The sequence below is a fragment of the Nerophis ophidion genome, linkage group LG20 (assembly GCF_033978795.1).
Source record: "Nerophis ophidion isolate RoL-2023_Sa linkage group LG20, RoL_Noph_v1.0, whole genome shotgun sequence".
NCBI classification, from domain to species: domain Eukaryota; kingdom Metazoa; phylum Chordata; class Actinopteri; order Syngnathiformes; family Syngnathidae; genus Nerophis; species Nerophis ophidion.
In genome coordinates, this window is record NC_084630.1 from 17,732,291 (window position 1) to 17,876,469 (window position 144,179).

General features: G+C 41.6%; 3 protein-coding genes across 8 annotated transcripts in view; 1 reads left to right on the plus strand and 2 right to left on the minus strand.

Moving 5' to 3' along the window:
* The first annotated feature begins 4,758 nt into the window (after positions 1 to 4,758).
* On the plus strand, positions 4,759 to 5,769 carry LOC133538817 (RIB43A-like with coiled-coils protein 2). The gene has a single exon (XM_061880626.1). The coding sequence runs from the start codon at positions 4,759 to 4,761 to the stop codon at positions 5,767 to 5,769; it is 1,011 nt and encodes a 336-aa protein (XP_061736610.1).
* A 16,880-nt stretch (positions 5,770 to 22,649) lies between these two features.
* LOC133538818 (coiled-coil domain-containing protein 40-like) lies at positions 22,650 to 81,431 on the minus strand. The gene is made up of 18 exons (XM_061880627.1): positions 81,034 to 81,431; positions 73,702 to 73,783; positions 73,462 to 73,586; positions 73,279 to 73,362; positions 69,179 to 69,398; positions 65,130 to 65,287; positions 64,925 to 65,047; positions 60,873 to 60,994; positions 53,580 to 53,823; positions 53,332 to 53,514; positions 40,176 to 40,421; positions 39,884 to 40,097; positions 39,620 to 39,789; positions 39,419 to 39,510; positions 33,806 to 33,920; positions 28,350 to 28,538; positions 28,131 to 28,289; positions 22,650 to 22,921 (listed from the first exon to the last, which is right to left on the minus strand). The coding sequence occupies exons 1-18, from the start codon at positions 81,097 to 81,099 to the stop codon at positions 22,661 to 22,663; spliced, it is 2,853 nt and encodes a 950-aa protein (XP_061736611.1). The 5' UTR covers positions 81,100 to 81,431; the 3' UTR covers positions 22,650 to 22,660.
* Positions 81,432 to 98,487: 17,056 nt separating this feature from the next.
* The window catches only part of LOC133538819 (testis-expressed protein 2-like), an 82,504-nt gene continuing 36,812 nt past the window's right edge, over positions 98,488 to 144,179 (minus strand). For 5 of the 6 annotated variants that reach the window (XM_061880633.1, XM_061880634.1, XM_061880631.1 and 2 more), the window contains 8 exons: positions 135,473 to 135,690; positions 134,452 to 134,613; positions 127,329 to 127,428; positions 123,073 to 123,187; positions 116,759 to 116,872; positions 114,063 to 114,272; positions 113,796 to 113,916; positions 98,488 to 102,366 (listed from right to left, as the gene is read on the minus strand). In XM_061880633.1, coding sequence (XP_061736617.1) covers positions 102,286 to 102,366; positions 113,796 to 113,916; positions 114,063 to 114,272; positions 116,759 to 116,872; positions 123,073 to 123,187; positions 127,329 to 127,428; positions 134,452 to 134,613; positions 135,473 to 135,690 — 1,121 coding nt within the window. In that variant the 3' untranslated portion in view covers positions 98,488 to 102,285. The remainder of the gene's footprint in view (positions 102,367 to 113,795; positions 113,917 to 114,062; positions 114,273 to 116,758; positions 116,873 to 123,072; positions 123,188 to 127,328; positions 127,429 to 134,451; positions 134,614 to 135,472; positions 135,691 to 144,179) is intronic. The other variant, XM_061880629.1, reaches the window with a different exon arrangement.

Consider the following 144,179-nt stretch of genomic DNA (forward strand, 5'->3'; position numbering starts at 1 on the left):
ACTGCCCTCCAAAATAGTTTCTCTCGTTTTGAGGAAATAACATTAGAGGAATTGTTACAACGTGTAAATGGAATAAAACAGACAACATGTTTACTTGACCCTCTTCCTGGGAAACTGATCAAGGAGCTCTTTGTATTATTAGGTCCATCAGTGCTAAATATTATAAACTTATCACTTTCCTCGGGCACTGTTCCCCTAGCGTTCAAAAAAGCGGTTATTCATCCTCTTCTTAAAAGACCTAACCTCGATCCTGACCTCATGGTAAACTACCGACCGGTGTCTCACCTTACCTTTATTTAAAAAATCCTTGAAAAAATTGTTGCGGAGCAGTTAAATGAACACTTAGCGTCTAACAATCTATGTGAAACCTTTCAATCCGGTTTCAGGGCAAATCACAGCCCTCGCAAAAATGACTAATGATCTATTGCTAACGATGGATTCTGATGCGTCATCTATGTTGCTGCTCCTCGATCTTAGCGCTGCTTTCGATACCGTCGATCATAATATTTTATTAGAACGTATCAAAACACGAATTGGTATGTCAGACTTAGCCCTGTCATGGTTTAACTCTTATCTTACTGATAGGATGCAGTGTGTCTCCCATAACAAGGTGACCTCGGACTACGTTAAGGTAACGTGTGGAGTTCCCCAGGGTTCGGTCATTGGCCCTGCACTCTTCAGCATCTACATGCTGCCGCTAGGTGACATCATACGCAAATACGGTATTAGCTTTCACTGTTATGCTGATGACACCCAACTCTACATGCCCCTAAAGCTGACCAACACGCCGGATTGTAGTCAGCTGGAGGCGTGTCTTAATGAAATTAAACAATGGATGTCCACTAACTTTTTGCAACTCAACGCCAAAAAAACGGAAATGCTGATTATCGGTCCTGCTAGACACCGAACTCTATTTAATAATACAACTCTAACATTTGACAACCAAACAATTAAACAAGGCGACACGGTAAAGAATCTGGGTATTATCTTTGACCCAACTCTCTCCTTTGAGGCACACATTAAAAGCGTTACTAAAACGGCCTTCTTTCATCTCCGTAATATCGCTAAAATTCGCTCCATTCTGTCCACTAAAGACGCTGAGATCATTATCCATGCGTTTGTTACGTCTCGCCTCGACTACTGTAACGTATTATTTTCGGGTCTCCCCATATCTAGCATTAAAAGATTACAGTTGGTACAAAATGCGGCTGCTAGACTTTTGACAAGAACAAGAAAGTTTGATCACATTACGCCTGTACTGGCTCACCTGCACTGGCTTCCTGTGCACTTAAGATGTGACTTTAAGGTTTTACTACTTACGTATAAAATACTACACGGTCTAGCTCCATCCTATCTTGCCGATTGTATTGCACCATATGTCCCGGCAAGAAATCTGCGTTCAAAGGACTCCGGCTTGTTAGTGATTCCCAAAGCCCAAAAAAAGTCTGCGGGCTATAGAGCGTTTTCCGTTCGGGCTCCTGTACTCTGGAATGCCCTCCCAGTAACAGTTCGAGATGCCACCTCAGTAGAAGCATTTAAGTCTCACCTTAAAACTCATTTGTATACTCTAGCCTTTAAATAGACTCCCTTTTTAGACCAGTTGATCTGCCGTTTCTTTTCTTTTTCTTCTATGTCCCACTCTCCCTTGTGGAGGGGGTCCGGTCCGATCCGGTGGCCATGTACTGCTTGCCTGTGTATCGGCTGGGGACATCTCTGCGCTGCTGATCCGCCTCCGCTTGGGATGGTTTCCTGCTGGCTCCGCTGTGAACGGGACTCTCGCTGCTGTGTTGGATCCGCTTTGGACTGGACTCTCGCGACTGTGTTGGATCCATTGTGGATTGAACTTTCACAGTATCATGTTAGACCCGCTCGACATCCATTGCTTTCCTCCTCTCTAAGGTTCTCATAGTCATCATTGTCACCGACGTCCCACTGGGTCATTATTGTCACCGATGTCCCACTGGGTGTGAGTTTTCCTTGCCCTTATGTGGGCCTACCGAGGATGTCGTGGTGTTTTGTGCAGCCCTTTGAGACACTAGTGATTTAGGGCTATATAAGTAAACATTGATTGATTTCTGTTTATCGCGCTGGAGGCGATGACGTCAGAATGTGACTTCGCCGAGGTAATACCCCCGCCATTTTCATTTTCTACACATTACAAACACCGGGTCTCAGCTCTGTTATTTTCAGTTTTTTTTTACTATTTTTTGGAACCTTGGAGACATCATGCCTCGTCGGTGTGTTTCCGGAGGGTGTAACAACACTAACAGGGAGGGATTCAAGTTGCATCACTGGCCCGAAGATGCGAAAGTGTCTGCCGCCAGACCCCCTTTGAATGTGCTGGAGTGTCCCAACATTTGGCACAGAGATGTATGGATAACCTGCAGATGCATTTGCAACTATAAAGTCAACTAAATCACTAAGGTGAGTTTTGTTGATGTTGACTGCCAGCTAATCGATGCTAACATGCTACGCTAATCGATGTTAACATGCTATTTACCGGCGGTGCTAAAGCAGACATGGCACAGAGATGTATGGATAACCTGCAGATGCATTTGCAACTATATTACGTTTCCTTCCACCCACATTTAATGCGAAAAAACCACTTACCAATCGACGGATTTAAGTTGCTTCAGTGTCAAAAGATGCGAAATCCCTGATCGTTTGGTCCGCACATTTTACCGGCGATGCTAACGCAGCTATTCGGCCATGCTATGGCTATGAATAGCGTCAATAGCTATTCGCTAAATAGCTTCAGTTTCTTCTTCAATACTTTCATACTCCAACCATCTGTTTCAATACATGCGTAATCTGTTGAATCGCTTAAGTCGCTGAAATCCGAGTTTGAATCCGAGCTAATGTCGCTATATCTTGCTGTGGTATTCCCATTGTTTGTTTACATTGGCAGCACTGTGTGACATCACAGGGAAATGGATAGTGGTTTCGAAGATAGTGAAAATAAGGCACTTTAAAGCTTTATTTAGGGATATTCCGAGACCGGTAAAATTTTGAAAAAAAATTCAAAAAATACAACAAGCCACTGGGAACTGATTTTTATTGTTTTTAACCCTTTTGCAATTGTGATGATGTTCCCCTTTAAGTCAGGACTTTGGGAAGGCCATTCTATAAACCTTAATCCTAGCCTGATTTAGCCATTCCTTTACCACTTTTGACGTGTGTTTTGTTACTCCTGTTCGGCATCGTGGTGCCGGGTTCGATTCCCTCGAGGATGCGTCGAAATTGAACACAGCAAAGGTAAGATAAACAGATGTATTTAAATAACGAAAAGAGCTATTTAACAAAAATGCTGGAGCTAGTGGAAAAAACCCAAACAAAGGACGCTAGCATAAAAGCTAGGAATAGTAATGGACAAACTAATACTGGCTCAAAGGCACACAAAAACAGAAAAACAAATCTTCAGCGTGAGAGCTGGAATAATACAAGGGCATAGCGTGAAAGCTAGCGTGAATAAACATTTAGGAATGATCAGAAGAAACTAGTTGCGTGTAAGCAAACCAGAAATGCAGACATACCGTTGTGTGAAAACAAACTTGGATCCCAGACTGAACAACAAAAGATGCAGGCTTATATAAGGCAGGTGATTAGTGAGGACAGGTGTGCAGGGCCGTGAGTAGCAGGTGAAACTGATAAGCTACCATGGTGACCGACTAAACAGGAACTAATAGGATCAGACCGAGAGTGAAAATAAAAATGGAACAAAAACAACAATATGGTGATGATCCGGCCATGGGATCATGTTTGGGGTCATTGTCCTGTTGGAACACCCAACTGCGCCCAAGACCCAACCTCCGAGCTGATGATTTTAGGTTGACCTGAAGAATTTGGAGGTAGTCCTCCTTTTTCATTGTTCCATTTACTCTCTTTAAGGCACAAGTTTCATTGGCAGCAAAACAGGCCCAGAGCATTATATTACCACCACCATGCTTGAAGGTAGGTTAGGTGTTCCTTAGATTAAAAGGCCCACTTTTTCTTCTCCAATCATGTTGCTGGGTATTGTGGCCAAACAGCTCAATTTTTGTTTCATCTGACCACAGACCTTTCCTCCAGAAGTTAATGATTATTTGCAAGAAAAACATTTCTCAGTTCGAACATTAAATATCTTGTCTTTGCAGTCTATTCAACTGAATATAAGTCGAAAAGGATTTTCAAATCATTGTATTCTGTTTTTATTTACGATTTACACAACGTGCCAACTTCACTAGTTTTGGGTTTTGGGGAAATAAATCATAACAAGACCCTGTCTGGCAAATTCCACTGTACTGTTTTTGAACAGCGGTTTTGTTCATTGCAATGTTTTACCGTGAAGCTTCACGGTGGCAGAGGGGTTAGTGCGTCTGCCTCACAATACGAAGGTCCTGCAGTCCTGGGTTCAATTCCAGGCTGAGGATCTTTCTGTGTGGAGTTTGCATGTTCTCCCCGTGAATGCGTGGGTTCCCTCCGGGTACTCCGGCTTCCTCCCACTTCCAAAGACATGCACCTAGGGATAGGTTGATTGGCAACACTAAATTGGCCCTAGTGTGTGAATGTGAGTGTGAATGTTGTCCGTCTATCTGTGTTGGCCCTGCGATGAGGTGGCGACTTGTCCAATGTGTACCCCGCCTCCCGCCCGATTGTAGCTGAGATAGGCGCCAGTGCCCCCCGTGACCCCGAAAGGGAATAAGCGGTAGAAAATGGATGGATGTTTTACCCGTGAAATGTTCTGAAACAGTTTTTTTATTCCAACATTTGTAGGTGAAAATGTGGAATTCGGCTAGCTTTCAGACGGCGAGTATAGAGAGGCGCCGCAAGAATGAAAAGGAAAGAAGAGTCCGTATTTTTAACGAAAAAGTAAGAACTATCGGGATCGACAAGCAAGGCCTCGACAAGCAGCTGGATGAGAAAAAGAGTTTGAAAGATGCGGAAAAACTGGAACAAGCGACCTACGACGCCCAAATGCTGCATAACAGTAAACAAGCCTACCTTCTCCAAATGAAGGAAGAGAAGGAGAAACACGATAAGGAGAAGGCCAACTTTCAGGATCAGTACGAGCAGGCAATGCGGGAGCGGGAGTTGAATCGGGATAACTCCCAAGGAGAAGTGGAAGAGATGATGCCTCCGGGTCTGGCGGGCGAGGACCCGGACTATGACAGCAGGGTGTGTCGGCAGAGAGAGCAGCTCAGGGAGTGGCTGCTCCAGCAACAGGAGGAGCAAGCCTTGGAACAAGAACGACAAAAGATGGAGAAGTTGGACGATGACAAGTTCAGGGTACACGTGGACAGCGTGGCCGTGGAGCTGCAAAACGCCGAGACGGAGAGGAGGAAGAACAAAGCCATCGAGATGACCAAGTTCAACCAGAGCATGGCTGAGGAGAGGCAGCGCAAGGAGAGGGAAGTCAAGGACAACCCTCTGCAAGGTCTGCTACCAACCAAGGTAGGCGTGCCCGGGCTTTTCCACGTACGCGACCGGAGGCCAAACCCTGAGAGTTGGCAGCAGATGAAGAAGTTCTGGAAACTTCAAGTCGAAGAGAAAATGATGTCGGATTTAGAAAAGGTTAACGAGACGCGGCAGCACGATGACTTCTGCTCCAACGTGGCCCGTGCAGCTCTGATCCTGGAGAGGCAGCAGGAGCGTCAGAGGAAGCAGCTCCGACAACAGCTGGACCACAGCAACAGCACCGCCGCTGAATTTGAGAAACGCAACAAACCCGACATTGAAAAAGGACGCATCGATGACACTTTTTTCTCATATTTCAACACCTGCAGTCGGTAAGACACGACTCCAGGAGAGTTGGGGGCCAGCAATGGTATCGGCTTCCAGAGCTAAACTGTGGAATGGATCTCAGGCATCAAGTCGTCAGGATAAAGCAGGCTAAAAAAAAATGTATTGAATCTCCTTTCACGGTTTGAAAAAACACCTGCTCGCCGAGAAAAACGTACATCAAATCCATGAAAAAATATATTCCTCCAAACATTCATCATCCACTCAGGTTCAGTCTGAGGTTGTTTCCGCCTGGCACAGGTGTTTGACTTGTCTTCTTTCAATAACAATATTTTTGGAGAATAAAAAGTGAACGGGACAAAAACTGCCTTTTAAAAAAGTGCAGGGGAAGATATTGTTGAATCTCAATAAAAAAAAACAACAATGAAAGGGTTTTTTGTCATGTTTTATTGCAGCCCGTCTCTGAACCTGAGACATAATGACTTCTTTGTTGAGGAACAAATAATAAATGATTAAAAACTTGGCTTTTTTACTAACTTATGTCTTCATACAGGGCACCATGTGCTTTAATTATTCTGTTGTCTCTCATTGCCAGGTTCTCTGCAAGCCAAATTAAAACCTTATTTTGACTTTTTAAAGACCATGTTTAATCATACTTACGACCATTTCACACCCATACTGAAAAAAAAGTATGACATGAAGGAAAATCTTATTTGTAACTATTACCGTATTTTTCAGACTATAAGGCGCACTTAAAATCCTTTCATTTTCTCAAAAATCGACAGTGCGCCTTACAACCTTTTGCGCCTAATGTACGGAATAGATCTGGTTGTGCTTACCCACCTTGAAGCAATTTTATTTGGTACACTGTGAAATGATAAGTGTGACCAGTAGATGGCAGACACACATAAAAGATACGTGTAAACTGCAATATGACGGCAGTAAACAACACCGAAACTTTGAATGTTCCGTTGAAAATAAAGAACATTATATATGGCGCTCAAAAATCTTGTCAAAATGTTTCAGTACGACTTTGAAGCCGCACCGCTTGGATTGTAGCCCATTACGGCTACCGTAGTCATAAGTATTACTATGGTGTGTGTATAAGGACTGCAAAATGGCACCCATTAGCAGACATTATCTGGCGTTTAGTTTCACAATGTAATGCAAAACCAACTTTTCTTAGCTTCTGGTACCTACTGATGAGTATTTAAGATATGCATAAGTCCTGAACATTTGCGCACGTCAGCCACTGTAGTCTGTGACGATTACGTAGTCGATAAGCTACTTCTTCTTTATCTTCTTGTTATTGGACATTCATCCTCCGCTGTTGCCATTTCTAATATAAAGTAATGTAAAATGCTAACTTTTCTCTCGCTATGGAAGCGATAAAAATTACCGGTGTAGTGAATTTACATAATTCACCCAAGGAACTTCAGTTATTAGAGAGTTCCGGTTGGAAGGTTTTTTACGGGATACATTTCGGGTGTTGTTGGACTAGTGAGCCACGGATGAGGAGATGCTGCTCCGATTGATTGAATTATACAAATGCAAGGAAAACAGGCAGGACTGCAACAACCACCGCGGCATTGCTCTGCTGTTTGTAGCAGGAAAGATCCTGGCCAGAATTCTGCTAAACAGCCTGACGGAACATCTTGAACAGGAAGACCTACTGCCGGAGAGCCAATGTGGATTCAGGCAGGGTCGTGGTACAGTTGACATGATCTTCGCCGCGAACAGAACGCCACTCTATACTCCACCTTTGTAGATCTGACAAAAGCCTACGACACTGTCAGCCGAGCGGGCCTCTGGAAGATCATGGCCTCGTCAGCGTGAATGGTGAAGCTCTCAAAGCTGTTGAAAAGTTTGTCTACCTGGGTAGCACCTTGTCACGCATGGGCAACATCGACGAGGAAGTCATGCATAGGATAGCGCATGGAAGTGCTGCATTCGGCCGACCCCGCATTTCTGTCTGGGAGCGCAGAGGGCTCAGACTACGGACCAAACTTAAGGTCTACCATGGTCCTACCCGCCATGCTGTATGCCTGTGAGACCTGGACTGTATACAGCCGGCATGCTAAACAACTCAACGCCTTCTACATGAGATCCCTCAGGAGGCTGCTCAACATCAGGTGGCAGGACAAGATCCCAGACACTGAGGTCCTCCACAGGGCAGAGATGGAGAGAATCTATGCCATCCTCAAGCGTTCCCAGCTGAGATGGGCTGGCCATGTCTGCCGTATGTCAAACGAACGCCTACCAAAAATGCTTCTGTACGGTGAACTGCACCATGGAAAGCGCTCACGCGGCGGACAGCGGAAACGCTTAAGGACACCCTAAAGACCAGTCTCAAGGGCTGTGGTCTGGACCCAGAGACCTGGGAAGCTGATGCCCAACACCGTTCAAACTGGCGCTCTACAGTCTTGCATGGTGTAGCAGACTTTGAGGAAAAACGCATCCATGAAGCCGAACAAAAGCGACAGCTCCGCAAGACCAGGGACTGTTCCAGCCAGCCACCCCCTAGCCATAACCTGCCCTCACTGCAACCGGTCATTCCGTGCTAGGATTGGCCTCATCAGCCATCTTCGCACACAAATCAACGTGAAGTCACCTGGTCATCTTCGAAAACAAAGGACGAACATGTGTGATTGATTGAAGTAAAGTCTGAATGTCAATAAACAGTTAGCGCCATCTTTTGACACTTGTTCCACTCCCGTCCTTGCATGCTACACTGCTACAACCAAGAAGACGGAGAAGACGCTGTCGAAGGTCAGCCAGTTAAGTAAGACCGCCCACAAAACGGCGCTTCCGGAAGTGACTGTCAGAAAGCGACTTGAAGATGATCTGTATTTCGACCAAAGAACCACCATCACGTTATGTAGACCACAAGGAAGTGTTTTACATTTAGAAAAAAATCATAATATGACCCCTTTTAATGCGCCTTTTGAATGAAAAAACACCTGAATGCTCATCGGCAGTGTGCCTTATAATCGGGTGCGCCCTATGGTCCGGAAAATAAGGTAATCAATGGATCATTGCATCCCTAAGATGCAGCCTGAAAGTTGTAATAATACTATTTAGAGCAGGGGTCTCAAACTCAATTCACCCGGGGGCCACTGGATGCAGAGTATGGGTGAGGCTGGGCCGCAAGAAAAGATTTCTTCTAGTTGTATAATGACGTTTCAAATTGTATTCCTTGTGCACCGCAACTTTCTCTGTGCAAATAAGACACTGCTCAACAAAGAAATATTGCATCGCACACTTTTCCTAGAATTGTCTTTGCTCATCACTAACCTTTCTCTTCACTGCAGGCTTTGAAAAATACATGTTTGGGGTTGTGGCTTATTTATATTTAGCACACGCACAGAGAATAATGTTATTTCCGCAATGTGTGTCGTTTCGATTTTCTTTCCTAGAGCAACACGGTGGTCAGCGGATAATAGCCGGGAAAGTACCAGGATAGCGAGCGCAAAAAAGTGACGGCTCCCGGAGTGTTATCCGGCGTCTTATAGAAATATATGTAGTGTTCATCGTGTGAGGCAATGCAAATTAAACAATTAAAAAACTGTTTGAATTGGTCCAGGTTATCGGGGACGGTTATTACTGACGGACAAGTGTCGCCTTGTGACTGCAGCCAGGAACGTAAAAAAACCCTCGTCTCCATGGCAACGTCTGTCGCTTTCACTCATTTGCCGCTTTTCCACGCACGCAGGGGTAGGCAATCCAGAACGTTGAAAGAGCCATTTTGGACCCAAATAACAACGCTGTCAAGCGGAATTCATATAAAACTTGGGGCCGCACTAACATTAAACGTTCATATTAAGGTGGGGGCCGCAAAACGTCTCGCGGGCCGCATGTCTGAGACCCCCTATTTAGAGATTTTTTCTTAATGGACCAACATTGCACCAAAGATGCTATACAACAATGCATCCATCAAATGTGGAAGTTTCCTAAAGAAGCCCTGGAGCCCTGGAAGGCCCCGAGGGGAAAAACAAGCGGTGGTGAAGGCGTGGGGAGGGGAGGTAGTTGTATGCGTGTGTGCCCAATTGTCTTGGGTGTGATGGTGTAATGTTTTTGTAGACTGAGGCCGAGCTGAAAAAGTTTTGAGTCCAGGTGTCGTTGAGAAGGGAGGGAGGTCAAAAGCACAAGATGGCGCTGCTCCGTTCGGCTGCCTCTCCACGCTCTCGTAACAAGATTTGCGTATTTTGGCTAATTTGAGTAGTTTTTTTTGTTTGACCAACGATACAACAATTGTTTACGACCGACAGAATCTTTTGGACACAAATTTAAAAACAAATCACCAACTTCAACGCAGCTTGGACCTCTTGAAGGAACTACCGGCAGAATTGAGAGTCCATAACAACGCCGGCAAAAACAACAAAGAAGAATGGCGGAAATACCATCGATACCGTGGCAGCCGAGGGGGAATAAGGAACCGCGTCAGAAGACGTGCGAGCCGGACGCCTCTCCCTTCTATCCTTCTCTCCAATGTCCAGTCAATCGAGAACATGTTGGACGACATCAGGGCGAGGATTAAGTTCCAGCAGGACATCAGAGACTGTAACGTCCTGTGTTTCACTGAGACCTGGCTCACACCGGATGTTCCAGACCACGCCATCAGCCTGGAGCCCTTCTCCGTGTACTGGAGCGACAGAAATGAGTCGTCGGGGAAATTGAGAGGCAGAGGCGTGTGTTTTATGGTGAATAAACACTACTGTGGACCGAGCGGTGTGGAGAAAATAAGGGAACACTGCTCACCGGACCTGGAGTTTTTCATCATCAAATGCCGCCGAGTTTTACCTACCAAGCGAGCTAACATCAGTCATACTCATCGGAGTATACATTCCACCCCAGGCCAACCTTGACACCGCGCTTTCGGAGCTCTACGACCAGGTCAACTCCAGACAGCTCATGTTGATCCTGCTATTATGGGTGCTGGGGACTTTAATAAGGCGAAACTTAAAACGGTATTTCCCACACGTGACCTCTCCTACCCGAGGCGATAATATATTAGACCACTACTACTCTGCTACCACTGCTATAAGTCAGTGCCTTTCTTCGGTAAATCAGATCACTCTGCCATCTTGCTCGTACCAGTGTATAAACAAAGTTGGAAGCGCGCACCCGTGGTGACGCGAGAAGTCAAGCGCTGGTCTGTGAACTCAGAGTGCGTGCTCCAGGATGCGCTAGACTGCACACACTAGAGCGTGTTTCGCAAGGGCGACACAGCTGTGGTGGGCCTGATCTCCAGAAACGATGAGATGGTTTACCTGAGTGAAGTGCAGAACCTGGCACTGTGGTGTCGGGAGAACCACCTCGCCCTGAACGTCAGCAAGACCAAGGAGATCATAGTGGATTTTAGGAGACGGGAGGCAAGGAACTACAGTCCCCTTAGCATAGAAGGGACGCCGGTTGAGAGAGTGCCCAACTTCAAATACCTTGGAGTGACAATATCAGAAGACCTGTCCTGGACCACACACAGACAATGTGGTGAAAAAGGCACGACAGCGTCTGTACTTCCTCAGAAGACTTGAGGAAGTTTAAGCTAAACCACAAGATGCTCAGAAACTTCTACTCATGCACAATAGAGAGTGTCATGACTGGAAACATCACCTTCTGGTATGGGAATAGCACCGCACACGACCAAAACAGACTGCAGAGAGTGGCCAGATCAGCCGAGTGCACCATCGGAAGATCCAAGGCCAAGAGGATTGTGAGGGACTCTAGCCACCCAAACAACTGCCTCTTCTCACTGCTTCAGTCAGGAAAGCGCTACCGGAGTCTCAAGGCCAACACGGAGAGACAAGGGAGGAGCTTCTATCCCCAAGCCATCAGACTGCTCAACTGCACCGCTGATTAACAAATCACAATTGCACAAAACTGCATGCACAAGATCACTTTACTTACTACTGTAATTACCGGACTACAATACTCTCATTCAATGACTGTAAATAATGTAAAAAACAAGAGTATAAAGAAGTCATACTCTTCCATTACCTTTGTCCATACTACTGTCACTGCTCAACTGGCAAAGAACTGTAGACACCTTCATTGCCAGAGTAAGTTTGTGACAAACCCCAAGATGCAGAGATGGAGGCAGGCATGGAGTGAGAAAACATAATTTAATTTAAAACACTAAGACAAAAACAAACAAAGGGTACAAACAAAAAGCGTGCACGTGGGCGGATAACAAACAAAAATAGCTAGCATGGGAACTACAAAATAAACAGAGCTTAGCACGGAAGCTAGCAAAAACAAAAAGGCCTAGCGTGGAAGCTAGCAGGTCTCGAGCAGGAAACAGAAGTCGTACATGAAATATGAAAACAAAGTTGGACGCAGGGAACAAAAGGCAGTAAGCTAAAAACCGCAATCAAATAAAGCTTACCGCAATGCTGCATTGACAAAACACGACACGACAGGTAGCAACGACAAGAGCGACATCGACAAGACAATAATCCCGCCCCGACTGGAGGACAAAAGCGAGTACAAATAGGAGTGGGCTGATTGACGCGAGGTGTGGCCAGGTTCCAATCAGCCGCAGCTGAGGTGAAACAGTGCTCAGGGAGAAAGACAGGAAACTAACAAAATAAGAGCGCTGAAAGGAACTAAAAACAGGAAATACTAAACACAGAGGAAAAACTAAAACACAAACAAACGTCAGTGGCAAGCCTGACATTCATATTTGTTCCTTCCTATACTGTTACACTATTTGATATTGCACTGGTACTTTAACTACTGTACTTCTACTTGTACAGTAGTGACTTATTGTGCAACTTAATTGTCTTGTAATTAATGTACATCAGAGCTATTACATTTTTTGTATTTAGTGTGTTATATTCTGCAACTAGTGTTTGGATCCCACTGTATGCAATATCGGAAGAGCATGGAAAAAAGCATTTCACTGAGGTGAAGTCTGCATGTGACAAATAAACCTTGAAAAGCGTCCATCATTGAGGTGTCCTCGAGGGTGTTTTTCAGAACAGCCTGTTCCGCGTCATCGCCATTCGAGGAATTCAGATCGTAGGTTAGGATGTTTGTTTTTCCAGAACAGACAAAACAATTGCTTGTCTGTTCTTAGTCCTCTCAAATTCAATTCAATCTTCCTTTTCAGCAAACTTTTCCATGATGTGATCCATCTTTTGATTTAGTTCAGAAATCGTCACAGTCTGTATTCCCACAGCCATGCCCAAACCTTCCATTGCGACGAACAGCTTTTGGGCTCCTTGAGTGGCTGCCATTGTCTTACGAATTTTACGATTCACCAGAGCAATGCCCAGTCCAATCAGCAGGTGCCCCGCGATGATGTCTTCCACGTCCTCGATGGAAAGGACTGAGAGGCATATGATTCTCCATTTATCCCAGGAGTCTCTCACTTACCTCGCAGCAATGGTTCCATCAGGACAGCCAGGCTCCCCCGAACCTATTTTCCTCCTCAAAAAGACTTTGTCAATTGCATCATATCCATGTCTGATGTTTAGATTTGAGGACAGCGCAAAGAAAGAAGCTTCAAAAAAAAGTTCAGACAAGACTAAAAATAAAACAAGATACTGCTGTGTTGTAAATACAATGACAATAAAGCTCATATCCTATCCTGATCAAATACCATATCATCAGGAATCATACTGCATAGTTTTAAAATGTTGTTGCGTGTCATGTTAGAAAATGTTGCTTCAAGTGAAATTAGTCAGAAAAATGGTAGATATGGATAAAACTAACCTTAAAGGGGAACTTTGGAATGTTGCCTATCGTTCACAATCATTATAAAAGACGAATGGATTTTTTTTTTTTTTTAATGCATTCTACAGTTGTGATCAAAATTATTCAACCCCCACACCATTTTGGTGTTTTAGCAAGTTGGACATTTATTCCATATTTTATTTATAGTCATATCAAATAAAGATGTGTCAAATAGACAAATGCAACTTAAATTGTAACACTGTATTTTACAAAATACCAAAAAATGACATTTTTCTCAATATCTCATTGACAAAATGATTCAACCCCCTAGTTACATGCATCTTTGGCAGTAATGACATCCTTCAAAGGTGATACATAACCGGACACAAGCTTCTTGCAACCATCTACAGGTATTTTAGCCCATTCCTCTTGGGCAAAGGCCTCCAGTTCATTCATATTCTTGGGCTTGCGTGCTGCAACTGCCTTCTTCAAGTCCCACCACAGCTTTTCTATAGGATTTAGGTCTGGCGAGTTTTCCAGCCCTTCTTCTGCAACCACTCTGATGTTGATTTGGAGGTATGCTTGGGATCGTTGTCCTGTTGGAAGGTCCAACGTCTCCCAGGCCTCAGCTTCGTCACTGACTTCATGACATTTGCAGCTAATATATCCTGCTAGGAAATAGAATTCATAATGCCTTGAACGCGCTGGAGATTCCCGGTACCTGAGGCAGAGAAACAGCCCCAGAGCACGATTAACAGTAGGCAAGGTGTTCTTCTCATTGTAAGCTTATTTTTTTCTCCTCCAGACATAACATTGATTCATAGGCCCAAAGAGTTCCAGTTTTGTGTCATCACTCCATAGAACAGTTTCCAAAAACCTTTGGGGTTTGTCCAGATGATTTTTTGGCATACTGGAGTCTATTTTTTTTGTGCCTGGTAGTCAGAAGTGGGGTGCGCCTGGGAGTTCTGGCATGGAGGCCTTCATCTTGTAGTGCGCGCCTTATTGTCTGGGATGAAACCTGCGTTCCCCCCTCTGCAATTTCCTGTTGTAGTTCCTCAGCTGTTACAGTGGGTTTTTCACCACTGTACGCTTCACAGCATCCTCTTTCTACCACGTGTTTCCACTGTGCCTTTAGCTTTAAACTTGCGAATTATGCTCCCAACTGTGTCTCTTGGAATGTAATGTATTTGCTATTTTCTTATATCCATATCGTTTCCTATGAAGAGAAATTACCTCCTCTCTTGACTTCTTTGACCACTCCCTGGACTTTACCATGTTGCAAATACACCATTGACCATCTACAAGAAGCTGAGCGTCACAGTCTTTTTCAATCAGTTTAATTGTTGCTCGTTGTGGTTCTAATCACATCTACAGGTGTTTTCAACACCTGATTGAAAATACCTTATTCAAATTATGTTCTTAAGAGTTATGATCTTCAAGGGTTTGTGGAGGAGGATTGTGATTAGCACACTGTTGGAGTGGAAGTCAGCGACCCAGTCTGGGTGACTAGAGACAGTGCACCCTCAGACGGGGGCGTGGCATGTGCTGGCTGAGAGACACAGCTGTCAGATGATTAGTTGGCGCAGGTGGTACGTGTTAGACTAATCATCTGTTGTCCTTAACAGTGAGCGGCCAGGTGCAGCAGTGCAGTTCAGACTGGAGGGACAGAGAAGTCAAGAGAACTGTGCAAGACAAAACTCCATCCATCCATCCATCTTCTTCCGCTTATCCGAGGTCGGGTCGCGGGGGCAACAGCCTAAGCAGGGAAGCCCAGACTTCCCTATCCCCATCCACTTCGTCTAGCTCTTCCCGGGGGATCCCGAGGCGTTCCCAGGCCAGCCGGGAGACATAGTCTTCCCAACGTGTCCTGGGTCTTCCCCGTGGCCTCCTACCGGTTGGACGTGCCCTAAACACCTCCCTAGGGAGGCGTTCGGGTGGCATCCTGACCAGATGCCCGAACCACCTCATCTGGCTCCTCTCGATGTGGAGGAGCAGCGGCTTTACTTTGAGCTCCTCCCGGATGGCAGAGCTTCTCACCCTATCTCTAAGGGAGAGCCCCGCCACCCGGCGGAGGAAACTCATTTCGGCCGCTTGTACCCGTGATCTTACCCTTTCGGTCATGACCCAAAGCTCATTACCATAGGTGAGGATGGGAACGTAGATCGACCGGTAAATTGAGAGTTTTGCCTTCCGGCACAGCTCCTTCTTCACGCCGCACCGATCCGCCTGTCGATCTCACGGTCCACTCTTCCCCCCTCGTGAACAAGACTCCTAGGTACTTGAACTCCTCCACTTGGGGCAGGGTCTCCTCCCCAACCCAGAGATGGCACTCCACCCTTTTCCGGGCGAGAACCGGACTTGGAGGTGCTGATTCTCATTCGGGTCGCTTTACACTCGGCTGAAAACCGATCCAGTGAGAGCTGAAGATCCCGGTCAGATGAAGCCATCAGGACCACATCATCTGCAAACAGCAGAGACCCAATCCTGCGGTCACCAAACCGGAACCCCTCAACGCCTTGACTGCGCCTATAAATTCTGTCCATAAAAGTTATGAACAGAATCGGTGACAAAGGACAGCCTTGGCGGAGTCCAACCCTCACTGGAAATGTGTTCGACTTACTGCCGGCAATGCGAACCAAGCTCTGGCACTGATCGTACAGGGAGCGGACCGCCACAATAAGACAGTCCGATACCCCATACTCTCTGAGCACTCCCCACAGGACTTCCCGAGGGACACGGTCGAATGCCTTCTCCAAGTCCACAAAGCACATGTAGACTGGTTGGGCAAACTCCCATGCACCCTCAAGAACCCTGCTGAGAGTATAGAGCTGGTCCACAGTTCCACGACCAAGACGAAAACCACACTGTTCCTCCACCACCCCGGTCTGCCAATCCAGAGGTACCGCCCCCGATGTCCACGCGATGCTGCAGAGTCTTGGCAAGACAAAACTGAGCGACTGAAAAGTGGCTACTGACCTGTAATGCAAATGGTGGGATTAAAAACTTCTTTCAACCCGAGCAACTGGCTTCCAGCGGTCCTATGTGAGTAGAAAGCTTACATTTGGCACCCAACTTGAACTTAAAAAAAAAAAAAAAAAAAAAAAAAAGGGGAAACAATGTCGTCACCAAGCCCGATAGAGACGCTGGGACAGTTGTTGGCGGACGTTTCCACGGCCAACCACAGGCAGATGGAAGCGATGCAGGCGCAAATTGCGCAGCAAAATCAGATCCTGCGAGCCTGTTACGGAGAGAGCCGGAGCAGGGACGTCATCTGTGGCACCGAGGCCATCATTAGCAACGGTGGGGATGCAAAGAATGGCGGAGTCAGAAGATCCGCAGACGTACATGGACATGTTCGAGGCCACGGCGGGAGCATGCAGGTGGCCTGAGGAGGAATGGGCAGTACGGCTGCTCCCGCTGCTGGCGGGAGAGGCGCAGCGAGCGGCACTCAGCCTACCACCTGACTCCAGGGTAAGATACCGGCACTTGAGACGCGCAGTACTGGACCGGACGGGAGGGTCCAAAGATGATCACAGGCGCCGGTTCCGGGCATTGCGACTCGGCCCGGAGGAGCAACCTTTCGCCCTGGGCCAACAACTCAGAAACGCGGCGACCAGATGGCTACAACCCGGGCAGGTGCAGGAGGTGATGGAACAAATTATCCTGGAGCAATTCATGGAAGTAATCCCGGCACGGACCTCAGCGTGGGTCCGATATCACCGCCCACAAGACCTGGCCAATTTGTGACCCTTCCGTTCGGCTTGTTCGGTGCGCCCGCCACTTTTCAGAGACTAATGGACTGGGTACTGCGTCCCCACGCGGCATATGCTGCCGCCTATCTGGATGATGTCATCATCCAGGGGAACAACTGGGCGGGGCATATGCAGAGGATGGGGGCGGTACTCGAGTCCCTGAGGCGGGCGGGGCTCACCGCCAACCCGGCGCAGTGCGCGGTTGGCCGGAGGGAGGTACAGTATCTGGGGTACCAATTAGGGGAAGGTCAGGTGCGGCCTCAGATAGACAAAACTGCGGCAGTTGCGGCCTGCCTGACCCCGAAGACGAAAAAAGAGGTGAGGCAGTTTTTGGGGCTGGTAGGCTACTACCGGAGGTTCGTCCCCCGGTTTGCGGACTTGACCAGCCCACTAACTGACCTCACCCAAAAATGTGCTCCCGATATGGTCCAGTGGACGGAGCAGTGCCAGCAGGCATTCGAGAAGGTGAGGAAAGCACTTTGCGAGGAGCCGGTACTGCACATGCCTGATTTTTCCCTCCCATTTTGTTTGCAGGCAGACGCGTCGGGCAGAGGACTGGGAGCTGTTTTATCACAGCAGAAGGAGGGTATCGACCACCCCATCCTATACATCAGCAGAAAGCTGTCGGAACGAGAAAGCTGGTATAGCACTGTGGAGAGGGAGTGCCTTGCTATCCGGTGGGCGGTCGGTGCCCTCCGGTACTACCTGCTGGGACGCCCGTTCAGCCTCTGCTCGGACCACAAGTCTCTCCAGTGGCTCCACCGCATGAAAGATGCCAACGCGCGGATCGCCCGTTGGTATCTAGATAGATAGATAGTACTTTATTGATTCCTTCAGGAGAGTTCCTTCAGGAAAATTAAAGCTTTGCAACCCTACCATTTCAGAGTGGTCCATAGGCCGGGGGTGCAGATGGCTGTGGCGGACTTTCTCTCCCGCTCTCATGCGGGGGTGGGGGGAGTAAGCGCGGCCGGATGACGTCCCAGCCTAAGTCCGGTGGAGGTATGTGAAGGAGGATTATGATTAGCGCACTGTTGGAGTGGAAGTCAGGGACCCCGTCTGGGTGACTGGAGACAGTGCACCCTCAGACGGGGGGTTTGCATGTGCTAGCTGAGAGACACAGCTGTCAGATGATTAGTTGGCGCAGGTGGTACATGTTAGACTAATCATCTGTTGTCCTTAACAGTGAGCGGCTGGGTGCAGGAGAGACGGAGAAGTCAAGAGAACTGTGCAAGACAAAACTGAGCGGCTGAAAAGTGGCTACTGACCTGTAATGCAAAAGGTGGGATTAAAAACTTTTCAACCCGAGCAACTGGCTTCCAGCGGTCCTATGTGAGTAGAAAGCTTACAGGGTTGAATAATTTTGTCAATGAGATATTAAGAAAAATTTCCTTTTTTGGTATTTTGTAAAATACAGTGTTACAATTTAAGTTGCATTTGTCTATTTGACACATCTTTATTTGATATGACTATAAACAAAATATGGAATACATGTCCAACTTGCTCAAACAACAAAATTGTGTGGGAGTTGAATAATTTTGATCACAACTGTAAATATTAAAAGTCTGCTTACAGCAGAGTAAATGGGAGCTTCACTATTTTACCCATAAAATCTGAGAACCATTCAAAAAGTGCCAACATTACCCCATTTACATTTTGTGGCTTGAATATTAACAAAGTATTAGTGATGTTATTAAAAGCGCTAATGCAGACAAACTATTTATAGCGACGCCATGATCCCCTATATTTACATCATCGACAGGTCTGCTGTTTCATTGCTTCTCCGCACCCGGTAAGTTTATTGTAGATGATAAACCATGCATTTCACCTGGGCATGAAACGTCTGAGTAGGTAATCCGACAAGTTGCCACACTTTTACAGCCAATTTAGACCTGAAAATGACAAGAACGACACAAAAAGCGCCTGTTCCACCTTGATATATTTATTTCTATGTGTGTGTGTATATATATAGGAATACACGAACGTCCCAGCATTCGGCGTCCTAATGACAGCAGACTTTGCACAGTAAGTGATGTTTTATTATGTTTGTCTGCTTTCATGAAGTCTGCAGTGCGCAGTAATTAGTGATGAAGAAAAAAGAAAAAGCAAACTTTGTGATGCATTTCTGAAATATGTTGCGAATGCTTAAAATTATCTAAATACTTAAATAATAATAAATGTGCCAGTTGCTACATTACATATATATACTTAGATCATGTACATATAAAACCCTAATTCGGGTGATAGGGAGAATTGAATGGCTCCATATGCTCCATTGTAAGCATACTTTTAAACCAATGTAATATTTAAAATGCAATAAAAAATAATCAGTCCGTCATGTGTTTCATAACCATCCATCCATCCATTTTCTTCTGCTTATCCTAGGTCGGGTCGCCGGGGCAGCAGCCTAGGCAGGGTAGCCCAGACTTTCCTCTCCTCAGCCACTTCGTCCAGCTCTTCCCGGGGGATCCCCAGGCTAGCCGGCAGACAAAGTCTTCCCAATGCGTCCTGGGTTTTCCCTGTGGCCTCCTGCCGGTTGGATGTGCCCTAAACATCTCCCTAGGGAGGAGTTCAGGTGGCATCCTGAGCAGATGCCCGAACCACCTCATCTGGCTGCTCTCGATGTGGAGGAGCAGCGGCTTTACTTTGAACTCCTTCCGGATGGAAGAGCTTCTCACCCTATCTCTAAGGGAGAGCCCCGCCATTCGGCGGAGGAAACTAATTTTAAGCCCTTGTACCCGTGATCTTGTCCTTTCAGTCATAACCCTAAGCTCATGACCATAGGAGAGGATGGGAATGTTGATCGACCATTAAATTGAGAGCTTTGCCTTCCGGCTCAACTCCTTCTTCACCATATTCGATCAATACAGCGTCCGCATTACTGAAGACGCTGCACTGATCCGCCTGTCGACCTCACGATCCACTCTTCCCTCACCCGTGATAAGACGCCGAGGTACTTGAACTCCTCCACTTGGGGCAGGATCATCTCCCTAACCCAAGATGGCACTCCACCCTCTTCCGGGCCAGAACCATGGACTCGGACTTGGAGGTGCTAATTCTCATCCTGGTCGCTTCACACTTGGCTGCGAACCGATCCAGTGAGAGCTGAAGATCCTGGCCAGATGAAGCCATCAGGACCACATCATCTGCAAAAAGCAGACACCGAATCCTGCAGCCACCAAACCGGATCCCTTCAAGGGCATGATGCAGTAAAGTTGAATGACGCGGACACGTTTGTTACTGGATACTTTGTACGTGTAAGAAATATGCAACTAACATTATTTGATACTTGTTTATATTGACAAATGTGCTGTTTTAGACAGCAATATCGCTCAATTAAGAACAATTATGTACGTCTCGCTTGTGTGCTATTTTGTGCTAAGCTCTTGTGTAGCTGCTAGCCTTGAGTAACCTATCGCCTATCATGTTTACTTTTCGTAAATAACTTGATTAAAATTAAAGAAAACACCCAGCTTGTGTTCTTTTTGAACAACATTTACGTGTTAACTGACTGCCCAGCTTTGCACAGGTAAATTCACTGTTGGTATCTGAGCTCATATCTGAAATTTTAGATGCAAGTCAATACATATTCTTTTTGCTTATATCAGATCGATCACTGATATTAATAGAAAGCTTTAAATTGCAGTCTGGACACAAGAGGGATGTGGGTCTACTCCATACTTGCCAACCTTTCTGTGTGAGTTTACTGTCAACTTGACTGCTAGAACCCACTGCTCATTGATGACATTTTACTGCAAATATCGCACATCGTTGCAGTAGTTCCATCCATCCATCCATTTCCTACTGCTTGTCCCGTTCGGGGTGGGGGGTGTGTGTGTGTGTGTGTTTGCTGGAGCCTATCTCAGCTGCATTCGGGTGGAAGGCTGGGCACACCCTGGACAAGTCGCCACCTCATCACAGGGCCAACCTCGATTGACAGACAACATTCACACACTAGGGACCATTTAGTGTTGCCGATCAACCTATCCCCAGGTGCATGTCTTTGGGGGTGGGAGGAAGCCGGAGTACCCGGAGGAAACTCACACAGTCAAAGGGAGAACATGCAAACTCCACACAGAAAAATCCAGAATTGAACCCAGGACTTTCGTATTGTAAGGCACACACACTAACCCCTGTGTCACTGTGCTGCCCGTTGCAGTAGTTGTGCCCCCAAAATGCAAGAGACAGGTGGCATTGTACAGGTAAAAGCCTTTTGCAAGTAGTTCAGCAAACAAACATGACAATTAGCATGAACACAAGTCTTGTGCGAATACTCGACCTTCCAGCCCAAACTGCATGGCAGCCTGGCTTATAAAGTAGCCTGAATCAATCAAGGACAGGTAAGGGAAACAGTTTCGATCCCTTGGTACGTATAAATCTAGCTGTCCCTGCGAACATTGTTTTTTCGTACTTGCTAACCGGACATGTTTTTTTGGAACTGTGACCTCAAATATTTACCTTGTGCTTTCAGCACAAAATGAAAAAACAAAAAAAACAGTGTTGCAATGAAGACAATGTTTTATTAATAAAACAACCACAAATGCTCAACTTGGTTTGCCTATCAAAAACACTCCTGTGCAGATAACAGCTCACTCATCATCGCTATCGACATTAGCTCCATGCTCGACAACATCGTTTAACGCGGCGGTGTAAAACTCACGGACACGCGTGCTAGCGCCAACATCAAATAACTTCAACAGGTCAGTTTTTTTCGCTGGCTTAACAGTGTTCACAGGAGAAGCTTCCAAATTATTCATGCGTGGATAACAACACTGAGTGAGTCCGTGCGCGCCGCCATTTTGTTTGTCACGTGATCACGTACTGCAGCGCTGGTTGGGCAAACGGATATATCGGCTTTTGTGCTAGATGATCCATGGCGCTTATCGGCCTTTGCAATAAATCGCTGAACTAAATGACGTTAAAAGCGGCATTTGTCCGCATTTGCAAACAAATTGATTTTGGTATACCACAATAGAAGTGGCGGACTATATATTACCGAGGCTGGGCTAAACTTTATCAAAATGGCGTTTATCGGTTTTTGCGTATGAACTCTTCATATAAACATACACATAGATATATTTCTATGTGTGTGTGTGTACATATATATATATATATATATATATATATATATGTAGACCGAGATATATATACATGTGTAATTATACATAAATGTGTATATATGTATAAACATAGATACACATATAGATATATTTATTTCTATGTGTGTGTGTATATATATATATATATATATATATATATATATATATATAGACCAAGATATATATACATGTGTATATAATATACATTATATATATATATATATATATATACACATATATATATATATATATATACACATACATATACATACATACATATATATATATATATATATATATATATATATATATATATATATATATATATATATATATATATATATATATATATATATATATATATATATATATATATATATATATATATATATATATTTCTTGGTCTACCATTTCTTCTCACCCGCAGATGACTTCCTGCTTCAGAAGAGTATGAGTGCTTGCTGCCAATGACAGCGACAGAGCTCGGAGAGCTGCTTGATGGTGGGTATATTCCTCACACACACTCGCAATAATATTGCTCATGTCACGCACACGATCCATCTGGCTCTGCATTGTTGCATCCACCGTTTGGCTGGAGGATAATGGTTGGTACTCGCCATCAGTCACCTCTTGCAGCTTCTTGGCCTTTCTTTGAAAGTCCATCAGGTGGGCATGAGCCTACACAGGAAGTGGAAAAGATGGGTGGTTGTCGTTAAGATCAGAGGCGTCAATAGGATGTTGTACTGGGGCCCCTAAAGTTCCACAGTAAGGGTGATTGAATCAAATTAAGGTGTGTCAAAAATATAAAATGGTTTGTTGCACCTGGCAAACCCAGCATGGAACACTTCACTCAACACAGACGTCATATCGTCATCAAAGCTCACCTTTAAGAATTCACATAAAGCGCGAGCAATTTTGAACAAGTACAAAGTGATAGAAGAAAGGTTCAAAAATAAATATACTTGTATCTGTGTCAGCATAGGGGTTGACAACCTAAAATGTTGAAAGATTTATATTGGACCGAAAATACAAAAAAATCTGTGTGGAGCCACTAAAAATTAAAAGCCTTTTTATAAGTGATACAATTGTCACGGCGCGGAGTCAAACCCGCGTTTCCTCAGCGGCTGGAGCTGCGTGCACCTCTGCTGACAGCGCACTCAGAAACGTCCTGACTTGTGCTGAGTGCAGCACGCCCACGCAGCAATGAGCCTGCAGCCTATCAAGAATCAACACACCTGGATCTGATGAGAGGTAGCTGCATAAAGACCAGCAGACCCGAAGGACCTTTGCCAGAACGTAGCCAATCTTTCACAGTTAACATCACGTCTGGCACCTCTCCCTCGTTCCTTGCTCGCCTTCTTTGTGTCTTCCATGTTGCCTGTGATCTTGCCTTGCCTCACGACCTCCACCTGGATCTCTGCTTGCTTCCCTCAACGCTCGACCCCAGATTGGACTAGGACATTGTTGCCTCTCTCCAACCCCCGACTGCTCGCTTCCCTTCTGACTACCTCTTCGCCTTGCCCCTTGGATTTAATAAAAGATGCACACAACATGCACCGACAACAACTCCTGGTAAGACTTACATTGTTATTTCTACACATAGTCCGCACTCAGTCACTCGTGGTAGCATACACACCCCACACACTCCATTAAGGTTTTCAATAAACCTGGTAAACCACAGTTCTGCCTTAGTGTCGCCTCCTTCCCTCTGCCCGGTACACAACAACAATGAAGGCAACACATGTTTCTGTATTACCTATAATAGCCTACTATCAAAATGATGTGTTGCAGGCTGACGCAAATCTTTGTTGATAGAAATGTTGAAATGTAATATTTATTCTACACACATTGGAACACAATAGTAAAACGAAGGCTTCTCAGGGGATGAGGTAACTCCTGGAAATGACTGTCTTAGAATGGCCAACGGTAAAGATGTGTGTGTCCAAGTTAAAGGAAATGGCAGGCTGTCTTCTTCTAATGGATTTATAACAATCTATGCAAGCTGGGTTATATTTGCTGTGGTCTGGAACAACATGACACACAACTATCAGAGAGGCAGCCAGTATTACATACAGATAATGTGTCATGTCAGGCGGTACCTCTGGATTGGCAGACCGGGGTGGTAGTCCCTCTCTTTAAGAAGGGGGACCGGAGGGTGTGTTCCAACTATCGTGGGATCACACTCCTCAGCCTTCCCGGTAAGGTTTATTCAGGTGTACTGGAGAGGAGGCTACGCCGGATAGTCGAACCTCGGATTCAGGAGGAACAGTGTGGTTTTCGTCCTGGTCGTGGAACTGTGGACCAGCTCTATACTCTCGGCAGGGTTCTTGAGGGTGCATGGGAGTTTGCCCAACCAGTCTACATGTGCTTTGTGGACTTGGAGAAGGCATTCGACCGTGTCCCTCGGGAAGTCCTGTGAGGAGTGCTCAGAGAGTATGGGGTATCGGACTGTCTTATTGTAGCAGTCCGATCCCTGTACGATCAGTGTCAGAGCTTGGCCCGCATTGCTGGCAGTAAGTCGGACACGTTTCCAGTGAGGGTTGGACTCCGCCAAGGCTGCCCTTTGTCACCGATTCTGTTCATAACTTTTATGGACAGAATTTCTAGGCACAGTCAAGGCATTGAGGGGTTCCGGTTTGGTGGCCGCGGGATTAGGTCTCTGCTTTTTGCAGACGATGTGGTCCTGTTGGCTTCATCTGGCCGGGATCTTCAGCTCTCACTGGATCGGTTTGCAGCCGAGTGTGAAGCGGCCGGAATGAGAATCAGCACCTCCAAATCCGAGTCCATGGTTCTCTCCCGGAAAAGGGTGGAGTGCCATCTCCGGGTTGGGGAGGAGACCCTGCCCCAAGTGGAGGAGTTCAAGTACCTAGGAGTCTTGTTCACGAGTGGGGGAAGAGTGGATCGTGAGATCGACAGGCGGATCGGTGCGGCGTCTTCAGTATTGCGGACGTTGTACCGATCCGTTGTGGTGAAGAAGAAGCTGAGCCGGAAGGCAAAGCTCTCAATTTACCGGTCGATCTACGTTCCCATCCTCACCTATGGTCATGAGCTTTGGGTCATGACCGAAAGGATAAGATCACGGGTACAAGCGGCCGAAATGAGTTTCCTCCGCAGTGTGGCGGGGCTCTCCCTTAGAGATAGGGTGAGAAGCTCTGCCATCCGGGAGGAACTCAAAGTAAAGCCGCTGCTCCTCCACATCGAGAGGAGCCAGATGAGGTGGTTCGGGCATCTGGTCAGGATGCCACCCGAACGCCTCACGAGGGAGGTGTTTAGGGCACGTCCAACCGGTAGGAGGCCACGGGGAAGACCCAGGACACGTTGGGAAGACTATGTCTCCCGGCTGGCCTGGGAACGCCTTGGGATCCCCCGGGAAGAGCTAGACGAAGTGGCTGGGGAGAGGGAAGTCTGGGCTTCCCTGCTTAGGCTGCTGCCCCCGCGACCCGACCTCGGATAAACGGAAGATGGATGGATGGATGGATGGAATGTGTCATGAGACATGCAAATATAAATTAAATACACACAGGTCATTAAATGAGCTCAAATATACCTACAACTGAGGCATAATGATGCAATATGTACATACAGCTAGCCTAAACGGCATGCTAGCATCGATTAGCTTGCAGTCCTGCAGTAAAAAAATATGTTTAGCATTCCACACAAGTCAATAACATCAACAAAGCTCACCTTTGTGCATTCACAAAGAGCATTCAACGTTTGGTGGACAAAATGATAAAAAGAAGAACATTTGTGCATTCACACACAGCATACAACGTTTGGGTGGACAAAATGAGAAAAAGGAGCGGCATAAAACACGTCTTTCTGTGGCACCATCGGAGAAAGTTGTACATGTAAACAAACTACAGCGAGTTCAAGGACGGCCAACATTAGTGGGACAAAACGGCGCTCGCCAAATACTCTCATCAGAGAATCATGTTTAATATAAACAGTGGGATTTCTGACAACTAGCGAGGTCATGTTGTCCTCTGACAGAAACTATAGTCTGTCCAGAGTCAGGACCCGGGGTGGACCGCTTGCCTGTGCATCGGTTGGGGACATCGCTGCGCTGCTGACCTGTCTCTGATTGGGATGGTCTCCTGCTGGCCCCACTTTAGACTGGACTTTCACTATTATGTTGGATCCACTATGGACTGGACTCTCACTATTATGTTGGATCCACTTTGGACTGGACTTTCGCAATATTATGTTAGACCCACTTGACGTCCATTGTATCCGGTCTCCCCTGGGGAGGGTGTCACCGTCATCTGCGGTCCTCTCCAAGGTTTCCCATAGTCATTCACAGACGTCCCTTTGGGTTGTGAGTTTTTCCTTGCCCTCATGTGGGCTCTGAACCGAGGATGTTGTTGTGGCTTGTGCAGCCCTTTAAGACACTTGTGATTTAGGGCTATATAAATAAACGATTGATTGATATTAAAACAAAGATATATTTTCCCCCCATCTTTTTCTATTTCTATACATTGTATACATTAGGGCGGTGCTAAAGAACCGCAGGTTGCCGACCCCCGAGCTAAGATGACTTCAACACTGCATGTTATTTTAAATCTATTTCAGGTGACCTCTTATATGTTCTATCAGCTCAATGAGGCTCAAAGTTGTGGACAGTTGTCATTTATGAGTGGACGCGCATGTGTGTGTGCATCTTTTGACTCAATTAAAGTCAAACCCTGATTCCCCCAAGGCTGGGGAAACACTGAATTTCTAAAATATTAAAGGCCTACTGAAACCCACTACTACCCACTACTCTGATAGTTTACATATAAATGATGAAATATTAACATTGCAACACATGCCAATACGGCCTTTTTAGTTTGCTAAATTACGATGTTAAATTTCCCGGGAGTTTCGTCTTGAAAACGTCGTGTAATGATGACGTGTGCACAAGACGTCACAGGTTTTTAGGAAGTATGAGCGCTGCACACACACAGCTTAAAGTCATCTGCTTTAACGGCATAATTACACAGTATTTTGGACATTTGTGTTGCTGAATCTTTTGCAATTTGTTCAATTAATATTGGAGAAGTCACAGTAGAATGATGGAGTTGGGAAGCTTTAGCCTTTAGCCACACAAACACACGGAGATTCTTTGTTTAAAATTCCGGGAGCTGAAACTTTACTATGGATCAGAGCGGTCAAGCAAACATGAATCACGACGGAATGTCAACCAGCAGGTTTTGGTGAGAAAATTGTGGTAAAAAGTCGCTTCTTACCGGAGGAAAGCTGAGCTTGTGCCGTCGACTCCCCTGAGACATTGGCGTCAAAACACCCGTGGACACACCCCTACGACTATCAGGTAATTTAACTCACTAAAACACTAGCAACACAATAGAAAGATAAGGGACTTCCCAGAATTATCCTAGTAAATGTCTATAAAAACATCGGACTCCGTCCCAATGCAATCGCGTTTTTTGTTTTGTTTTTTTTTCCTAGTTTGTCGCTATCAATATCCTCAAACATAAATCCTTCATCCTCGCTCAAATTATTGAGGAAATTGTCGTTTTCTCGGTCCGAATAGCACTTTTCTTGGAGGCTCCCATTAAAATCAATGTGAATATATGAGGAGCCCCCACACTTGTGACGTCATCGTCTGCGACTTCCGGTAGACGCAGGGCATTTCTATTAGCACCGAAAGTTGCGAACTTTATCGTGGATGTTCTCTACTAAATCCTTTCAGCAAAAATATGGCAATATTGCAAAATGATGAAGTATGACACAGAATGGACCTGCTATCCCCGTTTGAATAAGAATCTCATTTCAGTAGGCCTTTAATGGTGCTAAGTCAATGGTTATACGATATTTTGTATAATTGACAAAAGTTAAAACAAAAAGTGGCATAAATGGTGTGTAGTAACCCACCACAGTAGTTCCATACCATGTGTTTGGTGTCCCTGCTATTTGTTAAATCCGCCTCGAGGACACCACAGGTGCCGGACAGGTCAGTCAGTTGCTGTTTATGCTGCACAAGTGTGTTGCTCAGGATCACCTTGCTCTCCTGCAGTCCCTTTATCTCATGCTCACACTCTTTCACTTGCTGAAAACATACATCATATAAGGCAATTGTACAATAAATCATGAAAACTTCAATGATCACCTTATGTGTTTCCTTGACTTTGCGCCGCAGGCCTTCATTCATTTGATGTGGCTTAGCCATGGTAGTTTGCTTTTTAGCACTGCGGGCCAGGGCCTTGTTGCGCTCAATGATGTTCCCCCTTTTCTCCACCGTGGATACACTCTCCCTCTGCAGCTGCTGGCGCTGCTTCATTAGCTGCTGGAGTTGCCGCTGTAAAGATAATAAACACATAATATCACCCTCTTGTAGCACACAAAAAATAAAAAAAACAATACAAACTCATTGTTTCAGTCCCCCTGTCGGTCACCATCGTTGTATAAAACATACGCCGTCATGGTATTATAAAATATAAAGTTAAAGTTAGGGTTGCAAAATTCCGGGAATATTCGGGAATTACCAAGAATTAACTAGAATTAATGGGAATAAACATTGAATGCATCATGCTAGATCTTGCAGCATGATTATTAACTAAAACAACCAGATTTAATGCAAATCCAGTTGAACTGTGCATTCTTCCATCACATGCACGGATAATTCCCAGCATGCTACACACCACAGCGGGGCTGTAGAGGCCACACTAGTCCAGGGACTTCATCCAGTCAGGTAAGTTTTGATATTACTGGGGTAATATCAATGGTATTTTAAGTCTAATAGAGGTGCCTTCTGTTCTGCCATACAAGAATGTAGGTTAAAGTTTGATTTAGCATGCTGATTGAGTGTTCATTTATTCATCTCGCCCAGGGGTCCCCAAACCTTTTGACTCTGGGGCCGCGTTGGGTTAAAAAAATTTGGCCGGGGTCCAGGCTGTGTATATCCATCCATCCATCCATTTTCTACTGCTTATTCATTATATATATATATATATATATATATATATATATATATATATATATATATATATATATATATATATATATATATATATATATATATATATATATGTATATACATACATACATACATACACCAAAAGTAACAAGTGGTAGAAAATTGATTTGAAAGAACGGATTTAAAAAAAAAAAAAAAAAAAATATATATATATATATATATAGATATACATATAAATATATATTTACATGTGTGTGTGTATAGTATGTGTGTGTGTGTGTGTATATATATATATATATATATATATATATATATTAGGGGTGTAACGGTACACAAAAATTGCGGTTCGGTACGTATCTCAGTTTAGAGGTCACGGTTTGGTTCATTTTTGGTACAGTAAGAAAACAACAAAATATAAATGTGTTTATTTATTTACCAAATTTGTAAACAATGGCTTCATCCTTTTAACATTGGGAAATATATAACAATTCTGCCAACATTAAACTGCCTCAAATTGTTGCTTGGATTAAATAAAATGACAAAACTTTTCTTCTACGTATAAAAAGTGCAACATTAAACAGTTTCAAGTCAACTCTTGCTTAATTTATTACAGCATTTGGGAAGCCTGTAGTTGATTTTTATTACGTAAATGTTGTATTTTTTATCAAAATGTGTTAGCAAGGACCCTGCCATTCAAAGCGTTTCTATCCGTAAAACACACACCGCAAAATGAGCTAACGTTACGCTAAAAGCCAATCAGCCTTCACCTCAAGCCATAACTGCGAGCAAGCTGAGCTTAAGTTTAAGTTTCTAGAAGGTCAACGGGCTCATAGTGATGTTAGTAGTAGTTGACTAGGAGGTGTTTATTATCATTTGGGGAGAGTACGCTGTGTTATGAATAGAATAGAATAGAATAGAGTTTTATTGTAATTATTGCAGTGAACAGGTTCAAAGAACAAAGAAGTTGGAGCAGATCCCCTAAGGTGCATGTACAATTTGGTAATATTAAATATTAAAAAAGATATAAATAAGAGATGTATCCATATATATGTATATATATATTCACACACATGCATATATGCATACATATGAATATATATACACATATACATATAACATTATTGCACATTATAATCCGAAAAAATAAAAAATAAAAATACATGACACATGAGGACATGATGGACACATTGTGCTCACTCAGTGCCTGTTTAATGCTACTATGGCTCTTGAGTAAAATATGTTTTTTAGTCTAATATATATATATATATATATATATATATATATATATATATATATATATATACATATACATCTATAATATATATATATATATATATATATATATATGTATATATATATATATATATATGTATATATATATATATATATATATATGTATATATATATATATATATATATATATATATATATATATATATATATATATATATATATATATATTTATTTATTTTTTTAAACTTGGGACTTCCCGAAGGTCGGATTTTGGACGCTGGTGGGCTGGATCCGGCCCGCGGACCGTAGTTTGAGGACCCCTGATCTAGCCTATTTCTATTCCATCGATGAAATAATTTTAAAGACTACTCCAGTTGTTTAGCTGACTTTATATTTGTGTGTGGCATTGCATTAGTGTTTTACAAGAATAAATAAATACAAACAGAATAATGCCACATAGACCACCTGGACGGCGTGGCGCAGTGGCCGTGCGCAACCCGAGGGTCCCGGGTTCAAATCCCACCTAGTACCAACCTCGTCACGTCCGTTGTGTCCTGAGCAAGACACTTCACCCTTGCTCCTGATGGGTGCTGGTTGGCTCCTTGCATGGCAGCTCCCTCCATCAGTGTGCGAATGTGTGTGTGAATGGGTAAATGTGGAAGTAGTGTCAAAGCGCTTTTGAGTACCTTGAAGGTATCATTTATTTACCACCTGATGTGTACAGACATTTCACCCCAACCATGTAGGCGGAAAGGCTGTGTACATTTGCAAATACTGTGCAAAGAGCTACGTCAAAAATGCCACAAAGATGCAGCAGCATATAGACAAGTGCCCAATAATATATCATTATTGTAATTCCCCAATATTGTCCATATATTCCCATTAATTCCCATGGATCAGGGGTGTCAAACTCAATTACAGAGTGGGCCAAAATTTAAAACTGTACAAAGCCGCGGGCCAAGGTTGAACAAATTAACCTTTTAATAGGGACCCAAACAAGTATTGCATTGAATATTAAACAAGCAAGGCTTATATAACTTTATAGTCACATGCAAAATCGAGTTTCAAACTATAATAATAATGATTAAAAAATATCAACGGGATATCAAATAAAATTTAAATAAAAATTGGGGAGGGTGGGGTTTGGTGGTAGCTGGGATGTATATTGTAGCGTCCCGGAAGAGTTAGTGCTGCAAGGGGTTCTGGGTATTTCTTCTGTTGTGTTTATGTTGTGCTACGGTGCGGATGTTCTCCCGAAATGTGTTTGTCATTCTTGTTTGGTGTGGCTTCACAGTGTGGCGCATATTTGTAAAAGTGTTAAAGTTGTCAATACGGCCACCCTCAGTGTGACCCTTATGGCTGTTGATCAACTATGCCTTGCATTCACTTGGTGTGTTAAAGCCACATGTATCATGTGACTGGGCCGGCACGTTGTTTGTATGGCGGAAAAGCGGACGTGACGACAGGCTGTAGAGGACGCTAAAGGTAGTGCCTTCAAGGCACGCCCCCAATATTGTTGTCCGGGTGGAAATCTGGAGAAATTCGGAAGAATGGTTGCCCTGGGAGATTTTCGGGAGGGGGACTGAACTTTGGGAGTCTCCCGGGAAAATCGTGAGGGTTGGCAAGTATGAGTATACTTCGAAAACGACAAGAGGTAGAAAGTGAATGGATTGCTGTAAACTAGGTTGAGAGGTTGGCAAAAATTTATTTCTAAATGTTTCTATTCTACATTACCCAGAAGGCTTAGTACTGTAGGCAAGAACAGGAAATCCAAGCCCTGCGCTTGGCAACGTGTAATTCTCAAAACACAAAGAGAGTGCAGCAGGGAAGTGCACAGGAAGTACAGGGAAAGCTGTGCAAGCTTAGCAAAGCAATTATAGTCTGTAATCCAACCAAAACAAGAGCGCAAAACAGGAAACAACAGTAAATCCAGGACAACAATACACAAATACAAAATAAGATCTGGCCTGACAATGACAATATCACAGCACGCATTCCAAAGAAATGATAGTCAATGACATACACTATATTGCCAAAAGTATTTGGCCACCTGCCTTGACTCACATATGAACTTGAAGTGCCACCCCATTCCTAACCCATAGGGTTCAATATGATGTGGGTCCACCTTTTGTAACTATTACAGCTTCAACTCTTCTGAGAAGGCTGTCCACAAGGTTACGGAGTGTGTTTATAGGAATTTTCTACCATTCTTCCAAAAGTGCATTGGTGAGGTCCCGCACTGATGTTGGTCGAGAAGGCCTGGCTCTAAGTCTCCATTGTAATTCATCCCAAAGTAGTTCTATGGGGTTAAGGTCAGGACTGTGTGCAGGCCAGTCAAGTTTATCGACACCAGACTCTGTCATCCATTTATTTATGGACCTTGTTTGTGCACTGGTGCACAGTCATGTTGGAAGAGAAAGAGGCCCGCTCCAAACTGCTCCCGCGAAGTTCCATCCATCCATCCATTTTCTGCCGCTTATTCCCGTTCGGGGTCGCGGGGGGCGCTGGCGCCTATCTCAGCTACAATCGGGCAGAAGGCGGGGTACACCCTGGACAAGTCGCCACCTCATCGCAGGGCCACGCGAAGTTGGGAGCATGGAATTGTCCAAAATGTTTTGGTACCCTGGAGCTTTCAAAGTTCCCTTCACTGGAAATAAGGGGCCAAGCCCATTTCCTGAAAACCAACCCCACACCATAATTCCTCCTCCACCAAATTTCACACTCGGCACAATGCAGTCCAAAATATAACGTTCTGGCAACCTCCAAACCCAGATTTGTCCATCAGATTGCCAGATGGAAAAGTGTAATTCATCACTCCAGAGAACGCGTGTCCACTGCTCCAGAGTCCAGTGCCGACGTGCTTTACACCGCTGCATCCCACGCTTTGCATTGGACTTAGTGATGTATGGCTTATATGAAGCTGGAAACCCATTCCATGAAGCTCTCTGTGTACTGTACGTGGGCTAATTGGAAGGTCACCTGAAGTTTGGAGCTCTGAAGTAAATTACTGTGCAAAAAGTCAGCGGTGACCTCTGTGCACTATGCGCTTCAGCATCCGCTGACCTAATCTCTGTCAGTTTACGTGGCCTACCACTTGGTGGCTGAGTTGCTGTTGTTCCGAAACTTTTCCATTTCCTTGTAATAAAGCCGACAGTTGACTTTGGAATATTTAAGAGCGAGGAACTTTCCAGACTAGATTTGTTGCACAGGTGGCATCCTATGACAGTTCCACGCTGGAAATCACTGACAGCGTCCCATTCTTTCACAAATGTTTGTAGAAACAGTCTCCCATGCCTTAGTGCTTGATTTTATACACCTGTTTAGGACACCTGATTCTGATCATTTGGATGGGTGGCCAAATACTTTTGGCAATATAGTAAATTGATATATCTCGACTGGAGGAGCATTGTACTTACCTCCATGCAGTGAATGTCATTCTTAATGATCTGGATATCTTCTTGACTCTCTTCCACAACTAAACGTGTTTCTTTCATAAGATGGGTCTTCTTTTCCCATAACATGATTTGATGCCTACCGTGGAAAACAGAAACACAAACATAACCATTGCTGAAACCTAAAAATCTATCAAGGTAGGGGTGCAACGGTACGTGTATTTGTATTGACCCGTTTTGGTATGGGGGTTTCGGTTCGGTTCGGAGGTGTACCGAACGAGTTTCCATCCGGACATATTAGGTAGCGCTGTGATAGAGAAGATAATACCCAGATTCTTTACCGTGTCGCCTTGTTTAATTGTTTGGTTGTCAAATGTTAGAGTTGTATTATTAAATAGAGTTCGGTGTCTAGCAGGACCGATAATCAGCATTTCCGTTTTTTTGGCGTTGAGTTGCAAAAAGTTAGCGGACATCCATTGTTTAATTTCATTAAGACACGCCTCCAGCTGACTACAATCCGGCGTGTTGGTCAGCTTTAGGGGCATGTAGAGTTGGGTGTCATCAGCATAACAGTGAAAGCTAACACCGTATTTGCGTATGATGTCACCTAGCGGCAGCATGTAGATGCTGAAGAGTGCAGGGCCAAGGACCGAACCCTGGGGAACTCCACACGTTACCTTAACGTAGTCCGAGGTCACATTGTTATGGGAGACACATTGCATCCTATCAGTAAGATAAGAGTTAAACCAAGACAGGGCTAAGTCTGACATACCAATTCGTGTTTTGATACGTTCTAATAAAATATTATGATCGACGGTATCGAAAGCAGCGCTAAGATCGAGGAGCAGCAACATAGATGACGCATCAGAATCCATCGTCAGCAATAGATCATTAGTCATTTTTGCGAGGGCTGTCTCCGTGGAGTGATTTGCCCTGAAACCGGATTGAAAGGTTTCACATAGATTGTTAGACGCTAAGTGTTCATTTAACTGCTCCGCAACAATTTTTTCAAGGATTTTTGAAATAAAGGGAAGGTGAGACACCGGTCGGTAGTTTACCATGAGGTCAGGATCGAGGTTAGGTCTTTTAAGAAGAGGATGAATAACCGCTTTTTTGAATGCTAGGGGAACAGTGCCCGAGGAGAGTGATAAGTTTATAATATTTAGCACTGATGGACCTAATAATACAAAGAGCTCCTTGATCAGTTTCCCAGGAAGAGGGTCAAGTAAGCATGTTTTCTGTTTTATTCCATTTACACGTTGCAACAATTCCTCTAATGTTATTTCCTCAAAACGAGAGAAACTATTTTGGAGGGCAGTATCCGCCGTATATACCATCGTATCAGTGTTAATAGAACCCCGTTGTAGCTGGGACGCATTGTCTTTAATCTCCTTTCTAATGACTTCAATTTTCTTACTAAAGAATTGCAAAAAGTCATCAGCTGAGTGGGTTGAGCTACTGGAAGGGGTCCCTTGTTGGGTTAGCGATGCTACCGTACTAAACAAAAATTTAGGATCGTTTTTATTACGGTGGATGAGATTTGAGTAATATTTAGCTTTAGCTAAGGTAAGCATGCGTTTATAAGTTATTAAACCATCACTCCATGCTTGATGGTGCACCTCAAGTTTAGACGTGCGCCATTTGCGTTCCAGCTTTCTACATAATAATTTCTGAGCTCTAGTTTCTTCTGTAAACCACGGGGTGCGCTTTTTTGGAGCCTTTTTTAAATTTAGCGGTGCTATGTTATCAATGGTTTCGCGCAGGGTGTCGTTAAAGTTGTTAGTGAGGTTATCAATAGAGCCCACATACTTTGGGAATGGTGCCATTACAGATGGCAGTAGGTCAGCAAGAGTTGTCGTTGTGGCTGTATTAATGTTGCGGCTGCTATAGCAGTTATTATTATTATTAGTTTGACGAACATGCGTCTGAACCTCGAATTTTATAAGGTAATGATCGGACAATACTTTAGTATACGGGAGTATCGTAACTTTGGAGACGGTGATACCCCTGACAAGCACTAGGTCTATCGTATTACCGTTGCGATGCGTGGGTTCATTTATTATTTGTGTGAGACCACAGCTATCAATTACAGTCTGGAGCGCCACGCACGGTGGGTCCGATGGGGTATTCATATGGATATTAAAGTCCCCCATTATGATTATAGAGGCAGCGGTGTGGCAGACTTCATAGTGAGCACCTCAAACGATTTATATTTATTATTTATGTTAGGACTAAGGTTAAAGTTTTCGTTGTATATTAGTGCGACCCCCCACCCCTTTTAAGCGGACGGGCAATATGCGCATTTGTAAAGTTAGGAGGACATGCCTCATTTAGCGCAAAAAAGTCGTTTGGTTTAAGCCAGGTTTCGCTGAGACCGATGACGTTAAGATTGTTGTCTCTGATAATATCATTAACTAATAACGTTTTGGGAGACAATGATCTTATGTTTAAAAAACCTATATTATAGGTAGTGGGCTGTTTTAGGGAGTTTTTGATCAAATTATCCGTAGTAGCAATATTAATAATGTTGTGTTTATTATGCCCAGTGCATTTAGTATAGTTACGACCATATCTAGGAATTGATACGACAGGAATTTTCCGATTGTTTGATTGTTGCTTTGATAAACTGCACGCATCTTGGTTAGCCACCTCAGTAACGGGAATTTTCCGATTGTTTGTTTGTTGCTTTGATAAACTGCACGCATCATGGTTAGCCACCTCAGTAACGGAGATTTTCCGATTGTTTGATTGTTGCTTTGATAAACTGCACGCATCATGGTTAGCCATCTCAGTAACGGGGATTTTCCGATTGTTTGTTTGTTGCTTTGATAAACTGCATGCATCATAGTTAGCCACCACGGTAAATCACATGTCCAACTCTGAAACACTCAAAGCAGAAAAAACGTGTTCTAATTTAACTGACTCCTTACCCAGACCAGTAGTCTCGCATTTTCCATTTAAATCGGTCTTCAGGATGGAGGGAAGTGGTGTTCTGTGGGGATTAGCCTTCTGCTTTGTTTTTAGCCCCGCTCGACATCCGCATTTCCGATCACACCGCTGGCGTCTGCTCCGTAGACGGCCCCCGCTGCTACTATACTCCCCTGCTTCACAGGCCGCTGGATGTAGCCGCCGACGGATTCCCATGCTAGTTAGCATGTTTAGCACGCACGCGTCTATCAGTCCAAAACGGCCCGATATGTCCACATCCAGAAGTGTCTGGCGGTCGTACGTGATCACGGAGTGACCACGATGTGAGCCAGCCATAAAGTTTGTAGAATTGTCCGGTATTTTTGCCAAATGTTCCATCTTTAGCAATAGCCCCTCGAGGACGCAGCCCGTCCGGGCGCCGCCATCTTGGATTATCTCCTTTGAGGCACACATTAAAAGCGTTACTAAAACGGCCTTCTTTCATCTACGTAATATCGCTAAAATTCGCTCCATTCTGTCCACTAAAGACGCTGAGATCATTATCCATGCGTTTGTTACGTCTCGCCTCGACTACTGTAACGTATTATTTTCGGGTCTCCCCATGTCTAGCATTAAAAGATTACAGTTGGTACAAAATGCGGCTGCTAGACTTTTGACAAGAACAAGAAAGTTTGATCACATTACGCCTGTACTGGCTCATCTGCACTGGCTTCCTGTGCACTTAAGATGTGACTTTAAGGTTTTACTACTTACGTACAAAATACTACACGGTCTAGCTCCATCCTATCTTGCCGATTGTATTGTACCATATGTCCCGGCAAGAAATCTGCGTTCAAAGGACTCCGGCTTGTTAGTGATTCCCAAAGCCCAAAAAAAGTCTGCGGGCTATAGAGCGTTTTCCGTTCGGGCTCCAGTACTCTGGAATACCCTCCCGGTAACAGTTCGAGATGCCACCTCAGTAGAAGCATTTAAGTCTCACCTTAAAACTCATTTGTATACTCTAGCCTTTAAATAGACTCCCTTTTTAGACCAGTTGATCTGCCGTTTCTTTTCTTTTTCTTCTATGTCCCACTCTCCCTTGTGGAGGGGGTCCGGTCCGATCCAGTGGCCATGTACTGCTTGCCTGTGTATCGGCTGGGGACATCTCTGCGCTGCTGATCCGCCTCCGCTTGGGATGGTTTCCTGCTGGCTCCGCTGTGAACGGGACTCTCGCTGCTGTGTTGGATCCGCTTTGGACTGGACTCTCGCGACTGTGTTGGATCCATTGTGGATTGAACTTTCACAGTATCATGTTAGACCCGCTCGACATCCATTGCTTTCCTCCTCTCTAAGGTTCTCATAGTCATTATTGTCACCGACGTCCCACTGGGTCATTATTGTCACCGATGTCCCACTGGGTGTGAGTTTTCCTTGCCCTTATGTGGGCCTACCGAGGATGTCGTGGTGGTTTGTGCAGCCCTTTGAGACACTAGTGATTTAGGGCTATATAAGTAAAAATTGATTGATTGATTGATCTATGTTGTCTGTTGCCATCATGAATGTTGGCTATAGCGTTATGGGGTTGCTTTTTGATTGGCCAGCGATTTACACGGTGTTGCGCACATGACGGCAAGTGAGTGAGTCTGTTCTGAAGCCCACAGTAAAGAGACGTAACTTCATCACCTCGCCAGGTTATTGACTCCAACCCAATATATTACAGCGCACCGCAGGTTGTGTTAACAATGCAGAGCGAGGCACAACACACGGCAGGCTAGCAGCGACCGGGCTAGGACAACCTGCAAAAGTCAGAGTTGGAAGACCCTCCTGCCTCGTTAACATCTCCCGTTTGGGAACACTTTGGTTGCACGGTGCGATACAACAATGGACGACGTAGGTTTGCCGACATTGTTCAGCAACAGTAGGGTACGCTTCTGCCAACACGTCAAACATGCTTATTTACCCCTTTGAAGCGTCACCACCGCATTCAAGCAGCCTCTCCTTGGTGAGTCAGGCAGGGCTGAAGCAATAACAAATGTTTTTATAGCTGCAGATTTAAGTCTATATTTCATTAAAACTACATTTTGACCCACTTCTATGGTGGAAGAACATTAAGCCCATATATCCTCTTACTGCCAAGTTAGCCAGGCTGGAGGGTGGGTGGGGGGGGGGGGGGGGGGGGGGTAGAGAAAAGTTAATCTGAGGCTGAGTTGACTTGAAACTGTGTAGTGTTGCACTTTTTATATGTAGAAGAAAAGCTTTGTCATTTTATTTCATCTGAGCATCAACTGGAGGCAGTTTAATGTTGATTAACGTGGACCCCGACTTAAACAAGTTGAAAAACGTATTGGGGTGTTAGCATTCAGTGGTCATTTGTATGGAAATATGTACTGTACTGTGTAATCTACTAATAAAAGTCTCAATTAATCAAAAAAAGCACTTTATATGTAGAAAGGTTTTGTTAAGAAACCATTTTATATATGTTGACCACATTAACCCTGGCAATGGACCCTGTGTGTATATGTATGTTATGACATTGTTTACAAATTTGGTAAATAAATAACCAAAAAAATGTATATTTTGTTGTTTTCTTACTGTACCGTAAATTAACTGAACCGTGACCTCTAAAACAAGGTACGTACCGAACCGAAATCTTTGTGTACCGTTACACCCCTATATCAACTTAATGTAATTTAAGCTAATTAAAAAAAAATAATTGAGCAAGAAACTGACTGGCTCTCCAACAGACCGGTGAAGAGTTTCTCTTTTTCCTCCAGAGTCTTTTCCAGTTTTAGTGCCATCTCTATGGACTCCCGGTCAGCATCCTAAACAAGTGGTAAATGTAAGATTATTTATATACATTTTGTAAATACATTTAGCAACAACTAGTAAAAAAAAAAATGAATTGAGTGTTATTGAGCAGCAAGGTCCTGCCTTAAGTTTGTGAAGAAAGTGGGCCTGCATGGCAGAGTTCTCCTGCTCCAAAGCGTGACACGACTGAGTGTTCTTGCTGAGAAGAGTGTTGAGCTTCAGCAGGTCTCTTTGAAGCATCCCACTGCTTTTCTCCAAGTCACTCTCCTCATGGTGCATCGTCTCAAACTGACCTTTAAGGAAGTATGTATCAGCAGTTACATTTCGCTAGCAGTGCAGTACATACTTTATCTGAGAGACTTTTTGCTTCATTTAAATATGACATACGTTCCAGATAAATCTTCTTTTGACGGATCACAGTGAACTTTGCCTGCGATTTGTTGTACTCCTTTCTATGTGCCTGTATGTCCAGGATCAGTCCCACGAGCGTTCCTTGATGCTTCAGCCAGAGCTGCTGGTCATTTTTGATTTTCTCAGATAATTTTTCAATCTGAGACTTTATTCCCTCTAAATTTATTTGCAAAGGACTGAGGTCCCCATGCTAGGAACACATGCACATGTGCGTATTACAATACATATTGATTAATGACTTTCCAGATAAACAGTCAAAATTTCTTACCCCAGTGTTAGTTCCAATGAGATAGATTTTATTGTTGTAGTTTAAAATGGCGGCCTGTTTCTGTGAGATGAGTAAATCCATCGAAAAACTGTCAGCCTGGGTAGATGTAACCACCTTGTTGTACTTTGTGATCTCTTCATCAAGCTCCTTTAGACTTCGGGATAAGTTTTCCAGTTTCTCATTTATCACATTGCTTTCCAATGTTGTTGCCATTACTTCACTCTCCAAATGCCACAGCTGATAAACCTAATAAAGACAGGAAATTATTAGAGGTCATCTTTGCATTTTTCATGTAAAGCAGGGGTCCCCAACCTTTTTTCCACCAGGGACCGGTTTAATGTATGCTTTATTTTTACAGACCGGCTTTCTACGTGTGGCAGATAAAAACAGTAAAAAAAATTGCCTTTGGCTACAATCTGAAAGTTAAGACGAATCAAATGCGATGGTTTATAAATTAACAAGATTAGGCAATTCCTGAAGGAATTGCATGTGAATGCTCCAATGCTGACAGAATGAAGTATGAATGTAAGAATAGTTAGAATGTTGGAATGTATTGAATGTTGAAGCATTTGAATATCCAGGAAAACCGGAATTTGGTTTGGAACTTGGGAAATACTAAGTTTGAATGTCCGGGATGAGTGAAATATGTTGAAGGTGGAATGGTTTGAATAGGTTGAAAAATTTTTGAATTGTGAAAAATGGATAATTCTTTTGGAATGGAGAAAATGTCAATAAAAACTGACAATTCCTGAAAAACTGACAATTCCTTTTTTTTTTTTTTTTCTTACAGTTTTTGAAAGGGAGCACAGAATTATTGAACAGGCTATATATTTTGAAGTTGGCACGGTTTGAGTGCTGCAATGAGGTGGCGACTTGTCCAGGGTGTACCCCGCCTTCCACCCGATTGTAGCTGAGATAGGCGCCAGCGCCCCCCGCGACCCCAGAAAGGGAATAAGCGGTATGAAATGGATGGATGGACGGTTTGAGTGGGAGTTGTGGAACTTTGAAAAATGTACCATACTTTTCAATGGGAATTTCAGTAAAACAGGGATTTTTTGGGAAAATGAAAAAAAAAAAGATTGTTCTGAATGAATTGAAGTGGTTGGTTTTGGAATTTTTCAAAATCGGGTCAAAGAAGGGTTTGAAAAAATTGGAATTTTGGGCATTCCTGGAATTGTTTTTGAACTTGAAAACATGATAGTTTCAATGTCCAGGATAAGTGGTGTATGTTGAAGGTGGAATGGTTTGAATAGTTTGAAAAATGTTTGAATTGTGAAAAATAAATAATTCATTAGGAATGGGGAAAATGTCAATAAAAACTGAGAATTCCTGGAAATCCGGGATTTATTTTTTTTTACAGTTATTTAATGGGAGCACAGAATTCTTGAACAGGCTGAACATTTTGAAGTTGGCACGGTTTGAGTGGGAGTTGTGGAACTTTGAAAAATGTACCATACTTTTCAATGGGAATTTCATGGAAATTTGGGGATTTCAGTAAAAGAGGGATTTTTTGGGGGAAAATGAAAAAAAAATTGAATGTTCTGAATAAATTGAAATGGTTGGTGTTGGAATTTTTCAAAATCAGTCGAAAAATATTGAAGTAGTAACATTTTTAACTAAAAAATTGTATTAAGGAATTCCTGTATTTTGAGGAAAACCGGGAATTTTTCAAGTCCGAAAACAACTTCATTTTTTGTCCTGATTAAGAGGAATGTTTTGATGGGGTAAATAAATAAATGATAAATGGGTTGTACTTGTATAGCGCTTTTCTACCTTCAAGGTACTCAAAGCGCTTTGACACTACTTCCACATTTACCCATTCACACACACATTCACACACTGATAGAGGGAGCTGCCATGCAAGGCGCCAACCAGCACCCATCAGGAGCAAGGGTGAAGTGTCTTGCTCAGGACACAACGGACGTGACGAGGTTGGTTCTAGGTGGGATTTGAACCAGTGACCCTCGGGTTACGCACGGCCACTCTCCCACTGCGCCACGCCGTCCCCGTAACAGTTGAAATGGGTTGAAAAATATGGAAGGAGTAGTCGCCAGAAAAAAAAGTCAAAAAAGGTTTTAAAAAACTGGAATTCTGGGCATTCATGGAATTGTTTTTGAACTTGAAAACATGATAGTTTCAATGTCCAGGATGAGTGGAATATGTTGAAGGTGGAATGGTTTGAATAGTTTGAAAAAATTTTGAATTGTGAAAAATAAATAATTCATTAGGAATGGGGAAAATGTCAATAAAAACTGAGAATTCCTGGAAATCCGGAATTTTTATTTATTTATTTTTTTACAGTTTTTTAATGGGAGCACATAATTCTTGAACAGGCTGAATATTTTGAAGTTGGCACGGTTTGAGTGGGAGTTGTGGAACTTTGAAAAATGTACCATACTTTTCAATGGGAATTTCATGGAAATTTGGGGATTTCAGTAAAAGAGGGATTTTTTGGGGAAAATGAAAAAAAAAATTGAATGTTCTGAATGAATTGAAATGGTTGGTGTTGGAATTTTTCAAAATCGGTCGAGAATTAATGAAGTAGTAACATTTTTAATTGAAAAATTGTATCAAGGAATTCCTGTATTTTGAAGAAAACGGAAATTTTTCAAGTTCGAAAAACAACTTTGTTTTTTGTCCTGATTAGCTGAGATAGGCGCCAGCGCCCCCCGCGACCCCAAAAAAGGGAATAAGCGGTAGAAAAATGGATGGATGGATGGATAAGAGGAATGTTTTGATGGGGTAACAGTTGAAATGGGTTGAAAAATGTGGAAGGAGTAGTCGCCAGAAAAAACAGTGTCAAGAAGGGTTTGAAAAAACTGGAATTCTGGGCATTCCTGGAATTGTTTTTGAACTTGAAAACATGATAGTTTCAATGTCCAGGATGAGTGGAATATGTTGAAGGTGGAATGGTTTGAATAGGTTGAAAAAATGTTTAATTGTGAAAAATGGATAATTCATTTGGAATGGGGAACATGTCAATAAAAACTGAGAATTCTTCGAAATCTGGGAATTTTTTTTTAATAGTTTTTGAAAGGGAGTCCCACTGGGTGTGAGTTTTCCTTGCCCTTATGTGGGCCTACCGAGGATGTCGTAGTGGTTTGTGCAGCCCTTTGAGACACTAGTGATTTAGGGCTATATAAGTAAACATTGATTGATTGATTGAATTCTTGAACAGGCTGAATATTTTGAAGTTGGCACGGTTTGAGTGGGAGTTGTGGAACTTTGAAAAATGTACCATACTTTTCAATGGGAATTTCATGGAAATTTGAAGATTTCGGTAAAAGAGGGAATTTTTGGGAAAAAAAAAAAAAAATTGAATGTTCTGAATTAATTGAAATGGTTGGTGTTGGAATTTTTCAAATCGGTCGAGAAATGTTGAAGTAGCATTTTTAATTGAGAAATTATTTTAAAGAATTCCTGTAATTTGAGGAAAACCGGGAATTTTTCAAGTTCGAAATACAACTTTGCTTTTTGTCTGGATTAAGAGGAAAGTTTTGACGGGGTAACATTTGAAATGGGTTGAAAAATGTGGAAGGACTAGTCGCCCGAAAAAAGGGTTGTGGATATGGACATATTGGGCCGTTTTGGACTGATAGACGCGGGCGTGCTAAACATGCTAACTAGCATGGGGATACGTCGGCGGCTACATCCAGCGGCCTGTGAAGCAGGGGAGTCTAGTAGCAGCGGGGGCCGTCTACGGAGCAGACGCCAGCGGTGTGATCGGAAACGCGGATGTCGAGCGGGGCTAAAAACAAAGCAGAAGGCTAATCCCCACAGAACACCACTTCCCTCCACCCCGAAGACGGATTTAGATGGAAAATGCGAGACTACTGGTCTGGGTAAGGAGTCAGTTAAATTAGAACAAGTTTTTTCTGCTTTGAGTGTTTCAGAGTTGGACATGTGTTTTACTGAGGTGGCTAACTATGATGCGTGCAGTTTATCAAAGCAACAAACAAACAATCGGAAAATCCCCGTTACTGAGGAGGCTAACCATGATGCGTGCAGTTTATCAAAGCAACAATCAAACAATCGGAACATTCCCGTCGTATCAATTCCTAGATATGGTCGTAATTATACTGAATGCACTGGGCATAATAAACACAACATTATTAATATTGCTACTACGGATAATTTGATCAAAAACTCCCTAAAACAGCCCACTACCTATAATATAGGTTTTTTAAACATAAGATCATTGTCTCCCAAAACGTTGTTAGTTAATGATATCATCAGAGACAACAATCTTAACGTCATCGGTCTCAGTGAAACCTGGCTTAAACCAAACGACTTTTTTGCGCTAAATGAGGCATGTCCTCCTAACTTTACACATGCGCATATTGCCCGTCCGCTCAAAAGGGGTGGGGGGGTCGCACTAATATACAACAAAACTTTAACCTTAGTCCTAACATAAATAATAAATATAAATCGTTTGAGGTGCTTACTATGAGGTCTGTCACACCGCTGCCTCTACACCTGGCTGTTATCTACCGCCCCCCAGGGCCCTGTTCGGACTTTATCAATGAATTCTCAGAGTTCGTTGCTGATCTAGTGACACACGCCGATAATATAATCATAATGGGGGACTTTAATATCCACATGAATACCCCATCGGACCCACCGTGCGTAGCGCTCCAGAGTATAATTGATAGCTGTGGTCTCACACAAATAATAAATGAACCCACACATCGCAACGGTAATACGATAGACCTAGTGCTTGTCAGGGGTATCACCGCTTCCAAAGTTACGATACTCCCGTATACTAAAGTATTGTCCGATCATTACCTTATAAAATTCGAGGTTCAGACGCATGTTCGTCAAACTAATAATAATAATAACTGCTATAGCAGCCGCAACATTAATACAGCCACAACGACAACTCTTGCTGACCTACTGCCCTCGGTAATGGCACCATTCCCAAAGTATGTGGGCTCTATTGATAACCTCACTAACAACTTTAACGACGCCCTGCGCGAAACCATTGATAACATAGCACCGCTAAAGTTAAAAAAGGCTCCAAAAAAGCGCACCCCGTGGTTTACAGAAGAAACTAGAGCTCAGAAATTATTATGCAGAAAGCTGGAACGCAAATGGCGCACGACTAAACTTGAGGTGCACCATCAAGCATTTAGTGATGGTTTAATAACTTATAAACGGATGCTTACCTTAGCTAAAGCTAATTATTACTCAAATCTCATCCACCGTAATAAAAACGATCCTAAATTTTTGTTTAATACGGTAGCATCGCTAACCCAACAAGGGACTCCTTCCAGTAGCTCCACCCACTCAGCTGATGACTTTATGCAATTCTTTAGTAAGAAAATTGAAGTCATTAGAAAGGAGATTAAAGACAATGCGTCCCAGCTACAACGGGGTTCTATTAACACTGACACGATTGTATATACGGCGGATACTGCCCTCCAAAATAGTTTCTCTCGTTTTGAGGAAATAACATTAGAGGAATTGTTACAACGTGTAAATGGAATAAAACAAACAACATGTTTACTTGACCCTCTTCCTGGGAAACTGATCAAGGAGCTCTTTGTATTATTAGGTCCATCAGTGCTAAATATTATAAACTTATCACTTTCCTCGGGCACTGTTCCCCTAGCATTCAAAAAAGCGGTTATTCATCCTCTTCTTAAAAGACCTAACCTCGATCCTGACCTCATGGTAAACTACCGACCGGTGTCTCACCTTCCCTTTATTTCAAAAATCCTCGAAAAAATTGTTGCGGAGCAGTTAAATGAACACTTAGCGTCTAACAATCTATGTGAAACCTTTCAATCCGGTTTCAGGGCAAATCACTCGACGGAGACAGCCCTCGCAAAAATGACTAATGATCTATTGCTAACGATGGATTCTGATGCGTCATCTATGTTGCTGCTCCTCGATCTTAGCGCTGCTTTCGATACCGTCGATCATAATATTTTATTAGAACGTATCAAAACACGAATTGGTATGTCAGACTTAGCCCTGTCTTGGTTTAACTCTTATCTTACTGATAGGATGCAGTGTGTCTCCCATAACAATGTGACCTCGGACTGCGTTAAGGTAACGTGTGGAGTTCCCCAGGGTTCGGTCCTTAGCCCTGCACTCTTCAGCATCTACATGCTGCCGCTAGGTGACATCATACGCAAATACGGTGTTAGCTTTCACTGTTATGCTGATGACACCCAACTCTACATGCCCCTAAAGCTGACCAACACGCCGGATTGTAGTCAGCTGGAGGCGTGTCTTAATGAAATTAAACAATGGATGTCCGCTAACTTTTTGCAACTCAACGCCAAAAAAACGGAAATGCTGATTATCGGTCCTGCTAGACACCGAACTCTATTTAATAATACAACTCTAACATTTGACAACCAAACAATTAAACAAGGCGACACGGTAAAGAATCTGGGTATTATCTACGACCCAACTCTCTCCTTTGAGGCACACATTAAAAGCGTTACTAAAACGGCCTTCTTTCATCTCCGTAATATCGCAAAAATTCGCTCCATTCTGTCCACTAAAGACGCTGAGATCATTATCCATGCGTTTGTTACGTCTCGCCTCGACTACTGTAACGTATTATTTTCGGGTCTCCCCATGTCTAGCATTAAAAGATTACAGTTGGTACAAAATGCGGCTGCTAGACTTTTGACAAGAACAAGAAAGTTTGATCACATTACGCCTGTACTGGCTCATCTGCACTGGCTTCCTGTGCACTTAAGATGTGACTTTAAGGTTTTACTACTTACGTATAAAATACTACACGGTCTAGCTCCATCCTATCTTGCCGATTGTATTGTACCATATGTCCCGGCAAGAAATCTGCGTTCAAAGGACTCCGGCTTGTTAGTGATTCCCAAAGCCCAAAAAAAGTCTGCGGGCTATAGAGCGTTTTCCGTTCGGGCTCCAGTACTCTGGAATGCCCTCCCGGTAACAGTTCGAGATACCACCTCAGTAGAAGCATTTAAGTCTCACCTTAAAACTCATTTGTATACTGTAGCCTTTAAATAGACTCCCTTTTTAGACCAGTTGATCTGCTGTTTCTTTTCTTTTTCTTCTATGTCCCACTCTCCCCTGTGGAGGGGGTCCGGTCCGATCCGGTGGCCATGTACTGCTTGCCTGTGTATCGGCTGGGGACATCTCTGCGCTGCTGATCCGCCTCCGCCTGGGATGGTTTCCTGGTGGCTCCGCTGTGAACGGGACTCTCGCTGCTGAGTTGGACCCGCTTTGGACTGGACTCTTGCGACTGTGTTGGATCCATTGTGGATTGAACTTTCACAGTATCATGTTAGACCCGCTCGACATCCATTGCTTTCCTCCTCTCTAAGGTTCTCATAATCATTATTGTCACAGACGTCCCACTGGATCATTATTGTCACCGATGTCCCACTGGGTGTGAGTTTTCCTTGCCCTTATGTGGGCCTACCGAGGATGTCGTGGTGGTTTGTGCAGCCCTTTGAGACTCTAGTGATTTAGGGCTATATAAGTAAACATTGATTGATTGATTGATTGAATTCCAGGCATTCCTGGAATGTTTTAACTTGAAAACATGATAGTTTCAATGTCCAGAATGAGTGGAATATGTTGAAAGTGGAATGGTTTGAATAGTTTGAAAAATGTTTGAATTGTGAAAAATAAATAATTCATTTGGAATGGGGAAAATGTCAATAAAAACTGAGAATTCATGGAAATCCGGGATTTTTTTTTCTACAGTTTTTTAATGGGAGCAAAGAATTCTTGAACAGGCTGAATATTTTGAATTTCGGCACGTTTTGAGTGGGAGTTGTGGAACTTTGAAAAATGTACCATACTTTTCAATGGGAATTTCATGGAAATTTGGGGATTTCAGTAAAAGAGGAATTTTTGGGGAAAATGCAAAAAAAATTGAATGTTCTGAATGAATTGAAATGGTTGGTGTTGGAATTTTTCAAAATCAGTCGAGAAATGTTGAAGTAGTAACATTTTTAATTGAAAATTGTATTAAGGAATTCCTGTATTTTGAGGAAAACCGGGAACTTTTGAAGTTCGAAAAACAACTTTGTTTTTTGTCTGGATTAAGAGGAAAGTTTTGACGGGGTAACAGTTGAAATGGGTTGAAAAATGTGGAAGGAGTAGTTGCTCGAAAAAAGGGTCAAAGAAGGGTTTGAAAAAACTGGAATTCTGGGCATTCATGGAATTGTTTTTGAACTTGAAAACATGATAGTTTCAATGTCCAGGATAAATGGTAAATGGATTGTACTTGTATAGCGCTTTTCTACCTTCAAGGTACTCAAAGCGCTTTAACACTACTTCCACATTCACACACTGATGGAGGGAGCTGCCATGCAAGGCGCTAACCACGAACCATCAGGAGCAAGGGTGAAGTTTCTTGCTCAAGGACACAACAGGTGTGACGAGGTTGGTAGAAGGTGGGGATTGAACCAAGAACCCTCAGGTTGCTGGCACGGCCACTCTCCCAACCGCGCCACGCCGTCCTATTCTAGTTTCTTCAAAATAACCACACTTTGCTCTGATTACTGCTTTGCACGTTCTTGGCATTCTCTCGATGGGCTTCAAGAGGTAGTCAGTCCCCTGCAAGGGTTTTCATGAAAATGAAGAAAACTGAAATGAGGTGTGTCCAAAATGTTGGCCTGTATTGTATATGTACATATACACATATACATTTTTTTCCAATGCGGCCCTCAATTCAAAACATTCGTACACCCAGAGTGTAAGCTATAATCATCAAAATGATATCAAACAAAGGCTTGAAATATCTGACATGTTCTGAGCTTCACTTTGTCAATGTAATTGCTGGAATAAACTTTTGCACAATACTACCATTTTCCTGGCTGTAGAATATACACTGGCACCATTTCTATATGAAGTAAACTAAAGGTTTGCATTAAAAAAAACAACATCAAGTCTTTTCATTTGTGTAAAATCATAATCGTACTTTTACGTGTTCATTGCTTTAAAATTGCACTCCTGTTGGGAAAATTGTTCCCGGTTTAGCAGTTTGGCGTAGCGACAATTGCGAATAACAAAGTATAAATGTAACCCTAACCCATTTAATGAAAAAGAGCGGCGACATATAGAATATGACATAATGATGTGTTTGAATAGGCCATGATAGCGGTGTAACAGCAAAGTATATCATTAGAGGTGTTGTACTTAGTAACCACAGCGTGTACAAGCCAGGTCGTCCTGCTCCTTACACGGGCTCCATGAGGAGCTCCTCCAAGTCGGAAGGTTCCAGCTCACGAAACGCGGCGTGACTGCCGATCACGAACAAGGTCGCTCCCAGAACCCAAAAAAAAAAAAAACAGGATGAGTGGAATATGTTGAAGGTGGAATGGTCTGAATAGTTTGAAAAATGTTTGAATTGTGAAAAATAAATAATTCATTAGGAATGGGGAAAATGTCAATAAAAACTGAGAATTCCTGGAAATCCGGAATTTTTTTTTTTTACAATTTTTGATGGGAGCACAGAATTCTTGAACAGGCTGAATACTTTGAAGTTGGCACGGTTTGAGTGGCCGTTGTGGAACTTTGAAAAATGTACCATACTTTTCAATGGGAATTTCATGGAAATTTGGGGATTTCAGTGAAAGAGGGATTTCTTGAGAAAATTAAAGAAAAATTGAATGTTCTGAATGAATTGAAATGGCTGGTGTTGGAATTTTTCGAAATCGGTCGAGAAATGTTGAAGTAGTAACATTTTCAATTGAAAAATTGTATTATGTAATTCCTGTATTTTGAGGAAAACCGGGAATTTTTGAAGTTCGAAAAACAACTTTGTTTTTTGTCCTGATTAGCTGAGATAGGCGCCAGCGCCCCCCGCGACCCCAAAAAAGGGAATAAGCGGTAGAAAAATGGATGGATGGATGGATAAGAGGAATGTTTTGATGGGGTAACAGTTGAAATGGGTTGAAAAATGTGGAAGGAGTAGTCGCCAGAAAAAACAGGGTCAAAGAAGGGTTTGAAAAAACTGGAATTCTGGGCATTCCTGGAATTGTTTTTGAACTTGAAAACATGATAGTTTCAATGTGCAGGATGAGTGGAATATGTTGAAGGTGGAATGGTTTGAATAGGTTGAAACATTTTTGAATTGTGAAAAATGGATAATTCATTTGGAATGGGGAACATGTCAATAAAAACTGAGAATTCTTCGAAATCCGGGAATTTTTTTTTGACAGTTTTTGAAAGGGAGCACAGAATTCTTGAACAGGCTGAATATTTTGAAGTTGGCACGGTTTGAGTGGGAGTTGTGGAATTTTGAAAAATGTACCATACTTTTCAATGGGAATTTTATGGAAAATTGGGGATTTCGGTAAAAGAGGGAATTTTTTGGAAAAAAAAAAATGGAATGTTCTAAATTAATTGAAATGGTTGGTGTTGGAATTTTTCAAAATCGGTCGAGAAATGTTGAAGTAACATTTTTAATTGAGAAATTATTTTAAAGAATTCCTGTAATTTGAGGAAAACCGGGAATTTTTCAAGTTCGAAAAACAACTTTGTTTTTTGTCCTGATTAAGAGGAATGTTTTGATGGGGTAACAGCTGAAATGGGTTGAAAAATTTGGAAGGAGTAGTCGCCCGAAAAAAGGGTCAAAGAAGGGTTTGAAAAAACTGGAATTTTGGGCATTCCTGGAATTGTTTTTGAACTTGAAAATATGATAGTTTCAATGTCCTGGATGAGTGGAATATGTTGAAGGTGGAACGGTTTGAATAGTTTGAAAAATGTTTGAATTGTGAAAAATGGATAATTCATTTGGAATGGGGAATATGTCAATAAAAACTGAGAATTCTTTGAAATCCGGGAATTTTTTTTTGACAGTTTTTGAAAGGGAGCACAGAATTCTTGAACAGGCTGAATATTTTGAAGTTGGCACGGTTTGAGTGGGAGTTGTGGAACTTTGAAAAATGGGGATTTCAGTAAAAGAGGGAATTTGTGGGAAAATTTTAAAAAAATTGAATGTTCTGAATGAATTGAAATGGTTGGTGTTGGAATTTTTCAAATCAGTCGAGAAATGTTGAAGAAGTAACATTTTTAATTGAGAAATTATTTTAAAGAATTCCTGTAATTTGAAGAAAACTGGGAATTTTTCAAGTTCGAAAAACAACCCTGCGATGAGGTGGCGACTTGTCCAGTGTGTACCCCGCTTTCCGCCCGATTGTAGCTGAGATAGGCGCCAGCGCCCCCCGCGACCCTAAAAAGGGAATAAGTGGTAGGAAATGGATGGATGGATGGATGTCTATTCTTGGTGTTGGGTTTTATCAAATACATTTCCCCCAAAAATGCGACTTATACTCCAGTGCGACGTGTATATGTTTTTTTCCTTCTTTATTATGCATTTTCAGCAGGTGCGGCTTATACTCGGGAGCGACTTATACTCCGAAAAATATGGAGAATGTATATCACTTTGAATTATACATATAAATATCTATTCAAGATACCATAAACAAGAGATGTCTTTGAATTAAGATTTTCATACTCAAATGTAATTTGTTAGATTTTGCCTATAAACGACAATCAGTGTTGGCGCCGTTGTTTTTTTTTTTCTATGGAGAGAATTAGACATTGTGACAGTATAATGTAATGTGAAGTGAAGTGAATTACATACAGTACAGGAAAAAGGTTTGGACACACCTTCTCATTCAATGCGTTTTCTATATTTTCATGACTATTTACATTGTAGATTGTCACTGAAGGCATCTAAACTATGAATGAACACATGCGGAGTTATGTACTTAACAAAAAAAGGTGAAATAACTGAAAACATGTTTTGTATTCTAGTTTCTTCAAAAAAAAACCCAAGTTTGCTCTGATTACTGCTTTGCACATTCTTGGCAACCTCTCCGTGAGCTTTAAAAGAGGTCAAATTTCTTAAAATGGTGGGTATTGCCACTGGGAGTACAGACCCTGGACAACCTGCAGGTGTCATCATGTGATGTAGCTTCTTTAAGGCCTACTGAAACCCACTACTACCGACCACACAGTCTTATAGTTTATATATCAATGATGAAATCTTACTGTAACATTGCAACACATGCCAATACATGCCAATAATTTACTAAATTGCAATTTTAAATTTTGCGCGAAGTATCCTGTTGAAAACGTATGACGTGCGCGTGACGACATGGATTGTAGCGGACATTTTGATCCAGCACCGATCACAGCTGTAAGTGGTCTGCTTTATTCACATAATTACACAGTATTCTGGACATCTGTGTTCCTGAATCTTTTGCAATTTGTTCAAATAATATTGGAGATGTCAAATAAGAATGATGTAGGTGGGAAACGGTGAATTGCGACCGCCTTTAGCAACACAAACACAACCGGTGTTTCCTTGTTTACATTCGGCTCTTACCGTAGACATGAGCGGAGAGTTTGCGTCGTTCCTCCTGCAGCTGTGGACTCTCTTGCCTCCTCACACCGGCCGCCACCGACCGTCGGATGCTTACTCCGTGGAGGGGAAAAAATAAAAATCTCAGCCCGGCTGCCTTGCCTCGTCGAGAAACGTGGCTTCCCTCGGAGACACTGGCGGTCACCACACCCGTGGCCACACCCCTCCAACTTTCAGGTAAGACTATATAATTTCACTAAAACACTAGTTACACAATAAGCAGATAAGGGATTTTCCAGAATTATCCTAGTAAATGTGTCTAATAACATCTGAATCGCTCCCACTGCCCAGTATTTTTTTTTTCTAGTCCTTCACTCTCACTATCCTCATCCACGAATCGTTCATCCTCGCTCAAATTAATGGGTAAATCGTCGCTTTCTCGGTCCGAATCGCTCTCGCTGCTGGTGGCCATTATTGTAAACAATGTGAGGATGAGAGGAGCTCCACAACCCATGACGTCACGCGCACATTGTCTGCTACTTCCGGTACAGGCAAGGCTTTTTTATTAGCGACCAAAAGTTGCGAACTTTATCGTCAATGTTCTTTTTTAAATCCTTTCAGCAAAAATATGGCAATCTCGCGAAATGATCAAGTATGACACATAGAATGGACCTGCTATCCCCGTTTAAAAAAGAAAATCTCATTTCAGTAGGCATTTAACTTAAATAAAATGGGCTCCATTTACAAATTAACTACAGTTAAAGTAACGGTGAATTGAAGCCACATCTGATACATCTGGCCCCAATTCTCATTGTTGCGTCTAACTAATGTTACCTTCTCTTTCTTGAGAGATGCTGTCTTGTTGGTAAGCCGCTGATAGAACTGAGCAGCCTTGGTATCCATGTGCTTCTGCAGCATTTGGGTCCTAATCTCGTCCTCTAACTTCAGGCGCTTATCTTTGTTTTTCTCAAGCTTCCTCCTGTGGTCAGTCACCTCAGCTTGAAGACCATTGTCCTCCTTAATGAATTGAGAGCAGAATGTTAGTAAAACCATAGCTGGCCTCTGAGAAGTCTACAGTCTACCTTAGTGAGCTCTGCCAGGGTGCGCTCCGTCTCCCCCAGGGCACGGACGCAGATGCCATATTGGGCCTGCACAGCTTCGTATTGGTTTTGATTTTGACTCATCATCTTTTTGGAGACCTCACCGTCCATCTGGGCACAGTTTAGCAGCATAGTGAGAGTCTCGCTCTTCTCCTGCAGCTCAGAAATGGATTTCTTGCTGCCTTCAATCTCTCTGTCCAGCATGATCACTTGGTGCTCCGCCATGCTGTGGAAAAGGGAATATAGGAGACCAAAAAATTGATGTATCGCTTCACCTGAACATTTTGTGTTTTGTGAGATCTAGTGTGTATTTGATAGTTTACTTATAGTAGAGGCCAAAAGCGTGGACACACCTTCTCATTCAATGCGTTTTCTTAATTGTCATGATTATTTACATTGTAGATTGTCACTGAAGGCATCAAAACTAAAAATGAACACATGGGGTTGTGTACTTAAAAACAGGTGAAATAACTGAATATATGTTTTATATTATTATATAATTATATATATATATAGGACTATCTCAGAAATTTTGAATATTGTGATAAAGTCCTTTATTTTCTGTAATGCAACTAAAAATATGAAAGTGTCATACATTTTGGATTCATTACACATCAACTGAAATATTGCAAGCCTTTTATTTTAATATTGCTGATTATGGCATACAGCTTAAGAAAACAAAAAAATCCTATCTAAAAAAATTAGAATATTTCCTCAGACCAAGTAAAAAAAGAAGATTTATAACAGTAAAAGAAAATCAAACATTTAAAAATGTCAATTAATGCACACAGTACCTGGTTGGGAATCCTTTTGCACGGATTACTGTATCAATGCGGCGTGGCATGGAGGAAATCAGTCTGTGGCATTGCTGAGGTGTTATGGATGCCCAGGATGCTTCAATAGCGGTCTTTAGCTCATTTGCATTATTTAGTCTGGTGTCTTTCAGCTTCTTCTTCACAATACCCCACAAATTCTCTATGGGGTTCAGGTCAGGGGAGTTGGCAGGACAATCGAGGACAGTATTGCCATGGCAGTAATGTTATGCCAGTACGGTGTACTGACCATGGCATTACTGTCCTCGATTGTCCCGCGCCAGTGTACCGTACACAGTACACTGGTGCATCTCAATAGAGCTTTTTAATGGATACAGCTACAATAGCCGTATTCCCATGGTCAAGCCACTCCTGAACTCAAGACAACGCAAGAAGCGTCTGACTGACGGACAGTTGCAGTGTGGTCCAGAGTCCTGTTTTCAGACGAAAGCAAATGTTGTATCTCATTTGTAAATCAAGGCGCTATAGTCTGGAGGAAGGCTGGAGAGGAGAAAAATCCAAGTTGCTTGAAATCCAGTGTGTTCCCACAGTCAGCAATGGTTTGGGGAGCCATGTCAGCTGCTGGTTTTGGGCCACAGCAATGGTTTGGGGAGCCATGTCAGCTGCTGGTTTTGGGCCACTGTGTTTCATCAAGGCCAGAGTCAATGCAGCTGTGTACCAAGAGCACTCCATGCTTCCATCTGTTGTAAAGCTCTATGGAGGAGATGATTTAACTTTCCAGCATGATCTGGCACCTGCCCACAGTGCCAAAACCACCAGTAACTGGTGTATTGACCATGGCATTACTGTCCGCGATTGGCCTGCCAACTCCCCTGACCTGAACCCCATAGAAAAATTTGTGGGGTATTGTGAAGAAGCTGAAAGACACCAGACCCAATAATGCAAATGAGCTAAAGGCCGCTAGTGAAGCATCCTGGGCATCCATAACACCTCAGCAATGCCACAGGCCAATTGCCTCCAGGCCACGCTGCATTGATGCAGTAATACATGCGAAAGGATTCCTAACCAAGTACTTAGTGCATTAATTGACATTTTCAAATGTTTGTTTTTGTTTTGCTGTTATAAATCTTTTTTTTTTTTACTTGGTGTGAGGAAATATTCAAATTTTTTGAGATAGGATTTTTGAGTTTTCTTAAGCTGTATGCAATAATCAGCAATATCAAAATAATAAAAGGTTTGCAATAATTAAGTTAATGTGTAGTGCATCCAGAATGTATGACATTTCCATGTTTTTAGTTTCATTACAGAAAATAAAGGACTTTATCACAATATTCAAATTTTCTGAGACAGTCCTGTATATAGGCATGGTGTTTTTGACAGAGAAGCAGCTCACAGGAGATACTGTCGAAGTTCACTCTCCAAAGTAAATGCTATACACTACATTACATTACATTACATTACATCATAAAACTACGATGATGTTTGAAGTATATCGTATTGTAATATCATATTTTAAATTTATGTAAAAATTTGTTTGTTTTTCTTATTAAAAATTATTTTTTCCCCAAATTGTGGTGTTTTTGAGGGTTCACCACAGAATAATGGCATTTCAATTTATTACAATTGGGAACATTGATTTAAAATATGTTTGATAGAAAATGGATGGATGGATTGATGGATGGATGGATAAGGTAAGCCGAGGTACCACTCTACATCCATACATTCACTGCAAAAAGTCAGTGTTCAAAAACAATTAAAAAAATTACAAAAATGAGGGGTATTTTATTTGAACTAAGCAAAATTATCTGCCAATAGAACAAGAAAATTTGGCTTGTCAAAACTTTCCAAAACAATTAAAATTAGCTAACCTTAATGAACCAAAAAATACCTTAAAATAAGTATATTCTCACTAATAACAACTGTAGTACTATATGAGTACGTACAAACTTTATGGCTGGCTCACATCGTGGTCACTCCGTGATCACGTACGACCGCCAGACACTTCTGGATGTGGACATATCGGGCCGTTTCGGACTGATAGACGCGTGCCGAGCGGGGCTAAAAACAAAGCAGAAGGCTAATCCCCACAGAACACCACTTCCCTCCATCCCGAAGACGGATTTAGATGGAAAATGCGAGACTACTGGTCTGGGTAAGGAGTCAGTTAAATTAGAACAAGTTTTTTCTGCTTTGAGTGTTTCAGAGTTGGACATGTGTTTTACTGAGGTGGCTAACTATGATGCGTGCAGTTTATCAAAGCAACAAACAAACAATCGGAAAATCCCCGTTACTGAGGAGGCTAACCATGATGCGTGCAGTTTATCAAAGCAACAAACAAACAATCGGAAAATTCCTGTCGTATCAATTCCTAGATATGGTCGTAACTATACTAAATGCACTGGGCATAATAAACACAACATTATTAATATTGCTACTACGGATAATTTGATCAAAAACTCCCTAAAACAGCCCACTACCTATAATATAGGTTTTTTAAACATAAGATCATTGTCTCCTAAAACGTTGTTAGTTAATGATATTATCAGAGACAACAATCTTAACGTCATCGGTCTCAGCGAAACCTGGCTTAAACCAAACGACTTTTTTGCGCTAAATGAGGCATGTCCTCCTAACTTTACACATGCGCATATTGCCCGTCCGCTCAAAAGGGGTGGGGGGGTCGCACTAATATACAACGGAAACTTTAACCTTAGTCCTAACATAAATAATAAATATAAATCGTTTGAGGTGCTTACTATGAGGTCTGTCACACCACTGCCTCTACACCTGGCTGTTATCTACCGCCCCCCAGGGCCCTATTCGGACTTTATCAATGAATTCTCAGAGTTCGTTGCTGATCTAGTGACACACGCCGATAATATAATCATAATGGGGGACTTTAATATCCATATGAATACCCCATCGGACCCACCGTGCGTAGCGCTCCAGACTGTAATTGATAGCTGTGGTCTCACACAAATAATAAATGAACCCACGCATCGCAACGGTAATACGATACACCTAGTGCTTGTCAGGGGCATCACCGTTTCCAAAGTTACGATACTCCCGTATACTAAAGTATTGTCCGATCATTACCTTATAAAATTCGAGGTTCAGACGCATGTTGGTCAAACTAATAATAATAATAACTGCTATAGCAGCCGCAACATTAATACAGCCACAACGACAACTCTTGCTGACCTACTGCCCTCGGTAATGGCACCATTCCCAAAGTATGTGGGCTCTATTGATAACCTCACTAACAACTTTAACGACGCCCTGCGCGAAACCATTGATAACATAGCACTGCTAAAGTTAAAAAAGGCTCCAAAAAAGCGCACCCCGTGGTTTACAGAAGAAACTAGAGCTCAGAAATTATTATGTAGAAAGCTGGAACGCAAATGGCGCACGACTAAACTTGAGGTGCACCATCAAGCATGGAGTGATGGTTTAATAACTTATAAACGCATGCTTACCTTAGCTAAAGCTAAATATTACTCAAATCTCATCCACCGTAATAAAAACGATCCTAAATTTTTGTTTAGAACGGTAGCATCGCTAACCCAACAAGGGACTCCTTCCAGTAGCTCAACCCACTCAGCTGATGACTTTATGCAATTCTTTAGTAAGAAAATTGAAGTCATTAGAAAGGAGATTAAAGACAATGCGTCCCAGCTACAACGGGGTTCTATTAACACTGACACGATTGTATATACGGCGGATACTGCCCTCCAAAATAGTTTCTCTCGTTTTGAGGAAATAACATAAGAGGAATTGTTACAACGTGTAAATGGAATAAAACAGACAACATGTTTACTTGACCCTCTTCCTGGGAAACTGATCAAGGAGCTCTTTGTATTATTAGGTCCATCAGTGCTAAATATTATAAACTTATCACTCTCCTCGGGCACTGTTCCCCTAGCATTCAAAAAAGCGGTTATTTATCCTCTTCTTAAAAGACCTAACCTCGATCCTGACCTCATGGTAAATTACCGACCGGTGTCTCACCTCCCCTTTATTTAAAAAATCCTTGAAAAAATTGTTGCGGAGCAGTTAAATGAACACTTAGCGTCTAACAATCTATGTGAAACCTTTCAATCCGGTTTCAGGGCAAATCACTCGACGGAGACAGCCCTCGCAAAAATGACTAATGATCTATTGCTAACGATGGATTCTGATGCGTCATCTATGTTGCTGCTCCTCGATCTTAGCGCTGCTTTCGATACCGTCGATCATAATATTTTATTAGAACGTATCAAAACACGAATTGGTATGTCAGACTTAGCCCTGTCTTGGTTTAACTCTTATCTTACTGATAGGATGCAGTGTGTCTCCCATAACAATGTGACCTCGGACTACGTTAAGGTAAGGTGTGGAGTTCCCCAGGGTTCGGTCCTTGGCCCTGCACTCTTCAGCATCTACATGCTGCCGCTAGGTGACATCATACGCAAATACGGTATTAGCTTTCACTGTTATGCTGATGACACCCAACTCTACATGCCCCTAAAGCTGACCAACACGCCGGATTGTAGTCAGCTGGAGGCGTGTCTTAATGAAATTAAACAATGGATGTCCGCTAACTTTTTGCAACTCAACGCCAAAAAAACGGAAATGCTGATTATCGGTCCTGCTAGACACCGAACTCTATTTAATAATACAACTCTAACATTTGACAACCAAACAATTATACAAGGCGACACGGTAAAGAATCTGGGTATTATCTTCGACCCAACTCTCTCCTTTGAGGCACACATTAAAAGCGTTACTAAAACGGCCTTCTTTCATCTCCGTAACATCGCTAAAATTCGCTCCATTCTGTCCACTAAAGACGCTGAGATCATTATCCATGCGGTTGTTACGTCTCGCCTCGACTACTGTAACGTATTATTTTCTAGCATTAAAAGATTACAGTTGGTACAAAATGCGGCTGCTAGACTTTTGACAAGAACAAGAAATTTTGATCACATTACGCCTGTACTGGCTCACCTGCACTGGCTTCCTGTGCACTTAAGATGTGACTTTAAGGTTTTACTACTTACGTATAAAATACTACACGGTCTAGCTCCATCTTATCTTGCCGATTGTATTGTACCATATGTCCCGGCAAGAAATCTGCGTTCAAAGGACTCCGGCTTATTAGTGATTCCCAAAGCCCAAAAAAAGTCTGCGGGCTATAGAGCATTTTCCGTTCGGGCTCCAGTACTCTGGAATACCCTCCCGGTAACAGTTCCCGATGCCACCTCAGTAGAAGCATTTAAGTCTCACCTTAAAACTCATTTGTATACTCTAGCCTTTAAATAGACTCCCTTTTTAGACCAGTTGATCTGCCGTTTGTTTTGTTTTTCTTCTATGTCCCACTCTCCCGTGTGGAGGGGGTCCGGTCCGATCCGGTGGCCATGTACTGCTCGCCTGTGTATCGGCTGGGGACATCTCTGCGCTGCTGGTCCGCCTCCGCTTGGGATGGTTTCCTGCTGGCTCCGCTGTGAACGGGACTCTCGCTGCTGTGTCTTGGATCCTCTTTGGACTGGACTCTCGCGACTGTGTTGTATCCATTGTGGATTGAACTTTCACAGTATCACGTTAGACCCGCTCGACATCCATTGCTTTCCTCCTCTCTAAGGTTCTCATAGTCATCATTGTCACTGACGTCCCACTGGGTCATTATTGTCACCAATGTCCCACAGGGTGTGAGTTTTCCTTGCCCTTATGTGGGCCCTTTGAGACACTAGTGATTTAGGGCTATATAAGTAAACATTGATTGATTGATTGATTTACTATTGTTTCATTGAAAATAAAACCTGTGATGAGGTGGCGACTTGTACAGGGTGCACTCCGCCTTCCGCCCGAATGTAGCTTTGGGGTCGCCCCCCGCGACCCTAAAGGAAATAAGCGGTAGAAAATGGATGGATGGATGAAAATAAAACAGCAAAGTCCATTTGGTTGTCATCTGTTTTAATATGAGAAACAATTGTGTCAAAGTCATGATTTTTTTTTTCATACTTGAAATAAAAAATCATTACTTTAAAAAAGTAGTTTTATACTTTTGAGTGTTGACGACACAGCTTTGCAACAGTTGATATTCTACTTTCAAGCATCCATCAGTCCATTTTCTACCGCTTATTCCGTTTGGGGTCGCGAAGGGCGCTGGTGCCTATCTCAGCTACAGTCAGGCGGAAGGCGGCGTACACCCTGGACAAGTCGCCACTTCATCGCAGGGTATCAAGCATGTTTTACTCAATAAAGGTCATAACATTTCAGCAACAAGTTGTAATATCTTACTAAGATCATTTAGGACCAAAACCCTTAAAACAAGTAAAACAATAACAAAATCTGCTTTGTGAGAAGAATTAGCTCATCAGACAGAAAATAAGCAAATATCACCTTTATTTTAGATATTCAATCTGACTTAGATTTCACTTTTTGCAGTGTTCACCCTTTAATTTAACTTATTATAGTCATAATTATTATTACATTCACCCTTTTTTTTTTAACTAATTGTCACCTAACAGCCTCCTGCATGGCTTGGAAGTCTTCATCTCGCCTCTTCAAATCCACCAGGCTCCTGTTCCACTGCTGCAGCAGCTGCCTCTGTGACATCGCCAGGGACTCGATTTGAATTTCTGCCTAAAAACGTTGAAGGACACAAACACATTTTTTTACCACATATTTCCACAACTTTAAACACTAGCCTGAGATATTTCTCAAATTCATGATTTTAAAGCAAAGTAAGAAAATGGAATACAGTACCGTAATTTTAGGTCTATAAGTCGCAGTTTTTTTCATAGTTTCATAGTGTGACATATAATCCGGAGCCACTTATGGTTGAAATTATTAACATATTACCGTAAAATATTAAATAATATTGTTTATCTCATTCGCGGAAGAAACAAAAAAAAAATGTCAGCAATGGTCACACACAAGTCAACCAATAAGAATTTGGCGGGGTAAGGTCATGGCAGAAGTGCAATGTGGGTCATGGAATGTTAACTGCTATATGCTACTGCCATCCATCCATTCATCCATCCATCCGTCTTCTTCTGCTTATCTGAGGTCGGGTCGCGGGGGCAAGTGCCTAAGCAGGGAAGCCCAGACTTCCCTCTCCCCAGCCACTTTGTCCAGCTCTTCCCGGGGGATCCCGAGGCGTTCACAGGCCAGCCGGGAGACATAGTCTTCCCAACGTGTCCTGGGTCTTCCCCGTGGCCTCCTACCGGTTGGACGTGCCCTAAACACCTCCCTAGGGAGGCGTTCGGGTGGCATCCTGACCAGATGCCCGAACCACCTCATCAGGCTTCTCTCGATGTGGAGGAGCAGCGGCTTTACTTTGAGCTCCACCCGGATGGCAGAGCTTCTCACCCTATCTCTAAAGGAGAGCCCCGCCACCAGGCGCAGGAAACTCTTTTCGGCCGCTTGTACCCGTGATCTTGTCCTTTCGGTCATGACCCAATGTTCATGACCATAGGTGAGGGTGGGAACATAGATCGACCGGTAAATTGAGAGCTTTGCCTTCCGGCTCAGCTTTTGCTTCACCACAACGAATCGATACAACATCCGCAATACTGAAGACGCCGCATCGATCCGCCTGTCGATCTCACGATCCACTTTTCCCTCACTCGTGAACAAGACTCCTAGGTACTTAAACTCCTCCACTTGGGGCAGGGTCTCCTCCCCAACCTGGAGATGGTACTTCACCGTTTTCCGGGCGACAACAATGGACTCGGACTTGGAGGTGCTGATTCTCATCCCAGTTGCTTCACACACGGCTGCGAACCGATCCAGTGAGAGCTGAAGATCCCGGCTAGATGAAACCACTTTAGGACAACATCGTCTGCAAAAAGCAGAGACCTAATCCCGCGGCCACCAAACCGGAACCCCCTCAACGCCTTGACTGCGCCTAGAAATTCTGTCCATAAAAGTTATGAACAGAATCGGTGACAAAGTACAGCCTTGGCGGAGTCCAACCCTCACTGGAAACGTGTCCGACTTACTGCCGGCAATGCGGACCAAGCTCTGACACTGATCGTACAGGGAGCGAACCACCACAATCAGACAGTCCGATACTCCATACTCTCTGAGCACACCCACAAGACTTCCCGAGGGACACGGTCGAATGCCTTCTCCAAGTCCACAAAGCACATGTACACTGGTTGGGCAAACTCCCATGCACCCTCAAGAACCCTGCCGAGAGTATAGAGCTGGTCCACAGTTCCACGACCAGGACAAAAACCCAACTGTTCCTCCTGAATCCGAGGTTGGACTATCCGGCGTAGCCTCCTCTCCAGTACACCTGAATAAACCTTACCGGGAAGGCTGAGGAGTGTGATCCCACGATAGTTGGAACACACCCTCTGGTCCCCCTTCTTAAAGAGAGGGACCACCACCCCGGTCTGCCAATCCAGAGGTACCGCTCCCGATGTCCACGCAATGCTGCAGAGTCTTGTCAACCAAGACAGCCCCACAGCATCCAGAGCCTTAAGGAACTCCGGGCGGATCTCATCCACCCCTGGGAGCTTTTTAACTACCTCAGCAACCTCAGCCCCAGAAATAGGAGAGCATCCAACAGATTCCCCAGGCACTGCTTCCTCATAGGAAGACGTGTTGGTGGGATTGAGGAGGTCTTCGAAGTATTCCTTCCACCGATCCACGACATCCGCAGTCGAGGTCAGCAGAGCCCCATCCACACCATACACGGTGTTGACAGTGCACTGCTTCCCCTTCCTGAGGCGGCAGATGGTGGTCCAGAACCGCTTCGAAACCGTCCGGAAGTCGTTTTCCAAACTCCTCCCATGTCAGAGTTTTTGCCTCCGCGACCGCTGAAGCTGCACACCGCTTGGCCTGTCGGTACCTGTCCGCATCCCTTACCGCTGGTGTTCACCAACGGGTTCTAGGATTACCGCCACGACAGGCACAAACTACCTTGCGGCCACAGCTCCAGTCAGCCGCCTCGACAATAGAGGTGCGGAACATGGTCCACTCGGACTGAATGTCCAGCGCCTCCCTCGTGACATGTTCAAAGTTCTTCCGGAGGTGGGAATTGAAACTCTCTCTGACAAGAGACTCTGCCAGACGTTCCCAGCAGACCCTCACAATGCGTTTGGGCCTGCCAGTTATGTCCAGCATCCTTCCCCACCATCGCAGCCAACTCACCACCAGGTGGAGATCGGTACAGAGCTCTGCCCCTCTCTTCACCAGAGTGTCCAAAACATGAGGCCGCAAATCCAATGACACAACTACAAAGTCGATCATGGAACTGCGGCCTAGGCTGTCCTGGTGCCAAGTGCACATATGGACACCCTTATGTTTGAACATGGTGTTTGTTATGGACAATCTGTGACAAGCACAGAAGTCCAATAAAAAAACACCACTCGGGTTCAGATCCGGGCAGCCATACTTCCCAATCACGCCTCTCCAGGTTTTACTGTCGTTGCCGACATGAGCGTTGAAGTCCCCCAGTAGGACAAGGGAATCACCCGGGGGAGCACTTTCCAGTACTACCTCGAGTGTATCCAAAAAGGGCGGGTACTCTAAAGTGCTGTTTGGTGCGTAAGCACAAACAACAGTCAGGACCCGTCCCCCCACCCGAAGGCAGAGGGAAGCAACCCACTCGTCCACTGGGTTGAACTCCAACGTACAGGCTTTGAGCCAGGGGGCAACAATAATTGCCACACCAGCTTGTCGCCTCTCACTGCGTGCAACGCCAGTGTGGAAGAGAGTCCAGTCCGTCTACTGTCGTAGCTATTAAAATGGATAATTTCATCGTTGCCGGTAAGTTATAAAAACTGAGAAGGGCTGAACAGAAATGGCACCGAAAAGTAAATCATGTACTGCAGATTACAAGCTGGACGTAGTGAAATATGCAGCAGAAAACAACAAGAGGAGGCGGCGCATACCTTTAGAGTTGGCAGAGTTGTTTAGAAGCGACATCGAGGAAGAAGATTTCATCGGATTTATTGATTAGGAGTGACTGATTGGTAAACGTATAGCATGTTCTATAAATTATAGTTATTTGAATGACTCTTACCATAATATGTTAGGTTAACATACCAGGCACCTTCTCAGTTGATTATTTATGCCTCATGTAACATACACTTATTCAGCCTGTTGTTCACTATTCTTTATTTATTGTAAATTGCCTTTCAAATGTCTATTCTTGGTGTTGGGTTTTATCAAATACATTTCCTCCAAAAATGCAACTTATACTCCAGTGTGACATATATATGTTTTTTTCCTTCTTTCTTATGCATTTTCGGCCGGTGCGACGTATACTCCGGAGCAATTTATAATCCGAAAAATACGGTGTCCTTGGGCAAGACACTTTACCCACCTGCTCCCAGTGCCACCCACACTGGTCTAAATGTAACTTAGATATTGGGTTTAACTATGTAAAAATATAATTCACACAGGCATATATTTTTACTCAGAGGTTGAAGGAGAACAGACTTAAAATTCTTAATATCAGTCAATAAAAACAAATAGATATTTACAGAGAGATTACACAGTGTGGATGTTGCTCTTGGATTGACATAATTTACAGGATTCACAGGTCCTCCATGATACCTCAGAAAGAGCCTCTTTGGTTGCACGTGTTGTCTCTGCCTGGGCTTTCCTCTGAACTTCATACATGTCCCTCTGTTGTGACTGTCGCTCCAAGTCCTTAGTGAGGTGCGCCACATACATATCCTAGTTTTTTAACGACAGTTATTCAACATCCATGATCAGTGCAGCAGACACATTGCATACTGTGTTTGTGAAAGTTTTTTACCTGTGCAAATTTCTCCTCCTCCACTTGAGACCTTTTAGCTCTTGCCTTGCTCGTGACATTCTTCACGGCTTTTACATTGCAATGCAGATCTTCACTGACTTCTTGTGTGAAGTTGAGGTGTGGCATCAGTTTTTCCAGCTCTTTCTGCAGGCTGGATACTAGGAATAAGAAACCCAAAAGGATTGGGACTCAGCTTGTTGAAATGAGACTAAATGAAACATTTAACATGAATGATGAATGGTCCCAAGAAGAGTATATGAAATATTTGACAAGACACAGGCACATATCTACATTTGTATGTTTGTCAATATACAAAACCCAAAGCCAGTGAAGGTGGCACGTTGTGTAAATCATAAATAAAGACATGTCTGGACTGCAAGCAGGCCAGTCTAGTACCCGCACTCTTTTACTACGAAGCCCCGCTGTATCATGTGCAGAATTTGGCTTGGCATAGTCTAACTGAAATAAGCACGGGCGTCTATGAAAAAGACGTTGTTTGGATGGCAACATATGTTGCTCCAAAACCTGTATGTACCTTCCAGCATTAATGGTGACTTCACAGATGTGTAAGTTACCCATGCCTTGGGCACTAATACACCCCCATACCATCACAGATGTTGGCTTTTGAACTTTGTGCCAATAAAACTCTGGATGTTTTTATTCCTCTTTAGTCCGGAGGAAACCACATCCAATGTTTCCAAAAACAATTTGAATTGTGGACTCCAGTTTACGTCAGTCCATCTTAGATGAGCTCTGGCCCAGCGAATCCGGCGGCGATTCTGGGTGTTGTTGATAAATGGCTTTTGCTTTGCATACTAGAGTTTTAACTTGCACATACAGATGTAGCGACAAACTGTTGTTACTGACAGTGGTTTTCTGAAATGTTCCTGAGCCCACGTGGTGATATCTTTTACAAACTGATATCAGTTTTTGATGCAGTACCGCCTGAGGCATCGAAGGTGACAGGCATTTAACGCTTATGCGCAGAGATTTCTCCAAATTTTCTGAACCTTTTGACGATATTATGGACCTAATTTCCCTAAATTCCTTTCAATATCTAGTTGAGAAATGTTGTTTTTAAACTGTTTGACAATTTGCTCAATCAATTGTTCACAAAGTGGTGACCTTCACCCCATCCTTGTTTGTGAATGACTTAGCATTTCATGGAAGCTGCTTTGATACTCAATCATGGCAGCCTCCTTTTCACATGTGGGGTGTTCCAAATAAGTGTTTGATGAGCATTCCTCAACTTTCTCAGTTTTTTTGCCACATGTGCCAGCTTTTTTGAAACCTGATGCAGGCATCACATTCCCAATGAGCTAATATTTGCAAAAAACAACAAAGTTTACCAGTTCGAACATTAGGTATATTGTCTTTGCAGACAATTCAATTGAATATAAGTTGAAAAGGACTTGCAAATCATTGTATTCTGTTTTTATTTACCATTTACACAATGTGCCAACTTGACTGGTTTTAGGTTTTATACAAAAGGAACTAAAGTGGATATCATCAAACTTGTTCCAATAATAAGGGATCAGGTTTGGTGGCTGCATGATTTGGTCTCTGCTTTTTGCAGATGATAAGGTCCTGATGGGTTCATCTGCCCGGGATCTTCAGCTCTCACTGGAACAGTGTGAAGCTACTGGTATGAGAATTAGCACCTCCAAGTCCGAGTCCTTGATTCTCGCCCAGAAAAGGGTGGAGTGCCATCTCCGGGTTGGGGAAGAGATCTTGCCCCATGTGGAGGGGTTCAAGTACGTAGGAGTCTTGTTCACGAGTGAGGGAAGAGTGGATCGTGAGATCAACAGGCGGATCGGTGCGACGTCTTCAGTAATGCGGACACTTTATCGATCCGTTGTGGTAAAGAAGGAGCTGAGCCGGAAGGCAAAGCTCTCAATTTACCAGTCAACCTAGGTTCCCATCCTCACCTATGGTCATGAGCTTGGTTATGACCAAAAGGACAAGATCACGGGTATAGGCGGCCAAAAAGAGTTTCCTCCGCCGGGTGGTGGGGCTCTCCCTTAAAGATAGGGTGAGAAGCTCAAAGTAAAGCCACTGCTCCTCCACATCGAGAGGAGCCAGATGAGGTGGTTTGGGCATCAGGTCAGAATGTCATCCGAACGCCTCCCTAGGGATGTGTTCAGGACACGTCCGACCGGTAGGAGGCCACAGGGAAGACCCAGGACACGTTGGGTAGACTATGTCTCCCGGCTGGCCTGGGAACGCTTCTGGATCCCCCGGGAGGAGTTTGAAAAAGTGGCTGGGGAGAGGGAAGTCTGGGCTTATCTGCTTAGGCTGCTGCCCCTGCGACCAGACCTCGGATAAGCGGAAGAAGATGGATGGATGGATGGCATTTCTAGAACACCATTAAACAAAATGCCAGCAGACACCAAAACACATTAATTTAAATTTGTTTTAATCAGCTCCTTAGGGATTCAGCATCCCTAAAATCATAAAATAAGTTTGCCTTTTTTATTTATTTTTATTTATGACGGATAAAATATGTTGCATTTCACACAAACACGTAAGATTCTCTGCCCATCTTCTATGCAGCACGATCGCCTCCTTTTTAAACATGCTAGATATAAATGCAAAAAAGTTCTTGTCAAGATAAATAATCACATTGAGCCTGTGAAATTATCATATTTGCATCTCCTTCTCCAATGATTGTGGGTGTTCTGAAAATCAGTGTATGCATACACTACATGAAGACAGGCACGCTAAATGGATTGCACTCTCTTTTTTAGTCATTTGGGAGATGCAATCCTCTGAACACAAACTCAGTAGATCAGCTTTGTATGCGCTATCAAGTTTGCACATGTTTCAATATCCACAAACAATCAGTTGATTACCTTTACTTATGTTAGCAAAAATGTGTAAATTTGTATGTAATAGCATAACTGTAGGGTAATTTAAAAAATATTTACAGACGTCCCACAGGACAAATTGAAGACTTTGGTGGGCCAAACAGGCCATAATTTGGACACTGGTGTACTGCCGTACACCATGAATCAGTCGCGTGCTGTAAGTCCTCACCTGTCACCAGGTGGCTTAACCATGAAATGTTCCAAAACAAAGTAATAAAATAAAATACGTTTTAATATTTCTCTTTTGGTCTATGCTTTCCATGTGATTTTGGTGTGGCTCCTGTGTCTTTTGATAATTTTCATGGTCAAAATTGCGGAAATTCCATGTTTCCTGATCAAAACAATGCAGCAGACAAGAAGTGAGGCAGACACAGGCGGTGCCTCCACGGCTACACACAGTGTGTATTGGGCGTGCGTGCAAGGGGGCGCACGCTTGTTGCCACGTGGAAAGTACCTCTGCCTCAAGGTAGGAGGCGATATATTGTCAACTTGCAGTTCAATGCCTCCGCAGTACCCTGACTCGCCACACTGGGAAAAGTGGGGGCGCTCAAGCTAGCAGACACAGGTTTCTTTCTTTTCTTTTTTTTAACTGTATTTATAACAAACATGGCATTTTTATTAGAGTAAGCCAGCATTTGTGGGTGTTTTTTGTCAGATGCAAAAATATTGTTTAATTTCTTGGAATGAAATTGAATTAAATGAATGTTTCTGCCAATATGGAGGATTATGTACTGTATCCAAGATGAAATACTTCTCTAAACTGGACTTTAGAGAAAATAAATGCAATCATACAAAGTACGTTTTTATGGAGGATAGCTATTGCTGCTTCAGGTAACAAATACAGAAAGGTAATATACACTCACAATACTTGATTTATTTTGTTAAAAGCAAATGGGACCAAAAAGTATTTAATAACAACTTTATCAAATTGTTTTTGGACCCATTTATCATATCATAATATCGTTATGACAACGTTATGATAACTCCCTTTTGTTTCCTGTAACTCTAATGTGCAACCTAAATCAACAATGACTAGAGCTGCACATATGAATTTAAGTAAAAAAAAAAAAAGAAGAAGAACAAAAAGCATGTATGCCTCACCTGGTGTTTAGTTCACCGCACGTCACTGCCATGAATGATAAAACCTGAAAACAAATCCCAAGAGCAACAAGAGAGTCTCACCATTGGCCCTGGTCTTGTTACACTGGTTGGTATTGCTGGCATGACAAGCCCTCATTGCCTCCAGTTGATCTTGAACCTGTTGATGTTTGCTCTCAGCCAAGATCTTGGTCTGTTGTTGGCCCTCTAGCCTTGTATGGAGTTGTTTTAGTGTCTCCTGTTCCCTGAACAACTCCAGGTAAATTTCCTCTATTTGGTTGGATTCTGCCATCTCAATTGCCACCTGTAGAGTTAGTAGAAAGGGCACAAACACATAAGAATTTCAGAATGGGAACTGAGGACATTTGAATTGTATCAGAGCCCCAGAATGTGGTTTAGTGCAAACAAAACATGCACAATTTTATTTACAAAGACGATTGCAAGTATCAAAGAACCTTTCTCGAGATGCTATAGCCCGGTGTGAATTTAAAAATTCTCTGCTGTTATTAGTCTTTTCCTGTTACTGGGACAGGATGCAATTAAAAAAGCGTTGCTCTCCTTACAATAGTTTTGAGTAAAATTGGAGCTTTCCTGATCACTGACTCTGAGTGATCACAGCTACAGGACAACTGGCAAACATATTTGTTTTGAACTCTGCCCGGAGGGAGGCAAGGATTTGCTATGATAAGTAAAGTCAAGATGCTGCAAGACAGGGGGTAACTAGCTAAAATGCTAGCTCAAAGTGGTTGCCTTGCAACCCAAAGCTATACAATGATCAGGCTGTGATAGTTTCTACATATTAGGCAGGCTGACACAGCTCTGGCGATGTTTGTTGAAATAAACAAGTTAGATTTTGTTGCTAGCCATCAAAGCATACAAAGACAACAGATTTCAGTTGGCTGCTTAGCAACTATGAAAAGCATGCTACGGAACAAAGCTCCAAGCCACATACGCCTGGGCTCACATTTTGAATTTCAAGAAACATATAACACGAATATATGAATATTGGTGCAAGCAAAACAAATCTTCAAGTACTAAGAGGTCTAACAATCACATATAAAAGGTCAACAATTAGGGCTACAATCAACTATAGAAATTCTACAAGCACAGAATAACACGAAGAGAAAGGATTTTTGTGATGATATTGGGAACTCCTTCTCCAAAGAGTCCGTGGTGTGTCCAGCAACAAACGCTCTGTCAAGACAGGCAGGTTCCTCCAAACCCAAGATCTTTTCAATGTTGTTGAGAGGCCAGTTAAATTTTATATGAATGGCGCTTGACAGCGTTGTGTGCGGAGCTGAAGGAATCTACCAATCACAGTGTGTTATATGACTCTCGAGGGCCGAACATTAATGACGTCACTTGCGTGATGCAAGCAGAAAAACGTTTTGCTGATTTTCCACTAGACCCGCACACGCTCTTCGTCCCTCCCTCCCTCGCCCGCCCGCCCGCCTGCTCACTCTCTCAATCTCACTCTTTTTCTCACTCCCTCCTTCCCCCGGCGCCGCTGGAAACAAATATAGTGAAATATATCATCGTCTCCCCTCAGCCGGGGAGACGAGCGGGCAGTAGCTTCCGAAGCACTCCGCCGAAGGACCGAGCGACAATGCAAAACTGTGGTACACTGGACCCCAGCGCTGATACTCCGGCAGAGTCGCACATGTAACACGTTAGTCCTGATCTTAGCCCATTCGGGCTTATTGTGCCACCGTAACTGTAAACTCCACGGCGAGTAACTCCCACCCCCCTTCCGTTGGCTCCAAACAGAGACAATGTTTGTTATTTGGATCCAAAATGGCTCTTTCAACGTTCTGGGTTGCCTACCCCTGCGTTAGTGGAAAACTGGCAAATGAGTGAAAGCGACTTAAACGTTGCCAAGGAGATGAGGGTTTTCTTACGTGCCTGGCTGCAGTCACACCGCGACACCTGTCCGTCAGTAATGAAAGTCCCCGTTCACCTGGACCAATTCAAAACGTTACTTTTTTTTTTTTTTATTGTTTAATTTGCATTGCCTCACACGATGAACACTACATATATTTTTATATGATGCCGGATAACACTCCGGGAGCCGTCACTTTTTTGCGCTCGCTATTCCGGTACTTCCTCGGCTATTATCCACCGACCGCCGTGTTGCTGTAGGGAGGAAAAGCGGAACGACACATGTTGCGAAAATAACATTATTCTCTGTGCGTCGGAAAAATACAAATATATTCCACAACCCCAAACATATCTTTTTCAAAGCCTGATGAGCAAAGACAATTCCAGGAAAAGTGGGAGATGCAATATTTCTTTGTTGAGCACAGCGGCACTCTGACGTGTCTTATTTGCACAGAGAAAGTTGCGGTGCACAATTCTCATTTTGTTCATTTATATTTTGATTTTATTTTGTGTTGTAAATAAAAATAAAGACATTTAAAAATACATTTTTAAGAAACCTTTTCTTGCGGCCCAGCCTCACCCATACTCTGCATCCAGTGGCCCCCAAGTAAATTGAGTTTGAGACCCCTGATCTTGAGACAGAAAATGAGGCAGAAACAAAAACGAAACAAGAGCAAGATTACCCTCAACACTAATACTTAACAACACTACTAACAGATATGTCTTTAATTATATGTAAAATGTTTGCCTTTTTTTTTTTTTAAATAGATCCATCATGATGACTTGAATACTGATCGTATGACAACCTGCAACCCCTTTCAAGTACCGAATTTTCCGCACTTTAAGGCGCACTTAAAATCCTTTATTTTCCCTCAAAACTCGACAATGCACCTTATAACCGAGTACGCCTAATGTAAGGAATAAGTTTGGTTGACCTTAACCACCTCTAAGCTATTTTATTTGGTACATGGTGTAATGATAAGTGTGACAAGGGGATGGCAGTCAAACATAAGAGACAAGTATAGGCTGCACTATGATGGCAATATGACTCACCAACATTTTATATGTTCCATTGAAAATATAGAATATTACACATGGCGCTCAAAAATCTATCAAAATGTTTTAGTACGACTTTGGTAGTAAGCTATGAAGCCACACCACTTGATGTGCTTCAACATAGGAGTATTATTATGGTGTGTGTATAAGGTAAGACATATTCTCTGGCGTTATGTTTTGCAATATTATGCAAATGCAAGTCTTCATACCTTCCGGTACCTGCTGATCTGTATTTGGGATCTGCATAAATCCTAAAAAATTCTGTGAGTCCGCCGTTGTAGTCCTTGGCTACGCCGTAGTCGATAAACTTCTTCTTTTTCTCTATCTTCTTGTTATGTGAAATTCATCTTCCGCTGTTGTCATTTCTAATATAAAGTAGTGCAAAGTTCTTACTTATATCTGTCAATAAACTCGCCATGAAAGCGCTAAAACATACCGGTGTAGAGAGTTTATATAATTCACCCAACGAACTTTAGTTATTAGAGAGTTCCGGTCGGACGTGTTTTCACAGGACACATTTCTGGTTTTGTTGTTTCCGGATGTGCAGATGCTGCTCCGTTATTGATTTAAGTAAAGTCTGAAAGGCAGAACAGTTAGCGCCATCTTTTGACACTTCTTCCACTCCCGTCCTTGCACGCTACACCGCTATGACAAAGATGACGGGGAGAAGACGCTGTCGAAGGTGAGCCACGTAAATAAGACCGCCCACAAAACGGCGCATTCTGAAGCGACTGTCAGAAAGCGGCTTAAAGATGATCTGTAAAACATACTCTATGTAACATTTTGACCAAAGAACTACCATCACATGTTATGTAGACCACAAGGAAGTGTTTTATGTATACAAAATAGTAGTAATAATAATAATAATAATATGACTCCTTTAATGCACCCTATAATCCGGTGCGCCTTATAAATGACAAAAGATAAAAAATAGACCATTCATCGGCAGTGCGCCTTATTAATCGGTGTGCCCTATTGTCCGGAAAATACGGTAACTATTCGGTAAAAGAGCATGTGGGGTCAAAGTAAATTGCATCATTACGCTCCATAAATAAATGAGTATAGCAGTATTTTTTGGTGGTTGATCACATGCGTTAACTCTTTAAATCGGACAGCCCTACTTTAAATGTATTGTTTAATACTTTTAATGAGACTATTTCAATATAAATTCATGATGATGTCACATTTAATATTGATAAAAACAGTCATGATTAATAAAATTGACCATAAGCATGCAGCCCCAATCTAACCTCTTCCTTTATATCCAGTATGAGCCTCTCCAGTTCCTTCATGAGTTGATTCTTTAGTGCAGCTTGCTTCTCTGCGACGAGCGGCTGTCAACAGATGAACACATGAATTCAGAACAATGCCAGTGTGCAAGAAAACCAAATATTACAAATATTATCAATAATTGTGAAGGAGCCACAACACACATGTTCAGCATCAAGAATAAGGAGTTCCGTGTCATCCTCCTCCATCAGTTGATTGTCTTCATCCATGTCTTCTGACGGGTCTAAGAAGTGGGCTGGCAGCAGAACATGGGAAACATTTTGCTGCTCTAAAACTCCCAACATTTCAAAATAAAAACCTTCGTTACTGACAGTATATGTTAACTTACTGTTTTAGAGTACATATTTTTGCTTTGTAATGAGTACCAACAATGGTAAACATACCAGAATGTCTCATTAATGCAGACTCTTCATCACTGTTTTCATCAGCCTGAGACCTTGGGCAAGGTTCGAATGTTGTAACATCCTGTGTTAAAAATAATGATCAGATGAGTACTGATTATTAGTTTGATGCCATTATATATACAAACCCCAAAACCAGTGAAGTTGGCACGTTGTGTAAATGGTAAATAAAAACAGAGTTCAATGATTTGCAAATCAGTTTCTATTTATATTCACTTGTATAGACTGCAAAGACAAGACACTTAACGTTAGAACTGGGAAACTTTGTTATTTTTTGCAAATATTTGCTCATTTGGAATTTGATGCGTGCAACATATTTCAAAAAAAGCTAGCACAAGTGGCAAAAAGGACTGAGAAACTTGAAGAATGCTCATCGAATACTTATTTGGAACATCGCAAAGGTGCACAGGCTAATTGGGAACAAGTGGGTGCCATGATTTGGTATAAAAGCAGCTTCCATGAAATGCTCAGTCGTTCACAAACAAGCATGGGGCGAGACTCACCACTTTGTAAACGAATGCGTGAGCAAACTGTACAACAGTTTAAGAACAACATTTTTCAACCAACTATTGCAAGGAATTTTGGGATTTCAACATATACAGTCCGTAATATCATTAAAAGCTTCAGAGAGTCTGGCCGTACTGCATCAAAAACTGACATTAGTGTGTAAAGAATATCACCACATGGGCTCAGGAACACTACAGAAAACCACTATCAATAAATACAGTTTGTCCCTACATCTGTAAGTGCAAGTTAAAACTCTACTATGCAAAGCAAAAGCCATTTATCAACAACACCCAGGAATGCAGCCGGCTTCGCTGGTCCCGAATGGACTGATGCAAAGTGGAAAAGGGTTCTGTAGTCTGACGAGTCCAAATTTCAAATTGTGTTTGGAAACTGTGGACCTCGTGTGCTCCGGATCAAAGAGGAAAAGAACCATCTGGATGGTTATAGGCGCAAAGTTCAAAAGCCAGCATCTGTGATGATATGGGGGTGTATTAGTGCCCAAGGCATGGGTAACTGTGAAGGCACTATTACGCCTGTGTGGCATATTGTTGCCGGATTCCATCCCTTCGTGGAAGCGTCGAGTATGAACACCACAAAGGTAAGATTTAAGGATTTATTTAACAAAAAGGAGCTATGAAACAAAAACACTGGAGCTAAGAGAAGGCAAACAAAAGACGCTAGCATGAGAGCTAGGATATACAAATAAACTAAGACTTGGCACGAAGGCACAAAATGTAAAACAAACACAACTAGCATGAGAGCTAAGAATGACTAATGGCTTAGCATATAAGCTAGCGAGAAAACACATACCAGTCGTACAGTTGCGTGAAAGCAAGCTTACGAACCCAGTAAGAATAATGAAAAGGGACAAGCTTAAATAGGGAAGTAATCAACAGTGACAGGTGTGCAGGGACCGTGATTATCAGGGGGAATCAATGAGCAACCATGGTGACTGACTAAACAGGAAGTAAGAGGGTCAGACGGAGAATGAAACAAAAATGGAACAATAAACAATAATATGTGAAGATCCGAGTAACGGATCGCAACACAGGGTTTGGAGCAACATATGTGTCACGCTTCGCGGCGCACTTGCTGCGCGGAGTTGCCACTTCGTGGATGCACACACGACCAGTCAGCAGGATTGCAGGTAAGAGTTGTTTTTAATATAATAAAACAAAACAACATTGGTGCAAAAAGGGGAAAACAAAGCGCGTGCCAACGCACGGGAAGCTAATGCTAAAACTTAGCAGGAAACAGAAGTAAAACCAAACGGCGTGCCAAACGCACGTGAAGCTAAGGCGGAACTTAGCACAAAATAATCTATGATACAAAATACAAACCGTGACGTGTTGCGAAAAGCAAACAATGGACCGAGGACAAACTAAGGAATCAGGTGGGCTTAAATACACAAATGATTATTAGAAACAGGTGTGTGACAGGAGCCCGTGAGGAGGAACACAACACGTTGCCATGGTGACTAACACAAACAAGGAAGTGCTCAAACAAGGATCGGCAGAGTTCAGAACTAACCATGAACAAAGACATATAACGGCAAAACAATAAACGATCCGCATAGCGGATCGTGACAATATGTTGTCATTCAAGCAACGTTATCATGGACGCCCCTGCTTATTTCAGCAAGACAATACAAAGCTACGTGATACAACAGTGTGGCTTCGTAGTAAAAGAGCGCGGGTACTAGACTGGCCTGTAGTCCAGACCTGTCTCCCATTGAAAAAGTGTGGCGCATTATGAAGCCTAAAATACCACAACGGAGACCCCGGACTGTTGAACAACTTAAGCTGTACATCAAGCAAGAATGGGAAGGAATTCCACATGAAAAGCTTCAAAAATTGGTCTCCTCACTTCCCAAACCTTTTACTGAGTGTTGTTAAAAGGAACGGCCATGTAACACATTCAACTTTTTTGCAAGGTGTTGCTGCCATTAAATTCTAAGTTAATGATTAATTAAGAAAAAATGAAGATCTCAGTTGGAACTGTTAAGTGTTGTACTGTTGTACGCCCTTACTCATTGTGTCCATTAGAGGGCAGTGTTTACCTCTGTGTTACCTGACACCTATGTTTCCTGTTCCGGAGTCATGAGTTCAAAGCGGCAGCACATTGACGATGCTGCCGATACAATAAATATATCTACAAGACCAAAGGCAAAGTGTGTCTCATGAGAGTTTGGCTACATCTCCACTGCAACACACGATGCCCATCAGGTTATGGGCCCAGTAACGCAAGTCTAGAGCAACAACAAGGTAACAGAAGTAAGAAGAACTGTTAGCCAGGAGAAGCTACTAGGCGAGCTCGGATAAAGATGGCGCCGAGAGAACCCCGCGAAAATTGAGGACTCTACAAGCCACAGCCTGAGCAACATTTTGGAGATAGCAAACTATAAAAAGAATACAAGTGAAAATGGCCGGAGCAGGAATGCTACAACTGCAGATTGTCTTCGATGGAACAGAGGATAAGTATGATTTATGGGAAACAAGATTCCTCAGCCGTTTACACATCATGAAGCTAAAAGACACCATTTTGAGAGAGCCCACTGGCGAGGCTGCCATAGCGGCAGATCCAGCGAAGAATGCCGATAGTTATGCTCAACTAGTGAACGCACTAGATGATAAGAGCCTATCATTGATAAGACATGACGCCGCCGATGATGGAAGGAAAGCCTTGAAATTATTAAGAGAACATTATTCTGGAAAGAGCAAGCCCAGGATTCTAAACCTGTACACTTCATTGACCACCATAAAAATGGAAGGTAATGAGACTGTGACTGATTATATGATAAGGGCTGAGAATATAATTTCAGCTCTTCGTGATGCAGGAGAGAACATGAGTGACGGGCTGCTTGTGGCCACCATTTTGAATGGACTGCCAGACTCATTCAGACCACTTGCTGTCCACGTTACACAAAATGAGGACAACGTGACATTCAAAGACTTCAAGAGAAGACTGAGGGTTTATGAAGAGTCTGAGAAGATGAGGACAACCGGACCAGGTGTACCAAGAAAGTGTGGTGCAGTCACTGCAAGAGTAACACACACGCAGAGTCTCTATGCAGGAAAAAGGGAAAAGACGGAGCCAGAAAAGTTGCAGAAGAAAAGGAGGACATCGACCAAGAGGATCAATGTTTCATGGCCAAGCATGCAACAGACGAGAGGCCATCTGTCAACGTCAAGAAGAAAGGGATAATGATTGACGCCGGTGCGACATCCCATATTGTGAACGACATCGCCAAGTTCAAGAGCTTTGACAACACATTCCAGCCCGACACCCATTCTATCGAGCTGGCGGATGGGACCAAGTGCAGTGGGATGGCGCAACGCAGAGGGACGGCGCTGATCTATCTCCTAGACAATGAAGGACGCCAACAAAGAGCGCAGCTGCAGGATGCATTGTATGTACCGACCTACCCACACGACATCTTCTCAGTGGCAAGGGCAACAAACGGTGGGGCGACAGTGACATTCAAGAAGGGAGACAGCCACATGATCACCAAGAAAGGGGACAGGTTTGACTTCTATGAGAGTGGTAATCTGTTTTACTTACCAACTGTTCAGAAAAATGTTGATAAATGCAATATGTGCCACGACATGCAAACCTGGCATGAGATATTGGGTCACTGCAATTATGAGGATGTACAAAAATTAATGGGGGTGGTAAGAGGTATGAAAATCAGAGGGAGTGCGGCCAGGCCAACACAGCTGTGTGAAATATGTGCAAAGGGTAAATTCACACAGACAAGAAATAAAGAACCAGACAGAAAGGCTACACAGCCCCTACAACTGGTACATACAGATTTAGCCGGTCCTATGAGAACCCCAAGCTTAGAAGGTCACAAATATGCACAATCCTTCACGGATGACTATTCAGGTGCTATGACTGTTTATTTTCTCAAATGCAAAAGTGATGCAGTACACGCTACAGAAAGGTTCTTAGCAGACTCCGCCCCTTTTGGGGAAGTTAAATGTCTACGTTCGGATAATGGTACTGAATTTACGAGCAAGGAATTCAGAGCACTGCTAACCAAAAATAAGATTAAGCACGAGACATCTGCACCCTATTCGCCGCACCAAAATGGCACGGCAGAGAGAAGTTGGAGAACCCTCTATGAGATGGGCAGGTGTATGCTTTTTGACAGTGAACTACCAGACAAAATGTGGAATTATGCTGTACAGACAGCTGCCTATGTGCGAAATAGATGTTACAGTAAACGCACAAAGAAAACACCTTATGAGATGCTCACAGGCAAGAGGCCAGACATGTCCAAACTTCAAAAATTTGGAACGGTGTGTTTTGCATACACGCAGGAGAAAGGGAAGTTAGATCCTAGATGTGAGCAGGGTCGTTTTATCGGCTACGACAAGAACAGCCCAGCTTATCTTGTGTGTTATCCAGACATAGAAACAGTCCAAAAACACAGGCTAGTGAAATTTACAAACAAGACAGTCAACGAAAAAGAAACACAAACACATGGGCAACACACTGAGTATCAGGACAGAGAGGTAAACCCCAGGTTCCTTTACAGTGAGGAAAATAATGATGAAAAAATGGGAAACGCATCAGGTCAAAGTGTTAAAGATGATGTTTCTGTTTCAGAGATTGAAGGTGAACAGTCTAGCGCTGGGGGGCAGGAAAGAAAGAACCCACCTAGAGTTAGGAGAAGGCCTGTGCGCCTACAGGAATATCACATGGAAGACACAGCAGACATGCTTGTAACTAGTGTAGACTCGTGTTATAGAGCAGTTTGCGACATACCACAAAATTACCAGGATGCCATACGATCAACCAGGTCACAGCAATGGATAAATGCAATGAATGACGAAATGCAGTCACTGAAAGAGAATGATACATTCAAAATCACTCAGTTACCACCAGGCAAAAAGGCAGTGGGGGGTAGATGGGTGTATACACTCAAAAGTAATACAGATGGGTCAGATAAGTGTAAAGCAAGATTTGTTGCAAAAGGTTATAGCCAGAAACAAGCCATCGATTATGAGGAAACATTCTCGCCTACTGCTGACATGACAACAGTCAGAGTAATCATGCAAAAAGCAGTGCAGGAAGATCTAGTTTTACATCAAATGGATGTGAAAACCGCATACCTACACGCACCAATTGACTGTGAGATTTATCTCGAACAACCTGAAGGTTATGAGAAAAAGTCAAAAACAGGAGAGAAGCTAGTATGCAAATTAGAGAAGTCCTTATATGGTCTCAAGCAGTCAGGTCGAAACTGGAATTCTCTGTTGCATGCATATCTCACTGAAAATGGTTTTGATCAAAATCCTGCTGATAACTGCCAATACACAAGGGAAACAGAAAATGAAAAAGTGATTTTGATTGTGTGGGTTGATGATCTGATCATTGCTGCTAACAATGAGGAGGTTGTGAAAAATGTCAAAGTGATTCTCACTGAGAGATTTAAAATGAAAGACCTGGGGAAGTTAAACAATTTTCTAGGGATTGATTTTAAACAGTCAGAGGACCAAGTCACAATGTCACAACACAAGTATGTAAACAAAATCCTCTCCAGATTTGGGATGCAAGATTGTAAGGCCAGAGAGACCCCATGCGAGTCAAAACTCGAGTACACAGAAAATGCTGTAAAAATGGAAGAACCAAAGATCTATCGAGAGGCAGTGGGAAGTTTGATCTATTTGGCTACTTGCACTAGACCAGATTTAAGTTATGTGGTCAGTAAACTTTCCCAGCATTTTGCTGAGCCAAGTGAGGAACATTGGAACACTGTAAAGCATGTTTTCAGGTATCTTAAAGGTACAACAGACCGTGGGTTATGTTTTAAAAGGGATGACACAGGTGAACTTGGTCTAATAGTCCACAGCGATGCTGACTGGGCATCTGAGGTCACAGACAGACGTAGCACCACAGGGTACTGTGCCAGATTAAGTGAGAAAAGTGCACTAATTTCATGGAAAAGTCAAAAGCAACCAACTGTTGCACTGTCTACCTGCGAGGCAGAATACATGGCCTTAGCGTCAGCCATACAGGAGTGTATGTATTTACAACAGTTACTCAAGGGTATTGATAAGTGTCAGTATGCACAAACCAAGGTTTACGATGACAACCAGAGAGCTATAGCACTACCTAGAAATCCAGTAAACCGACAAAGGTGCAAACATATTGATATAAGGTATCATTTCATTCGTGAAACTGTGAACAGTGGGAGAATATGTTTGGATTATTGTTCTACTGACAACATGATTGCTGACTTGATGACAAAACCAGCCACTAAGCTAAAACTGAAGAAGTTTGCTAAGTATTTGTTTGGCACTTAGTGCAAGAAAAGAATATTGTGTGCCAAAATGTGTTGTTGTTGTTTTTTTTTCTATGAAAATTAATGTACCACAATAAGCTAAGAGCGAGTGGGGGTGTTAAGTGTTGTACTGTTGTACGCCCTTACTCATTGTGTCCATTAGAGGGCAGTGTTTACCTCTGTGTTACCTGACACCTATGTTTCCTGTTCCGGAGTCATGAGTTCAATCTGTGTGTCTAGCGGCAGCACATTGACGATGCTGCCGATACAATAAATATATCTACAAGACCAAAGGCAAAGTGTGTCTCATGAGAGTTTGGCTACATCTCCACCGCAACGCACGATGCCCATCAGGAACATTAAATAGCTTGCCTTTGCAGTCTATTCAATTGAATATAGGTTGAAAAGGATTTGCAAATTATTGTATTCAGTTTTTTATTTACTATTTACACAACGTGCCAACTTCACTGGTTTGGGGTTTTGTAAAAAAACAAAAAACGGTTAGTTGACACATTTACCTGTGGAAGAGACGCATTTTCTTCACAGTGTTTCGCTTCGTGCTCGTCTCCGTCCTGCTGCTCCATTCTGACTGAACCGACTGTTAACAACACGGGTTAGTATTGTTCACATACACGGAGAATTGGCAGTTGTGTGGAATTAGTAAGTGTCGTTGGCTAAGACCGAACAGCCAACATTTAACAAAGCGACATCTTACTTCCGAAAGAGTGTCAGTTTATTTGCAGTACAGTGCAATGGCGGCGTGAAACAGAAGGGTTGCTAGGCAACCATAAACGACACCGCTGACGTGACGTAAATTCCGCTTACGTGCTGCTTTCCTTATTTCCGCAATGTAACGTTAATCATTTTGGGAACTAAATAAACTACTAGTAGATATGTCGGAGGTACAAACGTCGTGCGAAATTATGAATCCCTAAAATATTTGGGAACCCGCCCGCACCGCGGGAGCGCGCATGGGGGCGGAGCTCTTTTCCTTCTTTTTTTAAAAACTTTTATTTATTAATTTCAACATTTACAAACAGACGAGAAACAATATTCAAAATAAGTACAAAACAGCACCACGGGGTTGTAAATTCAAAGTAACTAAAGTCGAATACAAATATATACAAAACCCGTTTCCATTTGAGTAGGGAACATGTGTTAGATGTAAATATAAACGAAATACAATGATATGAAAATCCTTTTCGAACCATATTCAATTGAATGCACTACAAAGACAAGATATTTGATGTTCAGACCAATAAACTTTATTTTTTTTTTGCAACTAATAATTAACTTAGAATTTCACGGCTGCAACACGTGCCAAAGTAGTTGGGAAATGGCATGTTCACCACTGTGTTACATCACATTTTCTTTTAACAACACTCAATAAACGTTTGGGAACTGAGGAAACTATTTGTTGAGGCTTTGAAAGTGGAATTCTTTACCATTCTTGCTTGATGTACAGCTTAAGTTGTTCAACAGTCCAGGGTCTTGTTGTCGTATTTTACGCGTCATATTGCGCCACACATTTTCGATGGGGGACAGGTCTGGACTGCAGGCGAGCCAGGAAAGTACCCGCACTCTTTTACTACGAAGCCACGCTGTTGTAACACGTGGCTTGGCATTTTTTTTGCTGAAATAAATAGGGGCGTCCATGATTACTTTGCTTGGATGACAACATTTGTTGAAAAAAAAACCGTATGGACCATTCAGCATTAATGGTGACTTAACAGATGTGTAAGTTACCCATGCCTTGGGCACTAATACACCCCCATACAATCACAGATGCTGGCTTTTGAACTTTGCGCCTATAACCATCCAGATGGTTCTTTTCCTCTTTGATCCGGAGGACACCACGTCCACATTTTCCAAATTTTATTTGAAATCTGGACTTGTCAGACCACAGAACACTTTTCCACTTTGCATCAGTTCATCTTAGATGAGCTCGGGCCCAGCGAAGCCGGCGGCGTTCCTTGGTGTTGTTGATAAATGGCTTTTGCTTCGCATAGTAGAGTTTTAACTTGCACTTACAGATGTAGCGACCAACTCTAGTTACTGACAGTGGTTTTATGAAGTGTTCCTGAGTCCATGTGGTGATATCCTTTACACACTGATGTCGGTTTTCAATGCAGTACCGCTTGAGGGATCAAAGATCCGTAATATCATCGCTTACGTGCAGTGATTTCTCCAGATTCTCTCAACCTTTTGACGATTTTACGGACCGTAGATGGTAAAATCCCTAAATTCCTTGCAATAGCTCGTTGAGAAATGTTGTTCTAAAACTGTTCGACAATTTGCGTACAAATTGGTGACCCTTGCCCTATCCTTGTTTGTGAATTACTTAGCATTTCATGGAAGCTGCTTTTATTTATTTATTTAGCTTTTATTTAACCAGGTAATAATCCCATTGAGATCAAAGATCTCTTTTTCAAGGGAGACCTGGCCAAGAGGGCAGCAGCAAAGTTACAATAAAAACAGTAAAAAACACATAAAACATCACATTTACAACATTAAAACTTGCTAACAAAACACGTGCATACAGACAAGATAGACTGCAATCCTTTCACAGAAGCTTCAAACTCATTCAATGTAACAAGGGTTTGAAGTTGAAGATTCGATTGTAGGTTATTCCTTAGCCTTCGGTGCTGAAAACCTAAATGCTTTCTTGCCCAGTTCAGTTCTTACTTTGGGAATGACAAATTGAAGAACATTCATTGAACGCAGATTGTGACTTCGTTGTTTTTTTGTTAAAAGACAAGATAGATAGGATGGAGTGATACCCAGAATGGTTTTGTAGATGAACACATACCAATGATTGAGGTGTTGAGCCCATACCGATGTTTAGTTAAACATTGAGTACAAGACACAATGGTGAGTAAGTTGGTGATCAATCTCAGTGCCCCGTGGTACACACCATCCAGCTTGTGGCGACAACCAGCAGTAGCATTCATGTACAACACATCTCCATAGTCAATAACAGCTAAAAAGGTTGTGTCCACCAATTTCTGTTTCACAGTAAAAGAAAAGCAAGACTTGTTTCTATAATAAAATCCCTGTAAAAGTTTCAGTTTTTATTACAACATACTGAATGTGCTCCTTAAAACTCAAGTGGTCATCAATTAAAAATCCCAAATATTTAAAAGAAGATACTAACATAATTTGTTGCCCATTTCTCGTTAAAATGTTTTCACACAGTGCTGATCTTACAGTTTTTGATGTGGTAAAGGACATACACTTTGTTTTCTCTGCAATTAAAACCAGTTGAAAATAGCAAAGTTGTTCTTGTACTCTGTCAAATGCATATTGTAGATATTTCAAGGCCTCAGCAGGAGTTGGTGCTGTAAAGTATGTGACAGTATCATCAGCATAGAAATGGAAAGTTGAGTTCGGAACATTCTGTCCAAGATTATTTATGTAGATTAGTGAATAATAAGGGGCCCAATCATGGCACCTACCTGTTCCCAATTAGCCTGCACACCTGTGGGATGTTCCAAATAAGTGGTTGATGAGCATTTCTCAACTTTATCAGTATTTATTGCCACCTTTCCCAACTTCTTTGTCACGTGTTGCTGGGATCGAATTCTAAAGTTAATGACTATTTGCAAAAAAAAAAAATTTATCAGTTGGAACATCAAATATGTTGTCTGTGTAGCATATTCAACTGAATATGGGTTAAAAATGATTTGAAAATCCTTGTATTCCATTTATATTTACATCCAACACAATTTCCCAACTCCTCCTCTCTGAGCTGCAACCTTATCATGGTAGAGGAGTTTGCGTGTCCCAATGATCCTAGGAGCTATGTTGTCCGGGGGCATAAAGCCCCCTGGTAGGGTCTCCCAAGGCAAACAGGTTCTAGGTGAGGGATCGGACAAAGAGCAGCTCGAAGACCTTTATGAAGAAGAAAAATCATGGACCCAGATTTCCCTCGCCCGGACGCGGGTCACCGGGGCCCCCCTCTGGAGCCAGGCCCGGAGGTGGGGCACGATGGCGAGCGCCTGGTGGCCGGGCCTGTTCCCATGGGGCCCGGCCGGGCACAGCCCGAAGAGGCAACGTGGGTCACCCCTCCAATGGGCTCACCACCCATAGCAGGGGCCATAGAGGTCGGGTGCATTGTGAGCTGGGCGACAGCCGAAGGCAGGGCACTTGGCGGTCCGATCCTCGGCTACAGAAGCTAGCTCTTTGGACGTGGAACGTCACGTCACTGGAGGGGAAAGAGCCTGAGCTAGTGCGCGAAGTCGAGAAATTCCGGCTGGATATAGTCGGACTCACTTCGACGCACAGCAAGGGCTCTGGAACCACTTCTCTCGAGAGGGATTGGACCCTCTTCCACTCTGGCGTTGCCGACAGTGAGAGGCGACGGGCTGGGGTGGCAATTCTTGTTTCCCCCCAGCTCAAAGCCTGTACGTTGGAGTTTAACCCGGTGGACGAAAGGGTAGCCTCCCTCCGCCTTTGGGTGGGGGCACGGGTCCTGACTGTTGTTTGTGCTTATGCACCAAACAGCAGTTCAGAGTACCCACCCTTTTTGGGAACACTCGAGGGAGTACTGGAAAGTGTCCCACCGGGTAATTCCCTTGTCCTACTGGGAGACTTCAACGCTCACGTTGGCAACGACAGTGAAACCTGGAGAGGCGTGATTGGGAAGAATGGCCGCCCGGATCTGAACCCGAGTGGTGTTTTGTTATTCGACTTTTGTGCTCGTCACAGTTTGTCCATAACAAACACCATGTTCAAACATAAGGGTGTCCATATGTGCACTTGGCACCAGGACACCCTAGGCCGCAGTTCCATGATCGACTTTGTAGTTGTGTCATCGGATTTGCGGCCTCATGTTTTGGACACTCGGGTGAAGAGAGGGGCGGAGCTTTCTACCGATCACCACCTGGTGGTGAGTTGGCTGCGATGGTGGGGGAGGATGCCGGACAGACCTGGGAGGCCCAAACGCATTGTGAGGGTCTGCTGGGAACGTCTGGCAGTCTCCTGTCAGACAAAGTTTCAATTCCCACCTCCGGAAGAACTTTGAACATGTCACGAGGGAGGTGCTGGACATTGAGTCCGAGTGGACCATGTTCCGCACCTCTATTGTCGAGGCGGCAGATCGAAGCTGTGGCCGAAAGGTAGTTGGTGCCTGTCGGGGCGGCAATCCTAAAACCCCTTGGTGGACACCAGCGGTGAGGGATGCCGTCAAGCTGAAGAAGGAGTCCTATCGGGTCCTTTTGGCTCATAGGACTCCGGAGGCAGTGGACAGGTACCGACAGGCCAAGCGGTGTGCAGCTTCGGCGGTCGCGGAGGCAAAAACTCGGACATGGGAGGAGTTCGGGGAAGCCATGGAAAACGACTTCCGGACGGCTTCGAAGCGATTCTGGACCACCGTCCGCCGCCTCAGGAAGGGGAAGCAGTGCACTATCAACACCGTGTATGGTGCGGATGGTGTTCTGCTGACCTCAACTGCGGATGTTGTGGATAGGTGGAAGGAATACTTCGAAGACCTCCTCAATCCCACCAACACGTCTTCCTATGAGGAAGCAGTGCCTGGGGAATCTGTGGTGGACTCTCCTATTTCTGGGGCTGAGATCGCTGAGGTAGTTAAAAAGCTCCTCGGTGGCAAGGCCCCAGGGGTGGACGAGATCCGCCCGGAGTTCCTTAAGGCTCTGGATGCTGTGGGGCTGTCTTGGTTGACAAGACTTTGCAGCATCGCGTGGACATCGGGGGCGGTACCTCTGGATTAGCAGACCGGGGTGGTGGTTCCTCTCTTTAAGAAGGGGGACCGGAGGGTGTGTTCCAACTATCGTGGGATCACACTCCTCAGCCTTCCCGGTAAGGTTTATTCAGGTGTACTGGAGAGGAGGCTACGTCGGATAGTCGAACCTCGGATTCAGGAGGAACAGTGTGGTTTTCGTCCTGGTCGTGGAACTGTGGACCAGCTCTATACTCTCGGCAGGGTTCTTGAGGGTGCATGGGAGTTTGCCCAACCAGTCTACATGTGCTTTGTGGACTTGGAGAAGGCATTCGACCGTGTCCCTCGGGAAGTCCTGTGGGGAGTGCTCAGAAAGTATGGGGTATCGGACTGTCTTATTGTTCCGGTCCGTTCCCTGTACGATCAGTGCCAGAGCTTGGTCCGCATTGCCGGCAGTAAGTCGAACACATTTCCAGTGAGGGTTGGCCTCCGCCAAGGCTGTCCTTTGTCACCGATTCTGTTCATAACTTTTATGGACAGAATTTCTAGGCGCAGTCAAGGCGTTGAGGGGTTCCGGTTTGGTAACCGCAGGATTAGGTCTCTGCTTTTTGCAGATGATGTGGTCCTGATGGCTTCATCTGACCGGGATCTTCAGCTCTCGCTGGATCGGTTCGCAGCCGAGTGTGAAGCGACCGGAATGAGAATCAGCACCTCCAAGTCCGAGTCCATGGTTCTTGCCCGGAAAAGTGTGGAGTGCCATCTCCGGGTTGAGGAGGAGACCCTGCCCCAAGTGGAGGAGTTCAAGTACCTAGGAGTCTTGTTCACGAGTGAGGGAAGAGTGGATCGTGAGATCGACAGGCGGATCGGTGCGGCATCATCAGTAATGCGGACGTTGTACCTATCCGTTGTGGTGAAGAAGGAGCTGAGCCGGAAGGCAAAGCTCTCAATTTACCGGTCGATCTACGTTCCCATCCTCACCTATGGTCATGAGCTTTGGGTCATGACCGAAAGGATAAGATCACGGGTACAAGCGGCCGAAATGAGTTTCCTCCGCCGTGTGGCGGGGCTCTCCCTTAGAGATAGGGTGAGAAGCTCTGCCATCCGGGAGGGACTCAAAGTAAAGCCGCTGCTCCTTCACATCGAGAGGAGCCAGATGAGGTGGTTCGGGCATCTGGTCAGGATGCCACCCGAACGCCTCCCTAGGGAGGTGTTTAGGGCATGTCCAACCGGTAGGAGGCCACGGGGAAGACCCAGGACACGTTGGGAAGACTATGTCTCCCGGCTGGCCTGGGAACGCCTCGGGATCCCCCGGGAAGAGCTAGATGAAGTGGCTGGGGAGAGGGAAGTCTGGGTTTCCCTGCTTAGGCTGTTGCCCCCGCGACCCGACCTCGGATAAGCGGAAGATGATGGATGGATGGATGGACAATTTCCCAACTCATATGGAAACAGGGTTTGCGTATATATATATATATATATATATATATATATATATATTATATATATATACGCAAACATATATATATATATATATATATATATATATATACACATATATATATACATACACACACACACACACACATACATGTATAAAAATACATACATATATATACACACACACACACACACACACATATATGTATATATATTTACATACATACATATATATACATATAAATACATACATACATATACACACACACACACTTATATATATGTATATATATTTACATACATACATATAAATACATACATACATATACACACACACACACACACACACACACACACACACACACACACACACACACACATACATATATATATATATAAATAACAAAATGTAAAGCCATAGGTTCACACAAGTTCCGTAAATAATCCAAATTTGGAGCGCAGCATCATAGTTTTCACAGCTTTTTGGTTGTTAGAGGTAGAGAGTATTTTAAAGTAGAGTACTAATTCTTTTTTTAAGGTTCAAAATACAGGTCGGGTATTGGCAAACTTACATTTATGAATATAAACCTTAGCCCAGTGGTTCTCAAATGGGGGTACGCGTACCCCTGGGGGTACTTGAAGGTATGCCAAAGGGTACGTGAGATTTTTAAAACATTTTTTAAAAATAGTAACAATTCAAAAATCCTTTATAAATATATTTATTGAATAATACTTCAACAAAATGTGAATGAAAGTTCATAAACTGTGAAAAGAAATGCAACAATGCAATATTCAGTGTTGCCAGCTAGATTTTTTTGTAGACATGTTCCATAAATATTGATGTTAAAGATTTATTTTTTTGTGAAGAAATGTTTAGAATGGAGTTGATGAATCCAGATGGATCTCTATTACAATCCCCAAAGAGGACACATAGATTTCGCATTGAGCCACATTTGACAAACTGCACTAGAGCAAGTCCAGTCACAGGCAATTACAGAGCCTGCTAGCATGGGTATGGAGTCAGTTAAGTTAGAACTAGCCAGCGCCAGGCTGGATGATCCATGTACACATAGCAATTTTCTCAGAATAATACACAACTCACAATGTTTTTTCTGCTATGACTATGACTATGACTATGTTAGAGTTAGACATGCGTTCTAGGCAAATTATGATGTGTTCAGTTTATCGCAGCACCAAGTAGACAATCTGAAAATTCCCGTCATATCAATTCCTAGATATGGTCGTAATTATTTTAAGTACACTGCGCATATTAAAAGCAACATTATTAATATTGTTAATACGGATAATTTTAGCAACAACTCCTTAAAACAGCCCACTACCTATAATATGGGCTTTCTAAACATCAGATCTTTGTCTCCCAAAATGTTATTAGTTAATGAGGTCATTAGAGACAACAACCTTAACGTCATCGGTCTTAGCGAAACCTGGCTTAAACCAGACGACTTTTTTTCGATAAATGAGGCATCCCCTCCTAACTATACGAATGCGCATATTGCCCGTCCCCTTAAAAGGGGAGGGGGGGTTGCACTAATATACAACGAAAACTTTAACTTTAGTCCTAACTTAAATAATACATATAAATCATTTGAGGGGCTTTCTATGAAGTCTTCACACCGCTGCCTCTGTGCCTGGCTGTTTTCTTTATTAGTGAATTCTCAGAGTTTGTTGCTGATCTAGTGACGCACGCCGATAATATAATTATAATGGGGGACTTTAATATCCACATGAATACCCCATTGGACCCACCGTGCGTGGCGCTCCAGATTATAATTGATAGCTGTGGTCTTACACAAATAATAAATGAACCGACGCATCGCAGCGGTAATACGATAGACCTAGTGCTTGTCAGAGGTATCACCGTTTCCAAAGTTATGATACTCCCGTATACTAAAGTAATGTCCGATCATTACCTTATAAAATTCGAAGTTCAGACTCATGTTCGGCAAGCTAATAATAACTGCTATAGCAGCCGCAACATTAATGCTGCCACAACGACTACTCTTGACGACCTACTACCCTCAGTAATGGCACCATTCCCAAAGTATGTGGGCTCTATTGATAACCTCACTAACAACTTTAACAACGCCCTGTGCGAAACCATTGATAGTATAGCACCGCTGAAGTTAAAAAAGGCTCCAAAAAGGCGTACGCCATGGTTTACTGAAGAAACTAGAGCTCAGAAATTATTATGTAGAAAGCTGGAACGCAAATGGCACACGACTAAACTTGAGGTGCACCATCAGGCATGGAGTAATAGTTTAATAACTTATAAACGTATGCTTACCTTAGCTAAAACTAATTATTCCTCAAATCTCATCCGCATTAATAAAAACGATCCAAAATTTTTGTTTAGTACAGTAGCATCGCTAACCCAACAAGGGACTCCTTCCAGTAGCTCCACCCATTCGGCAGATGACATTATGAAGTTCTTTAATAAGAAAATTGAACTTATTAGAAAGGAGATTAAAGACAATGCGTCCCAGCTACAACTGGGTCATATTAACACAGATACGACTGTTTATACGGCGGATACTGCAAGTATCCAAAATAGTTTCTCTCGTTTTGATGAAACAACATTAGAAGAATTGTTACAACGTGTAAATGGAATAAAACAAACAACATGTTTACTTGACCCACTTCCTGGGAAACTTATCAAGGAGCTTTTTGTATTATTAGGTCCATCAGTGCTAAATATTATAAACTTATCACTTTCCTCGGGCACTGTTCCCCTAGCATTCAAAAAAGCGGTTATTCATCCCCTCCTTAAAGACCTAACCTCGATCCTGACCTCATGGTAAACTACCGACCGGTGTCTCACCTTCCCTTTATTTCGAAAATCCTCGAAAAAATTGTTGCAGAGCAAGGTTTCTCATAGTCAGCATTGTCACTGGCGTCCCACTGGGTGTGAGTTTTCCTTGCCCTTTTGTGGGTTCTTCCGAGGATGTCGTAGTCGTAATGATTTGTGCAGTCCTTTGAGACATTTGTGATTTGGGGCTATACAAATAAACATTGATTGACTTCTATGTGTAGAAATCTTTATTTATAATTGAATCACTTGTTTATTTTTCAACAAGTTTTTAGTTATTTTTACATCTTTTTTTCCAAATAGTTCAAGAAAGACTACAAATGAGCAATATTTTGCACTGTTATAGAATTTAATAAATCAGAAACTGATGACATAGTGCTGTATTTTACTTCTTTATCTCTTTTTTTTAACCAAAACTGCTTTGCTCTGATTAGGGGGTACTTGAATTAAGGTTGCAAAGGTATAATTAATTTTCAAATAATATTTTTAGTTTTTTTATTAGCGATGTCAATGATACAAAATGTGGATTATTTGATTGATTGATACTTTTATTAGTAGATTGCACAGTTCAGTACATATTCTTTACAATTAACTACTAAATGGTAAAACCCGAATAAGTTTTTCAACTTGTTTAAGTCGGAGTCTTACGATTACGATCATGCTTTGCAACATGCGACCTTCCTACCCGAATAAATGTTTTTGAGCATCCATACATGGCGTGTTGGACTTACATTCACACGCTTCTCTATTGCAGTGTTTTTCAACCTTTTTTGAGCCAAGGCACATTTTTTTCATTGAAAAAATCCGTCCTCGTCGGCATTTTTCTGTGCCAAATTTGTCCCTTATTAGTAATATAAGCTTAATAATACACCAAAAGAAAGCGTATTGTCTTTTTCTGCCTTTTATTCCCCGCTCTTACTTTTTCCACTTCCAGGTGTCCAACACACAACACATGTCATCAAGTCCTGTGTCCCCTGCCCTTAAGTTCCCCTTTCCATGGTTCCGGTATTGTACAAACCCTGTTTCCATATGAGTTGGGAAATTGTGTTAGATGTAAATATAAACGGAATACAATGATTTGTAAATCATTTTCAACCCATATTCAGTTGAATATGCTACAAAGACAACATATTTGATGTTCAAACTGATAAACATTTTTTTTTTTTGCAAAAAATTTACTTTAGAATTTGATGCCAGCAACACGTGACAAAGAAGTTGGTAAAGGTGGCAATAAATATTGATAAACTTGAAGAATGCTCATCAAACACTTATTTGAAACATCCCACAGGTGTGCAGGCTAATTGGGAACAGGTGGGTGCCATGATTGCCATGCTAAGCAATTCACAAACAAAGATGGGGTGAAGGTCACAACTTTGTAAGCAAATTGTTGAACAGTGTTAAAACATTTCCCAACTTTGCTATTGTAAAGAATTTAGGGATTTTACCATCTACGGTCCGTAAAATCATCAAAAGGTTCAGCGAATCTGGAGAAATCACTGCACGTAAGCGATGATATTACGGATATTTGATCCTTCAGGCGGTACTGCATCAAAAACCGATATCAGTGTGTACTATGCAAAGCGAAAGCCATTAATCAACAACACAAAGGAACGCCGCCAGCTTCGTTGGGCCCAAGCTCATCTAAGATGGACTGATGCTAAGTGGAAAAGTGTTCTGTGGTCTGACGAGTCCACATTTCAAATTATATTTGGAAACTGTGGATGTGGTGTCCTCCGGAACAAAGAGGAAAATAACAATCCGGATTGTTAAAGGCGCAAAGTTCACAAGCCAGCATCTGTGATGGTATGGGGGTGCATTAGTGCCCAAGGCATGGGTAACTTACACATCTGTGAAGGCACCATTAATGCTGAATGGTCCATACAGGTTTTGGAGCAACATATGTTGTCATCCAAGCAACATCATTATGGACGCCCCTGCTTATTTCAGCAAAACAATGCCAAGCCACGTGTTACAACAGTGTGGCTTCATAGTAAAAGAGTGCGGGTACTTTCCTGGCCCGCCTGCAGTCCAGACCTGTCTCCCATCGAAAATGTGTGGCGCATTATGAAGCGTAAAATACGACAACAAGACCCCGGACTGTTGAACAACTTAAGCTGTACATCAAGCAAGAATGATAAAGAATTCCACTTTCAAAGCTTTAACAAATAGTTTACTCAGTTCCCAAACGTTTATTGATTGTTGTTAAAAGAAAATGTGATGTAACACAGTGGTGAACATGCCCTTTCCCAACTACTTTGGCACATGTTGCTGTTATGAAATTCTTATTTGCAAAAAAAAAAATTAAGTTTATGAGTTTGAACATCAGATATCTTGTCTTTGTAGCATATTCAACTGAATATGGGTTGAAAAGGATTTGCAAATCATTGTATTCTGTTTCTATTTACATCTAACACAATTTGTACCAAGACCCGAGTGACCAATACATGACAGACACCACCAGCAGAAAATGTTCAAAAAAAAAAAAGAAGCCTCTATTGACGATATAAAGTCGTTGTCATCAAATAGCTGACGCAATTGTTCGATATGACTCTAAACCATAACCATCATTACTAATTGTCTTGTCTCAAAGTAGGCTTACTTTGAGCTACCTGCTGCCATCTACTGGCATGGAAGAGTATTACATTGTTACTCTGCTGCTCTCCAGACAGCACAGACACTCTACAACGGCACATAATTATTGCTTTGCAAAAATATTTTTCCGAGGTGAAATTGAATAATGTCCCAATGTCTCTGGTTGAAAAACGCTGCTCTAATGTATACATGTCACGCTGCAGATTTTCTGCAAACTACATTATTTTGTAGATACTTAGCATCATTAACAAAAAAACTTGTGAATTTGGACTTATTTTATTCATTACAAAAAAAGTTAGTAGGAGATACATAATATTTCAGCATATTTCTGTGCTGCCATAAAATGTGTCCCCCCTAAATCCTCAATTGATGTATGAACATCCATTCATTATTTTCTACCGCTTGTCCCTTTCTAACATCACACGTTTCAATCTGTAGATACTTAGCATCATCAACAACAAAACTTGAGAATTTAGACTCATGTTATTAATCACAAACAAAAATTAGTAGGGGATACATATTTTAGCATATTTCTGTGCTGCCATAAAATGTCCCCCCCCCCCTCTATTTCCTCAATTGATGTACTAATATCATGTGTTTTATTTAGTAAATACTTAGCATCATCAGCAAAATTACTTGTGAATTTGGACTTATTTTATTAATCACAAAAAAAGTTAGTAGTAGATACATAATATTTCAGCATATTTCTGTGCTGCCATAAAATGTGTCCCCCCTATTTCCTCAATTGATGTACAATTGATGTACATTCATTAATTTTCTACCGCTTGTCCTTTTCTAACATCACACGTTTCATTTTGTAGATACTAAGCATCATCAACAACAAAACTCTTGAATTTGGATTCATTTTATTATTCACAAAAAAAGTTAGTAAGGGATACATAATATTTCAGCATATTTCTGTACTGCCATAACATGTGTCCCCCACCATTTCCTAAATTGATGTACTAACATCCATTCATTAATTTTCTACCGCTTTTCCTTTTCTAACATCACACGTTTCATTCTGTTGATACTTAGCATCATCCACAACAGAACTTGGGAATTTAGACTCATGTTATTAATCACAAACAAAAATTAGTAGGAGATACTTGATATTTTAGCATATTTCTGTGCTGCCATAAAATGTGTCCCCCCCTCTAGTCCCTCAATTAATGTACTAATATGTGTTTTATTTTGTAAATACTTAGTTTCATCAACAACAAAAATTGTGAATTTGGTCTCGTGTTATTAATCACAAAAAAAGTTAGTAGGGGATACATAATATTTCAGCATATTTCTGTGCTGCCATAAAATGTGTCCCCCCTATATCCTCAATTGATGTACTCACATCCATTCATTAATTTTCTACCGTTTGTCCCTTTCTAACATCACACGTTTCATTCTGTTGATACTTAGCATCATCAACAACAAAACTTGTTAATTTAGACTCATGTTATTATTCACAAACAAAAATTAGTAGGGGGATACATATAATTTTAGCATATTTCTGTGCTGCCATAAAATGTGTCCCCCCTTTGGTTCCTCAATTGATGTCCTAATATGAGTTTTATTTTGTGGATACTTAGCATCATCAACAACAAAACTTGTAAATTTGTACTTATTTTATTAATCACAAAAAAAGTTAGTAGGGGATACGTAATATTTTAGCATATTTCCGTGCTGCCATAAAATGCCCCCCCCCCCGATTCCTCAATTGATGTATCAACATCATGTGTTTTATTTTGTAAATACTTAGCATCATCAGCAACAATAATTATGGATTAGGATTTATTTTATTAATCACAAAAAAAGTTAGTAGGGGATACATAATATTTCAGCATATTTCTGTGCTGCCATAAAATGTGTCCCCCCCTATATCCTCAATTGATGTACGAACATCCATTCATTATTTTCTACCGCTTGTCCCTTTCTAATATCACACGTTTCATTCTGTAGATACTTAGCATCATCAACAACAAAACTTGTGAATTTGGATTTATTTTATTAATCACAAAAAAAGTTAGTAGGAGATACATGATATTTCAGCATATTTCTGTGCTGCCATAAAATGTGTCCCCCCACCATTTCCTCAATTGATGTACTAACATCCATTCATTAATTTTCTACCGCTTGTCCCTTTTAAACATCACACATTTCATTCTGTTGATACTTAGCATCATCCACAACACAACTTGAGAATTTAGACTCATGTTATTAATCACAAACAAAAATTAGCAGGGATGTGCTAATATTTTAGCATATGTCTGTGCTGCCATAAAATGCGTCCCCCTTTAGTTCCTCACTTGATGTACTAATATCATGAGTTTTATTTTGTGAATACTTATCATCATCAACAACAAAACTTGTAAATTTGGATGTATTCTATTAATCACTAAAAAAGTTAGTAGGAGATACATAATATTTTAGCATATTTCTGTGCTGCCATAAAATGTGTCCCCCCTTTAGTTCCTCAATTAATGTATAACATCATGTGTTTTATTTTGTAGATACTTAGCATCATCAACAACAAAACTTGTGAATTTGGAGTTATTTTATTAATCACAAAAAAAGTTAGTAAGGGATACATAATATTTCAGCCCATTTCTGTACTGCCCTAAAAAGCTTCTTCCGTCTCCAGCAGGCCTTCCCACAGCATTGCCAGCATCTGTCTCCAGCATCGTCTTATTGTACTCATCCCATTCCTAAGTGTGGTTAAATTTGTCCTCTGCATTTGACCCATTTCCTTTCTCACCCGCTGGGAAGTGAGGGGAGCAGTGGGTAGCAGCGGTGGCCGCGCCTGGGAATCAAATTCCAACCCTTGATGCTGAGTGCCAAGCAGGGAGGTAATGGCTCCAATTTTTATAGTCTTTGGTATGACTCGGCCAGGGTTTGAACTCAAAACCTACCGATCTCAGGGTGGACACTCTAACCACTAGGCGACTAAGTAGGTTTAGGTATGGCTCCAAGAAGATTACCACCTGTATGGCAACTCTTGATCTAACATGGGGGTGTCAAACTCAATTACAGAATGGGCCGAAATTTTAAACTGAACAAAGCCGCGGGCCAATGGTTGAACAAATTAACCTTTTAATAGGGACCCAAACAAGTTTTGCATTGAATATTGAACAAGCAAGGCTTATATAACTTTATAGTGACATGCAAAATCGAGTTTCAAATAATAATAATAATAATTTAAAAATATCAATGGCATATCAAATAAAATTTAAATAAAAATTGAGTGCCTTTTTTCTATTTGTAGCCTTCTGAGGTAAATATCAAAATGAACTTTTTCCACAGGCTAATAATAAATTTGAAAATAAAATAACAATAATGAATAAATCAAACATTTAAACCTTGAAGTAGCAAGAGAAAATGCATGAATAAAACGTTAATTATTGCTCAGTTTGCTACACTGATTTGCTTTACCACTGAATATGCAACAAACAATACTTATATAACTTAATAGTGCAAAATCAACTTTCAAAAAACAAAAGAAACATCAATGGTAAAATAAATAAAATTTAAATAAAACATTTAATGCCTCTTTTCAGCCTTCTGAGGTAAATATCAACATTACATTTTTCCACAGGCTAATAAATCTTAAAATAAAATAACAATGAGATGGGTGGGGTTGGGGGGCGGGGTTAGGTGGTAGCGGGGGGTGCATATTGTAGTGTCCCGGAAGAGTTAGTGCTGCAAGGGCTTGTGGGTATTTGTTCTGTTGTGTCTATGTTGTGTTACGGTGCGGATGTTCTCCCGAAATGTGTTTGTCATTCTTGTTTGGTGTGGGTTCACAGTGCGGCGCATATTTGTAACAGTGTTAAAGTTGTTCATACGGCCACCCTCAGTTTGACCTGTATGGTTGTTGAGCAAGTATGCCTGGCATTCATTCACTTAAGTGTGTGTATAAGTCGCATATATTATGTGACTTGGCCGGCACGCTGTTTGTATGGAGGAAAAGCGGACGTGACAACATATTGTAGACAACGCTAAAGGCACTGCCTTTTAGGCACACCCCCCAATATTGTTGTCTGGGTAGAAATCTGGATAAATTCGGGAGAATGGTTGGAAAATCGTGAGGGTTGGCAAGTATGAGTATTAGGGGCGAATGCAGATGCTGTATAGTACCGGCGGGCCAGCTCTAATGTTAATTTGATATTGCCTTAAGGGCCTAATGAAATTGCACGGCGGGCCAATTTTGGCCCGCGGGCCAGAGTTTGACACCCATGATCTAACACCATTAATACTGAAAGGTATTTGTCCTCTAAATATACATATACACACTGCAAAAACTGAAATCTAAGTAAGATTAAATATCTCGAATAAGGGTGATATTTGCTTATTTTCTGTCTGATAAGATAATTCTTCTCACTAAGCAGATTTTATCTTCCAGTCTTTTACTTGTTTTAAGTGTTTTGGCCCTAAATAATGTCGGTAAGATATTAGAGCTTGTTGCTGAGATGTGATGATGACCTATATTTAAAACATGCTTGAAAGTAGAATATCAAGTGTTGCAAAGCTGTGTCATTAACACTCACAGGTATAAAACTGCATTTTTAAAGTCATCATTTCTTATTTCAAGCATGAAAAAAAAAATCATGATTCCGAGCGCATATCATTATGTCAAGATAATGGCACTAGCATTTACTTAAGAATATTTTTCAACATATTGAGCAAAAATGTAAATTTTTTTTTTCTATCAAGAAAAGTGCACTTGTTATTAGTGAGAATATACTTATTTGAAGGTATTTTGGGGTTCATTGAGGTTAGCTAATTTGATTTGTTTTGGAAAGTCTTGACGAGCCAAATTTTCTTTTTCTATTGGCAGATAATTTTGCTCAGTTCAAGTAAAATACCCCTCATTTTTGTATTTTTTTTCTTGTTTTTGAACACTGACTTCTTGCAGTGTGGGGTCTGAAAGTACGGACAGCCTACAAAACCAGGCCAGACACTACAAAGTTCTACAAGAGCTTAATTTAAGAATATTTTTCAACATATTGGGCAAAAAAGTCTGTTTTTTTTTTTACCAAGAAAAGTGCACTTGTTATTAGTGAGAATATACTTATTTTAAGGTATTTTGGGTTCATTGAGATTAGCTAATTTTACTTGTTTTGGAAAGTCTTGACAAGCCAAATTTTCTTGTTCTATTGGCAGATAATTTTGCTTAGTTCAAGTAGACTACGTCTCATTTTTGTAATTTTTTTTCTTGTTTTTGAACACTGATTTTTTGCAGTGCATATACATGGATAGACATACCGGCCCCTCACACACATTTTTTTCTCTAACCCCCCCCCCCCCCCTTCCCCCCCTCCCCGAGTCAAAATAATTGCCCAGACCTGATTTAAGTACCCCTTCATGTCTTGCCCTTTTTCCTAAAATCTTGTATCTTATTCCAGAAAAAGGGACAACAGGTTGTGTAAATGGAGACTTGCTTCAAGGGAACACATTCATTGATTTAGCTTTATTTTGACCACAAATAAGGCAGATACACAATCACTTACTTTGGCCATAAAATTGCACATTTTTGACGCTAGTAATAATTGACGTAAGACAATTTATATGAATCATGACGCAATCTTCATTTGCCCGAAAAGTCCTCGATCCATTCCAAAGTAGACAAAAATACAAGCTGTAAAAAAAACACTTACAATATGCTAAGGCTTATTGGGAAACACAATCAAATCAAAAATATCTATTGTGTTCCAGCACATTAGAATCCTTCCCACAAGGTTGTATTATTCCTGTAAACAATGGAACGTTTTAGCAGTAGATTGTATTTAGCACATCACATTTTCAAGAACGTGTACCGTAGAGACAAGAGTGGCCCCTTGTGATCGCCCATTCAGGACTTTGGTTGGTTTATACCCAGACAAGTTTGAAGTCTTTGGCTAGTCACCATTTGAAGTATAATTGTTGAAAATATAATCCTTTGGAAGCGAGGCTTTGCCTTACGTACCTTGGAGAGTATTTTCCGTACAAATACGGAAAAGTATTCAGTAGCAACATCTAAAGGTTCATCATCGTCTTGGCGTTCAATCTCTGTTCAAATCAAGTAAAGGCCATTACTGTTCATTGCACAGCATGTTTGGGGGAAGAATTACACTCGCATGTTGTTTAAGTGTTTACCGCAAGAATATTAAAAAGGAAAAATGTCATTCATCACTTTGTGCAGCAATTTGCATACCCATATTAAACTGTAAATAGGCAGAAATTGTTCATACGATACATTCAATGACCAGAAGCATCCACACATACATCCCCGTTCATCACTTCTCAACAGTTGCTTATGATTGCTTTATACATTTCATTCATTAGTCATTGCAGCACTTCTATCATTGCACTTAGTGTGTTCACGTACAGTACAGGTCAAAAGTTTGGACACGCCTTTTTATTTTAATGCCTTTTCTCTATTTTCAAGACTATTGTAGATTGTCACTGAAGGCATCAAAACTATTACAGCTGGGAGGTGAAAACCATTTCAGGTGACTACCTCTTGAACCTCATCCAGAGAAGGCCAAGAGTGTGCAAAAAATTAATCAGAGCAAAGGGTGGCTATTTTGAAGAAACTTGAATATAAAACATGTTTTCAGTTATTTCACCTTTTTTTTTGTTAAGTACATAACTCCACATGTGTTAGTTTTGATGCCTTCAGTGACAACCTACAATGTAAATAGTCATGAAAATAAAGAATGAGAAAGTATGTCCAAACTTTTTAGCCTGTACTGTAATGTCAGTCCCTCCAGGATTTCTTTAGCTTCTTTTGTGATTGTCGCCGCCTAAAATAGCTACATTTTCATCAGCTTTTTCAGATAGAAAAGTTGTGATGCAGGCTGATGTATTTTCAGAAATATTGAATCGCCCTGCAATTTAATGACTTTGTCATCAATGTTTCAAGTTTTCCTTTTAAACTTAAGGATTTCAATAAAAATGTGAAAACTAAATACGGTACTGTATTGATGTTTTACTCGTTTTACACTGCACAAGCTTATAAGCAGAAACTATGGTAGTAAAAGCACATACTCAGAGCTCGTTGTCAAATCCCTGTTTTAATTATTTATATTTATTGATAGTAATAATTATACATAATTACAGATGGAAACGCCACCAAAGTTCCTTATTGACGGCTGTCTGCACTGTTGTCTACAGGTTCCAGACATTCTCCGTTTATGTTTTATGCCTAAAAAGTGTTTGTCCATCTTCAAAATGAAAGCATGTTCCAACACATTTAGGTTAAGAGTCTTTGTGACCTTTGTGCCATTTATAGCAGTAACCTTTATTGGTAATGAGATTAAATGATGCCTCTATACAAGGTCAGCATTGCAAATGAGAATATGTTCATAATTGCTTTACCCTGGATAAATACATGTTAAATTAATGTATTAATACATGCAAACTATGACATATTTTTGATATACAGTTCAAGCCAAAAGTTTGGACACACCTTCTCATTCAACGGGTTTTCTTTATTTTCATGACTAAAATTGTAGATTGTCACTGAAGGCATCACAACAATGAATGAACATGTGGAGTTATAACTGAAAACATGTTGCCGTATTTTTCGGACTATAACTCACAGTTTTTTTCATAGTTTGGCCGGGAGTGCGACTTATACTTAGGAGCGACTTATGTGTGAAATTAACAACACATTACCGTAAAATATCAAATAATATTATGTAGCTCATTCACGTAAGAGACTAGTCGTATAAGATTTCATGGGATTTATCGATTAGGAGTGACAGATTGTTTGGCAAACGTATAGCATGTTCTATTAGTTATAATTATTTGAATGAATCTTACCATAATATGTTATTTTAACATACCAGGCACCTTCTCAGTTGGTTATTTATGCCTCATATAACGTACACTTATTCAGCCTGTTGTTCACTATTCTTTATTTATTTTAAATTGCCTTTCAAATGTCTATTCTTGGTGTTGCATTTTATCAAATACATTTCCCCCAAAAATGTGACTTATACCCCAGTGTTTTTTTCCTTCTTTATTATGCATTTTCGGCAGGTGCGACTTATACTCCGAAAAATACGGTATATGTTCTAGTTTATTCAAAATAGCCACATTTTCTCTGATTACTGCTTTGCACACTCTTGGCATTCTCTCCATGAGCTTCAAGCACACCTGTGGTGTGAAAACCCTTCCAGGTGACTGCCTCATGAAGCTCATCGAGAGAATGCCAAGAGTGTGCGAAAAAGTAATTACAGTAAAGGGCTATTTTGAAGTAACAAGACTATTAACCATGTTTTCAGTTATTTTACTGTTTTGTTAAGTACATGTGTTCATTCATAGTTTTTTGATGCCTTCAGTGACAATCTACAATGTAAATAGTTATAAAAATAAAGAAAACACATTGAAGGAGGAGGTGTGTCCAAACTTTTGGCCTGTACTGTACATTACTCAAAAGGCTAGGTGATGTAGACACAGGAATAGGTCTAAACTATGCAGGAGTCTGAGAAATATTGTAGTTTGATCAATATAAGTTGATTTATTGTTATATGTAGTTGTACCTGCACCAAAGACAAACGTACGTTTTGAAAGACAGCGGATTTGCGCATGAGTGCCGCTCAGAGACAAATTAGATTTTTAAAAATGTGCAGGGATATTAGACTAATGGACAAACTTGCGACACTTCGCATCATTCGCGGACATTGGTTGAATTTGTTCTAATTGCATCATGGAAAATTACTGGAGGGACTGGTATGTGTATGGAATGTAAGTAATAATAAATTATAATATTTGTAACTAATGTGCTTTTGAGCATCATTTCCATACAAACATGGATTCAGTTATGAATACTGATCATCAACAATCAAAACTTTTACCTGCGTACATATTAGTAACCCTCGACACCTGCCGTGCTCTCGCTTTCTGCGGCCTCAGCAGAGTTGTGTTATGTGTGCAGGCCTTAAGGTTTCTAGTAAATGCTTCTTTGACCGCAGGACATAATGCACTTCATGAATCGCCCACAAGGTAACACCAAGCCCTTATATTTACATCCTTCATAATCAATTGCGTTGTACTGTTAAGACAACGGTTAGAGTAGAGCAGCAAATTATACATTCTCTTTAGTGTCTTCTTGAGTACCTTATTTGATTACCTCTCATATTGGCCTATATTTATGTTGTTCATTGACACACTTTGGCTCCAACGTCCATTGTGGGAAACAGACGTTCTTTGTGGCGAGCTGGTGCGGTAAGGCTGTGGGTGACTTGTGGGCCGAGCTGATGGTCAGACCACAGTGCGTTGGTCCATGGCTGAATGCATGAGGGTCAGCCACAAATCGTCCATGTTTGGCATGACAAAAACTTTCTGAGGGGGAAGCAGAAAAACAGCCATGAAATCAGTGAATGGTCAGACTTAAAGGGGGAACATTATCACCAAACCTATGCAAGTGTCAATATATACCTTGATGTTGCAGAAAAAAGACCATGTATTTTTTTAACCGATTTCCGAACTCTAAATGGGTGAATTTTGGCAAATTAAACGCCTTTCTGTTTATCGGTCTTTTAGCGTTGACGTCAGAACGTGACGTCACCGAGGTAACACACCCGCCATATTCATTTTCACATTACAAACACCGGGTCTCAGCTCTGTTATTTTCCGTTTTTTCGACTATTATTTGGAACCTTGGAGACATCATGCCTCGTCGGTGTGTTGTCGGAGGTTGTAACAACACTAACGGGGGGGATTCAAGTTGCACCACTGGCAAGAAATCTGCCGCCAGACCCCCATTGAATGTACCAGAGTGTCTTCACCTTTGACCGGCGATGCTAAGACAGACATGGCACAGAGATGTATGGATAACCTGCAGATGCATTTGCAACGATTAAGTCAACGAAATCACAAAGGTGAGTTTTGTTGATGTTGTTGACTTATGTGCTAATCAGACATATTTGGTCACGGCATGACTGCCAGCTAATCGATGCCAACATGCTACGCTAATCGATGCTAACATGCTATTTACGCTAGCTGTATGTACATTTGAAACTAGATACCCACATTTAATGCAAAACAGACATTTACCAATCGACGGATTTAAGTTGCTCCAGTGTCACAAGATGCGAAAGTCCTGATCGTTTGGTCCGCACATTTTACCGGCGATGCTAATAAGGCAGCCATGCTATGGGCCACTTCATTAGGTACACCCACGCTATGGCCGAATAGCGTCAATGCTCAATAGCTTCAATTTCTTCTTCAATTTCGTTTTCGCTATCTGCCTCCATACTCCGACCATCTGTTTCAATACGTGCGTAATCTGTTGAATCGCTTAAACCGCTGAAATCCGAGTCTGAATCCGAGCTAATGTCGCTATATCTTGCTGTGGTAACCGCCATGTTGTTTGTATTGGCAGCCCTGTATGACGTCACAGGGAAATGGATAGTGGTTTCGAAGATAGCGAAAATAAGGCACTTTAAAGCTTTATTTAGGGATATTCCGGGACCGGTAAAATTTTGAAAAAAACTTCTAAAAATACAACAAGCCACTGGGAACTGATTTTTATTGTTTTTAACCCTTTTGAAATTGTGATAATGTTCCCCTTTAATTGTGGAACCTCTACGGATCAGATGCAATTTGCTGTGGGAAGGCTATACACTGCAAAAAGTCAGAGTTAAAAAAAGAAATAAAAAAAAAACACAAAAATGAGGGGTATTTTACTTGAACTAAGCAAAATGATCTGCCAATAGAACAAAAAAATTTGGCTTGTGAAGACTTTCCAAAACTGGTCAAATAAGCTAACCTCAATGAACCCAAAAATACCTTAAAATATCGTATTTTTCGGATTATAAATCGCTCCGGAGTATACGTCGCACTGGCCGAAAATGCATAATAAAGAAGGAAAAAAACATATATACTGTCACATTTACGGCGCATCTTGTTGCGCGGAGTTGTCACCTCTTGGATGCACGACGACCAGACAGGCAGGATTGTAGGGCTGGGCGTATCGATACTTGGTGAGTATCGGTATTGTATCGATACTGGCGTGATAGTATCGATACTTCACCAAATTAAGCGAATCACTCCGATTTAAAAAAAAATGTGAGCGCAGCGCTCCTCACCACTCCACCCTCCTCCCTAGTGATGGGTCGCGAACGAGATTTAAAAACACTTTAAAAATTCATCTTCAACCCAAAATAAAATAAAATAAATACAATTAACACGACGCTTGGTGCGTTCGCGCACACACATCAGTATAATTCGCTCTGAGGTTCACTCGGACACGCACACACACGCGTGCGTTTCCAGTGCGACTTAATGTCTTGGTTGCAAACTGTAAAGTATTTTATTGCACTAAAATAACGATAAGAATTTCTCAGTTCTTTTGTTTTGTGTTCATTTTTACAACTGTTTAATAACTAGTGTTTTCTTTTTTACTTAAGTTCTTGTGTGTTGTGAGGCGACTAGCCAAGTTCAGTATTTGTTTTCACCTTATTTGCACTACTTACTTTATTGCAATTGATAATACTTTTTTATTTGAATTTCTCAGTTCTTTTGTTTTGTGTTCATGTTTACAACTTTGTTCAATAACTAGAGTTTTGTTATTTACCTTAAGTGTTTGTGTGTTTTGAGGCGACAAGCCAGGTTCGGTAGTTGTTTGCACCTTATTTGCATTACTTTATTGCTATTGATATTACTTTTGTAATAACTGTTTTATTTTTTGACTTAAATCGTTGTACTGTGTTGTATTATTATCATAATCAATTAATAAAGGCAAAAGTACAAATTTGTTTTTCAAAAGTATCGATACCCCGAAGTCTCCCCCCCACCCCATCAGATGACGACACTTACAGTATCGGTATCGGCGATACTGGCTGGTATCGGATCGGTATCGATACCCAAATTTGCAATATTGCCCACCCCTACAGGATTGCAGGTAAGACTTGATTTTAATATGTAAAAAACAAAAGAACACTGGTACAAAAGGAAAAATAAAGCGCGTGCCTACGCACGGGAAGCTAACGCTAAGCTGTCCTGTGAAGTATGCAAGTTTAAAGCTCACTAGTTCAAAAATATAACGTGCCGACCGCACGGGAAGCTAACGCTAAGCTTAGCATGAGACAGAGTTCAAAAATATAACGTGCCGACCGCACGCGAAGCTAAGGCGGAACTTAGCACATGGAAAGACATAGAACAGAATACTTAACGTGACTTGTTGCGTGAAAAAATGAGCCAAGGACGAACTAAGGCATCAGGTGGGCTTAAGTACACAAACATAATCCCAAACAGGTGTGTGTCAGCAATCGTCACACACACGTCAACCAATAAGAATTCGGCGGGGCAGGGTCATGGCAGAAGTGCATTGGGGGTCATGGGATGCTAACTGCTAACTGCTATATGCTACTGTCGTAGCTATTAAAATGGATCATTTCATCGTTGGTGGTAACTTATAAAAACTGAGAAGGGCTGAACAAAAATGGCACCGTAAAGAAAATCATGTACTGCAAATTACAAGCTGGACGTAGTGAAATATGCAGCAGAAAACAACAAGAGGAAGCGGCGCATACCTTTGGAGTTGGCAGAGTTGTTTAGAAGCGACATCAAGGAAGAAGATTTCATGGGATTTATCGATTAGGAGTGACAGATTGTTTGGTGAGGAGGAGCACATTACATTGCCATGGTGACTAAAATAAACGAGGAAGTGCTCAAACACAGGGATCGGCAGAGTCCAGTAGTAAACATGATCAAACACCTATCAACAGGCAAAACCAAAAACGATCCGAGTCGCGGATCGTGACATATACGTCGCACTGGAGTATAAGTCGCATTTTTAAAGGAAATTTATTTGATAAAATCCAACACCAAGAATAGACATTTGAAAGGCAATTTAAAATAAATGAATAGTGAACAACAGGCTGAATAAGTGTACGTTAGAGATGCGCGGTTTGCGGTCTCATCCGCGGATAAACCGCGGGTCGGGCGGTTGACATGACGAAAAAATAGATTTTAATTAGATTCGGGTGGGTGGCGGTTGAACCATCCAAATATATTTGATATGCATGGTTCTGTGATCGGTATCTTTTGCCATTCAAAGTGCCATTTAAGACCCGTGTCATAAAGCAAAGAAGACAATAAGAGGCGCCATAATTCTCCTGAATGGCTGTCTGTAGTCACCCAGATAATAAGTATTAGGGCGTGCTATGAAGCCATTGGCTTTATCGCCTACTTCAACATGTACGATCTGCTTGTCAGTCCAGGATCGTGTTGTGTGGCTTCTGCGGCAAAACGCACACGACTGCAAGGCATACTTGTTGACACAGAGTACAGTAATAATGGTTGTGATATAAACAATTTTAACACTCTTAGTAATATGCGCCATGCTGTGAAGCCACACCAATTAAGAACGACAAACACATTTCGGGAGAACATCCTCACAGTAACACAACATAAACGCAACACAACAAATACCCATAATCCTTTGTATTCAATCCTTTGTATTCATGACACATCCTGGCTATTTTATACACCCCGCTAGCAGCAAACCCCGCCCCCCCGTGCGTCGGTAAGGTGGGCGGGGTTTTGCTCAATATGTTGACAAATATTCTTAAATTAAGTAAATGCTAGTGCCATTATTTTGACATAATGATATGCGGTTGGTGTTACATTTCTTGAAACCAACAAATGTATACTAAATACTAGTTTATTTTTCTTAATGGAAAGGCAACAAGGCAACCGCTTGTTACTCTCGAGGTCTCCGAGCCGCTCAGGCAAATCCTATGGTCTAAAAATGAATTTTTCCATCGATAACATGACATCATCGCGCCAAGTGCGTGCTTTCATTCAATTAGTGCGCATATATACAGCCCGGCCCCTGGCCAAAATGAGCATGAATTGGTTGGAATGTTAAATGTCAAATGTTTAAATATTAACTGTCTGTTTACTGTACTGTGCCAACTGTACTACTACATGAGTACGTAATTTCTATTGTTTCATTGAAAATAAAACAGCAAAAGTCCATTTGGCTATCATCTGTTTTAATTATGAAACACAATTGTTTCAAAAGTCATGATTTGTTACTTTGTGCTTGAAATAAGAAATTAGTACTTTAAAAAAGTAGTTTTATACTTGTGAGTGTTGATGACACAGCTTTGCAACAGTTGATATTCTAGTTTCAAGTGTGTTTTACTCAATATAGGTCATAAAATCTCAACAACAAGCTGTGATATCTTCCTGAGATCATTTAGGACCAAAAGCCTAAAAACAAATAAACAACTCTAACATAAAATCTGCTTAGTGATAATAATTTTTTTATTAGACAGAAAATAAGCACATATCACCCTTATTTGAGATATTCAATCTTACTTAGATTTCAGTTTTTGCAGCGTGGGCCTCCCATTTTCTCATAACTGGTAATAATTCCTACTACAGGAAATGCGTAACTGGAAAACAATCATTTCTAGGGTCAAAGTGTTGATAACATGTTTTTTAACTGCACAGACAATGCTTTTGGTTGTTCAATGTTCTGAATTGTAATACAAGTAGAGATGGAAATCGAGAACCGTTTGTTTAGATTCTTGGGCAGTGTTTGTAAATGTGCCAAAATACTGTATTTTTCAAACTATAAGGCAGTGTTTTTCAACCTTTTTTGAGCCAAGGCACATTTTTTTCATTGGAAAAATCCCAAAGCACACCACAAGCAGAAAACATAAAAAAATGAAACTCAGCAGCTGATATTGACAGTAAAAAGTTGTTCTCGCAAGTGTTGGATATAAATTCAAACCATAACCAAGCATGCATCGCTATAGCTCTTGTCTCAAGGTAGGTGTACTGTCATCACCTGTCACATCACGCCATGACTTATTTGGGGTTTTTTTTTTTCCTGTTTTCCTGTGTGTAGTGTTCCCTATTTTGTTGTTGATTATAATGTAATGTACGGATTTACTTTGTGGACGCTGTCTGCTGCTCCACACGTAAGTCTTTGCTGTCGTCCAGCATTCTGTTTTTGTTTACTTTGCAGTCAGTTCAGTTTTAGTTTTGTTTTGCACAGCCATCCCTAAGCTTTAATGCCTTTTCTTAGCGGCACTCGCTTTTTGTTTATTTTTGGTTTAAGTGTTAAAGGCCTACTAAAACCCACTACTACCCACCACACTGTCTGATAGTTTATATATCAATGATAAAATATTAACATTGCAACACATGCCAATACTGCCTTTTTAGTTTACTAAATTACAATTTTAAATTTCCCGGGAGTTTCGTCTTCGAAACGTCGTGTAATGATGACGTGTACGCAAGACGTCACGGGTAAGTATGAGCGCTACGCACACACACAGCTAAAAGTCATCTGCTTTAACGGCATAATTATACTATTTTTTGGACATCTGTGTTGCTGAAACTTTTGCAATCTGTTCGATTAATATTGGAGAAGTCACAGTAGAAAGATGGAGTTGGTAAGCTTTAGCCTTTAGCCACACAAACACACCGTGATTCCTTGTTTAAAATTCCTGGAGGTGAAACTTTCCTATGGATCAGAGCGCGGTCAAGACAACATGGATCCCGACCACATGTCAAAAAAAATTGTGTTTAAAAAGTCAGTTCTTACCGGAGAAAAGCTGAGCTTGTGCCGTCCATAGCTGCCGTCGACTCCCCTGAGACACTGCGCGTCAAGACACCCTTGGAGACACCCTTCCGACTATCAGGTACTATTTAACTAACTAAAACACTCGCAACACAATAGAAAGACAAGGGATTTCCTAGAATTAACCTAGTAAATGTGTCTAAAAACATCGGAATCCGTCCCAATGCAATCGCGTTTTTTTATGTTTTTTTTCCTAATCCGTCGCTATCAATATCCTCAAACACGAATCTTTCATCCTCGCTCAAATTAATGGGGAAATTGTCGTTTTCTCGGTCCGGATAGCACTTTTTGTTGGAGGCTCCCATTAAAAACAATGTGAATATGTGAGGAGGCATCAAATATGTGACGTCATCGTCTGCGACTTCTGGTAGAGGCAGGGGATTTTTCTTAGCACCGAAAGTAGCAAACTTTATCGTGGATGTTCTCTACTAAATCCATTCAGCAAAAATATGGCAATATCGCGAAATGATCTAGTATGACAAATTGAATGGACCTGCTATCCCCGTTTAAATAAGAAAATCTTATTTCAGTAGGCCTTTAAATACCTTTTTACCTACAAATTGACTCCCGCATATTGTGATCACGACAAACCATGTTCCTGATATCTACAAAGCAATTAGCTACCTGCTGCCACCTACTGCTATGGAAGAATATTACATAGACAGCAAAGACACGGCACATTATTTGTAGATTATAATTACCGTATTTTTCGGATTATAAATCACAGTTTTTTTCCATAGTTTGGCAGGGGGTGCGACATATACTCCAGAGCGATTTATGTGTAAAATGATTGACACATTATCGTAAAATATCAAATTACCGTATTTCTTCGAATAGCCGCCGGGGCGCCAATTAATTTAAAACCTCTCCTCACTCCTGCGCTTATTCAAAGCATGCGGTAAAACTAAGTAGGCGCTAATATCTTTAAAACCTCTTCTCACCCCTGCGCTTACCAATGGCATGCAGTAAAAAATTGAGTGTGATAAAAGAAAATAATAATAAAAAAATGATTCTGCGTCCGCGGGCCGATGGTTGGTGACCACTGCTCTACAGAATGTCATCGCACTCACTTATACACAATGCTCTCTGCGTGCCGGCCGGGCGCATGCATTTCGCTACTTCTTATACGAGATTGCAATGCATACTTGGTCATCAGCCATACCTTTTACACTGATGTTTGTGATGTGGACGGCTTTGGGGCTCTTACTAGTGTGCGCCGCACTCTGTGAACCCTCACCAAGCACATTTTTGGAGAGCATTGGCTCTGTGGCACATTCTAAACGCAGCATAATAATTACCCACAATGCCATCCATCCATGACTTTTGGATATTATACACGCGCCCCCAACCCCGCCCACCTCAACCAACGCATGGAGGGGAGGGGGGGGGGGGGGGGGAGGGGGGGGGGGGGGGTTTGGTGCCAGCGGGTTATTGAACGGTGTAGCCGGGAGTTGTGGATGCATTGTGGGTAGGTGTTGTGTTGCGTTTGTGGTGTGTTGCAGGGCGTATGTTCTCCAGAAGTGTGTTTGTCATCGTTTAATGTGGGTTTACGGAGTGTGGTGCGTGTTGGTGGGAGTGTTGAAGTTGTTTTGTATCACAACCATTAGTGTGATCTGTGTGGCTGTGGCACAAGACTCCTGGTTTACACACAGTAAAAGTAGATAAAAAACTTCTCAGCCGTCTTGAAATGACGACAGGGGAAGGGTTGCTTGTTACGTCACAAATTTGACCCGGCGGTAAAAGTAAGCATGCGCATATTAATTTAGGGAGCGAGTTTATCAAGGCACGTGCATATCACATGCCCGGTGGCTAATCAAGGAAATACGGTATACTATTTATCTCATTCGCAGAAGAGACGAAGAAAATGTCAGCAATCGTCACACACATGTCAACCAATAAGAATTCAGCGGGGGAGGGTCATGGCAGAAGTGCATTGTGGGTCATGGGATGCTAACTGCTATATGCTACTGCCGTAGCTATTAAAATGAATCATTTCATCCTTTGCGGTAATTTATAAAAACTGAGAAGGGCTGAACAAAAAGGGCACCGAAAAGGAAATCATGTACTGCAGATTACAAGCTGGACGCAGTGAAATATGCAGCAGAAAACAACAACAAGAAGCGGCGCATACCTTTGGAGTTGGCAGAGTTGTTTAGAAGCGACATCGTGGAAGAAGATTTCATGGGATTTATCGATTAGGAGTGACAGATTGTTTGGTAAAGGTATAGCATGTTCTATATGTTATAGTTACTTGAATGACTCTTACCATAATATGTTACGTTAACATAGCAGGCACCTTCTCAGTTGGTTATTTATGCCTCATATAACGTACACTTATTCAGCCTGTTGTTCACTATTCTTTATTTATTTTGAATTGCCTTTCAAATGTCTATTCTTGGTGATGGATTTTATCAAATACATTTCCCCCAAAAATGCGACTTATACTCCAGTGCGACGTATTATTGTTTTTTTCCCTTCTTTATTATGCGTTTTCGGCAGGTTTCGGCTAAAGAGTTCTATTTTGGTTTTATCCGACCACATGACATTCTCCCAATCATCTGCTGTATCATCCATGTATCCATTTTGGTATAAACTCAACTTGTCGTGTTTGGAGGAAGAAGAATACTGAGTTGCATACAAAGAACACCATAACTACTGTGAAGCATGGTGGGGGAAACATCATGCTTTGGGGCTGTTTTTCTGCTAAGGGGACAGGACGATTGATCCGTGTTAAGGAAAGAATGAATGGGGCCATGTATCGTGAGAATTTGAGCTAAAACCTCCTTCCATCAGTGAGAGCTTTGAATGGTTGACCAAATACTTATTTTCCACAATAATTTACAAATAAATTCTTTAGAATTCCTAAAATGTGAATTCCTGGATTTTCTTTTCACAATCGTGTCTCTGACAGTTGAAGTGTACCTATGATGAAAATTACAGACCTCTGACATCATTTTAAGTGGGAGAACTTTCACAATTGGTGGCTGACATAGGAGGAAAATGGAAGCCCACCTGCAGAGCAACAACACCAAGGAGGTATGGAAAGGAATAAAAGACATGACCAACTTCAGACCCAGTAACCCTTCGGCTGACGGCGACGCCTCTCGAGCGGGGGAGTTAAACAGCTTCTTCGCCCGATTTGAGAGAAAAACACCTGCAGCCGTCACAACACCCCCACCCAACACCCACAGCAGCTACACCCTCACACTGGAGGAGCATGAGGTGAGACGCACGCTGAAGGCAGTGAACCCGAGGAAGGCTACGGGCCCAGATGGAGTCCCGGGACAGGTACTAAGAGACTGTGCAGACCAGCTGGCCGGAGTATTTACGAAGATCTTCACCCAGTCCCTCTCCCAGGCCGTCATCCCATCATGCCTGAAGACTTCCACAATAATCCCGGTGCCGAAGAAGAACTCTGTCAGATGTCTGAATGACTACCGTCCAGTTGCACTTACACCTATAGCTATGAAGTGCTTCGAGAAGCTGGTACGGACCCATATCACCTCAGTCCTCCCTCCCGAGCTCGACCCACACCAGTTTGCCTACAGAGCCAACAGGTCCACAGAGGACGCCATCGCCACAGCCCTACACTCCTCCCTGGGTCACCTGGAGACGGGGGGAAGCTACGTGCGGCTGCTTTTTGTGGATTATAACTCGGCATTTAAAACCATTATTCCTGATAGACTGGTGTCCAAACTGTCAGACCTGGGTCTCTCGAACTCCATCTGCATGTGGATTAAGGACTTCTTATCCAACCGCCCCCAGAGGGTGCAGTTGGGTCGCCACATTTCATCAAGCCTGCACCTCAGTACCGGCTCTCCACAAGGCTGCGTGCTGAGCCCCCTTCTCTACTCCATCTACACATACGACTGCACACCTGCCCACTCCAGCAACTCCATCATCAAATTTGCGGATGACACCACCGTAGTGGGGCTCATCTCGGAGGGAGACGAGGCTGCATATCGGGATGAGGTGGAAAAGCTGTCGGATTGGTGCAAAGTCAACAACCTGGCCCTGAACACCTCCAAGACCAAGGAGCTGGTCATAGACTTCAGGAGGAAAAAAACGGACATCCTGCCCCTGATCATCAGTGGTGACTGTGTGGAGAGGGTCTCCGACTTCCGCTCCCTGGGAGTCCACCTGGCCAACGACCTATCCTGGAGCACCAACACCACGGCTACCATCAAGAAGGCACACCAGAGACTGCACTTCCTGAGAATACTCAGGAACAACCACTTCTCACAGGAACTGCTGGTGTCCTTCTACCGGTGCTCCATTGAGAGCATCCTGACCTACTGCATCTGCGTGTGGTTCAGCAGCTGCACGGCCGCAGAGAGAACGGTGCTCCAGAGAGTCATAAAGACCGCCCAGAAGTTAATCGGATGCCCCCTCCCCTCCCTGGCTGACCTGTACAGCTCCCGCTGTCTCAGGAAAGCACAGAGCATCCTGAAAGACCCATTCCACCCCGGGCACAGCCACCTGGAACTGCTACCCTCAGGCAGACGCTACAGGGTGCTAAAAGCGAGCACCAATAGACTAAAAAATAGCTTTTACCCAAGAGCCATAGTAGCACTAAACAGGCACTGAGTGTCCATATGTCCATCATGTCCTCATGTGTAATGTTTAAATGTTTTTCTATTTTTTTGGACTACAATGTGAAATAATGTTTTATGTATGTGTGTATATGTATTCATATGCATGCAGATATGCATCTGTGTGGATACATATACATATATACATCTGTCATCTCTATCTTTTTTTTTAAATTTATTTTTTATTTATTTATTTATTTTATTTTTTATTTTTTAATTTATACTACCATGTTGTATATGCACCTTAGGAGGAGCTGCTCCAATTTCGTTGTTCTTTGAACCTGTTCATTGCAATAATGACAATAAAACTCTATTCTATTCTATTCTATTCTATTCTATTCTATGACTAAATACTTTTTTGCCCCACTGTACATTTTTTAAAAGCAGTACATACAGTAGGTAGTGGTCATATTTATTGCCTTAATGGTTCAAAAAATAGTCAAAATGGTTAACCTTAGAATTAAAGTTAATAGTACCATTTCAAGGGCATTTGACTTTAAAGGTTCCACTGAGTATTGTATATGTCTGTCTGAAAGTTATTTATTGTTCTAACTTAAAATAGTGCTGATCCGTACCTGAAACTCTTGGTCCAGTTTTTTCTCGATCCAGTCAGTGACATGAGCCAGAGTGACTTCTCTTTCTCCCAGTTTAGGTCGTGCCTTCAGTACCAAGTGAGGGGGCTTCCTAAAGCCATACCTGAAAAACAAAATGGATGTCATACAAGTTATTTGTATAGTGTTATTATTTACTTCATGAAGTCAGAGTAAGACTAGACTAGATTACACTGTGTTTGTGTATTTTTCCAGTACAAGACAGTACTTATAGGTCAGGAAAATACATACCAAATCCTGTCAGTTGGTGGGGGTGGTATATTGACAGCAAGTGTTCCTTGGAGCTCTTGTACTTCAACAGTGAGGAGAAGTGGTGTATTGGAGACCACCTCCATCTTCTTTTTGATGAACTCTGTCTCTGTGGCTTTCTGGAAGTATTTGGACTTGGCAATCTTGTCGACAAAGCGCATGATCTTGCTGGGTTTGTGGCCTCCGACCAAACTGTATTTATCAAAACATTGGAGTAAAATGACAACATGTAGTAGGGGTGTAACGGTATTGTAGATACCGTGGTGTTGCGGTTTCAAAGTCTTCACGATGATAATGTGACGTGTGACTGTCAAACGAATACTTGGCGAGTGCAGTTTTATCGAATGTCATTCACATTGACGTCCCGCTGGGTTGTGAGGTTTTCCTTGCCCTTTTGTGGGCTCTGAACCGAGGAGGTCATAGTGGCGCGTGCAGGCCTTTGAGGAACTTGTGATTTAGGGCTATATAAATAATCATTGATTGATTGATTGATTGATTGATTACCTGGCGCTAAAGCGTTGGCCGGGTCTAAAATGAACTACATCTCTTAGAAACGTCTGTGCACTGCGGGACCGCAAGGTGGGGGCTTGGAACGCCATAAACAGAAAGTGAGTGTTTGCAGTAGATAAGAGAAATTGTTTTTTTTTCGTATACATTTCCTGAAAATGTCATCAAAATCCGTCGATAATTGTTTGAGATATGTTGCTAACAAACGGATAAACAAACCCTGGCGGAAGATTTTTTTTTTTTTTTAATCGGAGGTAAGAAAGCGCGTTCTGCAAAGCGAAGCGCATTTCCAAAGCGACACAGAGCACTGCACAAAAACTGTACACTGCGGGGAAACACGAGTAAACTGAAATGCGGTAGAAATTTATTTTCTACCGCTTGTCTCTCTCGATGTCGACGGGGGCTGGAGCCTTTCCTGCTGCACTTGGGCGAAGGTAGGTCATTGCCTCAATAACCGTCACACATAAAAGATATTTTAAAAAAATATTCGGAACGATAGGCAAAGGTTTAAAAATATACTGTCACACGGTGTGGCTCGATAGGGAGAGCGGCCGTGCCAGCAACATGAGGGTTCCTGGTGTGATCCCCGGCTTTCACCACCCCTCGTCACGTCCGTGGTGTCCTTGGACAAGACACTTGACCCTTGCTCCTGATGGGTCGTGGTTCATTTTCATTCGTTTGATGGAATGACGTTTTGACAATTGCCCAAGACCTGCATTAGTATAAAATGTTGAATGTCTCTGGACATCACCTTTAATGCTCTTTAATGCCAGTTAAGGCCTAAATGTTTTACCAAAATCCATTTCATGATTTTTAATGCTTTTTTAAGCTCCGCAGAAGCCCTGAACTGACACACAGAGCGGACAGCAGAGAAGCTTGAAGAGATAATAACTAAATGCATAAATGGCTGTTACCACTTGATTACTGGCATTTTAGATACGCTGCAAAGATAGAATGCATCCAAGGAATGTTTCAAAGTGACTTGTTAGTTGCTCAGTAAACTGGTGGATTTAGGATTAAATTCTTTAAAATGTAATATCGGAAATTATCAGTGTCGGTTTCAAAGTTATTGGTATCAGTTTCAAAAAGTACAGAGCGCCAATAAACCTTAAAGGCACTGCCTTTGTGTGCCCGCCCAGTCACCAAATATCTACAGCTTTTCACACACACAAGTGAATGCCATGCATACTTGATCAACAGCCATACAGGTCACACTGAGGGTGGCCGTATAAACAACTTTAACACTGTTACAAATATGCGCCACACTAGAACCCACACCAAAAAAGAATGACAAACACAATTCAGGAGAACATCCGCACTGTAACACAACATAAATACAACAGAACCAATACCCAGAACCCCTTGCAGCACTAACTTTTCTATGACGCTAGAATATATACCCCCGCTACCACCAACCCCCCCCCCAATCTCCCGAATTCGGAGGTCTCAAGTTTGAGTTTGGCAAGTATGTTCTAGTTTACGCTGGACTGAAACAGTGTGCCTTCATTGTTTTTGTAGCTGTTGTTTTGAAGCATGTTTAAAAAATATAAAAAAATAATGCACTTTGTGAAAGTCAAAGTATAGTATTTCCCAAATTCCAAGCTGTTTTGAGGCATTTAAAAAAAAATAACGCACTTTGTGACTTCGATAATAAATATGGCAGTGCTATGTTGGCATTTTTTTCCATAACTTGAGTTGATTTATATGGCCCTGCGATGAAGTGGTGACTTGTCCAGGGTGTACCCTGCCTTCCGCCCGGTTGTAGCTGTGATAGGCACCAGCGCCCCCCGCGACTCCATGGGGAATAAGCGGTAGAATATGGATGGATAGATGGAGTTGATTTATTTTTGTAAACCTTGTAACATTGGTTAATGCATCCAGCATTAGCACAAAATTAGGCATAATAATGTGTTAATTCCACGACTTTATATACTGGTATCGGTAATTAAGAGTTGGACAATATCGGAATATCTGATATCGGGAAAAAAGCGATTATCGGTTATCTCTACTTAGGATGTAAATTTGTCGGATTCAAGTGGATCACTATTGCCTGTGTGATTGCCTCTTAATTACATCATTAAGATGTGCAACAACAGCTTGTTCAAATATGTGAAACAAATATATATCACACACTTGAATACAGTAAAAAAAAACAACAACAAATTTCTCACCCTTCTGCTCCACTGGTTTCATTTGATTGCTCGGAGGCATCTTCCTCATCTGAGGAGCCTGCACTGGAAGACTCCTCATCACTATCAGCCAGGCAGTAAGTTCGAGGTCTATATCTATTAGCCCAAGAAGAGACAGAAAAAAATTACTAATGCATGCCCAAACATTCACATTTACAAATGTGGAGGGAAAAGATATGACACATTCCTGTCAAAAAGTGACTTCTCATGCAACCAGGAGTGTTGGGCAAACTACTTGTAAAATGTATTAAACTAAGTAATACATTTAAGTTACATTAAATGTAACTTTATTACACTAAAGCTACCCACCAGAGAAATGTAGATAAGCTAAGTTACAATAAAATGTAATAAATTACTTAACTACGGTAAACGATTTACTTATTTTCATTGTAAGTCATGGTGATATGGCAGGCCTGGGCAATTATTTTCAATCGTGGGGCAAAATTTACAGAAAAATATTTTGTCTGGGGTCCGGAATATCTATCGGTCTATGTGCATACCGTATTTTTCGGATTATAAGTCGCAGTTTTTTTTCATAGTTTGGCCGGGGGTGCGACATATACTCCGGAGCGATTTATGTGTGAAATTATTAACACATTACCGTAAAATATTAAATAATATTATTTATCTCATTCGCGGAAGAGACGAAGAAATTGTGGGTCATGGGATGCTAACTGCTATATGCTACATCAGGGGTCGGGAACCTTTTTGGCTGAGAGAGCAATAAAAGCCAAATATTATAAAATGTATTTCTGTGAGAGCCATATAATATTTTTTAACACTGAATACAACTAAATGCGTGCATTTTTAAGAAAGACCAACATTTTTAGAGTATAATAAGTCTGTTATTCGTTTTAATAACATTGTTTTTCTGAGGCTTACCAATAATAAATAAAATATTTCTTAATTTGACTTCTTGAACTGTTGGGGTACAAAACAGATCGATGGATTAAAATGCATGAGAATTTTTTATATTTTCAACGTTGTTTTTAACACTTTAACACGTACCATGAATTGATTTACGTGGACCCCTTATTCGGCTGTTAGCATTTAGTGGTCAATTTTACGGAATATGTACTGTAGTGTGCAATCTACTAATGAAAGTTCCAATCAATCAATCAATCAATCAATCAAAACTGTGATTACCAGCTGAATTATTCATTACTTATCGTGTTAAGCAATCTCAGCTAAGATTTATCTGAAAGCCAGAAGCAGTCATTAAAAGAGCCACATCTGGCTCGAGAGCCATAGGTTCCCTACCCCTGTGCTATATGCTACTGCCGATCGTTGGCGCTAACTTATAAAAACTGAGAAGGGCTGAAGAAAAATGGCACCGAAAAGGAAATCATGTACTGCAGATTACAAGCTGGACGTAGTGAAATATGCAGCAGAAAACGACAAGAGGAAGCGGCGCATACCTTTGGAGTTGGCAGAGTTGTTTGGAAGCGACATCGAGGAAGAAGATTTCATGGGATTTATCGATTAGGAGTGACAGATTGTTTGGTAAACGTATAGCATGTTCTATATGTTATAGTTATTTGAATGACTCTTACCATATTATGTTAGGTTAACATACCAGGCACCTTCTCAGTTGGTTATTTATGCGTCATATAACGTACACTTATTCAGCCTGTTGTTCACTATTCTTTATTTATTTTAAATTGCCTTTCAAATGTCTATTCTTGGTGTTGGATTTTACTACATAAATTTCCTCCAAAAATGCGACTTATACTCCAGTGCGACGTATATATATATTTTTTCCTTCTTTATTATACATTTTCGGCCGGTGCGACGTATACTCAGTCTGGAGCGACTTATATTGCGAAAGGTACGTTATATATATATATAAATATACATATATATATATATATATATATATATATATATTAATACATATATATACATATATATATATATATATATATATATATATATATAAGCTGTGAAAATCTGCTGTACAGTGTGTGTGCTTGGGCCCGAATACAAAACCTCAAAATAATGTCGGATTGAAAGCTAAAAACGTTATGACAAACTGCCTTAAAAAAACGAATGGAATTTAAAATTTTTTACTGAATAAGACACCCAGAATGTACATGAAAATACAGAATGTGGGATTTACAATATTAACCATGAATGATAAAACACTGAATATTGACAACATATGAACGTCACACCCCTTCTTAATCGACATATTTTACAATCAAGCGAAACGCAACAAAAATGCCACAAACACAGCAAAATATAAACGCAATGGGTAAAAAAAACAACAAAAATACGATGTATCACTAAGCTTTAGAACTTTGTTGTAAAAATCTCCTTACACGTCTGTCCCTGACACCCGCATTACGAGCTGGTCGCTTTGGAAACACTCTGCAGAAACGCTCCCCACCCACACTGCTTGGTGCCTCGTCTGAGCTGCTGTGATTTATATTATTATAGTAATTAATTAGATTACTATAGTAATTAGTATATTAAACAAAAGTGAAGATTCCAACTATTTAAATACTTTGTATAGTTCACGACAAGCGGTCATTTCCAAACATCACTGCACATCATAACGGCAGCTACAGTTTCCATCTTAAAGTTCTAAAAAAATAATTTGGGAATGTTCGGCGGGCCAGATTGAAAAGCTTAACAGGCTGCTTAACATGCCATTCAGAAAACATTACGAACGATGACAGGTCACCACTCACTGCACCCCGTTTTAGGTTGGAAAAAGTTAGATGCTCAGGGAGGATCAGTAAAAAAAAAAGTTGAATATAGACTGGGATCCTATTGGTGGGGAGCAGTCTTGAGAGAGAAACAAACTCCATAGCAAAGCACATATACATTTTACGACATACAACTCGAGACTTGCAATGGGAGGAGAAAGGGGAAGCTGCCAGCCTCTAAGGCCTCTGCTCCGTGTTCCATCATACTGCGTGTAATGTGGTCTGGGGTACGTAAGTGTGGTGTGTATTTTTCGTGGATCCATGTGTGTGGAAGCCTGCAGAGTGTCTCTGTTCAACGACCTTGGTGCTCTTGCAAACGCGATAACAGCCAGTTAGTCCAACAAAAGTCTACAACAACAACAGGTGTGTGTAAATGAAAGACAGGGAAAAAGTTTGTTTCATCTTTACTGCACTGTCCTCTGGGAAAGTCTTGAAGCAATCACCTTGTCACGTCACTTCCACAATCCAGACTAGAGTGTTTGTGTTTGAGCGAGTGAAAATACATGTAAACTTTAACTCCTAATTGTCTATTTCTGGTTCTCAAATGTATCATAGTTCCCCATCAGAGCAGCCGGCATAATCAGTATGTCGCCAAATTCTGCAATATTGTTCAAAATCGCGCCCTGCGATGAGGTGTCGACTTGTCCAGGGTGTACCCCGCCTTCCGCCCGATTGTAGCTGAGATAGGCGCCAGCGCCCCCCGCGACTCCAAAAGGGAATAAGCGGTAGAAAAAGGATGGATGGATGTTCAAAATCGCACACGTCTGAGTTCCCACAGTTCTGTTAAAGTACCAATGATTGTCACACACACACTCGGTGTGGCGAAAGTATTTTCTGCATTTTACCCATCACTCTCGATTACCCTGTGGGGGGTGAGGGGAGCAGTGGGCAGCAGTGGTGTCCACGCCCGGAAATCATTTTTGGTGATTTAACCCCCAATTCCAACCCTTGATGCTGAGTGCCAAGCAGGGAGGTAATGGGTCCCATTTTTATAGTCTTTGGTATGACTTGGCTGGGGTTTGAACTCACGACCTACCGACCTCAGGGCGAACACTCTAACCACTAGGCCACTGAGTAGGGTTGGGTAGCATCCTTCAATCATTTGTGGCAGCTTTAAGGTATTTTGAACGGCTGCCAGCATCTTCCAATCGGTCGATACCCAGAGCAATGCTTACTCCAATCAGCAAATGTCCTGTTATCATAGTTCCAAATAGGGAGTTATCTTCAACGTCCTCGACTCAAAGGGTCGCCAGGCACACGGCACTCCTCTTCTCCCAACAGTCCCGTTAAGTCTTGTCAATTTCATAGAAAGCCCATTTGATCAAGTCCATTGTTTAAATTTTAGAGAGCAGGGCAAAAATAACCTTGAAGGCACTTCCTTTACGTGCCGGCCCAATCACATAATATTTACGGCTTTTCACACGCACAAGTGAATGCAAGGCTTTCTTGGTCAACAGCCATACAGGTCACACTAAGGGTTGCCGTATGAACAACTTTAACCCTGTTACAAATCTGCCCAACACTGTGAAGCCACACCAAACAAGAATGATAAACACATTTCGGGAGAACATCCGCACCGTAACACAACACAACAAATACCCAGAACCCCTTTCAGCACTAACTCTTCCGGGACGCTACAATATACACCTCCGCTACCCCCTACCCCAACTCAACCCCTACAAACCCCAACCCCGCCCACCTCAACCTCCTCATGCTCTATCAGGGAGAGCATGTCCCAAATTCCAAGCTGCTGTTTTGAGGAATGTTAAAAATAATAATGCACTTTGTGACTTCAATAATAAATATGGCAGTGCCAAGTTGTCATTTTTTTCCAAAACTTCAGTTGATTTATTTTGGAAAACCTTGTTATACTGTTTAATGCATCCAGCGGGGCATCACAACAAAATTAGGCATAATAATGTGTTAATTCCACGACTGTATATATCGGTATCGGTTGATATAGGAATCGGTAATTAAGAGTTGGACAGTATCGGAATATCGGCAAAAAAGCCATTATCGGACATCTCTAGTTAATCCCATACGATATCAGCAGGAATTGTGGTACATACTTTTACTATTGTATGATGTGGAATGTTGGAAATTGACAGTTTCAATCAAGTGAAATTAGCCTAACAGAGAACAATGGTAGGTATGAAAACATTAACCTTACGGCATAAAAGCGCATACTTTTTTATTTTGTAGTATCGACTGTTAGAAAATTTTTGATCAAGTGAAATTACTCAAAGAACAATAGTAGGAATGGAAAACACCTATCAAAATTATTAAATCAAGGGCATGGCGTGGTAAGTTCAATGATCCAGAAATGTTTGTCACTGTATACTTTCTAAACTTTTACCTTGGAAGGTTTCTATATGTAAGTAATGCAACTATAATTGATACAAATTTTGACTGCAATATTGTTCAATTAAGGACAATTATTTTTAGAGCTGTCCAATATTGGACTGCCGTTATTATCGGCCGATAAATGCGTTAAAATGTAATATCGGAAATTATCGTCATCGGTTTCAAAAAGTTAAACTTATGACGCTGCTGTACAAAGTGGTACACGGATGTAGGGAGAAGTATGGAGCAGTTGCGTCTCCAAGTTATACTTGCTGGGGCAACCATTCTCCCGAATTTCTCCCGGTTTCCACCCAGACAATAATATTGGGGTCGTGCCAGCCCAATCAAATAATATTTACGGCTTTTCACACACACAATTGAATGCAAGGCATTCTTGGTCAACAGCCATGCAGGTCACATGTAGCCGTATAAAAAACTTTAACACTGTTACAAATATGCACCACAATGTGAACCCACACTGAACACCACATTTCGGGAGAACATCTGCACCGTAACACAACATAAACACAACAGGACAAATACCCGGAACCCCTTGCAGCACTAACTCTTACGGGACGCTACAATATACACGTCCGCAACCCACTTAATGGTATTTATATGAAATAAAACACACCAATCGAGACAGGTAGATGAAAATAGATAATCGTTACTGAATTTAGACTTACTTTTATTGTCATTCAAATTTGAATTTACAGTACAGATAAGAACGACATTTTGTTGCATTAGCTCGTTGTAGAGCAGAATAAAAAAAACAATAAGGTGCAGAAATAAATAAATAGACTACTGTGCAGATAAATATATTGCACTTTTGAATATACATCCACGTTTATTGATGTATGTTATATTATCTTTATATTCCAGCGAGTTAATCCGTTTTTGGGCGGAATTGGGGGATTATTATGATGCGTTTAAGAGTCTTACGGCCTGAGGGAAGAAGCTGTTACAGACCCTGGAGGTTCTGCTACGGAGGCTGCAGAACCTCTTTCTAGAGTCCAGCAGAGAAAACAGTCCTGGGGGTCAATCTGCACTTACCGTAACAGAAATGCATCCAATTACAAGCAGCAATAGGTAGAATCCAAGATTGTGAAAGCGAAGGAGGGAGAAAAAGAAGGAAACAAATTAAAGAGAAGCAGGTGTGCTCAGCTATGCAGAAAAGGGGGAACCATAATACTAAAAAAAAACTGTGAAACTTTTTCTATGAGTGACAATTGGCTTCTTTACCCATCTTCGCCTGAACTTCTTTCTCCTTCCTTGCCCAGGCGAATCAGATTCATCTTGGTTTCAAGGGTCATCAGGAAGGACCCACTGTAGGAAATGTCCAAGTCAAACCACAGACCTTTAGGACAAACAGTAGTGATAATTAGACGTGATGAGAGTAAAAAGTTATGCAATCAAATACAATTTGGGAAATGGCTGGCATTTATACTGTGCCTTTATTTCAGTTGTTTTCAGCACTTATACTGTAAGGTTGGACATCATTAGATTTTACAAACTGCAAAACCCGTGAAGTTGGCACGTTGTGTAAATCGTAAATAAAAACAAAATACAATGATTAGCAAATCCTTTTCAACTTATTATTAATTGAATAGACTGCAAAGACAATTTACCTTCAAACTGGAAAACCTTGTTGTTTTTTTGCCAATATTAGCTCAGTTGGAATTTGATGCCTGCAACATGTTTCCAAAAAGCTGGCAAAAGTGGCAAAAAAGACTGAGAAAATTGAGGAATGCTCATCAAACACTTATTTGCAATATAATCCCATAGGTGAATAGGCTAATTGGGAACAGGTGGGTGCCCAGATTGGGTATAAAAGCAGCTTCCATGAAATGCTCAGTCATTCACAAACAAGGATGGGGTGAGGGTCACCACTTTGTGAACAAACATGTGAGCAAATCATAACAATTCAAGAACATTTCCCAACGAGCTTTTGCAAGGAATTTAGGGGTTTCACCATCTACAGTACAGTCCGTAATATAATCAAAGAGTTCAGAGAATCTGGAGAAATCACTGCATATAAGCAATGATATTACGGACCTTCGATCCCTCAGGCAGGACTGCAACAAAAAGCGGCGACCGTGTGTAAAGGATATCACCGCATCGGCTCAGGAACACTTCACACAACCACTGTCAGTGAATACAGTTCGTCACTACATCTGTAAGTACAAGTTATAACTCTACTGTGCAAAGCAAAAGCTATGTATCAACAACACCCACAAACGCTGCTGGCTTCACTGGCCCTGAGCTCATCTAAGATAGACTGATGAAAAGTAGAAAAGTGTTCTGTGGTCTGACGGGTCCACATTTCAAATAGTTTTGGAAACTGTGGACGTCGTGTCCTCCGGACCAATGAGGAAAAGAACCATCCGGATTGTTATAGGCGCAAAGTTCAAAAGCCAGCATCTGTGATGGTATGGGAGTGTATTAGTGCCCAAGGCACAGGTAACTTACACATCTGTGAAGGCACCATTAATGCTGAAAGTCACATACAGGTTTTGGAGCAACATATGTTGCTATCCAAGCAACGTTATCATTTATGCCCCTGCTTATTTCAGCAAGACAATGCCAAGCCACGTGTTACAACAGCGTGGCTTCATAGTAAAAGAGTGCGGGTACTAGACTGGCCTGTGTGTCGTCCAGACCTGTCTCCCAATTAAAATATTTGGTGCAATTTGAAGCCTAAATTACCACAACTGAGACCCCAGACTGTTGAACAACTTAAGCTGTACATAAAGCAGGAATGGGAAAGAATTCCACCAGCAGATTTCGATCATCCTTGAGTGAGATCGGCCGATACCAATACCGATACTGATCACGTGTAATAACTGTACATTTATCAATTTAGTTGAATGAATAAATGGAACTCCAAACATTGTTTTCAATACAACACATCCAAAAACTTACAAACAGAACAGGAAGACTGATTGATCACTACCTATGGTGAGTCCTCCTGACTGTTTATACGGAAAAATCACATGACTGCAGTTTATAAACATCCATCAATCCAACCATTTTCTACCGCTTGTCCCTTTTGGGGTCGCGGGGGGTCCCTGGAGCCTAACTTAGCTGCATTTGTGCGGAAGGCGGAGTACACCCTGGACAAGTCGCTACCTCATCGCAGAGTTTAACAACATCAAAACAATATTTAATGTAGTTCTTTATTCTTTTTTTTTTACATACAATGTTTAAGCAAAAACAAGTAAATAGAGCACAATAACTAAAAAAAAGGAATGTTTACTTTCTATTAGTAATGTAAATACTTTTCAAGGGAATTATTTCCAGAAGGTATAAAAGGTTAACTAGATAAACAACCCCCAAAATATTTTAAGAACATTTAATCGACCTAATTGCTTTAGTATCGCTCACGTATGATACGACACTTAGCGTTGACGCCCCCAATGTATGGATTGCACCAACCTCCTATTTGTTCTCCTGGCTCCAGCAATCCTGACACACCAACAGTTATATTATCCTCTCTCTAACTCGTATTACAAACCCCGTTTCCATATGAGTTGGGAAATTGTGTTAGATATAAATATAAACGGAAAACAATGATTCAATTGAATGCCCTACCAAGAAAAGATATTTGATGTTCAAACTAATAAACTTTATTTTTTTTTTGCAAATAATAGTTAACTTAGAATTTCACGGCTGCAACACGTGCCAAAGTTGTTGGAAAAGGGCATGTTCACCACTGCGTTACATCACCTTTTCTTTTAACAACACTCAATAAACGTTTGGGAACTGAGGAAACTAATTGTTGAAGCTTTGAAAGTGGAATTCTTTCCCATAATTGTTTTATGTAGAGCTTCAGTTGTTCAAAAGTCCGGGATCCCCGCTGTCGTATTTTACGCTTCAAAAAGCGCCACACATTTTCGATGGGAAATAGGTCTGGACTGCAGGTGGGCTAGGAAAGTACCCCCACTCTTTTTTTACGAAGGCACGTGTTGTAAGACATGCTGAATAAGGCTTGGCATTGTCTTGCTGAAATAAGCAGGGGCGTCCATGAAAAAGACGGCGCTTAGATGGCAGCATATGTTGTTCCAAAACCTGTGTGTACCTGTCAGCATTAATGGTGCCTTCACAGATGTGTAAGTTACCCATGCCTTGGGCACTAATGCACCTCCATACCATCACAGATGCTGGCTTTTGAACTTTGCGTCGATAACAGTCTGGATGGTTCGCTTCCCCTTTGGTCCAGATGACACGATGTCGAATATTTCCAAAAACAATTTGAAATGTGGACTCGTCAGACCACAGATCACTTTTCCACTTTGCATCGGTCCATCTTAGATGATCTCAGGCCCTGAGAAGCTGGCGCTTTTTCTGGATGTTGTTGATAAAGGGATTTTGCTTTGCATAGTAGAGCTTTAACTTGCACTTAAAGATGTAGCGACAAACTGTATTTAGTGACAGTGGTTTTCTGAAGTGTTCCTGAGCCCATGTGGTGATATCCTTTAGAGATTGATGTTGGTTTTTGATACAGTGCCGTCTGAGGGATCAAAGATCAGGGTCATTCAATGTTGGTTTCCGGCCATGCCGCTTACGTGGAGTAATTTCTCCAGATTCTCTGAACCTTTTGAGGATATTATGGACCGTAGATGTTGAAATCCCTAAATTTCTTGCAATTGCACTTTGAGAACCGTTGTTCTAAAACTGTCTGCTCACGGAGTTGTGGACAAAGTGGTGTACCTCGCCCCATCCTTTCTTGTGAAAGATTGAGCATTTTTTGGGAAGCTGTTTTTATAGCCAATCATAGCACCCACCTTTTCCCAATTAGCCTGCACACCTGTGGGATGTTCCAAATAAGTGTTTGATGAGCATTCCTCATCTTTATTAGTATTTTTTACCACCTTTCCCAACTTCTTTGTCACGTGTTGCTGGCATCAAATTCTAAAGTTAATGATGATTTGCCAAAAAAAAAAAAAAAAAAGTGTTTCAATTTGAACATTAAATATGTTGTCTTTGTAGCATATTCAACTGAATATGCTTGAAAAGGATTTGTAAATCATTGTATTCCGTTGATATTTACATCTGACACAATTTCCTAACTCATATGGAAACGGGGTTGTGATTTACTTGTTAATTTCCTGTCAATGTCTGCTTACTTTCTGCTGTAAGTAGTTTCCATGTACACTTCCTAAAGTGTACTCAACAATTATTTATTGGTATTGTTTCAAACTAACTTTGCAGCATGGGACTAAAATTAAATAGAGTATTAGCCAGTGGGGATCTGTGTTTCTGATCAGCATTGAAAGGTATTAAATAGCAATGTCAATCACATACATTTTCCCAAAAATTGGCTGATATTGATCAGTGGCATATCCCATAAATATTATCATAAACTAAAAAAGGTAGTAAAATAGTGCTCAGACAGAAATACCTCAGTTTTTGAAATATTAACAAAAAAACAAAGTAATGAACATTTATGTCAAAAATCGAATCACACAAAAACAGATGAGAAATATTTAATCTCTTGCCTTTGTAGTCAACAGAAGGACTGGATGCTCGAAGGATCTTAGGTGTGGCCACACCCATGTCCAGTTCTTTCAGGGTTAGCTCATTCATGAAGTAAGGCAACTGTGAAAGACAGACAAGATTTAAATGTTTTTCCCCTAAAATCTTATTTAATGATTAGCGTGTAAAATCACAGCAATTACAAACAAAAATAACATACTACTTATACACAGCCACATCACTCCCATATTATCCATCCATCCATCTTCTTCCGCTTATCCGAGGTCGGGTCGCGGGGGAAGCTGCCTAAGCAGGGAAGCCCAGACTTTCCTCTCCCCAGCCACTTTGTCCAAATCTTCCTGGGGGATCCTGAGGCGTTCCCAAGCCAGCCAGGAGAGACACAGTCTTCCCAACGTGTCCTGGGTCTTCCCCGTGGCCTCCTACCGGTCGGCTGTGCCATAAACACCTCCCTAGGGAGGCGTTCGGGTGGCATCCTGACCAGATGCCCAAACCACCTCATCTGGCTCCTCTCGATGTAGAGGGGCAACAGCTTTACTTTGAGCCCCTCCCGGATGATAGAGCTTCTCAACCTATCTCTAAGGGAGAGCCCCGCCACCCGGCGGAGGAAACTCATTTCGGCCGCTTGTACCCTTGATCTGTTTCGGTCATAATCCAAAGCTCATGACTGTAGGTGAGGATTGGAACGTAGATCGAACGGTAAATTGAGAGCTTTGCCTTCCAGGTCAGCTACTTCTTGACCACAACGGATCGATACAGCGTCCGCATTACTGTGGACGTTGTATCGATCTACCTGTCGCTCTCACGATCCACTCTTCCCTCACTCGTGAACAAGACTCCAAGATACTTGAACTCCCCCACTTGGGGCAGGGTCTCCTCCCCAACCCGGAGATGGCACTCCATCCTTTTCCGGGCGAGAACCATGGACTCGGACTTGGAGGTGCTGATTCTCATGCAAGTCGCTTCACACTTGGCTGCGAACCGATCTAGTGAGTGCTGAAGATCCTGGCCAAATGAAGCCATCAGGACCACATCATCTGCAAAAAGCAGATACCTAATCCTGCAGCCACCAAACCGGAACCCCTCAACGCCCTGACTGTGCCTAGAAATCCTGTCCATAAAAATTATGAACAGAATCGGTGACAAAGGGAAGCTTTGGCGGAGTCCAACCCTCACTGGAAACGTGTTCGACTAGACCAAGCTCTGACACTGATCGTACAGGGAGCGTACCACCACAATCAGACAGTCCGATACCCAATAATCCCGTATTATGTTTTACCCTTTTCACCTAACCTATTTATTAACTGGAATGGACTTATGCTGAAGCGCAGTGGTAATTTGTTTTTGGTGACATCCAGTGGTCACAATTGTTCAATAGGTCAAGCTCATGACGGAGTAAGTTGACAACTGCGGCCTTAAAGGGGAACATTATCACCAAACCTATGCAAGCGTCAATATATACCTTGATGTTGCAGAAAAAAGACCATGTATTTTTTTAACTGATTTCCGAACTCTAAATGGATGAATTTTGGCAAATTAAACGCCTTTCTGTTTATCGGTCTTTTAGCGATGACGTCAGAACGTGACGTCACCGAGGTAATACACCCGCCATTTTCATTTTCACATTACAAAGACCGGGTCTCAGCTCTGTTATTTTCCGTTTTTTCGACTATTTTTTGGAACCTTGGAGACATCATGCCTCGTCGGTGTGTTGACGGAGGGTGTAACAACACTAACAGGGAGGGATTCAAGTTGCACCAATGGCAAGAAATCTGCTGCCAGACCCCCATTGAATGTGTCAGAGTGTCTGCACATTTTACCGGCGATGCTAAGACAGACATGGCACAGAGATGTATGGATAACCTGCAGATGCATTTGCAACGATAAAGTCAACGAAATCACAAAGGTGAGTTTTGTTGATGTTGTTGACTTATGTGCTAATCAGACATATTTGGTCACGGCATGACTGCCAGCTAATCGATGCTAACATGCTACGCTAATCGATGCTAACATGCTATTTACGCTAGCTGTATGTACATTTGAAACTAGATACCCACATTTAATGCGAAACAAACACTTACCAATCGACGGATTTATGTTGCTCCAGTGTCACAAGATGCGAAAGTCCTCATCGTTTGGTCTGCACATTTTACCGGCGAAGCTAATAAGGCAGCCATGCTATGGGCCACTTCATTAGGTACACCCATGCTATGGCCGAATAGCGTCAATAGCTATTCGCTCAATAGTTTCTATTTCTTCTTCAAATTCATTTTCGCTATCTGCCTCCATACTCCGACCATCTGTTTCAATACATGCGTAATCTGTTGAATCGCTTAAGCCGTTGAAATCCGAGTCTGAATCCGAGCTTATGTCGCTATATCTTGCTGTGGTAACCGCCATGTTGTTTGTATTGGCAGACCTGTATGACGTCACATGGAAATGGATAGTCGCATCGCAAATAGCGAAAATCAAGCACTTTAAAGCTTTTTTTAGGGATATTTCGGGAGGTGTAACATTAAAAAAAAAACTTCGAAAAATAAAACAAGCCACTGGGAACTGATTTGTATTGTTTTTAACCCTTTTGAAATTGTGATAATGTTCCCCTTTAAAAACTTATGTCAGACAATTATAGATGAAAGCCAAGTTAATACGATACTTGTTTTTTTGCTGATAGCCGATAAAAACAGAATTCTTAACAGAAATAATTAGGAAAAATCAAAATACCGTATTTTACGTACTACAAGGCGCACTTAAAAACCTCCAATTTTCTCAAAAACTAACAGTGCGCCTTATAATCCGGTGCGCCTAATATATGGACCAATATCAAGCCACAACAGGATTCGCAACTACGGTAAGCAGCCGTCGACTTCATTTTCCCTCGTAGAAGAAACGCGTGGTGCATGCTGGGATATTTGACTGCGCGAGGCGTGCCGTTTTATTTCCATGTGAATGTTTATGGAAAGACCTCCTATTAAGAGACACGCTTACGACGCCAGGGCGGATATATCACTCTCAACTGTGGTCAGAGCTTTCAGGAAGGCAGGAATTGTCACTAAACTGCTGGACAACAGCGACACTGACTCAATTAATGACGACTTCCACGATGGAAGTCGCCCAACTGTTTAATTCGGACACTGAAAAAGAAGAATTCGAGGGATTCGTGGATGAGGAATAACATAAAGGCCTACTGAAACCCACTACTACCCACCACGCAGTCTGATAGTTTATATATCAATGATGAAATATTAACATTGCAACACATGCCAATACGGCTTTTTTAGTTTATTAAATTACAATTTTAAATTTCCCGGGAGTTTCGTCTTGGAAACGTCTTGTAATGATGACGTGTACGCGTGACGTCACGGGGTTTTAGGAAGTGTGAGCGCTACGCACACACACAGCTAATAGTTGTCTGCTTTAACGGCATAATTACACAGTATTTTGGACATGTGTGTTGCTGAATCTTTTGCAATTTGTTCAATTAATATTGGATAAGTCACAGTAGAAAGATGGAGTTGGGAAGTTTTAGCCTTTAACCACACAAACACACGGTGATTCTTTGTTTAAAATTCCCGGAGGTGAAAATTTACTATGGATCACAGCACGGTCAAGCGAACATGAATCCAGACCAAATGTCAACAAGCAGGTTTCGGTGAGAAAATTGTGGTTAAAAAGTCAGTTCTTACCGGATAAAAGCTGAGCTTGTGCCGTCCATAGCTGCCGTCGACTCCCCTGAGACATTGGCGTCAACACCCGGCCGTGGACACACCCCTCCGACTATCAGGTAATAATAAACTCACTAAAACATTAGCAACACAATAGAAAGATAAGGGATTTCCCAGAATTATCCTAGTAAATGTGTTTAAAAATGTCCCAATGCTATCGCGTTTTTTTTTTTTTTTTAACTGTTTTTTTTTTTGTTTTTGTTTTTTTCAAGTCCGTCGCTATCAATATCCTCAAACACGAATCTTTCTTCCTCGCACAAATTAATAGGGAAATTGTCGTTTTCTCGGTCCGAATAACTGTTTTTGTTGGAGGCTCCCATTAAAATCAATGTGAATATATGAGGAGCCCCCACACTCGCGACGTCATCGTCTGCGACTTCCGGTAAAGACGAGGCCTGAAAGTGGCAAACTTTATCGTCGATTTTCTCTACGAAATCCTTTCAGCAAAAATATGGCAATAAAGCGAAATGATCAAGTATAACACATAGAATGGACCTGCTATTCCCGTTTAAATAAGAAAATCTCATTTCAGTAGGCCTTTAATAAAGTGAGATTTACATGTTTGTGTGTTGTGTGACATTAACGTTTGAGCAACGTTGAGTTATTGATATATTGTTATTGCTTTGCACTATTTCGAGTGTTACTATATTTTGATTGCACTAACGTTTGATTTACCAAAACAGTATCAGACTGTTTTTTACGTGTTTATTGAATCGAGGAAAAGTTTCCCTCCACTATGTGATATAAATGTTGCACTACATGTCATACCTTGCTGTTGTTAAAAGATAAAAAAAAAAAACAACGTCACTTACTTTACCTCGGGGAAAAATAATAAAACAGCTGTTTATTCATTTTGGGAGTGAACGGAGTTGTCAGAATGCTGGTTTGTAATCTATTAATAAAATTTGACTGAACTATTTGACTGTTTTTTTGACAGTTCCTTTAGCGCAGCTCCATCTAATGGATGCATAACGTAACCCCAGCCTCTACTGTAGCGTTTATTCTATGCGCCTTATAATTCGGTGCGCCTTATAGTGCGGAAAATACGATAATTTAATAGTCAAAATCTACACCTGCAACTACATTGAGGTGTATAATAAAGTGTAATTTAATCATTGTGATAACCCAGCTCAGAAATAATTCATGACAGCTACCAACTTCCACAATCAAAATAATTAGAACGATTAGAAATACAACAAAATTGCAGTTATAGAACCGTATAAAGGTGACAGTACAAGCGCACAGGGCAAAGCATGAATAATTAAAAGAAGTATGGGCCACCTGGGCTCAGGAGGGAAAGAATCGTGCAAAAGTCTAACATGGCACATGGGGGTTAATGCGAGCATGCCACTCAGCGAGGTTTATTCTTCCGTATCGCCTCGACGTGGTCCCTGCCATTTCTGCGTCGGGTTAAGCGCATGTGGTACAATTCTTCATCAAAACTTTTTAGTCAAGCGAGCAACCATGACTCATCGACTATTTAGTTAGCTTACCTGTTTTTACGCTAGGGAAGGGCAAATAAAGCATACATGCCAACCTTGAGACATCCGAATTCGGGAGATGGGGGGAAGGGTTTACATATACATATACATATATATATATATATATATATATATATATATATATATATATATATATATATATATATATATATATATATATATATATATATATATATATATATATATACATACACACACATATATATATATAGATCATGTCTGATCTATAACCATTTTATAGATCATGTCTGATCTATAAAATGTGCAGGCAGCATACCTCTTCCCCTTCGAGCTGTCCTGGATGAACTGAAATTATTTTTTTCCAATCATTTTGGAACTTGCAAGCGTGCTTCTTCTTCTTACTCGTCGTCGCCATGTCTCTTCTTCGTTCTTTTGCTTCGTCTCTTATGTTTTTGGACATTACTAGAAGTTTTGAAGCAATGCATGATGGGAATCGGGATGCTGTGTGTCAGTGTATTAACGTGCCAGCTGGAATAAACACACGCTGAAAAATAGCTCGGTGCCTGCCTACTTTATGGGTCATAGATAAACCTTATGGATAACGGAGAAATATATAATAGTCTCCTTTTCAGGTGAGAGAGGACGCTAAAAGCATCTCCTTTAAGGTACGCCCCCAATATTGTTGTCCGGGTGGAAATTGGGAGAAATTCGGTAGAATGGTTGCCCTGGGTGGTTTTCGGGAGGGGCACTGAAATTCGGGAGTCTCCCGGGAGAATCGGGAGGGTTGGCAAGTATGAAATAAAGACCAAAAAAGAGTGTTATTGGATCTAGAAATAATAGAATAGAATAGAAAGCACTAATGTTTACAAGAGTCACTTTTTTTGAAAATGTTTAGCAAATGTTTATTTGCTAAACATTTGCAAATAAAAGATAGACATCACATTAAATAGTATACACGCAGTGTTTAATGTACCGTCATGGGCAAAAATATTGGCACCCCTGCATTTCTGTCAGATAATGCTCTACTTTTCCCAGGAAATTGTTGATATTGTAAATGCTTTGGTATTCACATGTTTATTTATTTTGTTTGCATTGGAACAACACAAAAAAGCTACATCTGATATTATTTAGCTGACACTGTTGTACCCTGTGTCTGCAGGTCAGCCTGAATTTGTTTGGAGGTGGATCAAGGATCTTTATGCAACAATTCTAACAATCCTTCATTGCAGTCTTTCACAAATGTTTCTTTTCCGTCCACGTCCAGAGAGGTTATCTACAGTGCCATGGACTTTAAACTTCTTTATGACATCGCACACAGTAGACACGGGATCATTTAGATCTCTGGAGATGGACTTGTATCCTTGAGATTGACCATGCTTCTCCACAATCTTGGTTCTCAAATCTTCTGAGAGTTCTTAGCTCCTCTTCTGTCCATGCTCAGTGTGGTACACACAACACAAAAGGTTGAGTCAACTTTTCTCCATTTCAACTGGCTGTAAGTGTGATTTCTATATTGCCAGCACCTGTTACTTGCTACAGGTAAGTTGAATTACAAATTCAAGGAGCATCACATGCTTAGAATACAACTATTTCTTACAATATTGAAAAGGTGCCAATAATTTTGTCCAGTCCATTTTTGGAGTTCCGTGTAAAATAATTTCAGATTTGGCTTTTTTTTGTGTTGTTCCAATGCAAACAAAATAAACAAACATGTCAATACTAAATCATTTGGAATTTCAACAATTTTCTGGGAGAAGTGCTGCGTTATCAGACAGAAATGCAGGGGTGGCACTATTTTTGGCCGTGACTGTATTAAAAGCCGATTAATCACAGTCATAATGTCTGGTGATATTAAATTTTTGCCTCAACGCAGAGTAAAAACAGCTTTCATATGACACACATTTAAAAGAAAATGTAAAAATGAAGATTGATCTGCTCACCCGTATTTTGCTGAGTTTCATCTGAATTTTCTTGGAGACCACTTCAGACCAGTAAGGCTCACGCAGAAAATCCCAGAGGACTCGACCGAGAGCTGCGTTCACCCAGGCAACTGGATCCTCTTCCTCCTTGAGCTGCTTGTGCACTGAGCTGGAACTTTGAAGCTATATGGAAATTGGACAAATACATTAATAAATCAATTTCCACTGGATAATGACTCAACATTAGTATAAAACTCCGATACCCTTAAAATTATTCCCCACTTTCAGATGCCAGTATTTAGGGGTGTGCCGATACGATAGTGATATCAGACATGGGCCTTTTTGTATTTTAGTGAAGTCATTGACAAAAGGTTAGCATGATAGCTATAGGCTACTAGGAACTAGCAGCAACACAACAGCTAAGTACACAAGTTAAAAGTAAGTAATGAGTGTCCTTAATTGAACAATATTCCAGGCTAAAAAACCCTATTTAACACTACATACAATGATTATTGTTGCATACAAATACAACATCTACGAGGCAGAAGAGTATTAGAAATTACACAGTACTTACTGCATCATAAGCTTAACTCCATAACTATTTTGGCCATGTGTCGCCAAAAACAATTACCACTCCACCTCAACTGAAAGACAGCATAAGTCAGACAGCTAAAAATAAATTGTTAATGTTTTTCATACCTGCCATTGTTCTCTGTTTGAGTCATTTCACTTGATCAAGTATTTTCTAACATTCCACACTGCAAAATAAAGTATGTACAATATTTCCTGCTTATTTTGTATTGGATTAATAGTGGTATTGGCCAACACTCAAGGCTTTAATATTGTTATCAAATCGAAAGTGAAAAAGTTCTTTTGAGACATCCCCCCTTACCGCTATACTTACAATTCTGTTGTTTGACTTTCAATGCCATACATTTTAACACATTATAGTGATACACTGAAAATAGGAGAGACAGAGAGCGAAAGAGGAGAGAAAAACTTTCAAATAACACTGTAATAGAAGTAATGGAATATCTGGTACCTTTTTGTCGGTTCCGGGGCTGCTCTGGGGACTGCAATGCTCAGAGTTGCTAACAGGGGAGGTGGCTGCTTCTTGTTTTGTCAATAATGAAGCCATGTAAACACTATAGTCCAACAGCTTGGCCTTGTCACTGTCTGCGGTTGGGGAGTCTTTCGTCATAGGTACCCGGGTATCATCCAGACTGCTACGGCTACTGCCGCAACTGGGAGAGCTCGGAGCTTTGGACAATAACAAATATGAGAACAGGGTGAGGATTGAAATTCTTGACTTGAAAGAGTTTTTTCAATCCCTCTAAACCAGTGATTCGTAAACTATGGTACACCGTGACATACCATTAGTCACTCGAATTCAATCGATCTCCTCGATGATTGGTCAAAAGCCACTCACATGACAACAGGGCGCTATGACTACTATCAACTTTGAGTTCCGCGTACATTTTTCGCCGTGTATAAATGCAGGGCTCAAATTTAACGGCAACTGTGGCAAGTGCCGCGACTGCTCTTGTCACTTGCCGTAATGCCCTAAAAAACTAACCAGCATCTGCAGTAAGAACATGCCGTGATCGCCCTTGACTTTTTACTTGTCAATGGACTGGGGATGTAATGGTTAACGGTGGAGATGTCTGATAATATCCGCCTGCCGATATTATTGGCCGATAAATGCTTTAACACAGGGGTAGGTAACCTATGGCTCGCGAGCCAGATGTGGCTCTTTTGATTACTGCATCTGACTCTCGGATAAATCTGAGTTGAAATTGCTTAACACGGTAAGCAATTAATTATTCCACTTGTAATCAAAGTGTTAAAAATAACGTTCAAAATATCAAAAATTCTCATGCATTTTTAATCCATCCATCCGTTTTCTACTGCACCTGTTCAAGAAGTTGCGTTAATGGTATGAAGTTATTTATTTATTATTGGTTAGTGTGGGGCCCGCCCTCCTAGGGGTTCTTCAGACCACCAAGCATCGACATGAGAGCCTGTTTCAGGGTTACAATATTGTTTTATTTTTCTATAAGTCTCTCAGTTGCTTTCCAGTAATTGTATTTTTCTCTTTCGTTCTCGCTGGCGCTCTGGCTCCAGCCCCAACCCCGTCCCTCCTCCTGGCTGTGCACCTGTTGCTGATTTCGAGGCCGGTCCTGGCACACCCCAGTTCGCTGTAGGCCAGCAGGCCACGCCCCCTCCACAATTAGCTTCAGAATAACAATGTTATTACAAAGAATAAGAGACCTATAATACTCAAGAAATGTTGATCTTACTTAAAAATGCACGCGTTTAGTTGGTTCAGTGTTAAAAAATATATTATATGACTCTTACGGAAACAAATTTTAAAATATTTGGCTTTTTGGCTCTCTCTGCCAAAAAGGTTCCCGACCCCTGCTTTAACATGTAAGATCGGAAATTATCGGTATAGGTTTCAAAAAGTAAAATTAATGACTATTTAAAACGATGCAGTATAAAGCAGTTGCGTCTCCCAGTCAGCAGCCCCTCCCCGCTCCCACACACACAACACAGGAGTTGCAGCACGACTGCAGCATGAGAGGTTGATGACCTCATCAAAACGCCGCGAGCGAAGCATAACAGCAACATGAATGTGTTGTTGCCAGTGATGTAGCAATGGTTAACAAGCGAGCTCGCTCGGTGACTGACTAACGACACCATGTCAATGGTTTGGAATTATTGTAAAGTGTGTCCGACGGATAAAAAACTGGCAATTTGCAATGACTGCAAAAAGTTGGTTATGCGAGGAGGAACCAAGACGTCTTCCTTTAATACGAGCAATTTGATATCCCACCTCTTCAAGAATCATAAGAAAATACACAATGAATACAGGCGGAAGATGGATGAAAAGCAAACACTGAAAAAAAGTAGTAACACACAGACTCCGACGAGAAAAAACAAAAATACATAAAAAAAAAAACCCAGGTGAAAGCCCAAGTTGTGACCTGTCTCAACGCAGCATTTCAGAAGCTTTGACTGACTGCTAGGCCACTTCAAGCACTCACCACTAGCTTGCAGTTACTCATACAAATACGTTAAAGCAGGGCATATTGAGCTCCGTTTATAATTTACTGTTATACAGTATGCCAGGCAGTCTTGCACTAAAGGAGGACAATGTTATTGTTTACTTTATCACTCTAGTATACTCTGGACTGAAGCTGTGTGCCTTCATTGTTTTTGTAGCTGTTGTTTTGAGGCTTGTTTAAAAAAAATAAAAAATAATGCACTTTGTGACAGTCAAAGTGTAGTATTTCCCATAGTTATCTCAGGGAGAGAATGTCTTAAATTCCAAGCTGCTGTTTTGAGGCATGTTAAAAAAATAATGCACTTTGTGACTTCAATAATAAATATGGCGGTGCATTGATGGCATTTTTTTTCCAAAACTTGAGTTGAAGTTGTTCTCTTATTTTGGAAAACCTTGTTACATTGTTTATTGCATCCAGCCGGGCATCACAACAAAATTAGGCATAATAATGTGTTAATTCCACAACTGTATGTATCAGTATCGGTTGATATCGGAATCGGTAATTAAGAGTTGGACAATATCGGAATATTGGATATCGGCAAAAAAGCCATTATCGGACATTTCTAATCCCGATAAAATTCCCAACGGTTAGTAATACCGTCTAGATCTTTAATTACCGAAAAAACGTATTTTATCAATGCATTTTAGGCAACACAAAGTTAGGCGCATGCGCACTAGCATTGTTTGGCTTGATTATCATAGCGGACTAACTACACAGACTTTGCTCCGGAGATTTCCTGTCGGATTGAACGAAGCCAAGCGCTGGGTTTAACGTCAATTTCCCCTCACCTCTCTGCATGCGTTTCAGAGCGCACTGCTGTGTTAAGATGGCGACAGTTGTGGACAATATTGGTTACAGATGCAATAAAAGTATACAGCAAAGGAAAACAACTATTTAAAGTTGTTTTTTATTTTCTCAATACAGCGTCCATCAGATGCTGTGACTGGGAGTTAATGAGGTGAGGAAACATGCAGCAGGCGATGTGTCGAGTATGTTGTCACAACTTGTTTATAAAGTCTTTAGTTTGTTTACCAGGATGCTCACTCCTCCTTTAATTAGCTGCAAACTGTATCAGTGTTCAAATAACATCATTACTGGCTAAAATGACTTGTCATCTCATCGAACTGAACGAAGGCTGTGAAGATTGTGTATTCGATGTGAAAGGTATCACTCCTCTTTATAATCGTTGGCCAAACTGTACTGAACCACTACGAGGCGTTGAAGAACAAAGCTTGTTTATAAGACTTCCTCTTCATTAGCCAAACTGCTTAGTGTTTTATTTTGATATCAAAAAGTAAACACCATGTTTTACCTTACTTGTGTTTTTTTTCATGTTACAAAGGTGTTACTTCAAAAACCATTCATGTGAAACAGCATTTTGTTCATGTTTTATTGTGGATAGTTAATTCCTATAGATAGATAGATAGTACTTTATTGATTCCTTCAGGAGAGTTCCCTCAGGAAAATTAAATACGATACATTTCTGCTCAAACTCTTAATAGATCTGTTCCGATACAGCATCCACATGTACATATAAACGTACGTAACTTAAAAAAATGTCACGATAAAGAAAATACCTCCCTCGATCAAACTGTAAAAATAGAGATTAGGCATCGTGTAATGACAAAAGGCAGAGAAGTTGATATTATTAATGAATACAAAAAAACTATCTGTCTTTAGATATATGGATAACATTTATCTACAGGCTTATTATTAGACATTACAAATGACATGATGATATTGAGTTCACACCCCAACACTGCTTTACCTACAGTTGTGTATACAGTTGTGATCAAAATTATTCAACCCCCACACAATTTTGGTGTTTTAGCAAGTTGGACATTTATTCCGTATTTTGTTTATAGTCATATCAAATAAAGATGTGTCAAATAGACGAATGCAACTTAAATTGTAACACTGTATTTTACAAAATACCAAAAAAGAACATTTATCTTAATATCTCATTGACAAAATTATTCAACCCCTTGAAGATCATAACTCTTAAGAACAGAATTTGAAAAAGGTCTTTTCAATCAGGTGTTGAAAACACCTGTAGATGTGATTAGAACCATTACGAGCAAAAATTAAACTGATTGAAAAAGACTGTGACGCTCAGCTTCTTGTAGATGGTCAATGGTGTATTTGCAACATGGTGATGTCCAGGGAGCGGTCAAAGAAGTCAAGAGAGGAGGTAATTTCTCTTCATAAGAAAGGATATGGATATAAGAAAATAGCAAAGACATTACACATTCCAAGAGACACAGTTGGGAGCATTATTCGCAAGTTTGAATCTAAAAGCACAGTGGAAACACTACCTAGACGTGGTAGAAAGAGGATGCTGTGTGCGTACAGTGGTGAAAAACCCCCGGGTAACAGCTGAGGAACTACAACAGGACATTGCAGAGGGGGGAACGCAGGTTTTGTCCCAGACAATAAGGCGCACACTACGAGATGAAGGCCTCCATGCCAGAACTCCCAGGCGCACCCCACTTCTGACTACCAGGCACAAGAAAATAGACTCCAGTATGCCAAAAATCATCTGGACAAACCCCAAAGGTTTTGGGAAACTGTTCTATGGAGTGATGAGACAAAACTGGAACTCTTTGGGCCCATGAATCAACGTTATGTCTGGAGGAGAAAAAATGAAGCTTACAAAGAGAAGAACACCTTGTTTACTGTTAAGCATGGTGGGGGGTCAATCATGCTCTGGGGCTGTTTCTCTGCCTCAGGTACCGGGAATCTCCAGCGCGTTCAAGGCATTATGAATTCTATTTCCTAGCAGGATATATTAGCTGCAAATGTCATGAAGTCAGTGACAAATGCTGAACAATGGGAGATGTTGGACCTTCCAACAGGACAACGATCCCAAGCATACCTCCAAATCAACATCAGAGTGGTTGCAGAAGAAGGGCTGGAAGACTCTGGAGTGGCCTTCACAGTCGCCAGACCTAAATCCTATAGAAAACCTGTGGTGGGACTTGAAGAAGGCAGTTGCAGCACGCAAGCCCAAGAATATGAATGAACTGGAGGCCTTTGCCCAAGAGGAATGGGCTAAAATACCTGTAGATGGTTGCAAGAAGCTTGTGTCCGGTTATGTATCACCATTGAGGGTTGTCATTACTGTCAAAGGGTGTTCTACTAAGTACTAATGATGTGTGTAACTAGTGGGTTGAATCATTTTGTCAATGAGATATTAAGAAAAATGTCCTTTTTTGGTATTTTGTAAAATACACTGTTACAATTTAAGTTGCATTTGTCTATTTGACACATCTTTATTTGATATGACTATAAACAAAATACGGAATAAATGTCCAACTTGCTAAAACACCAAAATTGTGTGGGGGTTGAATAATTTTGATCACAACTGTAACAATCAGTAATCATGATTTCAATATTGATAGTAATCTTAATTATTACTATGGCCATAATTGGCAGCCCTAAGTCTCATACATGAACACTATTTTTGTCTAAATGGGCAACACTAAATTGGCCCAAGTGTGTGACTGAGAGTGTGAATGTTGTCTATCTGTATTGGCCCTGGGATGAGGTGGCGACTTGTCCAGGGAGTACCCCACGTTCCGCCCGAATGCTGCTGAGATAGGCTCCAGCACACCCCGAAACGGACAAGCAATAGAAATGGATGGATGGATGGACAAAAAGTGCATTTCAGTCTTACTGTCATGAGGTGCTATGTGTCGTTTCCCTTGGTGCCCTAAAATAGGAGCCCCCCTTTAAGGCAACACTTGCCTTGACCTTAAAAAGTTAAAATTTGAGGCCTGCATTTGTTGAGAACATTTGGTGAACTGTTGAGCACAATCCATAGAGATGACTTTTGTTGGCAAATGACAGATGAGATATTAAAATTACACGTCAAACGTTTACTTGGTGTAAACATAGATGTACAGACATAGGTCAGGGGTAGGGAACCTGTGGCTCTAGAGCACGATCCGGTCCTTTAATGACTGCATCTGGCTCTCAGATTAATCTTAGCTGACATTGCTTAACACGATGAGTAATGAATAATTCCGCTGGTAATCACAGTGTTAAAAATAACGTTCAAATTACAAAACATTCTCATGCATTTTAATCCAACCATCTATTTTCTTTCGCACCTGTTCAAGAAGTCGCATTATTGGTAAGAAGTGTTATATATTTATTATTGGTTAGCTTTAACAACAATGTTATTAAAAAGAATAAGAGACTTATTATACCATATTTTTTGGACTATAAGTCACAGTTTTTTTCATAGTTTGGCCGGGGGGTGCGACTTATACTCAGGAGCGATTTATGTCTGATTAACACATTACCGTAAAATATCAAATAATATTATTTAACTCATTCACGTAAGAGACTAGACGTATAAGATTTTATGGGATTTATCGATTAGGAGTGACAGATTGTTTGGTAAACGTATAGCATGTTCTATATGTTATAGTTATTTGAATGACTCTTACCATAATATGTTAGGTTAACATAGCAGGCACCTTCTCAGTTGGTTATTTATGCGTCATATAACGTACACTTATTCAGCCTGTTGTTCACTATTCTTTATCTATTTTAAATTGCCTTTCAAATGTCTATTCTTGGTGTTGGATTTTATAAAATTAATGTCCCCAAAAAATGCGACTTATACTCCAGTGCGACTTATATATGTTTTTTTCCTTCTTTATTATGCATTTTCGGCTGGTGCGATTTATACTCCGGAGCGACTTATACTCCGAAAAATACGGTACTCTAAAAATGTTGGTCTTAAAAATGCACACATTTAGTTGTATTCAGTGTTAAAAAATATTATATGGCTCTCACGGAAATACATTTTGAAATATTTGGCTTTCATGGCTCTCTCACCCACTTGGCTTCACGGTGGCAGAAGGGTTAGTGCGTCTGCCTCACAATACGAAGGTCCTGCAGTCCTGGGTTCAAATCCAGGATCTTTCTGTGTGGAGTTTGCATGTTCTCCCCTTGAATGCGTGGGTTCCCTCCGGGTACTCCGGCTTCCTCCCACTTCCAAAGACATGCACCAGGGGATAGGTTGATTGGCAACACTAAATTGGCCCTAGTGTGTGAATGTGAGTGTGAATGTTTTCTGTCTATCTGTGTTGGCCCTGCGATGAGGTGGCGACTTGTCCAGGGTCTACCCCGCCTTCCGCCCGATTGTAGCTGAGATAGGCGCCAGCGCCCCCCGCGACCCCAAAAGGGAATAAGCGGTAGGAAATGGATGGATGGGCTCTCTCACCCAAAAAGGTTCCCGACCCCTGACATAGGTCAAGGAACACCTTTGGGTAAGTTCACATGGCAAAGTATGATACCCGATTCAGGTATTTTTTAATTTTTTAAACCTCTCTTTTTATGTAGCCGTTTACATTTGAAAAAAATATGCAATTTATATGTATGTCTAAGGTGAACAAAATGCGTTCGTGAGCTGACCCGCATGCGGAAATGTCATAACATCACACATGCTGCATTGAGTTTAAAGAAGTAAACATGGCTTCAATTCTAGTAGTTCTCATTGTCTCTGCTGCATTTGTGGCAATTTCAAGGATTAAGTTCAACCAGAGTAAACATTTCTCAACCAAATTATTTGGCGTTGGACAGTGGTTCTCAAATGGGGGTACGCGTACCCCTGGGGGTACTTGAAGGTATGCTAAGGGGTATGTGAGAGTTTTTTTTTTTTTAATATTTAAAAAATAGCAACAATTCAAAAATCCTTTATAAACATATTTATTGAATAATACTTCAACAAAATATGAATGAAAGTTCATAAACTGTAAAAAGAAATGCAACAATGCAATATTCAGTGTTGACAGCTAGCTTTATGTTCCATAAATATTGATGTTAAAGATTTCTTTTTTTGTGAAGAAATGTTTAGAATTAAGTTCATAATTCCAGATGGATCTCTATTACAATCCCCAAAGAGGGCACTTTAAGTTGATGATTACTTCTATGTTTAGAAATATTTATTTATAATTGAATCACTTGTGTATTTTTAACAAATTTTTAGTTATTTTATATCAGGGGTCGGGAACCTTTTTGGGTGAGAGAGCCATGAAAGCCAAATATTTCAAAATGTATTTCCGTGAGAGCCATATAATATTTTTTAACACTGAATACAACTAAATGTGTGCATTTTTAAGACCAACATTTTTAGAGTACCGTATTTTTATTAGTCGCTCCGGAGTATAAATCGCACCAGCCGAAAATGCATAATAAAGAAGGAAATAAACATATATAAGTCGCACTGGAGTATAAGTCGCATATTTTGGGGACATTTATTTGATAAAACCCAACACCAAGAATAGACATTTGAAAGGCAATTTAGAATAAATAAAGAATAGTGCACAACAGGCTGAATAAGTGTACGTTATATGAGGCATAAATAACCAACTGAGAAGGTGCCTGGTATGTTAACCTAACATATTATGGTAAGAGTCATTCAAATAACTATAACATATAGAACATGCTATACCTTTACCGAATAATCTGTCACTCCTAATCGACAAATCCCATGAAATCTTATACGTCTAGTCTCTTACGTGAATGAGCTGAATCATATTATTTGATATTTTACGGTAATATGTTAATAATTTCAGACATAAATCGCTCCTGAGTATAAGTCACACCCCTAGCCAAACTATGAAAAAAACTGTGACTTATAGTCCAAAAAATATGGTATAATAAGTC

Bases quoted from the DNA above. Each gene is read 5' to 3' on its own strand.
- LOC133538818 (XM_061880627.1), bottom strand. From the start codon at position 81,099: ATGGAGCAGCAGGACGGAGACGAGCACGAAGCGAAACACTGTGAAGAA. The intron at 65,048-65,129 runs GTAAAAAACTTT...TTAAAAAACTAG, and splicing joins AGGAGGAGAAATTTGCACAG to GATATGTATGTGGCGCACCT. The intron at 33,921-39,418 runs GTCAGTTTCTTG...TTTCCACGGTAG, and splicing joins ACCGGTCTGTTGGAGAGCCA to GCATCAAATCATGTTATGGG.
- LOC133538817 (XM_061880626.1), top strand. From the start codon at position 4,759: ATGTGGAATTCGGCTAGCTTTCAGACGGCGAGTATAGAGAGGCGCCGC.